This window comes from Felis catus, chromosome A1 (assembly GCF_018350175.1).
Source record: "Felis catus isolate Fca126 chromosome A1, F.catus_Fca126_mat1.0, whole genome shotgun sequence".
In the NCBI taxonomy this organism is placed as follows: Eukaryota; Metazoa; Chordata; class Mammalia; order Carnivora; family Felidae; genus Felis; species Felis catus.
In genome coordinates this window covers 149,360,303-149,504,481 of record NC_058368.1, presented here as the reverse complement: position 1 = coordinate 149,504,481, position 144,179 = coordinate 149,360,303, and the positions used below count along the sequence as shown (strand labels likewise).

At 37.1% G+C, this 144,179-nt stretch overlaps 1 pseudogene; it reads left to right on the top strand.

Moving 5' to 3' along the window:
• The first annotated feature begins 75,589 nt into the window (after positions 1-75,589).
• On the top strand, positions 75,590-75,947 carry LOC109492923 (annotated as a pseudogene).
• Positions 75,948-144,179: the final 68,232 nt, after the last annotated feature.

The following is a 144,179-nucleotide window of genomic DNA, read 5'->3' as shown; positions in this document are numbered from 1 at the left end:
ACATGTGTAGATGAAGAAAAAAAAAGATTATAATCTTTTATTTATCAGGATAGCCTAGATTATGCTATGTAACATAAAAGCTCAATATCTCAATGACTTAAAAACACAGTTATTTCTTGCTCATGGTATCTGTCTATCGTGAATGGCTGGAAGCTCTGTTCCTATGTCATCATTGTCCTTCCTCCACGACAGGCTGATAGATTTCCCAAATGTTTTACATGATAGAGAATTCTGTAGGTTATTGCATTCACATTAAATGTTCTGACCCAAAAGTGGTGCAAATCACTTCTGCTCACAACTTTTGGGCCCAAACTAGTTATGTGACCACACCCAACTACAAAGAGCCAAGGAGTTTAATTCTATCAGGGGCACTAATGACTACCATAGATCTCATTACCCATTAACTTAAATTATTGAATTCTTATAATCTGACAATCACTTTTCTGGGCACTACAGATATAGCAGGGAACAAACCAGATATGGAATAATTTCCCATGAAGGCTACATTCTAGTGTGGTAGTTAATAAAAAATAACAGAAAGCATGAATAAATGGATAATTATTTAATAAGAAAAATCAAATGTTAACTATGCAAAAAAGTTATAAAAGGACAATCTCATAAGAAGTAATTTGTTAGTAATTTAGACCGATGAGTAGAAAAAAAAAGTCTCTCTGAGGAGGTGGCATTTGAAATAAGAACTGAATAGCCATTAAGAACTGGTCCCATGAAGATTGGGAGGAAGCACTCAAAGCAGAGAGCACAGCAGTGCAATAATTTCAAGGTAGAAACACATCTTTTGTATTTGAGCAGAAGGAACATAAGTGTGGAGACAGCATGATGGTTGAGGGAAAGAATGTTAAAAGACAAATGGCAGCAGTAAGCCAGGGAAAAGTTTTGTGTTTTTTTCTACTTGACAGGAAGGTGAAGGGTGAAACATTAAAATAGTTTGTAGTTTTAAAAGATCCTATGGGGTAGGGGCACCTGGGTGGCTCAGTCTGTTGAGCGTCGACTTCGCTTAGGTCATGATCTCACAGTTTATGAGTTCAAGCTCTATAAGAGGCTCGCTGCTGTCAGTGCAAAGCCTGCTTCAGATCATCTGTCCCCTTCTCTCTGCCCCAACCCCATTTGTACTCTTTCAAAAACAATAAAACATTTACAAAGAGAGAGAGAGAGAGAGAGAGAGAGAGAGAGAGAGAGAGAGAGAGATCCCACAGTGTATTGTGAAGAAATGGAGTATGAAAGGTCAAGAGAGGAAGCAGAAAGTGGACAGATATGAAATATGTTTTGGGGAAGATCTATGATCCTGTTAATGGATTAAGTGGAGGATGTAGAAATAGAAATGAACCAAGAATGATTTCTCAGGATTTTTGCCTTAAACATCTATGTAGATAGTAAATTAGCACTAAGATGGGGGAAATTGGGAAGAAAAGCAAGTTTGTGAGTGTGAATGGGGTAGGAATATGGAGATCTGCTATGATAATGTCAACTTTTGGATGCATAGTTGACATCCAAATTGAGACATAATAAAGGAAGTTATATATAGGAGTTTGGAGACTAGGTTAGGTTTAGATATATAGATGTGGAACAATTCATTAACTAGATGATATTTAAAATCATGGAACTGAATAAAATAACCTATGTAAAATATGTAGATAGAAAAGAAAAAAAATATCAGCAGTGAGGCCCACATCACTCCAAAATTTAGTGATCATAAAAGGCAAGCAAGCAGGACACTGAGAATGACCAGTAGTAGGAAAATAATCCCACACTTATGTTAGGAGGTAAGTCTTTCAAGAAGCAATCAGTGCCAATGAATGTTCTTGAGAGATCAAGTAAAATAAGATCAAGTAAAATAAGCCGTTGGGCTTGGCAATATGGAGGTTATTATTTGCCTTACCAAGAGCAGTCTCTATGGAAGGGTATAAGAATGAACCTAATTGGAGTAAGTTAAGAAGAGACTTTGAGGTGAAAAAGTACAGATGACACTTTCACTATGAAGAAGATAAAAATGGGGTGTTGATTGGAGGAGGATGTAGTGTCAGTGAAAGTATTTTAAAAAACTGAGGGATGATAGATATAATCCAGAGGATAGGGGGCAGGGAGGAAGGGAGATTAAGAGAGAGAAGAAAAGAAAAAACTGATGGTGCAGACAAAGTTCAGGAACAAACATCCTGAGAAGAAATGGGTGTCTGGAATCCAGAATACAAGTGGACTCCAGCAAGGATAGTTCATTCACAAATGCAGGAAATAAGGGAAGTATCTATGCAAACAGAGGTTTATTGGCAGATCTGTGGAAAGTAGAGGAGACACCTCTGGTTGGAGTGCTTTTTTTTTTTTTAAATTTTAAGTATGAGATAAGATCAACAGCTGCATGTGAAATGGGGGACTACAGGTGGCTCTAGGAGAGAGTTCAGGGTGTGAGCTATTCAATTTGGAGAGTGGCAAAACAACAAGTATGAAAATATTGCTGTGTTGTGTTGGATGATTTTATCACTGTGTACATGTTCATAAATATGTTCTCAATTGTAGTGAGATCCGTTAGCCTGATTTATATTACTCTCCAGCAAAGTTCAGTTGTTTGGATGCAGGGATGGATGGGTAAAATAGGTAAATGTAATCAGGATGAGGCTTTGCCAAGAAAGATGGAGGAAGAGATATGTGAAATAATTGTTTGTAACGGTAATTATAATGCTAATTAGCTCTAAATTTAGTACACGGAAGTGGGGCTATGACAGGTTAGAGGGTAGAGCTTAATGGTAAAAAAGTGGTATGGTGCTGAATTAAAAATCTTACTCTTTGGGGGTAGACAGGCATATAAATAATTAACTATAAAACAATGTGATATATCCTATCTTTAGGCAAGTTTAGAGTCCTATGGGAATAATTAATTCTGCCTGGGGGTAGGGGTTGGGGAATATATTGAATACACTCACCTCTTTCTAACAATTATGCCAAATCTTTAGAGCAGAGGTAGCCTTTTTACTACCTAGGCTGTAAATAACGTTTAGAATTTGGAGAGCCAGTCACTATGTTGAGAGCATATTTTTTCTACAACCCTCCCTTATGCCAGAAACAGAGAGATCAGTTAAGAAGCTACTATTGTAATCTGGGCACATGGAGATGCACTAAATTTTACCATGTTCTCAAGTGATAACTGAAATGAAGAAACGATGCCCTGTTGGACATTAGAACTAGGGGACAAAAAGAAGGAAACATAAAAGATGTAGTTTGGAAGAATGGAAGAAATAACAATACCATGCTTATATAAAAAAAAAAAAAGAGCAGAGCCTGTCTGGGAGAAAAATGGCTGACATTGGGAATGAGAGATTTGAGCTGGTTATAAAACATGTTTTAGGATCAGGTGAAAAAATACAGTTGGTGAGCCAGGACTAGAAATGAAGACTGGGAGCCACTAGAATAGGAATAATAGTTGACCACCATATTCATCAAGATGCTTCTCAGCCCCCAAACCTGTAATGGTTACTTATGTTATCAATTTTAACATTGCCATAATCTCTTCCAATCTAGACATCAAATTTCTTCCCTCACTACTTTTCTAGTCAGCCCAGACACCTTACCAACCTCCACATATTCATGCTTATATCTACCCCCTGCATTTGTCTTGTTCTGTTTCTTTTACCTGGAATGTTTTCACTCTTTCCTTAGCATGTATACAAATCTTACCCATCTTAAAATCTACTTTTTCCTTAAAACTCTACTCTAGACCCAAATTGTAGCTATGTAACAGATATATAATTTCTTTTCACACTTAAGGTTAGAACTTGCTCTTGTAATAGCTCAATTTTTCGATGTGGTTAATTTCATTTGCCTAAATGGATTTATTGGCAATAGAGCTGTAATCAAAGGAGCGCTGGATTTGGGTTCTTGAGTTCTGGCTTCAAATCTTTAGCTTTTTAACTTCCCAGAGCAGTGCAAAACATTTTCCTTAATTGGTTTCTTTACTCATAAAATAAGGATTGCAATTCTTAACCTTCAAGGTTATTATTGGATTACATGAAATGCTGTGAAATATTAGAGTTTTTCATCATGGACCAAAAAATCCACTCTAACTAGTTGTGATGGTTAGTATTTATTTATTTATTCATTCATTCATTCATTCATTCATTCATTCATTCATTCATTTATTTAGAGCAGAGGAGAGAGTAAGCAGTTGAGAGAGAGAATCCTAAGCAGGCTCCATACTGGCAGTGCAGAGCCTAATGCAGGGCTCAAACTCACCAACCGAGATCATGACCTGAGCCAAAACCAGGAGTCAGACATTTAACTAACTGGGCCGCCCAGCGCCCCTTGCGATGATTAACTTTATGTGTCAACTTGACTAGGCCATGGTACTGAGATACTTATTCAAACATTCTAGATCTTTCTGTGAAGGTATTTTTTAAAATATTTATTTATTTTGGGGTTCCAGGGTGGCTTAGTCACTTAAGTGTCTGACTTCAGCTCAAGTCATGATCTTGTGGTTGATGAGTTTGACCCCCACGTTGGGCTCTGTGCTAACAGTTTGGAGCCTGGAGCCTGCTTCAGATTCTGTGTCTTCGTTGGTCTGTCCCTTCCTTGCTTGAACTCTCTCTCTCAAAAATAAGTAAACATTAAAAAAAAGAAAAGAATTGTCAACTTATCGATTATTAGAAAAAAATTGTGAGAACGGAAGTCTTCTGTTATTCCCCTTTGTGTACCTCTAAAGTCCCAAACTTCTGATATTCAGGTCACACACAGATTCTCTAATCAGCTACCTTTATCTTTGTTCCATGTTTCTCCTCTCTCCCTGCAATGCACCACACTGTTAACATTTTAAAATTTAACTTCTGCCAGGACTAATTTTCCATTTATTCCTGAAATCACATTTTAGGCACAATTTTAGTAGTAGGCCCATTGTTTTTATGACAATGTCTGGCATTTGGTTCATTGACTGATTTAATTTTGGGTCAATTGATTTAAAATGTAGACTACTGATGTAGAAATTTCCACAGTACTCTGTATTAAAGAGACTTACATTGGTAAGCTTGATAAATGCAAAAAGATAAAAGGAAATAAACACGTATTTGGATGGCCAACAAAATTAGCCAAGTTTCAGAGCAGAAAGTATGAGTATTATTTAAAAATTCTGAGTCAGATAAAAAGAGTTGCTTTTTTTCCATGAAGAAATGGGATTTATTAACTTATCTGATTCTGTTGATCTCTCATGATGAAAATATTAGGGCTGGACCACAATGAAGTGAAGATAGGTATGCTAAAAGCTAACAGCTAATATAACTGAGTCCTAAACTTCATGCTAGTCACTGAGCTCAATATTGTAAGTGCAACTGATTTAATTCTCACAATAGTTTTTAATGCAGGTAAAACTTCCCCACTGTACAAATGAGTAAACTGAAGAACTTGTAAGGTTAAGAAACTTTCCAAAGATATAATAAGGGCAGAACATTCAGGCTCTAGAATGGATCTCCTAACCGAGATTCTACTATTTCTCACTGAACAGCATTATTACTGGGGCATTTATTTTTTGTTCTTATATATATACTTTTCTTTGATTGCCAAGAGAAGTAAGAGTTAGTGAAATTCGGCTTCCAAAGATTTTGCTATCCATACCTGAAAGTTACTCACCAGATCATTTTCTTTTTCTCTTTTTCGCCATCCACCTTATTTTCACCCCCCCCCTTTTTTTTTCAAGTAAAATATGAACACAATGTATGTGGCTCTAGACAAGGAATACCCTCTGGCTCTACCCTACTCTGGAATGAGAAACGGGGTACATACACTCTGATGGATGAAGCTGAGGGGTCTATGAGTAGCAACGACATATAAAGGTAACTCCTGAAGACTTGGCCCAGAAGGCAGAAGAGTATATAGTATGTTTGGGGATGTTCATATGCTTATCAAGTGAATTAAATGTTGAGGACAGAGAAGTGAATCACCCAAATAATATATCACAGTGCATCTATCAGATGACTGTAAAAATTTTCTCTCTGTGGGAAGAGGAGACTCATTTAAAACTAATTTGGTCTTTGGGGAGTGGGAGAAGGCTTCAAAAACATTTCAAGTCTTGGGGCATCTGGATGATTCAGTTGGTTATGTCCAACTCTTGATTTAGGCTCAGGTCATGATCCCACAGTGGTGTGATTGCCTGCTTAGGATTCTCTCCCTCCCTCTCCTTCTGCCTCTCCCCTGCTTGTGCACACGTGTCCTTCTTCAAAAAATAAAAATAAATTTTAAAAATAAAAAAAATTCAAGTCTTAACAGAATTACACAAATACAAAATTACATAATTACAAAATTTTTTCAAAGAAATGATTATAAATTGGAACAAAATTATACCCCAAAATATATTATTTTCTTTTTTTCTTAAAGGATATTGTGTTTTCAGCCCAATAGTGTTGGATTTCAAAATGAAAGCCTGAATGACTAAAAATGAGAAAAGACCCTATTTTTATTGTTCTCCATTCTCTTTGTCCTGGGAGATTAATTATCAGTCATTTTCTTTGAGAAGTTTACCTTCTTTTGATGATTGAACAGAATTAGCTTAACAATGAGGAGGGCAAAAGTCTTATGATGGCACCACAGAATCTCCATCTGTAAATTATATGGTTATCTGAATCAGTTGGTCATTTTTTTTTTGGTGTGTTTTCTGAAAAGAAGCATGAGAATGAGGAAGAACAGCAATTTAAAAGTGTGAATCCACTGCTTTTAATATTGCATGTAACCTGGAAACTGAAGTTTTGGAAGTAAATTATAACAAGAGAGACTTCAATGGAGAATATGAAAGGAAACAGAATTAATCTTCAGAGAGTAGTTCTCACCATTTAGCTGGCTTGCGAGAGTGGACCCAGATAATATACAGGTATGCTGAATAATGTATTGGGTGTTTGCCAATCCTTCAAGCTGAATTTTCTTACCTCTGGGAGAAAAAGTCTTTTGTGTATAGGTCTTTGTTCTTTTTAGAGTCCATAACCCTGTTTTATCTGCAATCGGTGCTTCAGCAGGAAGTATGTCTGTTAATTTTAGAATATGTACAATGATAACATTGTGAGGAAAATGGTACAGAGGAAGGGTAACTGAAGTGGAATTTTACATTTTTTAAACAAAAATAATGGAATATTTTGAAGTTCATCTAGGAAGATTCCATATGTTCAGTATAATACTGACCTCCTACATACTTCTTTAAAATGCACCCAGTATATATTCCCATGAAACACGGCAGGAGAGAAGTGATTTGCCCTGTTTTAACTATGGGAAAAAATCAGGTAAAGAGGTCAGGTGACTTGCCCAAGAGCTAAATGGAATAAGTCCAAATACTTTAGAACTTCTGGCTTACCTCTAACTGTGAATTTACCTACTTGTATATTGTGATACTTTAATTATAGCATTTAGGTGCACCTTAAAGTAGCACACTTTTCATGCCTCAGAAAGGTAACCCCTCTGAACATGCCTAATGAGATTCCTAGGGCTTGGCATTCTGAATGATTGTCTCTAAAAGATGGTAAATGTAAGGCATGTTATGTTGATATAAAAATGACTGGGAGCCAGATGCTCTTTCCACGATTAAATCATGATACTCTGAGTATAAAAACTACATAAATGGGGGCACCTGGGTGGCTCAGTTGGTTAAGTGTCTGACTCTTGTTTCAGCTCAAGTCATGATCTCACAGTTTATGAGATAGAGCCTCAGATGGGGCTCTGGACTGACAGCGTGGAGTCTGCTTGGAATTTTCTCTCTCCCTCTCTGTCTGCCCCTCTCCCATTTGTGCTCTCTCTCTCTCTGAAAATAAATAAACTTAAAAAAAAACTACAAAAACTATTCCTCATCTGCCTTCCTAAGTACCCACACGTCTGGTTTTTGTCTGTTTGTTTTTGAGAGAGAGAAAGAATTAGAGAGTGAGCAGGGGAGGGGCAGAAAGAGTAGGGAGACAGAAAGTCCCAAGCAGCCTCCACACTGTCAGTGCTGAGCCCGATCAGGGCTAAAACCCACAAACGATGAGATCATGACCTGAACCGAAACCAACAGTTGGACGCTTAACCGACTAAGTAACCCAGATGCACCTCCATCTCTGTTTTTAACCCCTCTTCATTATTCCTTTCCAGTCTCCACCAGGAACTCTGGATCCTCATGCTGGAACCTCTTTAGTATCAAGGGCTCCCTCCTGAGGTGTCTAATGCATAGATTTTGAAATCTTATCCAAATAACTTCCATGTTTTGGTTTTTACTCCCTTTCTCATCAAAACTGAGCTGTTCTCAATCTATTCCCTTAGGATATTGCCGTGCAGCAGGTGGTCTAATCCGCTAAATGTAAATGGGTTTTAACACCTCTCAAACCACATCTCTCTTCCCACAGACTTAAGCATACATTAACTCTGTTACAGAAGTCCACACTAAATGCAACTTTCACTCTCCAGCTCCTTTCTCACTCTGAGCCCTTTCCAAACTGTTTTTCTATACAAAAAAAAAAAATGCTACAGTAAAGGCAAAGCAGGAATCTGTAGATTACACGGTTGGTAAATAACCACTTGATTACACCGGTATGCCTCATTTTTCTAAAGTTCACATTATGCCGCTTCATTTTTATAAAAGACATATATTAGTACTTGTTTTCACTAAATGAAAGAAAGCCAAAGAGGATTTTTGCTTTGTGAAAATAACATTTGGTGTTTGTTTTGCAGAGAGCTCTGTTATAGAGGCAGTTTGCACCCTGAGCAGCAAGAGTGAGTCCATTAAACTCCTTCCCCAGAACTATACTCAGCATCTCCGCATCAAGTGGTCATAGCTTTGAACTGTGTCTGTGAGCGTCTGTGTTTTATATCGACTTGTTTTGAGTTTCCATTAGCAAAATATGTCCTAAGGTATCAGAAAAGCCTAACAGAGGTTATTTATTATTATTATTATTATTATTATTATTATTATTATTGCATATGGGAAAGTTTGAAAATTTTCCATGCAAATTAATGGTAATTGCTTCTTTGCTTTATGCCATTTGAGCTTATGAAAGTTTTCATAGGAACGCTCTATTTTCGGATAGCAGGAGAAACATGTATAGCTTTCCTTGAGAGTATCTTCTCCCCCCTAATTAGGTGAAAACTCCTGGAAGTAATGCCTACTGTTTTTGTTTTGTTTTGCTTTTAAAGCTTATTTATTTATTTTGAGAGAGAGAGAGAAAGGGAGAAAGACAGAGAGAGAGCACACACGACTGGGGGAAAGGCAGAGAGAGACAGAGAGAGAATCCCAAGCAGGCTCTGCACTATCAGCATAGAGCCCTACATGGGGCTCAAACCCATGAGCTGTGAGATCATGACCTGAGCCAAAGTCAAGAGCCAGATGCTTAACTGACTGAGCCACCCAGGTGCCCCAGTTTTTACTGCTGTCATTATCTTCTTGTCACTTTTACAAACTGTTGCAATTATACCAATAATGAAATTATCAGAAGTTTAATGCTTTTTCATTCAACTTATACTTTCATTTCACATATATGTCCACACATATGTGTATATTTGAACCATAAACTCAACTCTAACTCATGCTCCTCTTACTCTGTTTCACTATATTTCAGATAAAAGTAGGCACGTTGCTAGGTAATGCATGTGTAGGTGGCAATCGATTTAAAGTTTATTGTTCATATTTAGAACTTTTAATGGCATTCACATAGCTAGTAGTTAGTTAAAATACTTGTTAAATAAATGTTATTTCAGAGTGTAGAACTAAATTTCCAAGTTAGAAACTGGCATTTATTCCTTCCTAATGTATTTGTCTTCTGTATACATTGTTGGATATAGATGAGGAGTTTCTGAGTCATCAGAAAACAGGAAAACAAGATAGGAATGATCTGAAGAGCAATGATGCACATTAGAAAATGTCAATCAAGCCGCTACTGGGTTTAGTAGATAAATCTTCAAACTGTTTTGAAAAGACTGCTCTTACATATGAAGTTTAAAAATGCTCCTTTGATATATAACATTTATAATTCATCTCTTCCTCTTATATTTTCATGAACTTCTGCAGAAAACTTCCCATCATAGTAAGAGTCACAAGGACAATTATTTTGACATTCTCTGGGAGCACTATTAACACACTGGAACAACAGGTACAAATTAGGACAGTCTGGTGGAAATCAAGGCAAATGTTTACCTTTCAAAACGTCCTATGAACATTTTAGCTCATCCACATAGAGAAGGCAAACACTATCAAGATAATTTCATCAGAAATGTGTTCTTCTCTCCTAATGTTTGTATTTAAACTTATAAATTATTAAAATGTTTTTATGTAAGTGTCCAACCCTGAAAAGTCTACTCTATTAAAACACTCTGAAGAACACTGCAAAAGCTCAAGTTTACTGCTTGAGAGACTTTTGTAATAGTGGATAAGAGAATGGGTTTTGGTGTCAGACTTGGGTTTCAATGTTAGTTTCTCCCCTTATAATTATACAAATTTGGCCAATTAGACTCTAAGAATGTCAGTTTTCTCATCCATTAAATAAGTAGTTTCTGAGTCATCAGAAAACAGGAAAACAAGATAGGGATGATTGAAGATATTAATGGTAACTCAGTCAAAGATCTCATTCGGATTAAATGAAATAAGGTAGGAAAGTACTCAGTAGAGTATCCGGTGTATAAGTGGTCCAAACATGTCAGTGTTGGGATAGGAAATTGACATGGTCACTGAATTTCCCTACTGCTTCTTCCCGAGTGTATCAAGAATGCACGATGCTGACCACTGCTTACCCAGGCCACTCCACAGTGTTGAGTTTGCAGTGAATAACACTGAGGGAGAGGAGGAGTAAAGTCTGCTTGTAGGACAAAGAGCAGGCTTGCTTAATGCCTGTCCTAAAGCATGAGGTTCCACAAGTGTTCCTTAGCTGCAGTACAAATCCAGATTATACACAAAGAATTCATCTGGGCCTTCTACATCACTCCCATGGAACTTGGGGTCAAAGGGAACTAAAGCAAACATGATGCTCATGCCACTTGCTGGGCTATGCGTAATATATTTTTTTGTCTCTGACCCAGGGGTTTTTTTATCTTGCCAGTATCCTTGAAATGTTAACAGGTTAACTTATTAGCTTTTAAGTAGGGTGAAAATCAAATCCCCAACTCAATAGTTTTGGTGACAAGGATAGAATACTCAAAGACATATGGCTTTCAGGTACAAGAAGGACAAAACCCAAAAGGTCAGGTTCAGGGATCTGAAGGACTCCCTAGAATCTGGTAGCAAGTGCTCTTGCCCAAGCCATGGGCAAGAATGGCAGGAGTGGGGATTGGACAGAATAAGGGTTTCTCCTTGCCCTATTAATGAGACAGGTGGTGAGAAGTAAGGCTGAAACAATCTGCCCCAAAGGTGCCTTGGTTATTACTCTCTATCCTCCAGGCAAGGATGTTATCATGACAGTGGGACATAAGCCTCACAGTGCCACCTGAAAGGCAAGGTGGCTTGTGGTTGTAGAGCTGAGTAAACTCTTCATCAAGAATGCCAGCAAAGATGACCCTATTATTTGACAAAGACCTTTGGTTGCATCAAAAATGTAGGAAGTCTGATCTGCACAGGAGCTGCTGCTTGAAACAAAGTAAATGCAAAACCATTTCTTACAATGCAGAGCCAGCCATGTGTATGCACCTGCTGCAGCCCAACCTGGCTGGCAACAATGACAGAATACTGGGTATGGGATGAAAAGAGGAGCTGAAGGCTGTGAGGTTGGAGCTACAGTGACATGGATAGGGGAAGAAAAGTTCCCCTAAGCATAGATACTTGGGTGCTGAGAGGTAAACAGGGAAGAAAGCAGTGCTGTGTTTGGATTCCACTCTGAAATAAGGGATCTAAGTGAGAAAAAAATTCTCTCTGCTCCCTGCACTCCCACACTGTCTTCTGTGAGACAGCCTCCTCTGCCACTCCACCCATCGTGAATTCTCTGCTGGGAGATAGTGTGAAATCCCTGCTGCCGTTGCTCTAACTCCTAACCCACATACTTTAACTTGTTGGTCTATGTTCTTTTAGGGGAAGATGGTGCTCATATTCCACTGATAGGGTTTTTATGGGACTTACAGTCCCCAAGGAAAGTTAACGTGACATTATATGTGGGGCCCACTGGGCTAACTCACTGTACTGTTTTTGTGGCTCCCATATCTGAATGTATAATGGAATAGTGTGTTAGATGCCTGTATGTCTCCATCTCATGAGTTCCAGCGGGAATTTTCTTGCTTGTACATTCTGTTGCATGTACTCTCTTTTCCAGGGTGCTCCAGTAGAAACAATAAAAAAACCCAAGAAAGGGAAAGGGAAATCCTAATTTTAAAGATGCAAACACTCTAGGAACATTCAGAGAGGGCATTTTCCATTGAAACAGTGCCATCTATCTAAACAAGTCACCAAGTACACCCCCTTTGAAAGAACCATTGGGTTGCTACCACTATGCTCTTTATGGAATCAAATACCTTATGAGGATCTTGCGAGTTTCCAGTGTGAAATTTGTATTTATAGGTGAGTAAACTTGAACTTGATAACTAACAAGGTACGTTGGATCTGATATGCTTCACCAGCCATGTGGAAATCACATATTTATTAGTGCAGCTAACCTGGCCCTGATATCATCTCAGTTTTACATGAAAAGGCAACTTTCTCCTTTAGGGGAAAATTATCACTCACTCCACTGGCTTGAAGTAAAGCAGGAGGAACAATGGGTCCCTAGATTGACAGAGGTTCCCCTAAATATCAGGGTCTGATACAATGATAGTTTAGCTAAGTTGACGCCTTACAGTGTCCATTGGTCTTTGTTACTGTTCAGCCTCAAGGTGAGGATTTGCAAAACCAAAAGCAAATGCTATCAATCCTTTTGGTGGGCAAATTCCAGACAGTGTCCTAGCCCTGGTCAGTCCTCTCCTTGGTGAAACTGGATACATTTTATTGACTCTTGGGCTGTTCTGACTTGGCCATCTGGCTGCCACTTGGAAGACCTCACACTGGCAGATTAAAAACACTCCACTTTGGTGCCATTATAATGGCCTATCCGCTGATGAAACCAAATAGTATCAAGGAGATAAGCCCTACATCACCCAGGTCACTGCCATCACTATCTGGATTTATTGTCATACCAGATTTGATAACACAGGTACCGTCACAATGGATCTTATGCTTCAGATACAGAAGCCACCAATGTTTGTTAGACTTGTGATTCCTGCCAAGGTTGAACTATTTGCATTGCAGAGAAGAAAGAAAAACTGCTGGGGACATTGACTCTGTTTACTCCTGAAAAATTCAATACATTAACTTGACCCCCTCTTGGGGCTATTGCTATCTTGCCATTGCTGAAACTTTTTCAGTTTCCCATTTAATCAGCCAACTCCAGGCATAGTAATATGGGTCTTGAAATTAAACTGTGTCATGTTTTCAGCTTTCAGTCTATTTAGAGTTCAAAAATAGTATGCCTTTTGACACAAAGACTGGTCCAACATGGGCCAATTTTTAAGGTATTTGATGGGCATTCCACATTCCCCACCATTTTCAAAACTCTAGTATTGCTTGAGCATCTTTCTTAAAAATCAACTGAAAAATATTTGACTCCCCCTACCTCCTTCCTGATCTTCCCTTAGTAAAACAGTTTGTTCCCTGAAAGCCACTGTGTTCAGAAAAGTGTTCATCTTTTTTTTTTTTTTTTCTTTTGGTTGACTTCTGGGTGATGATCAGGAAGAAAAGAGTTGGGGTTATATTGATCTATTTTGAAAATTCATAATTCCCCTTGACTACTCCAGGGCATGATGATTATTTCTTTTCTCTAACTGTATGCAAAACCACTGTGTGCATGGTATCCATCTGGCTCTCTGCCAACACCCCTATAGGAGTCAGAAAAAAGGGAACCAACACATCAATACATTATGCTGATACTCACTTGGCTTGTTATGCTGTGAGTAATAAAAATCCTTTGTCTTTGAACCAGGAGTCTTGTATCTTCTACCAGAATCCATAAAACAATAAGAGATTGATTCATCAGCTTGTAAGAAGGGTAAAATAAAATCTCAGACATGACAATTAGTGATGAACTGCAACTTTCTATTCTTAGGTTACCGGTCTGAAATCTGGGTGGTTGAAGCTTTCTTAACACCAACAAAAGGAATTTAAAGTAAATGCCTAAGCCTAACTCAATTTGCAAGTTTTAAAGTCAATGAAAATTGATTTTGCGGTCTTTTTTTTTTAATAAGCTAATGATTGGGTGTTATGCAACACTAAAGAATATTGTCTATGAATGTCAGATCTTACCTTTTCTAAATTATAAATTTTATGATTATGAAAGAGAGATACTGAAGTTGGGGGAAGCTGTTCTATTATTGCTTACTCAAAATTGGTGGTAAAGAATTCAGCTAAGCAGTAGGTTCACACACCTTAATTTAAGATGCTTAAATTAAGATGCTTAATTTAAGATTCACTTGCCTTAAGATGCTTAAATTGAAACATGAAGAAGATTATAATAAAATGAGGATTTAGTAATACCTGGAATTTAACTAGGCATGTATTTTTTTTAAGAACTCTACTTTTCAAAAGCAATTCCTCTTCTTAGAGGTAAGATTGAGCTGTTCATTACATGTGTGCCTTTGAAGGAAAATAAACACCACACAACTTGAAGCCTTGAAAAATGTCTAAAGTGCTTCTTCATGGCTGTTAAGGCTATGTGGTCTTGCTCTCCTGCTGTTCACCACCCACTGGTCAGTCAACGACAGTCAATCAGCAAAGAATAGCAGCAGTAACTAACAGGAGAGATCACACACAGTTTAAACCGCCAACCCATGAGCTGCCTATGAAAGGCACATTCCTGAAGAAAGGCATACTTGATTCCTATCTGGATTCCGTGATTTTCATCTTCATCAAAAATATCATATAAAGAATAAGATTCAATTAGAGAGACAAATTTTGTTTTTGTTGTTTTTTTGAAAACACATAAATAAAAAAAAATTGTTTGGTTTAGGAATATAGCTCAGCCCTGTCTCCAAAATTTCCTGAGTGTCTCTAAGCCAAGTGATGATAAATGATTGCCTTGATCACTGAAGAGTCAAAGTCCTTTGCTATAATTCTGGGGTGAAATCGTCCGTTCTTATTCATTTTCCCCAGCTTTCCCTGACACTAGTGAACTATAAACTTGGTTTAGCAGCTTGTATGTGAGGTGCAGAATAGAAAAGGGGACTTTTGAGCTTTGGACCAATAACCACATTGACCCACTAATGAATGAGAGTTTTCAATTTCCAGATACATACTCAATAAACTGTATAATGCAAACATCCATTTAAACACACGCATACCTTTCTTTTACTTCTGTGTTGTTTGACGAGCTTTTATTTGTACATAAACATTATATTTTATTTTGAACTTCTAAGGTATATATTACATTTTTTTTAATGTTTCAAGTTTTTATTTAAATTCTGATTAATTAACATACAGTGTAATATTAGTTTCAGGAGAATTTAGTGATTCATCACTTACAGTGATCATTGCAACTGCCCTCATTAATACCCATCACCCATTTAGTCCATTCCTCCCTGCCATACCTCCCTTTCAGCAGCCCTCAGTTTGTTCTCTATAATTAAGAGTCTCTTTTATGTTGTGCCTCTCTCTCTTCTTTTTTTTTCCTTTCCCCTATGTTCAACTATTCTCTTTCTTAAATTCTACATATGCGTGAAATAATATATTTGTCTTTCTCTGACTTACTTTGCTTAGTGTAATACACTCTAGCTCCATCCATGTCAGTGCAAATAACAAGATTTTATTCTTTTTGATGGCTGAGTGATACCCATTGTTTATACATATACCATTCTTTATCCATTCATCAGTTGATGGACAGACATGTGGGTTCTTTCCATAATTTGGCTATTGTTGATAGTGCTGCTATAACATTGGGATGCATGTGTCCCTTTGAATCAGTATTTTTGTATCCTTTGGGTAAATACCTAGTAGTGCAATTGCTAGATTGTAGGGTAGTTCTGTTTTAGCATTTTGAGGAGCCTCCATACTGTTTGACAGAGTGGCTGCACCAGTTTGCATTTCCACCAACAGTGTAAGAGGGTCTCCCTTTCTCCACATTCTCACCAACATATGTTGTTGCCTGTGTTAATTTTTAGGAAGGTATATATTTCAAAGGCCATTATATCAATTGATTTCTTAATATCTTTTTTCTTCTATGCAATATCAAGTATAAAGTACATATGCCAAATTTTATAGAGAAAAAGAAAGGAATAATTACTAGAATCTAAGATTTTACAGTTAGGAAAGGAAAATAGTACATGAACACTATGCTAGGTCAATGTCAGATGTTTATATATACTTTAATGGAGATGCCAATAAAAAAATGCAACATTTAGGAGAGCAAGAGGCCATTTTTGGCTTTGTGTGAAGGATGGTTCATGAAGAAAGTCCAAGTAAAGCTAGGGCCTGAGTGTTGGTAATGAGGCTGGAATACTTTAAATCACTATGTGGTTGATTTATTAGAACACTTGCCACTACTTGTACTCTACTTCCATTGTATTCCCAGAAGTGTGCCTGATAAGCTTAAGTTGTTCCTGTCTCAAAGCAGCTTAGGTTTTCCCCAGGATTCTAGCATTCTATTCCAAGCACTTTGATTGTGCCTACACAAACAAATGTATTTTACATCATGATCCAGTATACATAAACACATATATTCAACTAAAGCAAAATGTTGACATAACAATAGCTACCTGCCTTTCATATATATATATATATATATATATATATATATATATATATATATATATATATATATATATAGTTTTTATTGAGGTAAAACTCATACAGTGAAGCACACAAATCCTGTGTGCAACTTGTTAAATTTTTACATGGAGGTATATAATACCCTTTATGTTACCACAGCCTCAATCATGATATAGAACTTTTCTAGGCCCCAAGAAGTCTCCCTCATGTCCCCTTACACAAAACATTCCCCAAAGAGGTAACTGCTATCTGTAACTTTATCAAAACACATTAGTTTTGCCTGTTTTTGAATTTCATGTGAATAGAGTATCTGGCTTCTACCAATCAACATTATGTCAACAGTATGCAGTGTGCTGCATACTCTAATTTTCATTTAATTTAAGATAAATGACCAGTGTATTTTAAAATTGAGATAGAATTCATATGCCATAAAATTTACTATTTTAAAGTATACAACTCAGTGGTTTTGCGAGCGGCCTGTGTGTGTTGGGACATGCAACTTCCTCTTTGTGCAGGAATCCAATGTCAGCTAGAGGTGAGAGCGTAGGGCCTTCTCAGGTCTATTCTGCACAAGTGCCCAGCCCTGGATACATGCACAGTCCTCTCTATGTGTTTGGCCTTCTAGATTCTTAGAAATGTATCAGAACATTCCAAAGTTTTCAGTGGACATCAGTACTCAGATTTTCCTTCTAAGCTATTAGCCTATTGTTTGCCCCAGTTGTTATCTACTGCATTGGGCATCTCAGATGTTCAACAGTTGTCTCTGTTTTTAAAGCGTGCCTAGGAAAAAAACTGTTTTCACTAGTCAAGCTCCAATTAGATAATAAAAGTCCAGACTTGTGAATGAATTCTTCCAGGGATCTACCAGACAGGTCAAATGACAATTGTCTGCTGATATGCCATGAAAAAACTCCTTCCTTGTTGGACCCTCTCCAGTGATAGCCAGTCTGCTGGGTTCACTGTATTTCTGGCTGTTGGTCTATAAGTCTACAGCAGGCAAGATAAAATGCCACAAAATGACCTGTTTTTACAAAGGTCCAGCCAAGTCCTCAGTTTGCTGAAAGCCTTTGTTTCATTTCCCAAGTTCTGAAAAAGTTGATTCTGACTGTTTGTCAGTGCTTTTATTGCTTTTATGGACATTCTTACTCTACTCTATTCCCTGACATGACCTCTACACCCATTTTTTTACACACTGTAATATTTTTAGTCTCTTTTATTGAAGTAATGGTTACCACCCACTAAATTGTTTAATGGCCTACTCATCAGTTGAATTCCACAAATTGAAAAATTAGGATTCTAGTCACCTAAAGGCATTTATGTAGTTTTAGTGGCAATAAGCATACAATCTTGTAGAGCACAAAAATGAATGTAATAGCCTTAAACAAGGCTGGAAACAAACTAGCTTACAGAGAAATAAAACATGAGGTTCTTGGGTCCTGCAGGATAACTCAAGCTCTCATCCTGCACATTTGCCTTGATTATTGTGAAGCGGTAAGCCAAAATAAATTTGACTCATTTTCTATACGAGGCTATTTCAAGTCTCTACTTCAGTTTTTATACATAGCTACTGTTATCAGCTAAATTGCTTCCCCCATTCATATATTGATGTTCTAACTCCCAGTACCTGAGAGTGTGACCGTATTTAAATATGGTGGGGTACCTGGGTGGCTCAGTAGGTTCAGCATCCAACTTGGGCTCAGGTCATGATCTCACGGTTCGTGGGTTCAAGCCCCGCATCGGGCTCTTTGCTGGCAGCTCGGAGACTGGAACCTGCTTCAGATTCTGTGTTTCTGTGTCTCTCTCTGTCCCTGCCTCACCTGAGCTCTGTCTCTCTCTCTCTCTCTCAAAAATAAATAAACATTAAAAAAAGAAAGACAGGGCCTTTAAAGAAGTAACTGAGGAAAATGAGGTTGTATGGGTGGTTCTTAATCCAATATGACTTTTGTGTTCATAAGAAGAGGAGACTTGGATACAGAAAACATGCAGATAAAGTACAGAGTGTGTGAAGGCAGAGAGAAGATGGACATCTGTAAGCCAAGAAGAGACGCCTCAGAAGAAACCAAACCTGCCGACACTTTGATACTGGACTTCTAGCCTCCAGAACTGAGAGAAAGTCAATTTCTATTGTTTAAGTCACATAGTCTGCAGTATTTATCAGAACCCTAATGAACAAATACAGCTACTAGGTATACATACCTAATTTGTTTATGTCTTTATTTTCATTTATTTTTCTCACTTAATCAAAGTAACATAGTCTTCATTGAAATACTATATATGAGGAGCATAAAGCCCTAAAACAACTCCCACCCCCAAAAAACCCTATTTTGGCATTTATTTTGGAGATAATTATTACAGTTTTTGACTCTTTGACCTCATCAGTGGAATTTTCTTGTGGGTTTTGAATATTTTTCAAATCCTGAGTAAAACGTTAAGCCTAAAAAATCAAGTGAGATAAGTATATCCTTGGAGCTCCTCTTTTCCCTCTCCTATGAGACACGGCATCCACCCTATTTTTCTCTTAGGTTAGGCTACAAGTTTCACACTGGAAGCCAATTGTTATAGAAGTGTGATCCCATTTTCTCTGCTTGATCAATACTCTTGGGTTGCTGAACCTTAGTGCCTCCAATTCCAAGTTGAATTGCTTATATGAAGAGGGGATCATTTCCCTGGTTTGATTTACTCAGGTGGTTTTAACCCTATTTGACTAGTGACATTGCTTATTTGGGTCCAAACCACGCACTCCATTGTAGAGAAGACCTGTTATGTGGAGGTTTACCCATTTTTTAATGTGACCCACCACCTGCCATGTTATTCCAACTGAGTTCAGTATGACTGCTCAATAGCTTCAAGGTTTTAAGGTCTATCAATCTCAACCATAATATAAAGAACCAAATCTTTGCACAATCTTCATATGTGCAAAACATCATTTTTGTGGAAACTGTTTTAAGCAACATTATTTCAAAGATGAAAACTTGTAAACAATATTTTCTTCTCTACAACTGTTTCTTTAGCTGTTTGTTTAGGATATTTTGGTGAGAAGGACAAATTGTTTTCCTGTTGCATAAAGCTTATTTTTTCCCCTTCATGTCATCTTGATTTATGGGATTTTTTTTAACTTAATAGCTCCAACAAGTAATGTGCAGTGGATGTAAAAAGTTGGCAATGTTTAAAGGGCATCACTTCCATATGTGTCCAGATATTCTGGAAATAAACTACACCAAGAAATTGGAAATAAGCATGTCAGCAAACTATTAAGCTTTTATTAAATGCTCTAAAACTTTATGTACTTAGTTATAACATTTGTATCGAGCATGTGTGAGTTGTTGGTCTAGGAACTGACATTTACTGTTGTGTTTGGCTATGCCTCTATATACCAAAAGAGATAAATGACTTAGTTTGAAACATCTTCTATATAAATAAATTTTGATTAAAAACACTAAGAATAGAGTAATTCAGTAATAAATAAATTCATTTATAATGCAACATCTGGCACTTGGAGATGGTATGTTTTTATTACCACACAAACAATTATAGGTAATGCAGAGGGAATGGGATTTCCAAAAACTTTATCCTAATATCAAAAAAAGAAAGTAGATAATAGTTGTAATGAGTCATTAAGACTTGAAAAACAAAAAGGCATATGGATACTCTGTTATATGTGGAAGAGAATCTATAAAACACCCCACATTATTTTGCTTATGTGTGTTTTGATTTCACTTTTATCATCATCAAAAAGACTAGATTCCCTTCTTAACCCTCCAGGCAATAAGGAATTCTTGGTAGCTGTTTCTATCACATGTGAGCTATCTCAGGAGAAGTAAGGTGCTGTCATGGTGTGAAGCTTCACAGTGGCTAAACATCCAAATCTAAAGATCCATAGGCATCTGGTTTGGTTCATGTTCAGAAGCCTGTAAACCAAGTGGTAATCTGTGCCTTTCCCTCTCTCTGAGCTGGGAATAGTTCAGCAGAGTTTAAGCAGTTAAGGGACTCTGCCTACTAAAAAAGATATATACTCAATCTACTTTGACCAGTTCTGCCCACTTGGAAAAAATAAGACACATGAAAATCCAAATTTGAAAAAAAAAAAGTGGATATTTAAATCCTCAGATAACATAGTATTTGTTTTCTTCAATTGATGTACCTAAGTGAATTTTAAAATGCAACTTGCGGGGGGGGGGTGTGGTGCGGTGCCTGGATGGCTCAGTTGGTTAAGCATCTGACTCTTGGTTTTGGCTCAGGTCATGATCTCATGGTTTGCAGTTCAAGCCCTACATCAGGTTTTGCGCTGGCAGTGTGGAGCCTGCTTTGGGATTCTCTCTTCCACTCTCTCTACCCTTCTCCCACTCATGCTGTGTCTGTCTCTCTCAAGAATAAATAAATTAAAATAAACTTTAAAAACTAAATTAAATTAAAATAAAATAAAATAAATAATAAAATGCAACTTAGGGTGACTGGCTAGCTCAGTCAGTGTAGCATGTGACTCTTGGTCTTGGGGTTGTGAGTTTGAGCCTCATGTAGGCTGGAGAGATGACTTAAAAAATAAAATCTTAAAAAAAATTAAAATAGAATAGTATTCAACTTGATTCAGTTTGAATTCAGTTCAGTAGGGCCAGTGTCAGGCAAGGTTGAGAAGTTTTCACTCTAATGCAGGGGCAAATCCTGCAAGCCTAGCAATCAGAGTATAAGATAAGGTATAAGATTGCATGGGGTGGACTGGTAAAGTTAATTTAATTCAGGAGGGCTCAGTTTATTTATCTGTGTGATGAGAAATTTGGTCCCAATGATTTTGGGATCCCTTCAAGTTTCTGCATTTACAATTTACTGAATATATGTACTGCAGATATTAAGGGAAGGAAAAAAAAGTAGTGACTAATTTAAAAAAAATTGCTTATCTGATTTTAAAATGGGAAAAGGGTTCAATATGGATTTAAGGAAATGCAAGATTTGCACTGATGTCCAGAGAGAATATTTAGTTGTAGAGAGCAAGAGAAGTAAGGTAAAAAGATAAATGATGTTGCATGCATGTGGGAAGACAAGTCTTGAGTGTTGAGGAAATGGAGGTGGTTAAATGGAGCAATAATGTGTTTCCAGATGTTGGGAAGACTTAAATGATTAGCTAAGAAATTTTGATTGCTTCCTACAGGAAGCCAAGTCCTATAGCAGAAACTTTAGCAGAAAAGGGGGGAGTGTGAAAAGAGGCATTTTGGAAAATTATCCAGAAATGGTCAGCACGGTAAATAAAGAAGAGTGGAAGCATGGACCAATTAGGAGGCTACTGAAGAAATGAGAAACCAAGGAGCAAGGTCCAAGGTAGGTGCAGTGGGTGTGGAGCAACCCAAAGAACATCAAGATGTTATTAGAAGCATGAAGTTTTAGTTTTGTTCAAGAATTCTATTAATAATAACACAGAGGCCTGATGTTAACTCAAACTCTATCCAGGCTCCTTAAGGTTTTAAATGGCCCAACTTCTTTCTTTGTTCTGTTTCCCCAAGTAAGAATTTTAGGTTCAAATTATGCTGAGTTCTAATTTATAAACAGAAGAAACTGACCATGAGTGTAAGGCAGAAGAGAAATTTACTGACAGTAGATTCACTAACCTAGAGAATTACTAGGTAATCTAGAACAGGTTAGAGATCTGCTAAGAGCTAAAAGGATTGAAACTACAATTAAGAGAGAAATGGAGTTGTACTTTTTTTCTGGGACTGCTTTCTTTTCAGTCTTTCATTCCACTGACAAATTCATCCACCCTCTTGACTCAGATTCTCAAGTCAAAGAGAAAGGCTTGTTGCAAAAGTGGTCGATGTCTGCTTAGCCTTAGTAGAGTCAAAGCAAGGAGAAGAGCACAGGTTTCTAGACAAGTCTGGGAATTGGAGGTGATGGGCAAGTAGACAAGCAGGATGGGGGCCTTGTACCTTGCCCAAGAGCCAGAGTGACAAAGGATTTACTGTCCTATCCTCTGCCTGGAAGTTTTCTGAGATAAAGATAATAGTTTTAGAATGTGTAGTTACAGATTTGATGGGCCTTGCACGCAAGGCTTACATAAACTACTGTGCATCTCCATAATAATGTGTCCCCAACCAGGATTCATTGCCTAACCACCCTTCATCAACACTACAGTATATGCGCATATACACACACACACACACACACACACACACACACACACACACACAATCTCTCTCTCTCTCTCTCTCTCTCTCTCTCTCTCTCTCTCTCTCTCTCACACACACACACACACACACACACACACACACACACTTTTCTTCCTTCTCCTGTGGTTCTTCTTTTACTGAATAACATCTTTGTCCACACAATTTTCCAAGACCATAGTATAGGCAGCATTTTTAACTGCTGTCTTTCCCCTGTTACATTCAATCATCAAGTCCATGGACTCTTCTTCAAGATCTTTCCTTATTCAGAACATCACCAGTACGTGCCTAGAGTATTGGAATTGCCCCTTAACTGGGGGCATTCTACCTTCCATTTCTACTCTCTGTAATCTACTTTCTGAATTGCAAATCTTGAAATCAGTTGAATATTTTCATTTTCCTAAGAATAAATTTAAACTTCTCTGCATAGAATAGGAAAACTTCTCATTTTCTGTCCTACTTCTCATTTATACTACTTTTATGCTCCATATCTAGCCACTTTAAGCTTGTATGATCTGTTTTGTTTCAAGCCTTTCCTCTAAGTGGTCCCTTTTTCCTTAATACCCTTCTCACTCTCACTGCCTGAGAAATTCTTACTTATTCTTCATTATTCTTACATATTCTGCCTTCTTCATCATTGCATTATTCACTGTAAATGTGACTTCCTCCAACAACATTCCCCTAACCATTTTCTCACCTTCCCCCAGAATTTAAGCTGGGTGACCCTTTTAGGTACTCTCTTAGCTCACCGTGCTCTGCATTGAAGCATTTGTGCCGGTTGACTTGTCAGTATCTCTTTTAAACTCTAGTCTCCTGCAGATGCCAATCTGTAAAATAGGGATCATAATATCTATGGTGGTTACAATAATTAAACACGTGGCACCTGCAATGTAGCAGTTGATTAGCCAATAGTAACTATTACTACTACTTTCACTACTACTATGATTCACTATTCTATTCAGTTGGATACAAAGACTGCCTGTTCCAAGAAATTGTGCAAGAGGGTTTGGGAATAGAAGGTAGAAAATGAGGAATAAACAAATTAACTGGAATAAATGGAAGGGTTGGCTATGTCTTCTCAAATTACTTCTTAGACACACTTCATTACCATTTTGCTCAAATTTAGTGTGGCAAAAACCTTGTCTCTGATGGGATGCATCATTTGGAGATGTGGGCTTTCCAGCCCAGCCCGATATGCTTGTCTCCCTCTCATGTCAGTGCCTGTCTCCACCCTATTTGAGAACAAGTCACTTCACATTCTCTGGCTCTCCAACCTTGTCAGAGGGAATGATAGATGTAGAATTGAAACAACCCACATACAATCACAAAGAGCAAGGCTGAGAAAAACACTACAGCAAGTAATTAAAAACAATTCTGCTCCCTTGGAAACCATCCCCTGCCTCCCGTCACCCTGGCCTCTATGTCTTGGCTGCCGGTTTGCTGGCTTCTCTTTCTGCCAGCTCACTTTGGCTGGCATTGGCACACTGTGCATCTGGCAGTCTTTGTCCCTATTACTGAGCTCCTCTTCAGAGTTGCCAGGCTTTGGTCAAAGGCTGCAGGGGGCACTTTGAAGCCCCTCCAAACATTTGGGCTTATGGTTGGGAGATTGGTTTATTATGATGTGCACTTAATCTATTTTTTTCCTGACCTGATGTATCCTAGCTGATTTATAATTTTGTTTTAGAATAGGAATAAAAAGAAGACATTTCTTGACCTGCCAGAGGAGGGGTCCGAACTCTACATTTATCCCTATGTCACACATTCATATCCATCTCCAGAAGGAACGAGGTGGGTATATATGTAAAATAGATACAACTGTAGCTAAGGCTACTTCCTGAGACATTCAGTCAGAGATGATTAAAACCAAACAGTCAGAATATCCTATTGTACATGGAGTTCCCTATTTGCAAGCTGTTTTACAAATGTTGTTTTAATGCTGTTTTCCGCAAGATCTTAGTCAGTTGTTTGGAAAATAAACCAGCAACTATTCTCTATAAATACCACAATCTGCCCTTGTTCTCCACTGCTGGCTATGGCCTTAATAGAAACCTTTTAGAACTGACAAGGGGAGAAAATTCTCTCACGGTGTTGCTCTCAGAACCTGATTCAGACAGAAAACTGAACTGGTAATTGTTGTAGCATCCAGCTAACTCCTTCCCTTTTGCCAATTTTCCCTTGAGTCTCAGAACCCAGTGTGCCATGGGGTTCTCCAAAACCAGCAGTGCTGAAGGGACAACTGGATGTCAACACTGCCCAAATGTCTCTCTGCCACACCCATCCAATTACACAATAGGACAACCTTGTGCTTGTTAGAATTTTCTTCCTCCACTCCTGAACATGAGTCCTACCTTCATCCCTGACGGATGCAGGCTCGATAGTGTGTTTGCCCACATGCTCATCAGTGAAATGTCTCTAAGCTCTCCTCAAATATTATCCAGTCAATTCTGAAAATACTTCGATGGGCCCTATTATGAGCCTGCTTTACATGAGTTCTTTTCTGATCTGTAGCAATTTTAATTTTTCAAAATTCTTTTCTTTTTATTTAAATTTTAGTTGGTTAACATACAGTGCAATATTGGTTTCAGGTGTAGAATTTAGTGTTTCAACACGTACATACAATACCTAGTGCTCATCACAACAAGTGCCCTCCTGCATCCCCAGCACCTACATCCAATTTCCTCATGAATCATTGATCAAATCTGGGGTAAATTTCCAGTCTATTCCATTTCACATTTACAGTCTATAGGTTAGGCCTGGTTTTCACAGCATGGGGGAAGATTGTACACAATTGAGCCACTTTGGAAGGCTGTTATAGCTTTATTTTTTTTTAACTGTACCAAAATGATAGGACGCTTTTAGCAAATTACTCTTACCAATGACATTCTCTCCTCTCTATTGCTACAGGATCCTGCCTATTTCTCAAGTGTAGTATTTTTCATAATTTGTTGTGTAATTTTGGGGGTATAAATAGAATTGCAAGCTTCTTAAAAAATAGTGACTTCTCTTATTTTTATTTCCATATTTTATTTCCAACCTAAGTAGGTACATAATAAATTCTTATTGAAGGGATAGATAAAAACCAAAACAGCATAGAAGCCACTAGTAAGAGCCACATGACAGGGAAGTCTTCCCAAATCAAAGCAAGGTCATCTATAGTTCTCTTGTGTACTTCACTGTGCCAATATTATTGTAGAGCCTGTTTTAAGAATGATTGTAATTGCATTTTCTGTTTTCAAAAGATTTCCTCATTGCTTATAAGAAGCTGTCCTAAGCTTCTCAGTCCACTGTGAGTTATCATATTTAGTCCTCTGGCACCTTCTTGAGGATCCCTCCTTTGAGGAACAACTGCAGTTAGTCCTAAAGTAGAGAGGTAATAATAATAATAATAATAATAATAATAATAATAATGATAATAATAATAATAATAAAAAAAAAACCTGGCTGGAGTATAAAATAATTGATGGGATGACTACCTCCAAGATTGGTTGTTTCAGGGGGGAAAAACTTGAATTTTTAGAAAACTGACTTAATTGTGTTCTTTTGCAAGATTTAGCAAGCTGACAAATGGCATCATTACAGCATAGTGTTGCACTGAGCTCCATTCACCCTTCAGAGCTGGCTAAGAGCCCTCGGTAGACAATGGGCTGCATACAAGAAATGCACAGATGAGTTTAATCATAGGAACCACATCTGGCCCAGGCAGAAATCTCTTTAACAGTAATTGGCATAGAGTTGGGACTAGAGAAGCAGATGTTGCTTTGCAGTTTGAAGAATCAGCTCTAAAATCCACTGGAAACATGAACCTTAAATGCAACAGTTGAACTTTCAGTATGTGGCCAATTCAAATAGATTCTGAAGTTTTGGTCCCCTTTCAGTTCAGCCCACATATCTCTAGCAAGACAGGAGTCTGTGGGAATGTGTTGCTCATGGCCTTTGGGGCTTTCAAACAAAATGAATTTGACAGACAAAACTTACTTCTATGTAAATGTGGGTAGGTCAGGGAAATGTGGCTGGATTGTCTCATCATATCTGAATAAATAAAACCTGAGTTCAGACAAAAATAACACATTTCCTGCATCACTTTGGTTTTGTTCTCTCATTCAGGAAATGAACCAAACAAGTGGCAGTAGAAACTTTTCTTTGCTTGTGGGACAGTATGTAGGGTTGCTAAGTGTTAACCTCACTGTGGCAGAACCATGAGGTCGGTACTAACGGAAAGAATCAAAGAAAAATTTCACACAGTCCTCCTGCTAATGGCTGGCAAAACTTCTTATGCCCACACCTATGGGAGCTAGAGATCATTTATCCAGGGGACTGGTGTTAGGCTCTAAAGTCCCCTCACTTCTGGGGCACATGGGTGACTCAGTCGGTTGGGTGTCTGACTCTTGATTTCAGCTCGGGTCATGATGCTAGGGTCATGGGATCAAGCCCTGTGTCGGGTTCCATGCTGAGCAGAGAGGCTACTTGAGATTCTCACTCTCTCTCTCTCTATGCTCTTCTCACCTCTGGAGCCTGCTTGAGATTCTCACTTTCTCTCCATTTGGCCCTCTCCCCTGCTTCCATGCTCTCCCTCTCTCTAAACTAAAAATAAAATAAAATAAAATAAAATAAAATAAAATAAAATAAAATAAAATAAAATAAAATAAAATAAAATAAAATAAAATAAAATAAAAAATAAAATCCCTGCACCTCCATCCCTAAAATGATACTACCAGGATTATTTCCCAATTCATTGGAGTTACTATAGTTTATTTTGGCAAACAAGACTAAACTTCCAAATGCAAGTTGATAGACGTTTGAGTAGAAGAAGAAGGTAGAGGGAGCACTCCTGGGATGAGGATGAGAAGATATTCAGGTACAGTTGAGGGATCGGGGTTCCAGAGTGAATATGAATCAACTAGCCAATTCTTATGTATCTTAACTACCTACTTTTGGTGATAAATTGACCCAATCTGACCACCCTGTGTGTCTCTTCATAACTTTTTTCATGGTTTCATACTGGCACTGGACCACCTTTGCTGAGCATTAGATCATCTCTTTGGTTTCTGATCACAAGGCTGATCTTCTTGGAGCTATTTCTCCCACTAATCAACCCCTCTCCTATACAAGTGCAAAGGCAGAGGTTGCCCCTTAATCACCTGGAAAATATATTCCCTTCCATTTTGCTCCATATCTAAATAAATAGGATAACACTGAAGAGTGATAGTGAGCTAGAGTACGGTATTTCCCTTTTACTTGATGCCTGATTACTTGTCAACATCTACCACTATAATGTAAATTCTATGGAAGGAAAGACAATATCTCTCTTGCTTTTTGTTTTATTCCCAGGACATAGCTCAAAGCCTATCACAGAGAATGAAAGCATAAATGAGTGAGTGAATGACTGACCAAGAAAAAAACCCAGAATGTTCAATGGGAAGATCTATAAGGATCTGGGTCATTCATTCATTTACTCAAACCTATGTACCTTTCTGTTAGATAAACATTTTTGTTTTCTAATGGGGATCACAGTTTTGTGACCAAATGTTGACTTTCATCATGTATACGTAGAGGTTTCTTCCTCCAAAAGACCCAAAGGCCAATCTCGCATAAAAAGCAATCTGTCAGCTTGCTGATGGCTTCTGATCAGCTCCAGCTACACCACTGGGCTTCTTATTTTGGTAAAATATGCCTTTCCTAAATCATTGTGACAAGCTTGCAGTGAGCGTTTGCTGCTAACAAAGGATCAGACTCCAAGACAGAAAGGGACTGTGCAGAATGGAAGAGAACATTTGCATCCCAGGATCAAAGCCAATGGACTGTAACCATACAATCATCTAATCCACTGAGCAGGACAGAGGTCACCTCCAGAGAGGAAATTTTCCTTCCCTGACAAATATAAGACAGAGGAGTTGCTAAAGTGCACGAGAACACTACCACCAAAGGAAAAGCACCCTGGAAATTGGACAAAGGTGCTGGAATATTTAATTACCACATATCAAATCTAGCTGGCCAGAATATTTATGCTGTTGTTTATTTGTACACTTTATTTTGCTTATTACAGAAAATATTTAGGGTGAGTTTTCCAGAAAAATATTTATATCAAGAGTTAAAAATTATACCTGCTGGTATAGGAAGACCAAGGTGAGGATTGTTTGAAATGTATTTGTTTTGTAAAAATGTTCTTGCCTTTATGTTTCTTTGGACATATTTCATATTTTAAAAATTCATAACATTTTAGAATGAAACCACACTGTGAGACCTAACCCTGCCTTTTGATTGGAACTCTTCCTGATCCCTATACATTTCATGACTTTCCATATTTATGCAAATTATTAGTTCAAGATTAGCTATCAGTTTCAATATCTCAGTGAATCAGAGGTAATTAAGAGTTTTTGTTAAAGAAATAGTATGTTTTAATAAATGAATGAGAAGGAAAAAATAAATTATATTTACTAAGTGAACATTGAAAAATTTTAAAAAAATATTTGATTGTATTGAATTAGTATTGCGAAGTGTTTATACTAATTTGAGTCAATTGTTAGTGTAGTCAATTTATGCACATAGATGAAACACCCACTTTGTGCCACATAACAGACTTGATAGAAGCCACCAGATTTTATGGATGTCATATGACCTTCATTTATTAAGTAAAAACTACTATGAAAAAAACCTAAACATACAGAGACACCTGGGTGGCTCAGTTGGTTGTGTCCAATTCTTGATTTTGGCTCAGGTCATGAACTCATGGTTCAAGAAATCAAGCCCAGTATTGGGCTCTGTGCTGGCAACATGGAGCCTGCTTGGGATTCTCTCTCTTCCTCTCTCTGCCCCTCCCTTGCTTCTGCCCTCATTCTCTCTCTGAGAAATAAATAAACTTTAGGGGTGCCTGTGTGGCTCAGTTGGTTGAGCTTCCGACTTTGGCTCAGGTCATGATCTCACAGTCTGTGAGTTCGAGCCCCATGTCAGGCTCTGTGCTGACAGCTCAGAGCCTGGATCCTGCTTCAGATTCTGTGTCTCCCTCTCTCTCTGACCCTCCTCCATTCATCCTCTGTCTCTCTCTGTCTCAAAAATAAACATTAAAAATTTTTTTTAATAAAAAAATAAACTTTAGAAAAAATTTAAAAGATTACCAACACAAAAATTACTGAACTTCCATCTTTAAAAAAATCCCATTCATTTGAAAACACTGAAATTTATTTTATAAGCATTATCTAATATGTATTTGGTTCACTATGTGAAACCACATATTTTTTAATACTGTAAATATTTGACTATTTATATGCCAATTATATCAGTATCCAGAATAGTTCTTTTTTCTCATATTTGCCTCTTATAAAGTCATGTGAGTCTTCATAAACTTGAAAATAATCTACTGACATCATTCTGGTGTGTTAACTTCTCAGAGAGAAGGAACCTGAAGCCATCCCTTCCAGCCCTATCTTCCTGTTTATTCCATGTGTGGCATTATGCCATCATAGGAATTATATAACATTCAAGTAAAACATGGTCTTGTAACTATAAGAAATGCTAAGACTAGGTCAAAAAACACAGAGACAACTTGCCTGGACCTTTCTTGTGCCCTTTCCAGTAGCCCTAGGCTTACGTGGGTTTTCAGCCCTGTCTCAGAGCATCAGAGAGACTCTGACAAGATTAACAGCTTTTCTTCAAATAAGTCAGAAAGCTTTTGAAGACTCAGCAGCAGCAGCAGAAACAGCAAGTGCGTAGCAGGCCAAGTTTTTTATACCATACATTCTCTGCTCTCAAGAAGTTTAGAATCCTATGGAAGTTTTCATTATTACTAGATTGCAACTCATGTAGCTCTAGGGAATCCCCCCCCCCATCTTATTCCACCAAGGATGAAAACCACTAGGAAAGGGTGATCTCCATTTTCAGCTCTGCATTTCTTAACTTTGATAGGCTTATAAAGTGAAAAAGCAGAAAATCTTCACAGTTGAGATTTAGACATTGTGAAATCTACCCTTTAAAATTTTTATAATAAATAGAATGTGTATGTGTCCAACTCTTGATTTATACACTTGTATAAAGAGCCTATACCTGTAGTTGGCTTTTACCACATTCATTCATTCATTCATTCATTCACTCAATATTCACCTTGTTCATATTTTATGCAGTAATATAAAACATGTCCTAAGACTACAAATCTAGATAGGCAAAGTCCTTGATCTCAAATGACATCCAGTCAATTATGAAAGATAACTGATTTAAACGATGGTCACAGAATAGAAGCAGCTACACCCTGTCTAGTTTCTCACTTCGTGTCTTGCCTCATCTTTGCTGTGATCCTGATTCCACACTGCTACCTGATTGTAAACCCTATCTTTTCACTCAACATCTGCTCATGCTCTTTGTATGGTGTCTGACACTTATTTTTAGGCTTATCCTTCCTGGTTCTGGCTTGCTGTTCTGTCTCTGCAATCCACTTCCACCTACAGTCTAGACATGAACCATTTGAAGTTACTTCTAATTCTATGATTTACACATTTGTAAAAGAATGGGGGAGGACCAGAAGAAGCATATGTCTTACATAAAAGTTAAAGTCTAGATATATTTCTTTGCTGCAGAAGTTTTCATGTAACAAGTTTATAAAACTATATTCAGTAGAATGAGAAAATCTTTAAAAGTTTCTAAATATGAATTTAGAAAATAATTAATAGCATTTAAATCCTGGGTAAAATGGATTTAAAATGGATGAGAACATTCCACCCTCAGGAAAATATTGTCCATCTTATCTGTATCAATGAACAACTGAGGGATCAGTTGTATTCATTTTGGCTTGCAATTAGCTTTAACCCAAGGGCTTAAAGTTCATCAGCTGATTTTCACCATCAATAATTATTAAGATTTCTGATCATCATTACTATGGAGAGGTGACATTTTCCTGCTAAATGTGATTTTGTTTTCCCTCTACCTTTCCTCTCTTGGCTTTTCTTACTAAGTCCATTGAAAAGAAGAGAATAGAATAAAAGTAGATCAATGTGGCTAAGTGAAATAAGTCAGAGAAAGAGAAATACCATATGATTTCATTTATGCGTGGAATCTAAAAACCACATGAATAAAACAAAAAAAAGCAGACTCAGTCTCATAAATAGAGAACAAACTAATGATTGCCAAAGGGAAGGGGGGCAATGAGATGGGCCAAAAGAGTTAAGGACAGTAGGAGATATGGGTTACTAGTTAAGGAATAAATACATCACAGGAATTAAGCATAGGGAATATAGTCAATGGTATTGTAAAAGTGTTGTGTGGTGACAGATGGCAGTTACACTTGCTGTGAGCATACCATAAGTACAACCTTGTCATATCACTATACTGTATACCTGAAACTACTATAACATTGTGTGTCAACCATACTCAAATTTAAAATAAAAAAGGAAATTCTATAATATGTTACAATATAGATGAAACTTAAGGACCTTATACTATGTGAAATAAGCCAGTCATAAAAAGACAAATATGGTATGATTCCAGTTATATGAAGTAGTTAGAATAGTCAAAAGTCAAAACCACCCAAATTATTTTGTTCTAACCGTGTAGATTCCTGTAGAAGAGTGCTTTCTGGACAATGCCTAGTGAAGTGCTAGTGCTGATAGTTGAAAGAAAATAGTACTTAACCTTTCATTCTCTATTAGCTTGTTCTGTCCAGCAAGTCATAATATCTTAATATATATCATATATATATATGATATATATGTATGTATGTATGTATGTATCATAATATCACAAGTTATGCTACAAGTTAGCAAGTTATGCTAATAAAAAATTTATTAGGAGCTCAAAAATGTTGCCCAACTTGCTTCCTAGAAGATAACCAATGGTAAATATTTGTGAAGACACAGGGTCTATCAATTAGAATGTTTTGTGAGGTCTTTGCTAAAGATTCAAAGTTCCCATCCTTGATTTTTGTCAAGCAAAACTAGATAGGGAAACATTTAGAATTGCAAGCTGATACATATTTGGAGACTGTAGGGTTTATTTATTTGATGGTTGGTGTATTTTGATTTCTTCACATACAAAATTCTTTATTTGGATATTTTCTATTATAATTTGTGTTCATGAATAAATTAAGTTGGACAATTTTACTCCAGTCAGGGTTATAGGTATATGTGCCAGATAACCAGCTCAAACTTAGTAATTCAGAAGTGAGAGCTTCAGTTAAAAAACACTGTCTGACTGTGAAGAGGACTTTGATGCCCTAATAGGTTGTTATAGCCTATGCCAAAATGGTGTCATCTGTCATGGCCTATAAGAGAACCATCTTGGCCAGACGGTCAAAGTTGGGCAGTCCATAGTGCAGGAGGGCTGCAGAAGGGTCAAAGAAGCAGGATATATCTCAAAATGTCTGTGCTTGCTGTTTCTTCTTTAAAGAGCTTGTCCCCTACCTCTTCTCTTACTTTCCCCTCCTCACTAAAGTTGGCTGCTAAGAAAGGCGCTGGTTTCTTGACAACCATCCTTTAACCCACAGTCATGTTCTGGATGTTTTCCCTCTGCTTAAGTACCTCTGCCTACAGCTTACTGTCCTAGCTTCCACAAGCTTTGAGTCCTCAGCTCCATAATGATGCCTTCCACCTTTGCCCTGTATGCTGCAGGGTTGGGGGAGGGGGAGTAAGTAAATACAACTGTATGTATTTCCACTCTTAATTTCTGATTTTTGTTTACTCCCATTTCCAGAAACTCTTAAACTATTTTTCACACCAACTTGAAACTATTTTTTACATGCTCCTGTAAGTCTCACTCTAATTCCCATCGTGTTGTTTTGGTTTCCTAATTCAGTCCCCCAAGCTTTCGTAATCTCCTTGATAAGCTCATATTTTCTACCTCCCCTTCATGTATCATTTTTACCTCTGTATCATCTCAACTGGGTAGTGGAAATGACTGAGAATGTGGATGCTCTGGATCAATTGGTTCCTTAAGCAGTGACTTTAAGCAGTCCTTTTACTTCTCTTTCACTCAGACTCATTTGTGCAATGGCTGAGTCAGACCAGATGATCTGTAAAGTTTTATCCCCTGACTTCCATGACTCTATGACTATTCCTATTCCTGTTTCTCTTGCAACTTAGTTTTTAATGTCCATTTGCTGACAACTCCATCCTCCTCCCAACCTTTCCCCTGCAATACTGAATACCATTCATCAGGCTGTAATTAATTTAATTTGGATTTCATTTCTTTAAAAGCATTCTGGAGGGAATAGAATGTGGCCTACCATGTGACTTATCCAAGGATAGATTCCATCAGACTTAGTTCTATCTCCTTGCACAGATTCCCAAAAGTTCCAATAGGTCCCTCTATGGAGAACCATGACTGCTCCAAAACTTCCCTTACCTATATCATCCAACTTTTATGTAACATAGGTTTTTCATCAGAGAATTTTAAAATACCTTGAGGGAGCCCTAGAAATGCAACTTAATATAGATGCAGTCTATGAAGAGAGCTGTCATCAGAAAGGAAAAAAAACAATTTCTGCAAGCAAAGTGGCTACATGAAGAAACAAAGGTTACAAGTACTTTTGTCAACCTCATCAAAGAAAACAGTCCTATTTGTCTCTACATACACAAGGAAACTCCAAAATTAGAACTCAACCCTTGAATATACATATATACTTGTACAGGCGTGAAGAATGCTAAGTGGGAAAGAACAATATTTCTTTGCCAAGTTATTTCTTGTAAAGAAAAACAAGATTAGGCTACAGAGACATCATTTATAGTATTTGCTGAAGATGTAAATTAAAAATCTTACCAGTTTTTCCTCTCTCTTCATTTTATATTTTAGAACCAATGTAGTAGACAATGCTTATTAGACTTGTTATTATTTTGGAAAAAACAATGTTTGGCAAATAACTATTTAAAACCAACCAAAAATCACTAATCAAACTTCTTATACACTACCAATAATTTCTTCTCTTAGAAATAAATGAAATACAGTAAGAGGCATTAAATAACATAAATTTCTCAAGATGTAAATAATGTAAAATGCTCCTTAAAATATAAACAAAGGTGCTACTTTGAACTAAAAAAACCCCTTCAATATTTTATTACTTATACCATAAATATGAACATTTTGGGCACTTTTCTTTCATACTCTAACCATGAAGAGACAATAAATATACTTAATACTTCTGGAAACAGCAATAAGATGAGGGTGAATTAGAAGGAACAAATTGTCCCATAGTTCAACTTTCAATGCCATTAATATAAACTATGTATTTACTCACATGACACTAACCAGTCCTGAGAGCTTGCTTTCACATTAAATTAGATATTTTAAAAGCTACTTCAGATAAAGGTGATAATAAATAAAGACAGAGTGGTAATAATGTGGATAAAAATGTGCTTGAGTTTACCATTACATTGATGGATAGATTCTATTTTTGCTGGGAACTTTCATAACACTATTTCTGTCCAAATAGTATAGAAAAAGAATTCTATAGCTGTGTACCAGTTGTTCTTAAATTATAGCATGCATCAGCAACTCTTGAGGTTTTATTAAAACACAGATTTCTGGGCCCTACTTTCAGAGTTTTTAATTCAGTAGTTACTACTGCTCATCCAGGAACCCCACTTTGAGAACTATTGCTGTATAGGTTACCCAAAAGCCACCTAATTCATTCCCTTGATCCTGCACAGGAGATGGTGAACAAACCATGAGTCATGACCCATGACTGTCTGGACCCAACTATATTCAATATATCATTAATGATCTGATCTTATTTTATTTTTTAATGTTTATCTATTTTTGAGAAAGGGACATATAGTGGGGTAAGGGTAGAGAGAGAGAGGGAGACACAAAATCCAAAGCAAGCTCCAGGCTCTGAGCTGTCAACATAGAGCAGGATGTGGGATTCAAACTCACCAACCCTGAGATCATGACCTGGATGTTCAAGTTGGATGCTTAACCGGCTGATCCACCCAGGCACTCTTATGATCTAATTTTATTTATTTATTTATTTATTTATTTATTTATTTATTTATTTATTTAACCCAGTTAGCAGTCCCTTTATTTTTTTTTTAATTTTTATTTATTTATTTATTTTTATATATGAAATTTATTGACAAATTGGTTTCCATACAACACCCAGTGCTCATCCCAAAAGGTGCCCTCCTCAATACCCATCACCCACCCTCTCCTCCCTCCCACCCCCCATCAACCCTCAGTTTGTTCTCAGTTTTTAACAGTCTCTTATGCTTTGGCTCTCTCCCACTCTAACCTCTTTTTTTTTTTTTCCTTCCCCTCCCCCATGGGTTCCTGTTAAGTTTCTCAGGATCCACATAAGAGTGAAACCATATGGTATCTGTCTTTCTCTGTATGGCTTATTTCACTTAGCATCACACTCTCCAGTTCCATCCACGTTGCTACAAAAGGCCATATTTCATTTTTTCTCATTGCTACGTAATATTCCATTGTGTATATAAACCACAATTTCTTTATCCATTCATCAGTTGATGGACATTTAGGCTCTTTCCATAATTTGGCTATTGTTGAGAGTGCTGCTATGAACATTGGGGTACAAGTGGCCCTATGCATCAGTACTCCTGTATCCCTTGGATAAATTCCTAGCAGTGCTATTGATCTAATTTTAAAAGCAACTCAAATAAAGTAGAGAGACTGGTCATAGATCAGGGAGCCTTATGAATAATATGAAAAACTATCTGGATGTTCATCTTGGTCACAGGAGCAGGTAACACATTACCAAGACAGGGTCTGCCCTTGGGAGTTAGGACCTTCACCTCCCACTATCTTTATCCACGGAGGCTATTCAGGGAAACTGTTACTAATGGTGTCATGTGGGTGTCACAGCTTTTCCACAGCAGACAGGAGACTTACACGCGAAATAGATGGAGTCTAAGTGAAGGAAGGCATGGGGGGTGGTGGGCAGAGTGCAGTGGAGCTTTATTTTATTTGCCTATGACTCCAATACCTGGTACTTGGCACACAATAGAAATTCAGTAAACGTGTGGAATGAAGTGAGATAGCTTTTGCCTTTGCTGTTTTTCAAAACATGCATGATGCTGGGAAAATCACTTTATCTACTTGAGTCTGTTTTCTTATTTGTAAACATGGCTGGGAGGAACATCTCCATTGCAGGATATTTTGAAAAGGAATGAGGTAATAAATGTACCTGTCCTCAGAAATGCACTATAAGTCTAAGAGATGTTTTTGTGTTGATCTTTCCAAATATTCCCAGATATTACTATTTCAGTAGCTGAAACAATGCCAGATTTCTCACTGATATACTTCTATTCAATAAAATAGCCCCTCGACATTGTTAAAATAACATATTCACCTCTACTTCTTTCTAGGCATGGAACTCAAATGTATTTTCATTAAATTTTTTTTTTGTTTTTAAAAAAAATTTTTTTAAGTAATCTCCACACCCAGTGTGGGGCTTGAACTCAAAACCCTGAGATTAAGAGTCACACGTGGGGCGCCTGGGTGGCGCAGTCGGTTAAGCGTCCGACTTCAGCCAGGTCACGATCTCACGGTCCATGAGTTCGAGCCCCGCGTCCGGCTCTGGGCTGATGGCTCAGAGCCTGGAGCCTGTTTCCGATTCTGTGTCTCCCTCTCTCTCTGCCCCTCCCCCGTTCATGCTCTGTCTCTGTCCCAAAAATAAATAAACGTTGAAAAAAAAATTTAAAAAAAAAAAGAGTCACATGTTCTACCAACTGAGTAGAGTCAGAAAAAAGCCCCCTCATTCAAAAAAAAATTATTTTTTCTTTTTTCTGCTTTATTAGACTTTTATTATAGCTTGGTATGAAAAACAAATCTTCATTTTGTAATTTTTGTTTTGCATAAAATCTAGAATTTATTCAGAGTTTTGAGGATCAGTGGTATTTTACCAAGTAAATCAGTGACTACATGGGTATAAATACAAAAGCATATATGGAAATTTCACAAATAATGTTTTTAAAGTATATGGATATTTTTGGCAATTATTCTGAATAAACACATTGTTTCTTGTTTACATGTACATTTCTTCTCATGTCAAGTTTTTTTTGTTGTTGTTATTCAGTATATCATCTTATTAAGAACATTTTCTTTTCTGTGTCCACTGCCTATTTTAAAAGTGAGTCATAGAAGTTTCTCTATCCTCATTTTCTACTGATAAGGCCTCATTCCCAGATATTTCAGAAAATATTATAATAGTCATATTGATAAAGTACAAGTGATGATAAGAAAAAGCAAGCAGCTAGCAATAACAAGGGCCTCTTTCTCTTTTCTTTCACTTTGAGTACAGTATTACTAAAGTTTATTCACTGCTTCCCTCATTCCAGGCACCATGTTGAGGAAATAAAGCCAAATATGACATCTGTATTTCCAGGGCACATTGTACTTTAAAAAAAATCTTCTTTGTAAACATCTGTAACTTTTCCTAAATGTTTCTACCTTAATATCAAGTTAACTGTAGGACAGCCAAGTATCTGGTACTTTATTTTTGCTTGACCTGTCACAATGATATTGATTATTCAGTACTTGAACACCTCTCAATTTTTTATACCAACTGGATACAATTCTCTTTTTTAATTTGTTTCTTACTCTGAACACTCTTTCAGAGTTCCTCTACCACTTTCTCTTCTACTACCTACACTTTCATACCAGCTTTCTATACTTTTGTCTTTGGCTTTGATTCTCATTCTCTACACTGTCCTTGGAAATCTTATTCTGTAGGTTATAGACAATGTTTGTGCTTCCCCAAATTCATATGTTCACGCACTAACTTTCAGCATGGTTGTATTTGGTGATGGGGAGTCTAAGGAAGTAATTAAGGTTAAATGAGGTTGTAAAGTGGGGGCCTCAGATCTGTTAGAATAGCAGTGTTATAATAAGAGACTCCAGAGAGCTTGCTCACTCTCCATGTTCATGCACCCAGGAAAGACCGTATGAGGACACAGTGAGAAGGTGGCCGTCCATAACTCAGAAAGAGAGCCCCTAACAGAAACCCAATTTGCCAGCACCTTGATCTTGGACTTCCCAGTTTCTGGAACTGTGAGAAAATACATTTATGTTGTTTAAGCCACTTAGTCTGTGGTATTTTGTTATGGCAGCCTGAGCAGACTAATGTACCATCCTTTGTCTGTAACTCCCAAACCTATGCTGACAGACAACAAACTCAGCCCTCTTGTCTAAGCTCCAGTTACGTATTTAGCCATCAGTTTGTAAGTCCTGAATGACTAACAGGAAGTTCATACTCAACATTTCCAAAGAATTCATTTTATCTCCCCTCAAACCTGCACTTCTGAATAGTTTACTTATCTGTGTAACAGTTTATTCATCACCTAAGCAAGAAAGTTGAAAATTGTTATTTCTTTATTGATGTCTGTCCTCTTCTAAGACACTTGAAGGCAAAAAGCCATGTCCCTGAACCTATCTATCTCTAGAATGAGATTCAAAACCTGGAAGTATATAGGCACTTAAAATTGAATAATGATTAGGTACACTCTGCATTTTGTCCACTATACCCCTATACTTTTGAGCTAGCCAGAATGACTCACTTGCCAGTTTCTGATGCCAATGGAACTAAACTATGACACCTTCTTGCCATTCTCCAAGCACCCCTTGCTGCTAGACTCACTCCAAATACTTTCTAATCCCACCAGTCTTGTAACCTACATTTTGAAAGGTAACTATCTTTAGTTTTTGGATTTGCCAACTTCTCTTTTTGATCTTGATTTCTTAGACCCTCTAAGGATTTTACCATGGAATTCCAATCCCAGACATTTATGTTTTGGGCATCTTGTACAAATTGTTTGACTCTAGCTCTCTTCATAAGACCCTGGCCAGAGTCACTTCAATCTTCTTTGAGGTGGGGTAGGCTTATCTACGTATCTTAACAATGATAGTAATAGTGGTTTATTGAGGGTTTACTATGGGCTGGGTTTAGTGCTAAGAATTTTACATAGTTATTCTCATTCATTTTTTATACTAATTCTATAAAGGAGATAGTTACTATTTCCATTTTGTCCTTGAGGAGACTAAAGTTTAGGGACATAACTTATTCAACGTCATACAGCTAATAAGTGACAGAATGCAGATTGGAATCAAATCAAAGTCTTAAGCACTAAGCTTTGAAACACAACTAGAGATTTTCCAATTGTTAATTAGTAGATCAAATGTAAGTATCACATATGTGGTGTGAGCCCAGCTCAGAGTACATCCTGTCAATGCTGTATAAATTATCAGTATGAATGAGTTCAGAGGTTGCTTGCTCAACTATTGAGCAGTGGTCATTAAAATAAACACATGGGCTAAGACTAGGAGCAAAAATGATGAGTCCTGCAAGCCCATGTGGAATAGAAAGTTTATTATTTCAGAGAAATAGGATTAGAAGAGACTACTTCTGTCACATATCAGAAGTGATTTAAGAAGCTTAATCACCCTTGGGCATGGGATAGAGCTTCCCTTAATGTTTTTCAAGAGGAATGTCATGGGCTGAGTCTTCTGTCCTAAGTGCAGCTGTGGAGCATATAAAATAATTTGCCTTCCATAAAAAGCACTTGTTTCTAATTGGAAATGTAATGGATTAACCAAATGCCACACATGTGACTCTTAAGGAATCTATTTAAAATAATAACCTATTTAGGAATAATCACTTAAAGTGTATCCTCTCTAAGCTGCTCCTGGAGGCAGGACACTTAAATTAGTTTAACAAGAGTGTTGTAAAAAGAAAATTTACAAACTGCTTGTTTTATCACTCTGTTTTACAGTTGGCTGTTCTTGCAAATGCACCAGTGTTATTAGGTTAATTTTGTTCTGTATCCTAATGCATTGAATAAGAGGAAATGAAATTGTGTCTTAAACAGACACATTTTTCCTTGGTAAAATTTGGCAGGGACTGTTCAGGATAGTGTCTCTAAGAGTAAGGTCAATACCTCAAAGGAGGTCAAAGAATATCAAGAAATACCATGGAGAAACGAATTGAGAGAGCTCTAACAAAAATCTTTTCCTTCCTATGAATAACCATGTATTCTATGTCTTAATGTCACACTTCCTTTGCTCTGTTAATAACTCCTTTTCCTCTGCCATCCACCTGTCTACCCACCTTATTAGCAAATTAAAGAATATTACATCGGACAATGAGTTGCTATGTGTGCACACATGTTATTGAGTGAAGAGCTTAGAGAAAATTTACCAACTAAAATACAACAGATAGAGGGGAATTTAAAAGTTATCATAAGCAGCCTTTTATTTACTTTACATCTCATAAGTAAAAGTTACGTGTATATATTCATTGAAACATGAGCATGTCCCCATAGAGCACTTTGTCTATAGGGCATATATAAAGTGATAAGGCAATATGGCTGATATGGGCTATCCAAAGATAAAGAAAAATTTCATTGTGTATTAAAAAATAAACAAATTTAAGACCAATGAAATTACTTTTCAAGCATTTGTATCAAGTAAAAAATCACTTAGGTGCCCTCCAATTGGCCAAAACTTAGTACACAGGTTCTTAGCCTGGAATTCATAAACTCTCCAACTGCCCTCCAAAGGCTCTGTGAACTTTTAGGGGAAAAATATATAGCTTTCATTTCACTATCCTAACTAAAATTGATAACTGCCTTCAATTATTAAAATAGGAAAAAAATTACAACACAGCATTAGCAGCATCTATGATTTTGTCACCAATAGCCATCACAAAGATTTTCATATCACATTACTGAAAAATTGTTACACATATTTTGAAGTTATGGTAATTATTAAATGTATCACTTGATCTTAATTACTAGTAAAGAAGCACATATATTACTCCTGGTATGAACCATATAAAATTGTCAATATTTGTACATTTTCTACCTAAAAATGAAAGTTTTGTTTTGAAAGAATTTTTTTGTTAATTTTATGTGTTTCCTTTTATGCTTTGGAAACATTTTTCTGAAAAGAGTTCCAAGGATGTCTCACACAACTGAAGGTATTAATGGTACAAAAGTAGTTTAAGGATGCCAGTGGTTAAAAAGTCTTGACTCTTACTTCAGACAGACATTGATTTGACTCCTAGTTTTATCACTCAATAGTTGTGTGACTTTGAGTACATTACTTCCCCATTTTTTTAAACTTTTTTTTTAATGTTTATTTATTCTTGACAGAGAGACAGAGCATGAGCAGGGGAGGGGCAGACAGAGAGGGAGACACAGAATCAGAAGCAGACTCCAGGCTCTGAGCTGTCAGCACAGTGCCCGAAGCAGGGTTTGAACTCACAGGATGTGAGATCATGACCTGAGCTGAGGTCAGAAACTCAACCGACTGAGCCACCCAGGTGCCCCAACTTCCCCATTTTGTCAAATGAGGTCAAATGGAGACTATAAACTGATTTCCTCATAGAACTAAGGAAGATACTTCATGCTCAATGGAATGATACTCAATACATGTTACCACTACTCTTATTTCTGTAACTGTATTTGTTGTTTTTCTTGTTTTAAAAAATAAAGATGGTGTGTATGTGTGTGTGTGTGTGTGTGTATTTAAATTACTTTATAGTTGTTATGGGTTGAATTATGTGCCCCAAAAAGATATGTTGGAGTCCTAACCCCTAGCACTTGAGAATGAACCCTTATGTGGAAATAGAGTCTTCAAAGAGGTAATCATATTAAAAAGAGCTTATTAGGGTAGACCCTAATCCAATCTGACTGGTGTCCTTATAAAAAGGGGCAATGGAAAATGTGGACCCAGAGACAGACATGCACAGAGGGAAGACCAAGTAAAGACCAAGGATTAGAATGATGGGTCTATAAGCCAAGGAATGCTAAAGACTGTAGACAAACCACTAGAAGCAAAGAAGAGCCAAGGAAGGATTCTCCTATAGGTTGCAGAGGGGGAATGACCTTGATTTCAGACTTTGAGACTCAGAACTGAATCAATTCATTTCTGTTCTTTTAAACCACTCAGTTTTTAGTACTTTGTTGCAGCAGTCCTAAGAAAGCAGTAAAATAGCATTTTTAATGTCTATTTTTGGTACATCTATTTGTATACTTTTTTGAACACAGTGCAGTTTCATACATGTATCTGTGTGTATATATGTATGCATTTCCCTATTTATCAATGGGTTCTTAAGGCTCTTTTTAAATTTCTTAACATGAATTAGAAATTAACATTAAAAAACACCTCATAGGGGTGCTTGGGTGGCTCAATGGGTTGGACGTCTGACTTCAGCTCAGGTCATGATCTCGCAGTCTGTGGGTTCAAGTCCTGCATTGGGCTCTGTGCTGACAGTTCAGACCCTAGAGCCTGCTTTGGATTCTGTGTCTCCCTCTCTCTCTGTCCCTCCACCACTCATGCTGTGTCTCTCCATCTCTCAAAAATAAATAAACATTAAATTTTTTTTAAAAAAGCTCATAAATGACCATACATTTTAGAATCATTATAAAAAGTACATGTTTAAAGTGCGATAGGAACTGAATTATATTGATGAGTAACAACAAAAAAAGGCAACATAGACCAATGATGTTTTACTCCTCATTAGTTAGAATACACAAATTCTAATTTGTCATGAAACATGCCCATTTAAAATGAAGTCTATGATCACTCTCTGTACAGAATGATGTCATTGAAAGGCCTTGCCTGGAAAAAGAAGCTGAAGAATCAATTTCTTTCTGTTATAAAAGAGTAGCATTGTGATCAAATTGGTGTTTCGCCTCATATAGTGTTGTGTTCTCTGTGCTATTCTAAAGGTCAGAAGGGGTTCCAGGAATTACTTGTCACCTGCGGTGTTTCTTAAGCAAAAGCACTAAAACCTGAAAAAAAAAAAACTAAAAAGAATTCTTCAATGTAAGCTTTTAAGAAAACAATCATATGCCCTGATTTCTAAGATTTGCATCCATATGAAAAATATATTGTATTGTCTTTGGAATATGGACATCATCGCCAAGGTAAGGTGTTTGTCAACCACTAATGCCTGAAGAACTTAGCCATAGGTGCAGGAAAAACCTATGCTGTTTGGGGCCGGATTTACATGTTCTTGAATTTAGTGAGACAACAGTCAGCTATTCAAAATATTACTTCTCTTATACGCTATTTTTCTACAGTTAGAGAAAAAAATTACATTTTTTTCTTTTTCTTAGGACATAATGTTTTCCCTTTGAGCTTATTTTGATGTTGTTTGAATGGAAATGAAGAAATGTACAGGACATAAAATCCCCACATAATAGCATTTATATTCACATTTTTCATCCAGACAATTTTCGTGCAAATAAAATAAGAACCCTTCTCATTCAAGTATTCCATGACTCTATGTGTTCTGGTCTTGGTGAGAAGACATGAAGGAATAAAGAAAAGGTCATACCAGGCTGAGGAAAAAAGTTGGTGGTTTCAATCTTCAGTAGCTAAAGATATATTTTTAAAATCTCATCAGAGTGTTAACTCCACACTGCTACCTTAAATATTCTAAAGGATTTCTGCTTCCACTCATGAAGGATTAACTTCTAAAGAAATTAACCTTCTCCTCTAAACAATTATAAATTTAGGAAAAAGTGAAGTAATTGTTTTTAAACATTGGATTCTACACAGCACGGACAGGTGATTTCTTAGAAAAGGGGAAGCTGAACACTAGAACTGCCAATGGCAGTTTTTCAGGGCCTGGGGAAAGAGAGAATCCAAACAGCCTGGAGATCTTGCTGCCTTGAAGACACAGAAATGAGAGAGGAGGAAAGTGTAGGCACCTCAAATGTGCATGGCCAAGAACTGGAGAGGAGAGAGCTGTACCAGAGGGAGCTCTGGAGATCAGGGGAGAAAGTTGTCCCCAGCCTTGGGCTGAGCACGAATCTGCACAGAGGCGAGGTGGAACTCCTGAAGGCAGAGGAAATAACCACAGGAGAGCGTAGTTCAAACATCACCAAAGTCACACCAAGCAGGCAGTAGAGTCTGTGTTCCAAAATGCTAGAGGGGGAAAGATCTCAAGACACAAGGGATAGCAACTTCACAAAGGGTCTCACTTTTGTGCTGGAGCTAATAAATCCCTTGAGTAAAGGATGGGCTGAACTTCTGTTCTTAAAGCTGAAAAGCTTAAAAGGATCAAAGTTATTCCAAGTAACTTAACTGTGTGCTGAAGAAAAAAAATCCAACACTCTTTAAAGGACAACAAAATTAACTCACAACTGTAAAATTCACATCTAATTAAAAATTACAAGGGTTATAGAAAAACGGAACTCAACCAGGAGAGGAAAAACAATAAACAGATACAGAAACAACAAATATTATGAAATTATCAACTTTTTAAAACAGCAATTCTAAGTATCACAAATAACAATATCAGAGTGCCTAAATAGCTCAGTCAGTTAGGCTTCCAAGTTTTCATTTCGGCCCAGATCATGATCTCATGGTTTACGAAACTGAGTCCTGTGTGGGGCCCTGAGCTGAAAGTGCAGAACCTGCTTAGGATTCTTTTTCCCTGTCTGCCTGCCTCTCTCTCTCTCTCTCTCTCTCTCTCTCTCTCTCTCTCTCTCTCTTCCCCTCCTTCCATCCCTCAAAATAAGTGTATAAACTTTAAAAAAATATCAATATTGCCCTCATAATGAAGCCAACTCAGGCTGTCCTATTTTTTTTTAATTTTGTTAATTTTTTAATGTTTATTACTTTATTTTGAGAGAGAATGAGAGAGAGAGTGAGCAGGGGTGGGGACAGAGAAAGAGAGGGAGAGAGAGAATCCCAAGTAGACTATGTGTTGTCAGTGCAGAGCCCAAACTCAAGAACTCGCAAATTATGAGAAGGTATTTGAGTATTAAACATAGTTCTCAGCTTCTTGTAAGCATGGTAAAAAAGAGAGTAGGAATATAATATATATTTGCTCTTATTAAAAAAACAAAACAAAACAGGAGCACCTGGGTGACTCAGTCAGTTATGTGTATGACTTCGGCTCAGGTCATGATCTCATGGTCCACTTTTTTCTAAAATAGACCTTTTATACACCATACACAAAAATAAACTCAAAATGGATGTAAGACCTAAATGTAAGATGGGAAACCATCAAAATCCTCGAGGAGAAAGCTGGCAAAAACCTCTTTGATCTTGGCCAAAGCAACTTCCTACTCAACACATCACCAGAGGCAGGGGAAACAAAAGCAAAAATGAACTGCTGAGACCTCATCAAAATAAAAACCTCCTGCACAGTAAAGGAAACAATCAGAAAGCTAAAAGGCAACTGACAGAATGGGAGAAGATATTTTCAAATGACATATCAGATAAAGGATTAGTATTCAAAATCTATAAAGAGCTTATCAAACTCAACACCCAAAAAACAAATAATCCAGTGAAAAAATGGGCAAAAGACATCAATAGATACTTCTCCAAGGAAGACATCCAGATAGCCAACTGACACATGAAAAAATGCTCAACATCACTCATCATCAGGGAAATCCAAATCAAAACCACAATGAGATACCACCTTACACTTGTCAGAATGGCTAACATTAACAACTCAGGAAACAACAGATGTTGGCAAGGATGTGGAGAAAGAGGATCTCTTTTGCATTGTTGGTGGCAGTGCAAGCTGGTGCAGCCACTCTGGAAAACAGTATGGAGGTTCCTCAAAAAACTAAAAGTAGAACTAACCTACGACCCAGCAATTGCACTACTAGGTATTTACTTCAAGGGATACAGGTGTGCTGTTTCGAAGGGACACATGCACCCCCATGTTTACAGCAACACTATCAACAATAGCCAAAGTATGGAAAGAGCCCAAATATCCATCTATGGATGAATGGATAAAGAAGAACTGGTATATGTATACAATGGAGTATTATTTGGCAATCAAAAAGAATGAAATCTTGCCATTTGCAACTACGTGGATGGAACTGGAGGGTATTCTGCTATGTGAAATTAGAGTAAGACAAGTATCATATGACTTCACTCATATGAGGACTGTAAGAGACAAAACAGATGAACATAAGGGAAGGAAAACAAAAATAATATAAAAACAGGGCGGGGGGGACAAAACAGAAGAGACTCATAAATATGTAGAACAAACTGAGGGTTACTAGAGGGGTTATGAGAGGGGGAATGGGCTAAATGGGTAAGGGACATTAAGGAATCTACGCCTGAAATCATTGTTGCACTATATGCTAACTAATTTGGATGTAAATTTTAAAAAAGGAAAAAATAAAACAAGTTAAAATAAAAATAAATATAAATAAATAAAAATAGTGAAATTAAAAAAATAATAAAAAAATAAATAGACCTTTTTATTTGTTCAACTGAGTAGGCACTGTACAGGCTTCAGGGTTATGTTCCATAAAGTTTGAATAGATGATGTTGCTTTGGCAAATTTTAAAGGCAGGTGTTCCCAATCAATTGTACTATAAGCAACATTGGTAGCACTTACACAGGGTGTTAGGTTTTTGAGTAACAGTGCAACCTGATGGACCAGCCAGATTAAATAACTTGCTAAGGCTAACTCTAAAATAAGTGAATAACTGAAGTAGCTATTATTCAATAGAATTAAATTTTTAATAGAAGTTGGACAACTGCACACCAGGAGAATCCTTTTGAAGATCAGAGTTTGAGTATTTATTCTATAAAAAAATGGAAGAAAGTCCATCAGCTTGATCAGATTCATTGCAAAGTGAAGCCACTATAAAAATAATGTTATCTTAAATTCTCTTGGGAATATGATTTGATTGAAATAAAGATTTTAATAAAATAATTGTCAATTGCAAAATTATATCTATAATATCTCTAGCAGTAAGCAATCAGAAATTTAAACTAAAGAGCTGTTGACAATAGCCTCAAGATTAGTAAATACTTTGAGAGAAATCTGATAAAATATGTATCAATCCTGTACTAACAAGTATAAAACTCTGAGAGAACTAAAGAAAAGTTAAATAAATGGAGAGAAACACAGAATGTAGGGGGTCAGAAGAACCTAATAGTGTAATTCTTCCCAATCAGGTTTATTGATTTAATGTAATCCCTGTCAAAATCCCAGAACATATTTTTTGGAGAAATTTACAAGCTGATTCTAAAATTCTTATGAAAATGCAAAGGACCTGGACTAGCTAAAATAGTCTTGAAAAAGAATAACAAAATAGGAGAATTTAAACTATCTGATTCAAGATAAAATCAATATGCAGAAATCCATTGCATCTCTATACACTATTAACATTGCAGAAAGAGAAATTAAGAAAACAATCTCATTTACAACTGTACCAAAAATAATAAAATATGCTTTAATAAACTTAGCCAAGGAGGTGAAGACTTATACTCTGAAAACTATAAAACACTGATGAAAGAAACTGAAGATGACACAAATAAATGGAAAGATATTCCATGCTCATGGATTGGAAGAACCAATATTGTTAAAATGCTCATACTACCCAAAGCAATCTACAGGTTTAATGCAGTCCCCATCAAAATACCGATGGTATTTGTCACAAAACTAGAACAAATAATCTTAAAAGTTGCATGGAACCACAAAAGACCCCGAAGAGCCAAAGCAATCTTGAAAATGGAGAACAAAACTGGAGCTATCACAATCCCAGGTTTCAAGAACACTACAAACTATAGTAATCAAAACAGTACGGTACTGGCACAAAAACAGACACACAGATCAATGGAACAGAACAAAGACACTGGAAATAAACCCATGATTATATGGTCAACTAATCTATGGACAAACGAGGAAAGAATATGCAGTGGGAAAAAGACCATCTTTTCAACAGATGGTGTTGGGAAAACGGGACAGCAACATGCAAAAAAATGAAACTGCACCACTTTCTCACATCATACACTAAAATAAATTCAAAATTCATTAAAAGCCTAAATGTGAGATTTGAAACCATGAAAATCTTAGAAGACAGCACGGGTAATAATTTCTCTGATACTGGCCATAGCAATTATTTTTCTAGATAGGTCTCCTGAGACAAGGGAAACAAAAGCAAATATAAACTATTGGTGGCGGGGCGGGGGGGTGGGCTGGGGGGCTCAGTCAGTTGAGCGTGGGACTTCGGCTCAGGTCATGATCTCATGGCTCTTGAGTTTGAGCCCTGCATCAGGCTGTGTGCTGACAGCTCAGAGCCTGGAGCCTGCTTCAGATTCTGTGTCTCCCTCTGTCTCTGCCCCTGCCCCGCTCATGCTGTCTCTCTCCTTCTCAAAAATAAATAAACATTCAAAAAAAAATTAAACTATTGGGACTACATCAAAATAAAAAGCTTTTGCACAGCAAAAGAAACAATCAATAAAACTAAATGGTGATCAAGAATGCAAGGCATTTATTTGTAAATGATATATTGGATAAGGAGTTAATATTCCAAATATGTAAAGGACGTATTGAACTCAACACCAAAAACAAAGGCAAGCCAACTTAAAAATGGGCAGAAGATCTAGATACTTTTCCAAAGAAAACATCTAGATGGCCAATAGACACATGAAAGGACGCTACACATCACTCATCATCAGGGAAATGCAAATCAAAACCACAATGAGATAATACCTCATGGCTGCCAGAATGGCTAAAATCAAAAACACAATAAATAAGTGCAGGTAAGGATGTGGAGAGAAGGAAACCCTTGTGCACTTTTGGTGGGAATGCAAACTGGTACTGCCACTGTGGAAAACTGTATGGAGTTTCCTCAAAAATTTAAAAATAGAATTACCCTACAATTCAGGAACTGCAGTACTGGGTATTACCTGAAGTATATGAAAATACTAATTCAGAAAGATGTGTGCATCTATGTTTAATACAACATTTATGAAAGCCAAATTATGGAAACAATCCAAGTGTCCAATGTTAGATGAATGGATAAAGAATATATGTGTGTGTGTGTGTTATACACACACACATATATATATATATATATATATATATATATATATATATATCCAAGTATATATATAATGGAATGTTATTTGGCCATAAAAAGAATGAAATGTTGCTGTTTCAGCAACATGGATGGATCTGGAGAGTACAATGCTGAGTGAAATAAGTCAGTCAGAGAAAGACAAATAACCATATGACCTCACTCATATGCGAAATTTAAGAAACAAAGCAAAGGAACAAAGCAAATAAGAAATAAACCAAAAAGCAGACTCTTAATTATAGAGAACTGATGGTTGCCAGAGAGGAGGTGGGTGGGGGATGGATGAAAGAGATGAAGGGGAGTAAGAGTACCCTTATCATGATAAGAACTGAATAATATATAGAACTGTTGAATCAGTAAATTGTACACCTGAAACTAATATAACATTGTATGTTAACTATACTGGAATTAAATTTTTTTAAAAAAGAAAACACAACACACACACAAATAAAGCTATGTTAACCAAGATATTAATGAATTATTAATATATTATATTAATATATATATTATTATATATTATATTATAATTTAATATTATTATATTATTTTATTTGTTATAATTTTTCAGAAATAGATTCACACATACATGGTCAAATGATTTTTAACAAAGGTTGGAAGTTGATTCACTGAAGAAAACAATCTTTTTAGCACTGTTGACATGCTAGAAAATTTGGTACCCATATGTGAAAAAAATCAACTTGGATTTTTACATTGCACCATAAAAATTCTTTTGTAATGCATCACAGATCAAAATGTAAAACCTAAAGCTATAAGATATCTAAAAGAAAATGAAGGACAGAATATTTGTGATGTTGGATCAGGTAAAGCTCCAAAACATGGTCCAAAAAAGAAAAATAATAATTGGAATTCACCAAAATTCAAACTTGTTTTTTAAAAGACACCGATAAGAGAATGAAAGGATGAGTCACCGACTGAGAAAAAGTATTTGTGACTCACATATATGTTAAAGGAGTTGTATCCACAATCTACAAAGATCTCAAAACTCATTAATAAGCAAACAATTTAAGGGAAACATGGAACAATTGAACTCTTTTCCAATAGGCATGTATTTATGGCAAATAAGTGATGATGTGAAATGATACCCAGTGTCATTAGCCACTAGAGAAACGCAAATTAAAATTATCAGTGAGGTACAACTTATAACCTGTTAGAATTGGTAACACTAAGAGGACTTATCATACCAAGAGTTGTTGAGGATATGAATAATCTGGAACTCATATTCACTGTATAATAGCTGGTGGGAATATAAAATGATACAACCATCTTGAAAACAACTTACCAGTTGTTTAAAAATTCAAAGATACACCTGCCATATGACCCCACCATTCCTATTTCAGATATTCAAGAATTCAAAATTTCTGCCTCACGTACACTGCTTCTCAGAAAAATACCAGCAGATATTCTTCAGCATATTTAGAAGATAAACCAAGAAGAAAAAAGAAAATGGCCCAGGACAAAGGGCTCACACTGAGGAGAGAGGCAGGGTTTGTAGTAACGGGAAGTTTCAGGAAAGTAGGAGGTCTGCAGTGAGAAACCTGACAAGACTGCAGCAGAAAGGTGCTTTTTAGAGGAGAGAAAAATCACAATTGATAGATTATATGATACATTTAACAGTGTGGAAAATTTTATTAAAAAGTAGAAGGGAACTATAAGGGATAAGAGAGAAATAAATGAAAAAATAAGGAACTGATGACAGAAGAAAATGAAAAATTTACTGACCAGTATATAGTCTTAATATACTGTCTCAGGTATGAACAGTATTTTCATACATATTAATTAAAACACAGATATTAATTTAACTAAAAATTGTTATATATTTTATAGGAAAGATTGGGTAAGAGAGAAAATGAGTAAGGGAGCTGAATAATTTACTATAATAAGTATTTGTTGCAAACCAACTCAAGTCAATCAAGTTCTGAATAAACGCTTCGATGTTTTTTTTTTTTTAATTAACACAGAAGTCTCCAAAAATTTAAGTCGGTGAATTTTAGCTATTTTTTAACATCCTCTAACCACACTTTAATGAAAAAAGCCAGTCTCAGAACAAATTATGTCACATGTTTTCACCTATTACATAAATATCAGCAAACAGGCACATAAACAGTTACACAATTCAGAGGGTCTCTGTTCTCATATTTTCAGGTGTACTGACCACACCCAGCACAGAGTTCCTAAGAGACTAACAAGAAAATGTTGTTGTTGTTGTTTTTCCCATGTTTATTTATTTTTGAGAGAAAGAGAGTGGGAGCGGGGGAGAGAGAAAGAAAAATAAAATCCGAAACAGGCTCTTTGCTGTCAGCACAGAGCTTGGATATGGAGCTCAAACTCATGACCTGAGCTGAAGTTGGATGTTGAACTGACTGAGCCACCCAGGTGCCCCAACAAGACGATGGTTTTAAGGCAAAACTCAGTTAATCTTATCAGCAATTGACAACCAGAGTCTTCTCGAATTAGGCTATTGAGAGGACTCTCTAGGAATTAAACCTGGCATCAACCTTAAGCTCAAATTTCAAATTTAAAATTTCCCTTTATAAGCCACTAATTCACCAAAGGAAACCTCATTTTTTTACATTTATTATACTAATTATCAAATCCTGTGGTGTAGGGGGAAAAGAAGCAAGACAAACATTTGTAGTGACAGCCTCTAGAGGGTGGGTTTCCGTAGCTGTGTCCAAGAGATGACTAGGGTTGTCACCACACACAGGATGCCATTAAAACAACACATACATGTCTCATTCTGTGCTAAAATATTTTTATTAAGTTTTTAATTTTAATTCCAGTTAACATATGGTATTAGTTTCAATACAATAATTCAGCACTTCCACAACTCACCCTGGGCTCATTACAAGTTGTGATAAAATATTTTAAAGTATTATAGATAGTATGATGAAAGCCAAGAGATAAAGGCTGAAAATGAATAAAAGAACTAGAGATATAAGCATATTATTTAGAGACTTGAATGTACTATGAAATAGAAGCTTTAAGAGTTTCAAGTGGTGGTGCACCTGGGTGGGTCAGCTGGTTGAGTGTCCAACTTCCGCTTGGGTCATGATCTCACAGCTCATGAGGTCGAGCCCCACGTCAGGCTCTGTACTAACAGCTCAGAGTCTGGAGCCTGCTTCAGATTCTGTGTCTCCTTCTCTCTCTGCCCCAACCCACTCGCATTCTGTCTCTGTCTCTCTCAAAAATAAATAAACATTAAAAACATTAAAAAAGAAAAGTTTCAGGTGGTTACCCCTAGAGATTGAGGGGTGAGGTGATGTGCAGAGTGGGGCAAGGAACCATCTCTGCATTTCATTTTAATTCTTTTGGTACTATTTAAATAATTTTCAAGCCATACACAAGTATTTCTTTGCTAAGCATAAAATTAATTTGAATAAAATAAAAGATGAAAAATAACAGCCAGGATAGAAATCCTTTCTTGGGGAAATGAGAAGCACTTCTGCTCTCCTAAGTGGGAGGAAAGGATAAAAGCTTCCAGGCTCCCTTTTCTGAAACGTTTCAGAAAACGTTTCAGTTGTTCCTGGATTCCACTATGTATGCAGGCATTTTTGTCATTCTCTTTTGAATAAAGGGTAAACGATAGATAAGATGATAGTAAAATTAAAATTGCACACTAAATGGAATATAGATGAAGTACTGAAAGGAATGTGCTTTGCTTCAAATCAACAAAACCCCACAAAGGGTTCAAGACCTTGGATCAAATAAAAATGAATAAAACTACTTAGGAAATTCCCTGTGTCACACACAACTAGGTTGGGTAAAGCCTTTATAAGGAGAACTAGAGAGACAGAGCTCATCCAGGCCTGAGGTAGCCCATAGGTACAGAGCACCCATCCTGTGTCAGGCATTGCCAGCTGCTGCACCAGAGCTCAGTGATGAGCATGACAACCCCCGTTGTCAATGTGTTCATATCCGAAGACAAACACAGGATAGTCTGCTGATGGATATTATCCAATGTTGCTTGCCATAGTAGTCTTTAAACGTGCATGTTGGTACACAGGCCTTTTTTTTTTAACTTTTTAAAAGTTTGTTTATTTTGAGAGAGAGAGAGAGAGAGAGCGCGCGCACACACAAACAAGTATGGTGGCAGAGAAAGAATCCTAAGCAGGCTGTGCACAGTCACCATGGAGCTCAAAGTGGAGCCTGAACTCACGAACCATGAGATCATGGCCTGAGACAAAATTAAGAGTAGGATGCTTAACTGGCTGAGCCACCCAAGCACCCCGGTATATCTGGCTTCTTATAAAAGGTTTCTCCTACTAGGAATGAGTGAACTCACTTTTGGAAGAACTAACTGCCATTCATCAAAGTTCTTTAAGACTTCACTCAAGTTTCACCTGTGCTTTGAAGCTTTTCTCTGCTTCCCTCACTGTTTTAGAGCCCCCTCCCCCACCCCTGCTCCTCTCCTTCAGCCCATGTCATGCGTATTTCCATCATGGTACTTACCAGCTTAGCTGTAATTGTTGCCTTTCTAGACTATCTTTTCCAAACAGACCGCAAATTTTTTGAGAACAAGGATCAGTAGTCCTTATCGTTGTTAAATAATAACATAATGCTAGGGACAGAGGTGCTCAGTTAACGTTTGCCAACTCATTAGTAAGAAATTTATTCTGGGGGATGCTAGTGGAGACATGGGTTGACATCTAAATTGAAATTTCAGCATGAATAGGAAGGCATTTACAGGCAGATAAGTGTAAAGCACATTTTAGAGAAAGGGAGAGTGAGTTCAAAGATACAATGATTGAAACACCATGGGGTTTTCAGAAAATTGCTTACAATTCAATTGCTATAATTAAATGTAATTCAGATTGCTGAGAAGGGGGAATATTGGAAATACGATTGCAAAAATAGTCAGGGATCCAATCACTAAAAGCTTTATGCTACATTTATATGGGCTTCATCCTGTAGGTCATGGGGTAATATTTACATTTAAGCAGAGAAGTAATAAGATGTTTACCTTTTTTTCACAAATATAAGAGTTTATTCTTTTTTAAATGTACATAGTATACATTCATCATAAAAATTCAAGACAATATAGAAAAAAATATAAGGAAAAAAAGGTTAAGGTTAAGAAAGTACAAGAAAAAATTTTTAAATGTCTACCTCCTTGACAAATCACCAGTAATATTTAGGTGTCTACCTTTTCATGCACCTCTTTATATGTACCCTCAGATACGAAATATACATTTACATAAATTCAATTATATAGTATATTCTATTTTTATTGTGTAAACATTTTTAATTCTCTCCTCCTGTTTTAATGTATCTACTCCTTTCCACTTCTTTTCCTTCATTCCCACATGTTTAAGTGTATATATGTAAATCATCATGTATAAATACGATTTTTGCCATTATTTGAGAAAAATGAGTTCATGCAATGTACTATTTTCTTCACTTAGCTTTTGCAACTTCATATGTTGTGAAAACCTCTCTACATCAAGTAGTATAGATCTAACTCAGTCTTTCTCATAGCTGTATAATATCCTGTGATATGAATGTACCAGAACTTATTCAACCTTCTATCTGCTGAAGGACATCAATGTGTGTTTGGATTTCGATACTACCAACTATGGTACAGTAAACTTCCTTATAAGTATAACCCTTATCAATTGTTGTCAGAGTAAATTCTCAAGAGAAGGATTAATAAAGCATAGATTTAATTTTAAGAGATAGTGCCGGAATTATTTCTAGAAGGGGGGGGGGGTTGGGGAGCAGAGAGAGGAAAACACAGAATCCGAAGAAGGCCCCAGGCTCTAAGCTGTCAGCACAGAGCCTGACATGTGGCTCGAACTCACAGACGGTGAGACCATGACCTGAGCTGAAGTCGGATGCTTAACCGACTGAGCCACCCAGGCGCCATTTTTCCAATTTGTGAAGTGAGAAGTAGTGTCTTATGATTCCTTATTTGCTTTTCTCCGCGACGAGGAGTCAGCATCATTTTATACACGCACTGGACATTTGAATTGCTCACGTGTCAAGTGCCTGTCAATTGCCTGTCAATATTGTTTGCCTATTATTATCTTACTGGGTTATTTAATCAATTTGTAAGAATTCTTTCTAAAGTATAGATATTAAAACTCCTTTGCAGACAAGGCATTTTACAATCATTATGACAAGTGAAAGAGTGAGAGTAGGCATTCCTGGAGGCAAGAAAACGGCAGACAAAACTACAGAAACCAAGTCCAAATGACGGATAATAAGCACCCAAACTGACCCCGGCAGCGCTCACGGAAAGCAAGACGATGGGATGTGGGGACCCCTGTTAGGCATCTCCTAACCAGAGCTTACTAATCACAGAGCCCTTGGCCTCTTGCACTTCAACTTCCATCTCAGTTCCCAGAGAAGATACAATACATATCCTGTGAAAGCAAAGCCATGACTCCAGTTAAGAGAACCAGAAAAAACTCCCCCTTCCACACCAAGTCTTTGTGTGTAAACCAAAGACCTTGTACTCCTTGTTAGGTTCTTTGACAATAAATACATTTGTGACTCTGTCCGACTGAAAGATGTCTAATTATCCTTTGAATATCAGAAGAAATCATGCACTTTTTTCAGTAGAGCTTTTTCTGTTATGTTTTTATTATTTTTACCTCTTGAAAAATGGGTCACTCATATTTTGACATGTGGTAACACTCTAATGAGCAGGAAACATGATTTCTTAACCATAATTTCTTAAACATTTCAGAGTTACATCACAAATGAGTTTCCTGGAAGAACCAACCACTAGACATGGGTTTCTAGTGAAATCCTTGGCCCTCATTTAGTGAATAGATTCCATAATCATTATAACTGCCATATCCAGCCTTACTTGGTAGTGGAAAACAGTAAAAAGTTAGCTCTAGCTCCTATTTCCATGTACTGTTTGATGTGACTTCACCCAGAAATGGAAGTCTCTAAATAGTATTAATATGCAACAAAGACATTTAGAAGAAAAATTGTTAAAGATTTCAGGGTGAGGTATGTGTGGTTATACTCAGCAAGCAATGTTTTGGGAATAAACTGTTTATTTAAATCATTTGTTTAAAAACTCTTTGGGACACTTTAAAAGAAAGGTGTTGTGAAAATCCAAAGAATGATGTATTCATATGCTTCAAAAGAGAGGAATTCAGCATGACAAAAGACTGGAAAATTAAAAAAAAAATAGCTACTTGACTGAGGTACCAACTATACAGATGAATAATTTTATGTAGATTTTTAAGGGTAAATTTTACTAATATAAATCTAGATATGAAGGATGCCCATTGTTTACCTTTGTCTTACTTTACTCTGAAAGAAAATTCTATGACCTTAAATTGATGTATTTTCACACAACCCTACTAATCATAAAAATAACTTGTTTTCTTTCCTAAAGTTCTTACTATGGCCATTTAATCCTCATAATTGATCCATGATAAAGGGAGTTTTTTTTCTTCCAGTTCAGAAAGCGTCACAAAATGGGTATGTTGCCTAAAATCACAGAATAAAAAATAGCAGCGGGACTTGCTCCCAGGCAAGCTTGATTTACACTGTCTGCATTTGTCCACTTCTCTAGAACTATTCTGGCCATGCAATTCCTGCTGTGGAGTCTTCTTTTCTCAATCAGCACTTTCTAAAGACCATGCACCAATCCACCAACAGAGACATAAGTGTATCAACCATAGATAAGGTGGTCATGCACCCTGAATGTTTCAACACCATCGGAGTTTGAAATAAGACTGCCATTTGCCCTTTAGAAGTTCAAGGAAGTAGAAAAGTGCTAAGCAATGGTTACTTCATCACTCAAAGATGCTTTGGATGCATAGTAGAAATTCAAATGAATGTTTGTTTCTCTATCTTTAGAGCTCTTTCTCCAAGCTTATGGTTATTAACATTCATAATCGTGATTTGCTGATTTATCAGTTTCCTTCACACGATCAGATGTATTCTACACAGATATTACACGAGACACAAACCACAAATATCATCATCCCTACATTGCTGCTGTGTGGCACAGAGGGGGCAGTGTTGTTTGCAAAGGTCTACAATCTTAAAGTGGTGGAGACATGTCTAGAACCCACATATTTTGACCTTAAGAGCATTGTTTATGAAAGAATTCATTTGAAAAATACTTTGGTTGAAGTAGAGGAGTTCTTCCCCCAACAATGCCAACTCAGTTCCAAAAAGACCACTTGTGCCCTGAAGCTGATCTTTGTTTTATGCTGGGTGGCATAGAAAAGAGTAACAGAAAGCCAGCCAAGCTTCATTGAGCACATTTATTGTTCAATGACAAAGCTGAAATCACTTTGTTCTATCAGTTGACTTTCCACTGAACTCTGAAAAAAGTAAGCAATTACTTGGTGCATGCTATTTATCAGAATGAATGCTTGCTTGCTTTATTGTAAGCTTCCAGATTTGATCAGTCACACTAGAAATGATAATACCCTTCAGCAATTATGGTATTTGTCATTTGTTGCTCTATTGTATATTTCCCTAAGCTCCGGATGAAAAACAAATCTCTTTTGAGTGTTCCATGTATAAACCATTCAGTAACAGCTACAGTAGGAAGGGCTGCTCAGCACTGATGAAGCTTGGTTAACGAAAGTAATTGTGCATTTCCTTTCCCAGTTTTCAGCCTAAAACTTTCCACACAATAAAGTCCAGGTGGGCATGGTGGGGGGAGGGGCTAAATGTGCTTTAGATAGATGGTTAACTTCTGGCAAATAGCTTTTTATCCGTTGCTCTATTCTACTCTTTCCAAGAAACCAAAAGAATTGCCTGCTTTTTGATTTGGGGAATGTATTGTTTCTTCTCATTTTTTCAGTCTTGTAGAGAAAATAAGTTTGTTCTTTTGGGGATAAAACTTAAGTTCCCATCTAAAATTATGGTTTGAACATTTTTCCTGATACCAACTATTTACATTAAAACTCTTTTTACTCAGTAAATGTATAATGACTATTTATCTTTGGACAACATTATGGGGGGACAAATATGAGTTCATAAAGTTGTTTCATCTTTTCCCTGATGTAGAATTTGTGACCTAGTACCGTGACTAATACGGAAAGCTGGGATGAAAGAAAATACTTGCCACTCCAAATAGCCAGGAAAAGCTTTATTATTAGAGGAATAAAAGGGAGAATGATACAATTTTCAATGTATTCAAAGATAAACTACTTTCTTCTATGTGTATTTCAGTTCCTTCCAAGTGTACATATGTGGCTGAGATTTGTTGTATAGAATTGTCAGCTATAACTCTGTCAAAAGTTGAGAGGTATCTACCAAAAATTATGGCATTAATTCTAAAATAGTTAGCCTATAGTTCCTCTTGTTCTCTGTATCAAAATATCAATATAAATTTTCCTAAAGGGCCATTCTTTAACAAAACAAGATCATATATTTTTGAGAGAATAGGGTTTTTCTATTATCTGTTGAAAAGGAAAGGCATCTATCTATTCCTTCCAAAATTATATCAAATTATTAAGTTTAACATGAAAAAGAAAAGGCAAGTAATACCCTCAGACTTCTCTACACAGGACTCTGTTACCTGATTCATCAGTAGTGCACTCCTAATAACTCTGAGGCTTATGACATTCTGAAGGCACACAAAGAAAAGGTTAGCAGTAGTGACTAATGTTTTGCATTGAGTTAATAAAGTCCCGTCTGTCTATAATGGATTCTTGCACACAGAGTAAAAGGTATAAGTAGAATAGTACTCTAAACTGTTCTAGATCACTCCTAAAGGATTTCTCTACAAAGGATTTCTTTGTCATCACAAAGGTACTAAGTAGACTAGAAATAGAAGAGTTGTACCAATTTCTTGTTAATGTTTGCCTAGAGTTTAATTTGTTTGAGAGGTCAAGCCTTATAGTTTCTTGAATTGGAAATCAGACTGAAATTAGGTGGAATACCTTACAGACAGTGGGCCTATTTTGGGAGTTACTATACAGAATAAATCAAAGTCCTTTTCCACAAAACATCTCCTCAAATGTCTGAGGGTAGCAACCATATTTCCCCTGGCATGAATGGCTTCTTCAACCATTCCTCAAATAACATGACATCAAGTTCCTTCTACCACTCTCCCACCTTTCCAAATTATCCTGGGGAGGCCCAACTGATTCCAAGTAAAGAAATGTTATTACCAATGTCATTCTAGATATTAAGTATGAGAAATATTATCATGAATATGCCTTCAGATCACATTAGTTCTTGGAAAATAAATCACACAGTTGAGCCATACTGAATTTGCTGTCAGCCAATCCTAGAATTCTTTCCCATGCATGCTATCGCTAAACCAATTCCCCTCGTTGTGCTTTGATCCAAATTGTGTCTTTTGATTCTGGTTCAAGGCTTGTAACAATCCTGTCAAATTTTGTATTGCTTGATTTTGCTTATTTTATACTATTCATTTGAATCCAGGTTTTGGCATCACTGTTTTCGCTGTCCATCTTGGCTTCATGTCACTGGCACATGTGTAAAACACACACTCAAGGTTCTCACATGAATTGTTGATGTAAGTTTTAGGACATAAAAGGACATAAAATAGGACAGGGTTAGGTATTGTTATATGATATCTGATAACTGCCTCAAAGTTATCCATTAATTAATCAGCATCTTACAATGATTCAAACAGGTACTAATATATATTTTAAATACTCTGACAAGTATTATATGCCATGTGCTGTCTGTCTTATGCCTTGATGAATTCTAGTTACATCCTGCCTGCCATGTTTTTCTGATTTCTAAGTCAACTTACTCATTGAAAGTTATGGCCCTTGCTTTCAAAATCTTTGGTTATAAAAACAGGAAACAAATAATTTACACACACTTATCTGGGTTTGCACTTTCACAAAATGTGTTTTTATGTCTTTTCCACTAGAAACCCCAAGTTTTTGTTAACTGTAATAAATAAATTTCTTGTAGAGCTCAAATTTATCTTATACATTGACAAAATCTCAAGTATTTTGAGATTGACAAGTTTGAGATTGACAAGTATCTCAAGGTTCCATTTTCTTTTCTTTCTTTTTTTGTTTTAAGAGACAGAGAAAGCATGAACATGAGCAGAAGGAGAGAGAGAATCTTAAGCAGGCTCCACCCCCAGCCACCAAGTACCCCCAAAGGTTCTATTTTCAAGGTTGGGTCACAGCTGTGTTCATCAACTGTAACTATTTACATGAAGATTAATGAGCTTCTGATTACCAAAGACTTCATATCTTTCTAATAAAATGGCATAAATTATTTTATAGTAGTTATAGTTCCTTTTTTCTCTACACTAATTTTTTTTCTTTTTTTTTTCTTTTTTTTTTTTTTGCTGGTCATAAGAGCTTATCTCTTTTTACCCAATTATTTTCTCATTTCTTAGTTACAATTTTGATGGTCTAGAATACTAGAAATGCTATTCATTAATGACTGAGCTCTTGTGTCCACAAATACTTCTAATACTCTCTTTTAAGGCTCTAGTTCAAAGTAAGGCAATTGTCCTGAGTATAGTTCTCAAAGTACATGCTGGCCTCACTGTCATTTCTGCCATCATTTATTTTTTCCACTCCAAGTTGCTATTCCTATATTTGATATCTAATGCAGCAATAACATTCCTAATGATTTCCTAAGAATTTACAACCGCATGACTAAAGATATAATATACCAAATATATAAAGAGTCCATACATACTAATATAATAATATTGACTCAAAATTAATAAAATTAAATTTAATAGGCAGAGTTTTAGGAGGGTTACATTAATAGCTATATTATTAAATAATTACATAATTAAAATAAATTGTGTTGTATTATAAATTATTATATAGTAAATGGGATGAAAAATAAAATCATTAATAAAGTGTTAATTTTATAAAAATAAAAGATTATAATGAAAATTTACAGCATTAAATCTTACTGATTTATTTCACTATCACCATTCTTAGAACAAACCACTGTAAGTACCAGATATTTGTAATATAGTGCATCTTTAGTATCACCCTGACTTCATAAAAAAGGCTAGCATAATTCATATAACTAGACAACCATCATTCCCATCAAGAGCTATCTCATAGTATCTAAACTAGGTCTTACCGTGCGATTAACAATAGGGCAGTCTTTCAGAATAAGCAACCTAATGACTTAGAAAGATCATCAGATCCCTATATACTATAACTTGCCCCAGAAGTGGGGACAAGAAAAGACTGGAAGAAAATATAGAATCAAGATCTAAGGCAGTGGTTCTCACCTGGGACCAAGTTTGCTCCTCAGGATATGTTTTTGGTGTCACAGTTTGGGACATGCCCCTGGGATCTATTTGGTTACTAGCCATCCTGGACTACTAATAGCACTAATGCAGAATAGCACTAATGCAGAAACAACTTTATATTTTAAAGCTAATTTTTTTTGTTCTTTTTTTAATCCTAAGGGCATAGTACCTTGTATAAAGTCAATCTATTTTATACTGAAAAATCAAGGGACTGCCCATGGGATTATACCACCAACACTCTGACCTTCCTTTTTTCTCATATTATTAACAACCTTCTGAGCAGGAATTAGTCTTTATTGTTCAAGGTTACTTCTGATTAAACCCCTAAAAGGTCATAAACAAACTGCAAAAACACTCCTCCATAATCTCCTAATAATATAATCAATGTTAGGAAAAACAGTAAAACATATGGTTTGTAAAATGAAATGGAAGACTGTGTTTAAATGTCAGATTGACTACATAATCCATTAAAATGTGTTTATACATATTTCTCTTCAGAGCTGGATTGTTTTTCTAATATTTAAAGAGGTTTCCCGCAAAAAGATTCCAACTCCTGAAATGTCTACAAAATAATATCCTCAACTATATGTGAGAAAGACTTCAACAACTTGGATAATTGCCAGGAAAACAATGGATTTTTCCAACACTCTTTCAAATGTTTTGAGAAATGGGTTTTAAAGGTCACTGTACCATTGAGTTCATTCTCTCTTCTTAGTTCATACTCAAGTTTGTCTCATGTGCTGTTGGAAAATAATAAATATTCAGGCATGACACAATGAATGTTCTAAACCAAAAGAAAATCTAAAATATAACTAGGTAAAGTGAATGAAGTTTTGTAGACATTAGGTCTTTTTCAAAGATACTTTAATAGAACTATCTCCAACAATACTCATTTTCTGCACATGATCAAGCACCTTGTACCTGGAGAGGACTATAGCACCCAAGGGAGACTGAAGATGAAGTGAGGAGAGTGGAGGCAGAAATCAAAAAGGAGAATTTTTCATTGTTTTCCTATGAAGGCTGAATAGCACAGCTATCTGTTTTGTGTAAAACAGAGATTCCAAAGAGTAGCTTCAAGTATCACTGGGGTTTCAGATAGATAGAATCAATCTAACAGGATATCACAGGAGGGCAGTTTCAATTTCTTTCCCGTGTCCCTCTGGAGTTTAAAAGAGAAATAAGGAAAATCTATAATGATGGTTTTAATGAAGCACAAGTGCTTCTAATATTTGGAATCCATATTTCTGTGATGCTATAATATTTATGGTGGAAATATTTATATTCTAGCTTAGTGATCAAAGGAGATGAAAAATTCATTGTTTAAAGAGAATTAAGGAGTCGGAGTTATGACTAGAGTATACTTTTACACATTCATTCGACTAATATTTGTTAAGAATATATGTCCTGTGCAGATGATAAAAACAGAATGAAGGAGGATGTCAACCATACCTTAATTAATGTTTCCAGGGATTAGAGTGATAATAATAAGAAGGCTCTTTGCTTCTTCTCAGAGAAATGGATCAGAGCACACGAGTGTACATGTTAATATAAGAGGCCCAAAGCTCTTTTATGTTAAAAGACAATGTACTGGTTATGAAAGTAGTGTTTCTCAGTTTTACATCCTTTGTTCTCAGCTTTGGGATACTAGGGCTAGGATTCAGCAAACTGCTCTTGTGTTTGCCACACAGCTATGTAAAGGGGTGTTAGAGGGAGCCTGGGAGGCTGGAGACCAAGAAAGGGTGGGTTCTGGGGCTGGCTCCCTGTGAAGGTCACCACAGCCATTCTTCACCCCAGCACCAATAACCCCAGGTTTTTTTCACTACCACTTTGAAAAGCCAAGCTTCATGGTGCCTGGGTGGCTCAGTCGGTTAAGCGTCTGAATTTGGCTCAAGTCACCATCTCACGGCTTGTGATCTCCCGGTTTGTGAGTTTGAGCCCCACATCAGACTCTCTGCTGTCAGTGCAGAGTCCGCTTTGGATCCTGTGTCCCCCTTTCTCTCTGCTCCTCCTCTGCTTGCTTTCTTAAAAATAAACATTTAATAAAAAAGAAATAAAAAGCCAAACCTCATGGTGTTCCCCCCTGGAGTCGCCAGGATTCCCTGGCAGTGCTTGAAGGTCTGAGCTACACGCTGTTCCACCTCCAAACTTCTAAACCTTTATGGTTCCTGCATCTTTCTTCCTCCAGGTCTAAAAGGCATAGAGCTTCCTGTATAGCTTCCACTGCCATGATACATCAGTGTTTTCTTGTCTTTTCAGTCTTTAATACTAGTTCAAAATTATTTATAGTGAATTCTGTTAAAATAACAAGTGGTTTTTGACTGGACCCCAACTGATAGATTAAGTACCTGACAGCATGTTGTGCTGATTTCTGCTAAAGCTTTAACATTAGATGTTATCAGGATCACAACAGACCAAACAGCACACTGTCACATATTCAGGGCAGAGCACTAAAGTTCTTTTGGTTGATGATATTTTGGGAGTAATTGTATGTGGTACATTATTTAAGCACACACACCTGTCTTTTTTTTTTTTAACGTTTATTTATTTTTGAGACAGAGAGAGACAGAGCATGAATGGGGGAGGGTCAGAGAGAGGGAGACACAGAATCTGAAACAGGCTCCAGGCTCTGAGCTGTCAGCACAGAGCCCGATGTGGGGCTCGAACTCACGGACCATGAGATCATGACCTGAGCCGAGGTCAGACACTCAACTGACTGAGCCAGCCAGGCGCCCCCACACATGCCTGTCTCAAATGTGTTGCTATTTGGGAAACATTTAACATTTAGTGGTTTAATATTTAGAAAACAGACACATTTAAATGAATAATATCAGATAAAAGAAAGATAAAATGGTACTGTTCCGCAAGTGGGTAGGTACATGCTATGAATATCTGTAGCATTCCTGTGTTTGTTACATTTAGTCTCCGAACACTCATTCAGTAAAAAACATTTGCCATAATAGGTCTCTATTTTCCTGATTCTTATGGAGGCAATGTTGATGTTGGTTCATTTAGTCTTACATCTTCACTACTGCCCATGGTTTACAGCAGCAAAGAGGGGTGTGACAGCACCACGTTCATCTTACACGCAATGACATTAAAAAGCACATTCTGAATACAATTGCCTTTTTAATTTTTTTTAATGTTTTATTTTTATTTTTGAGGGAGAGACAGAGCACAAGCAGGGGAGGGGCAGAGAGAGAGGGAGACACAGAACCTGAAACAAGTTCCAGACTCTGAGTTGTCAGCACAGAGTCCAACACAGGGCTCGAACTCATGAACTATGAGATCATGACCTAGCCAAAGTCCCACATTTAACCAACTGAGCCACTCAGGTGCCTCTGAATACAGCAGACTCTTGAACCACTCAGGTTTGAACTGCCTGGGTCCTCTTAGACACGGATTTGTTTTCCCCATAAATACAGTACAGTACAATAACCTATTTTCTTATGATTTTCTTTACATTTTATTTTCTCTAGCTTACTTTATCACAAGAATACAGTAAATAATGCATTTTACACCCAAAAAATGTGTTAATTAACTGTTTATGCAATTGGTAAGGCTTCCAGTCAACAGTAGACTGTCAGTAGCTAACTTTGCGGAAGGTCAAAGTTCTATGCATATTTTCGACCATGCAGTGGGTTGGTACCCCTAACCCCATATCATTCAAGAATCAACTGTACTTCCATTCACATCACACCAGTTTGGGGGTAGCATCTTACCATTTGCCTGGTTTGATCCCTATAAAGTAATCATGATTCACCTTTGCAATTTTTTTTTTTCAAGTGCAAAACTGCCCTACCAACATAACTCACTGGACATTTTACTTGATTATAGTTAAAAAATTCAATATTTCTCCTGGATGATATGTGGGATTCATCATTTTTTAAAAAGTTTAATAACTCAAAAAAGGTATTAATATTCTCTTCTAAAACTCCGAATACCTGAATGATTGACATTCTTCTGTACCAGATTGGTATTTTTGTACTTTTTCCCTGAGATCGTAGGAGAACTTTATTCTAAAACACCAGTGAGAACTTCTGTGACTTTTGTGGGTCTGTGCGTTTTGTGTTTGTATGTGCTATTAGACATACTCTGAGTAAAAGTAATCCTTTTAATTTTCCATTTAGAAGACAGTCTTTCATAAATAATGCTACTTTTTAAAATGCTTATGTGATATGTGTAGAGGCCACTTTCAGGCAATAAGCTTGATTAATGGAATCCTAAGTAAGGTGGAAGTTGAATCCAAGCAGGTTCATTAAGTGGCCCACCTTGAAACAGTCATAGGTCCTAATTGACCAATTACAACCAGGCACAGTTCCTAAAATTACCAAAAAGGGAAAATTCCATACAGTCCCATACCTCCTCACTCAACTCTATAATTGTGGGTCCACTGCTTTGTGGCAGTCTCTCTTTTGCTGTCCTGTCCACAGCTCCTTTGCGGTGTATTCAATAAACATTTATCTCTCTACTTCTGCTTTGGGTGAGTTCTTTAACCACCTGCACCACTGCTGTCCATCTCACTGGGTTGCCCCACATTTGGTGCCCCCCATCCAATCAGGAGATCCCCACAATATGCATTTGGTTAATTTATATTCATAGTGAACAACTTTTTTTTCCCAAGGAAATTTTCTGAATCCTGTAACATCCATCTTTTCCCCCCACACCTAGGTCATGTCACAGTGGATAGGATTTCTGCTACATTCTCCATGTTTGCAAAGATAGCATAAAACTTTGAAATTAATGGTTCCTAACCAATCCCATGTTGCATTTATCACATTCCCCACAACTGTGAATCTCTTCTAGGATTCCACTAAGAACATAAACATTGCTGGGAAGCACAGTTTATGAGGCCTGCTGTGTGGTCTCTGTTGACATTTCCCCCAGTTGTTTAGATACATAAAAAGATTTTCTTCTAATCATCACACAGATGTGTACAGAAGTATGCCAGATCCTTAGGCAATCACTCTGTAGGTACATTGATTCCCATGAATATTACAGCAAGTTATAGGTGAATATCCTGGTGATCTATTTTTATTTATTTATTTATTTTTAATTTATTTTTTAACATTTATTTATTTTTGAGAGAGAGAGAGAGACAGCATGAACAGGGGAGGGTCAGAGAAAGAGGGAGACACAGATTCTGAAACAGGCTCCAGGCTCTGAGCTGTCAGCACAGAGCCTGATGCGGGGCTCAAACCCACAGACTGTGAGATCATGACCTGAGCCGAAGTCTGACGCTTAACCAACTGAGCCACCCAGGTGCCCCTGGTGATCTATTTTTAAAGTTGATTTAGAATTCAGGGTGCCTGGGTGGCTCAGTCGGTTGGGCGTCCGCCTGCAGCTCAGGTCATGATCTCCCCATTTGTGAGTTCAAGTCCCGCGTAGGGCTCTGTGTTGACAGCTTGGAGCCTAGAGGCTGCTTTGGATTCTGTGTCTCCCTCTCTCTGCCCCTCCTCTACTCACACTCTGTCTGTCTCTCTCTCAAAAATAAACATTAAAAAAATTTGTTGTTAAAAAGTTGATTTAGAATTCATTATAATAAGGTATATTCTGATTCTCCCAATAAATCCAGAAGTTCTACAAGCTACTTTCAAATGCTGAGTGTTGCATGCCAAAGACCTTCGTAGATGCTTCCTAAATCCTTATTTTAAACACACAAGGAAAAAAAAATAAAGCCTTCTAATTAATGTTAAAGATAGAATCAAATATTTCTTCTTCTGAATGAACCTCAAAAGGGCTTTTCATGTGACTTTGGTAAGAACTACAAAAGTGAGATGTGATTCTTTAGTCACTGTAGAAAAATACTAATTTTAATAATTATTCTCTCTGCTTAGAAGTGTGATATTTAGCCAAGGACCACTTTTATTTCAATGGTGTATCCTGATCTTGAAAATTCTCTCATCATTGCTTTCAATTTCTGTATTACAACTTACTTCTTTTCTTTTCTGTAAATTCAAACCAGCATTTTACATGGAAGTTTACAGAGTAGGAAATAGAAACTATGGTATAGTAACAATGAAATGATGGCAATTTCTACAAACAACAAAGACTAACAACCATGAATCAACTGTGCTTGTCATTAAATGAAGGCTTATGTTCCACCCAAGTCATCACTGGGGGTGACAGGCCATGCTCCCCAAAGTCCTTCGTTAAATTCTGCATCCTTTCTGCCAGGACTTTTCTCTATCAGTTTCCCATTTTGATGAGTTCTTTAGATTAGCTTGTTATCCACTTGCTCCTTTAGAAGATGAAATATAGGATAGGTCCTCTTCCCTGTACTTGAGAGTACAGGAGAAAGAGTAGGGGAGACTGGAGGGAGAGAAATTCCAGCTGTGTGGCAGAAGGAACTTTGCATAGAGCAACACTTGTGGTTGGACAGGAAGACTTACCAAACTTAATCTTCACTGACCTCACAGTTTTGCTTGGGGCCTGTACTCTGTACCAAAGAGGATATTCAGGACAAGTATTTCTGATTTATATTTTAAATGTCCTATAATTCTTGCTCAATAGTAATAATCAGAGAATAAACGGCATAAAGAATCCACTGTATGCAAGACACTTAAAGTGCATTTCTTCTGGAGAAAGGACCATACAAAGGCAAGTGACTGAAGGCAGAGAGGGTGTGAGAAAGGAGAACTCAAGAGGTTGTAAGTTACAGATTAATTGGGTAGTTTGTTAAAGCAAATAGGAAACTGGCGCTATAACTGGAGTTGGTTTATACAACCACTCTCGTAAGGCACAGGCAAACAGGTAGGTTCACAAAATATTCCGTGGTAATATAAAGAATTCTCCATTAATTATTCTTTTTCATGCTCTGTCTGTGTCTGTGAGAAGAATCTATGTGTTCCAATAAAAAAGATTTAAGAATTAGTTATAATGGTATCCAAACCAATAGAAGTTAAAGGTATAAAACATCTTTTAGAGATTAAAAGATAAATGGTCCTGGGGCGCCTGGGTGGCTCAGTCGGTTGAGCATCTGACTTCGGCTCAGGTAATGATCTCACAGCTCTGTGAGTTTGAGCCCCGCATTGGGCTCTATGCTGATGGCTTGGAACCTGGAGCCTGCTTTGGATTCTGTGTCTCCCTCTCTCTCTGCCCCTAACCCACTCACTTTCTGTCTCTGTCTCTCTTAAAAATAAATAAACATTAAAAAAAATTTTAATAAAAATAAATAAATAAATAAATAAATAAATAAATAAATAAATAAATAAATAAAAGACAAACAGTCCTTTAACTGTTTTGTATACATGAGAGAATAAAATATCCAATAAGCCATTAGCTTTTTCACTCAGTTTTTTTGGGTGAGAAACCACTAGGTGACAGTGTGACTTTAGGACAAAATGAGCACATCTTTTCTGTGTTCACATCAACCCTAAGATTTGAAAATTTAGCATTTAGGCTTAAGCTAGGTTATTTTGAGAGACAACAAAAACTACTACTTCTAGAGTTGCTTTCAGGTTCAAAAAATGAGTTTAAAAGTTGAAAATAGTTTCTACTATTCCAGTTGACTCAATTTCTCTCTTCATAGTAGGATGGGGTTTTTGGTAAGAAATTACTTAAAGGTTGTCATCTCCTTGGGTGTTGTTGAAGATTCTTATGGGAGGGGACCACACTATAGCACCTTTCTTTTTAAATCTGAGATGTTCATTTTCCTGATCTGCCTTCAGGGAAAGCATAACCCAGAGAGGCAACAAGTTGAGAGAAATAAGGTATCTTAGGTCACTGCTGTCCCCAAACTGGTCTCCTGGTATAAAGTATGGACTCGGATAATCTGAGGCAGTAATATAAGTCTGCCGTTTTTATAGGCTCTACCGAACTGGTGGATAGTGGACATTGTATGTGTTTTTGGACCCAGCTTCAAGTGTTCTCCTCTTACTTCTGTGAGAATCTTTGATTTCCCCAGATAAGGGCATTTGTCCAGAGAGTAGACTTGGTAGAGGGAATGTGTATTCACCCCATCCCTCTCACTGCCATAGTGCAGTCAGAAAAGGCAGGTAGATGACTGAAACTGGGAGGTTTGACTTCTCAATAGATGACAAAGTTACAGGCATAGTTAAAAAGTCAGTCAGCTTTATGTTGGCCAAAGGGTTCCTCTCTCTCAGACTCTGAGTTGTCAAATCTTTCCAATAAACTTTACTTTTTCCCTTAGGTAGACAGTCAAATTTTGTTGCATATAATCAACAATCACAATGAAGAATCAATGAAGACACATTAGGTCTTCAGAAAGTGACTTCTAATTCTGTTTGAAGGTAAGCATTCCCCTAAATAGAATAAACCCTGCTAGTAATGGCTCTATAAAGAATTATGTCCATAAGGACAAGATTAAGGATAAAGAGAATTATAGTAAAAAGCAAGGACTGCTTCAGACATTTGGAAAATAAATAAATGATCTCAACAATAGTCTGACCCAGGGCGTGGCATGGAACAGATGCGGGAATGACACAAGAGTCAAATGGTGAGTACAGAGTAATAGAAAAAAATGTTGCAATAACTAGATTCTAAGATATTTCAGCCTGAAGAAGAAAATGTAAGGGTTAAATCAAAATATGAATAAGTACATGAAACTATTACATTATTCAAAAATATTTACTAAAGATGTAGCACATGTCTTACATTACATAATTGCCTTTCTTCTCCCTTAGAAGATGAGGTTAGAAAGAAGTCACATTCTAAAAAAGATATTCTACTTGAAAATAATTATTTAAAGGCAGGGGGTGGTTGAAATTTTATATGGAAGATCTATGGAAGAATATTTTTTTCCACTCTAGAATGATTTAAATATAAATCTGTATTAGGAAACTCTGCGTATTCTGAATTCTACCTAATAAGCAAGTATTGTTATAATAAATTTTCTTTCAAGGAACCCCCACTGCATAGAACACGGCCATTTAGCATGTCATCAGAGGAACAATGGCATCATCAATACCTTGGCTCTTGTTAGAAATAGCAAAATCTCAAGCTGTACTCAGGATCTATTGGCTCAGAATCTGCTTTATAACACAATACCCAAGTGATTTGAGCAGTATGAGAAGTTCTTATATTGAGCACAGAGAAATATTTTATTGAGTCCAAGTCTCCTGGTTTCTAAGCTACTTTTTACAAGTCAACAAGACATCTTTAGAACATAAATTACTTGTGGGTGCCCAGGTGGCTCAGTCAGTTAAGTGTTCAACTTTGGCTCAGGTCATGATCTCACAGTTCATGGGTTCAAGCACAATGTCAGGCTCTGTGCTGATAGCTCAGAGACTGGAGCCTGCTTCGGATTCTGGTCTCCCTCTCTCTCTGGCCCATCCCCCACTCATGCTCTGTCTCTCTCAAAAATAAATAAAACATTAAAAACAATTTTAAAAAGGAACATAAATTACTTAGTTCTCTAGCATTTGTTTCATACTTGAAGTTCTAGGCTAAAGTAACTAATTATGCTGACAAGTAATATTCCAGGTTGAAACAATGTGGTCATTTGAAATGATCTTTAGACTCAAATCCAGAAATTAAAATAATTTTAGTGAAGTCAATCTTCTAATTTATACAATCATGATACAGAAAGTAGAAGAATAAAAACTAGCATGCCTTAATTTTAAACAAATGTTTGTATTTAGCCACAAGAAGTGAATCCCCTGTAATAAGACTTTACTGTACTTTTAATAATATCAATTTGCAAAATTTAACAGATGTGCTAAATACGTATGAGACATACACACATCCATACAGACTTATAGATTTGTCTCCAGAATCCAAAATACATGCCCTTGTATAGTCCCCTCCTATGCTGTACTTACAGCACAATAGAATATGGTGGAAATGATGAATTTCTAAGATGGGTTATAAAAAACATCAACACCTCCACCATGTTCCCTTGGACCACTTGCTTTGGGGGAAGCCAGCGACCATGTTGTGAGAGCACTCTAGCAGCCCAACAGAGAGGTCTATGTGGTAAGGAGTACTATTTTGCCAGCCACTTGAGAGAACCATCTTTAGAAGCAGACATCCCTGCAAAACAGTTTGGTTGCAGACCCTGGACCAGCAGGAGACCACTCCTCCTTGACCCACAGAAAGCAGAAGTAGAAGTTATTATTTTCCTTGAAATAATTAGTTATGCAAAAAAAATAATTGTAGGTATATAGATTTACTTGACCTGAGATCGGTATTGCATTATATCATAAATCTGTACTCTATAAAGCAGGTTTTAAAATCAGCTGTAGTAAGTTTTTAGAAATCATCTAATACAGCACTTTATTTCCAGCAAGGCCTCACTTAACCCATTCAAGATAAATTTACATACTTTATCTGAAGATTTAGGAAGATATTTTCTAGCAGTTGCTATGAGGATCATCAGGAAGAATTTAAAACAACATTTGGTCTGCCATGAGTGTGTGATAGTAAAATACAGAAGTGGTTATTTTTTATGTACAACTTTAAAGTCTTGAGGGCAAAAAAATTCAGTGCAGACTCAAACTTGCATTACGGTTTCATTTTATTATTTTCAGGTGACTTCTTTGAACACACTGCACACATGTTTGCCTCATTATTTTTCTCAACATAGTTTTATTCATATAAATAAAAGTTATCAGAAAATAAGGAAAGCCATGTCCTAATAAAGAGGTGCCTGAGTCTGACCAAAAACCAAACTAAGAGTGTATATATGGAGTGTATGTATTTGTGGTTTTTAGACTAACTAAATCCAAGGCTTCTGCGGCCAGGGATTCTGTCTGATGGTGTTACAGGGAGGTATGTGAAGTGGCTTTTTGCTGGGTGGGAGAATTCAGTAATTCACCCTTCTTGACAAAAGCCGAAGCCAGATAAAACTCACCTCACTCTCTCACAGTAAACAAGAGGGAGCCAAAGTCTGCTGGAGTTATTCTAACAGAGAAGAATTCTACAAGATCAATACAAATTGTTGACAACCTCATATAACATGCAGGCATTATCACAGACAAAGAAGAAAATCATCATGAAAGGCCAGTAACAAAACTACCCGGAACTATGTAAGTACAGTTCAAATGTGAATTTGAGTCCTTGTAGATTGATAATGAATAATACCAACAATTAATAATGAAGATCTTCACATTAGGAAGAGTCATTTCTCACCAACCAGTGTGCGATTAGATGAGAACAGAATTCACGAAAGATAAATAGAAGCTATAAAAAAGGAGAGGAGAGAAATCTGGGCCAGAACACAGGCAATTCTCTCAGTCACAATCAACAAAAGTTTCATCAGTTCTCAGTAAAAGTCAATAACAAGTTAAAACCAGCATTCTACTCTTTTTTTATTTATAGTTTACAGATGTAACTTGTTCAAGTTAACTGCATAATAAACTACATAGATATCATTCTAATAGGTCGTGGTCAGTTTGCTGATTCTCAATTCCTTTGTTATCTTACTTAAGTCTCAAGCTTAAGACCCCCTTGAACTTGGCAGACAATGTATCACAAAGTTTTGATACTCGTAGAGCACAAAGAAGCACCATCTCCATTATCATACCTGTCTGCATATCTGAGCAATAAATATCGTATAGGCACAAGGAACAATATGGGCTCAATTAAACTGTCATTATCCAGAGTATGCATATACATATTTTGTTATGTGAGAATTGAACAACTGAGAGAAAGGACAAAATTTTGGATGCCTAACTGTGTGGGTTTATTTTCTGAATTCGGTATACAATTGTTCCCCTGTCAAAGGGGGGAATGTACAAACATTAAGATATCAAAGACTGTAGTTAGCTCTAGGTATATATCATCTTAGGAATATATACTACTGTAATTGGATTATTACTGCCCTTCAGAGTGGGACACATGGTAGTTTGTGTCTTTCTGTAAACTTAGGAGAAAACTCGATTCTGGGAATTTGGTCTTTGAGGAAAGTAGCAGCTATCTCTAGAGAAAGGAGAGGCTCATTTTTTATATCTGCTGTATAGTTATGATCGTGATCCTTCTATTTCAAGGACATCACTTTCTAGTCAGAGCAATGAGATTTCTTCATCCCCAAAGGCCACCCAGTAATGATCTTCCTCATCTATTTTCACTGAAGCTACAGGCTATTGTCCATGCATCAAGAAGCTGTTTTTTTTTTTTTGTTTTGTTTTGTTTTGTTTTTTTCCTGGTTCTGTGGCAGATTCTCCACGAACCCTTGTGGCAATTTTTTTTTCCTTCCTGCTATCTGTTTTCTCAAACGCAGAGATGTGTTCATTCTTTTCCTCTTCTCAGCAGGATATGGCTGGAAAAGATCCGAGAGCTTCCTGGGAAAACAAGTCACATAAATGCCAGATAATATTTTTTTCTTTACTAGGTTAATTCTATTTTAAGGGAGAAATTGAGGAACATGGGCAAAAAAGAAGGTGGCTTCAAGCAAGTTTGGTAAATGTTTTAGGAGACTAAACTGCTCAGTCCTGATATTTAAGGCATTAACAAGAATAAATAGAAATACTCAGCAAAACTCTTTTCTGGGTATATACTGCAGTCAACACAGTTGAGCTCAGGAATCTAGAGACAGAAGAAAGCCATAAATCTGAATGCAAAATGTTGGAAGAAAGTGTTGGTGGAAAGAACAAAAGGAAGAAATAGAATCTCAAGACCTAAGGGGAATTTAAAATATTCACATTATGCTTCTATTTCAGCAAAGTCTGATTTTTCACTCTTCACTGTGTACACAGCCAAGGTTTTTGGTGCAGAGTTTAGGAAGAAGCCTGTAGTTCTTTTGTCTAATCTACTGGTAAGAAAATTTCAAGGTCTGCTTTCATGTGCTTTTGAGAAGGATTTCATTGTTACTTCCAATGTGTATATTGCATACATTTTTTCCCTTTCTGTTTCAGTTTCTATAGTTCAGGGTTTTGCCTCCTCATAATTTGTGTCACTAACTCCACGTTCTTCCTAAGCCAGTCTATTTGACACATTGTGACCAGAATAGTCCTATTACTGCAGCTCTTCCACTCGAATCTTGTAGAGATTGCTCATTTTTACCAAACTAAGTACAAGTGTCTTGTGTGGGCATCCAAAGTCTACCATGGTTTGTTTCTAACTTACCTCTTTTCATCTTCCACATGTTTCTAATATCAGATCTTAGGTCTGGGTTGTTCCCCATGCCCTGAACAGGCTAGCACTTTGTTTACTCTAGACTTCACATACACTTTTCTCTTAGACCAGCATGTTTCTCTTATCGTTTTAAAAAAGATTTTATGAAAACCCATCTGTGAAATTTCAGACCACGTCCCGTTTCCTGTCTCTACAATAATTTGCCTTATCCCCTCATTTGATAGTAAGTCTTCCCCCATGACATGAGATTACAACATTTATACGTCCTGTTCACATAACCACTTACATTTTAATTCCTTCATTTATTTTCTTTGCCCTTTCAAGTCATTAGTCTAGTTTGGAGTCAGGGATATGAAAATGTAACACCTAGTGGTTATTCTTCTTAAGTAACTTACAGGCCACTGAAGAATACAAATGTGTAAGCAAACAATTAAAGTACACTGTGGAAATTGCTGCAAACAAGTGATATGGAAGTACCATATGAGCAGAAGAGAGGAATACCTAAGACTATTTAAGGAAGTAGCAATGGAATCTAATGAAAACAATCATATCAAAGTAATATTAGTAAGTAACACGAAGTGCCATGATAGACATTTTAGGTACCATACAATTCCTTCAAATACAATTATTCTCACCACTTTCAGATAAAGGAACTGAGGCTCAGAGAAAAGTCACCAGCCTACATGGCTGGTAATTAGCATATCCAGGATAACACCTAGCTCTGTAGGAGAGAAAAGGGTCAGGAGTCAAAACCACATAGGGTGGCTGAGTTGCCCTGGGGTGGAAAACAAAACGAGGGGCAGGATGGTTTATGTCTCAAAGGGACAAGGGTGGGACTGCCTGGAATCAGTCCCATACAGACAGTCTTTAATAACAGATTTCTTCTGGGGAATAGCTGAATTTGTGGTTTTGCTTCAGCAAGATGTGAAAAAGAGGCTATGGAAACTCCTGTGATTCCAGACATGCTGATGGAAGAGGGCCCACCAGGAAATCCTCCCAGAAGAACAGGTCGGATTAATTATCTTTGTGGCCCTAGTCCTCCTCCAATGGCTGGTGGATGAGAAGGTCAATGTCTACTCTGAGCAGGAGACAACTGGACATGTACATTCATAGCAGAAGGAAACCATCAAGAAGCAGAGGGCTGACCATGCTGGACAAGTCATTGAATGTGTGCACCTGAACATGGATTGCTCTGTGTCTACACAGACAAATGAGGTCATTCTGGGAATTGCCTCCCCAGGGATCTGGCATGACTAACACGCAGTTCTACAAATGCACATGTTCGTCTCATTATCTTTTTTGAGTAGTTTATGAAAGTATTAATATCATTTTAATAAGTAAAATATTTTTAGGTTACAAAACTTGACTTCTTATTTTGTATGATTAAAAACTGCAAATTTGAAGAAAAGTAAGAAGTGTGTATCCAGTGAAACAAACAAACAAGCAAACAAAGCCAGATAAGGTGGAGGAGTGCTGAAGTGGCAGGAGAGATTCTTCCCTCCAGTAGAGAGCAAGTTAGTTGATTTGACATGCCAGGTCTTATCAAGTTTTCCTTCTCATCTGTTGCTTACATAGTTGTAGCCACACACTGAAGAAAAAGTTCTCACTTAGACTGAGCGGACACACAGGGTGGCCTCTGCCAGCGGAACAGAAGCAGCGGCAAACTGTATGGTCTTTATTTCATGTTCACCAGGTATAAACATCAAAGCATGGGAGGAAAACACAAGGAGCCTCCAGACATAGACCAAACACACATCTGATGTTTACGTGAAAACATGCAGGGAAGATGTACAGTTTTAAGGACTGCTAGGCAATTACAGTGGGTCTCCCCTTAACTGGCTCCTGGGAGATCACGGGGCCCTGTTCTCATAGTGCTATCGTGTTCGACAGCCTCAAGACCAGAATATTGCTGATTTTCCAGCCATTACCCCAATCGTTTTCCTAGCGCTTGCAATACATTCTCTAGAAATAATTCCACATACAGTAGTGTCTTTAACTTGTTTATATGAATATTACTGAGTGTAGGCTGCAAGAAAATGTAGACTCTGCCAGGTTAAAGTCATTGGAATTTTAGGCAACTTAGTAAAAAAAATCCCCTCTTCCCATGCAGATTTGAAATAAATTGGAGCTACAGAAGAGGTCAAGAGATGGATGTGAAATCATCTTTTTAAAAAATATTTATTCATTTTGAGAGAGAGAGAGAGAGAGTGATCACCAGCATGAGCAGGGGAGAGGCCCAGAGAGAATCCCAAGCAGCCTCTGCACTGTCAGCAAGGAGCCCAACCTCATGAACAGTGAGATCATGGCTTGAGCTGAGACCTGAGCTGAAATCAAGAGTCAGATGCTTAAGTGACTGAACCACCCAGGTACCCCTAGAAGTGAATTTATCTTAGTGTTAAAGGCTTGGTTGGAAGCCAGTGAACCAAATGGCCTGAAAGAAACTTGCCTATCTTGTCGCAGGCAGGTATAAAACACAGCAGACCTCACTGCAGAGGCCCAGCTTTCCCCACTGGGCATGCCTCACCTGAGTACACACAGGCTCTCAAAGGAGAGGGAAGGGGAAGGGCCAAGACAATGCCAGTCATTCCTGCTCCCAGTTGTACCAGTCCTTAGATACTCATCCTCCTCTGGGAATGAGGACCAAGAAGAAAAAAGCAAGGCATGTTGCCCAAATGGACTCTCCACATGGAAACACATAAAAAGGGCAAAAGATTTTTACCCCCAGAGAAAGTTGCTTGCTATTAGTTATGGTTTTTCTTATGCAAGGCTATCCAATTGGAAATAAAAGTACAGTAAAAGGAGATTAAACTAAAAGTTAGAAAATGTGACTTCCAGTAAAAACTATGTCACCAATTGGTTTTGTGGCCTTGAAAAAAAACCGCCTGGGGTATTTCGTCATCTCCTCATTAGAGCTTTGGACTAGATCATTTCCTTTCCACTCTAAAATTCTAAAATCCAGTATCTAGGAGACTGCTCTCTTCAACTCTACTGCTCTATGTGTGGAATGAAAAACGTGGACAATCATTCAATGTTTAACTTTCTCTTAAAGCTTTTACTGGCATTTTCTGAGGCCTGTGGTTTGGATTCAAGGCCAAAATGGAACTTAAAGAAGATTTCTAGCTATAAAGTATAGTAGGACACTGCAACAAAGTCACTAAATTCTGAAGCTACCCAGGATCTCCGTGGACTTTGAATCACCAAGAGATTTGTTGTGAAGTTTCAGGATAGAACTTCCTAAATGCACACACTTTGGTTTGGTTTTGTTCTTTCAAAAACCTTGCCAAAATATGGTTAGCTTTCTTTACATGGTTATTACTTAGACTCAAGTTCTGCTTTATTTTGTATATGCCTGGACTCCAGAATTAAACTCAAAAGGTAGCTTCAAAAATATTCTATACTTCTTGACATATGGTGGATAAAATGGGAAAAACTATTCAAGTGTGTAAATAAATCATGGGACTTTAGGACTATAGTGTATTAGTGAACATATATTGAAATGATTCTGGAAGACCAGATCCCTTGTAGAGAGGTAGCGTAAACACCGCTTTACACATGTGCTGAAATAGCAAAGTGGTAAATTTGTTGGTTATGATACATACATAAAATACCGTTAGTTACTTTATTGTATAGTCAGGGATTTTTCAGTATGTGTTTAGCCCAATTCTCCAATTCTTGGCCTTTCCCAAAATAATGCAAATCTCTGAAATAATGAATAGAAATTGAAGTGAAAGAGAATGACATTATTCAATTAGAATGAATACATTTAAGGACCAAGAAAATGGGAAAAAATAAAGGCAGTGAGGGTATAAAGCTTATGGAGTTTTCTAAGCACAATCAGGTAAGAACTGCTGAATATTCACAAATTTCTCCCTGCTCTTTCCCGTTATTTAAAAAAAAAAAAAAAAACAACTCCAAATTTCAGTACCTCTAATGAAATTGAATTTAAAATTTAAATTTGGGAAGGTGGAAGTGACCTCTAGCCCAAAGCTCTCCTCTTAGAGATGAGGAGACAGATTCTCAGAGTGGTTCATTAAATTGCCAAGGCCATAGAGACCATAAACAGTGGAGCCAAGAGGAGTTTCAGGTTTCTAATTCATTGTTCTTTTTGATAGTTGGTGCTACTTCCCTGTCTTTAATGAATTAACAGAAGAAAGGCCTCCACCTCTCCTTGAACGTGCTGTGGTGTCATAAATTCAATTCTGGTCTCCCAATTAATCATGTCGGAAAGGCCTCCCCGCCCCCTCACCTCTTTTGAAATTCAAAAAAAGAGTAATCCAGTGAAGAGAGACCTTTTACTTTGCTTCTTTGTGCTTTCTCACCTTTTGACCTTTCCTCTGACTTCCTGGTATTGCTTGGGCTGGCTGCACAGTGTTTTTCTACCTGGGGAAAGATCATTCTCCCCATCCTGCTGATGCTCAAACAAAACCATGCTATGCTTTCCTTGTCTTCCTCCTTTTATGATTCTTGCCTTTTCTTCCTCCTTTGCTTTCTCCTTCTTAATTAGGTTCAAGGCAAGGTGGATGTCTGCTTCCAGTCCATTGTCCTGGAAATGAAATCTATGGCAAGGCCATCAGAGTTCTTTTTAAAACACAGACCTAGCTGTAGACACTGAATGCATTGAGAAATAACCCCCAAAGTTTTGTGTTTCTCATTAACTTTTAAAACCTTTGCTGACTACACATGCTCATTACATCGAGTTGTAAATGATGTTTGAAGAGAATGATTCCAGCCCACTCAGTGCACAAAGAGAATACAAACAAGCATTTGCAATTGCTTTTTCAAGGTGATACATGCTATAATATTGAGCTGAGTTACTGCTATAAAGTCTGAGGTCCCAGAAGTCTCAAACCACTGGAAAACAAATATGAAATGAAAATATATAATTTGTTTCATGTTAACTCTCTCACCTCCCACTGACTTATTAAATACAGGTGAAAGCTTTCTTCTCTAAGAAAAAGTGCCACATGAGGAACTCTGACTTCATGTTCCCTCTTCCAAATAGCTTTGCTTTCTTCTCTGACTTGTTATTAATAACTCTGACAATGCTGGAAGCTGTAGCTATAAAGTGACAAATGCTGGCTGTTGAATAAACAGGACAGATGTCACCAAGAGCCACTTGTTTTCCTAAGAACATGGAATTTGTTTTATGTTGCCATTTGTAATAAATATTATTATAGTTTTATCTTTTATCTGAACATTGCAGTGGTCCTTGGGTGACTGCAAAGGTGACAGTCTTGATGGTCATAGTTATGTCTATCCTTACAGTCCTCTGAGCAGCGAATCTGTCCTATCAAAAGGCCCTTAATCCGTGACCAGAAACTCCACTGAAGATCGTCTTTTGAAAACCTATTTCCATCATGAGGCAAGTGTTTTAATGATGGGAAAATGGGTCCAAGTGTCATATGCAGCCTTTATGCTTAACTTGATACAATGGTATGAGCAACGTAGATACTACCCTAAAAATATTAACTCTATAGCATTAAGTACAAAATTATAAGGAAACAAATAGCTCCAGGGAAAACACTTTAATATTGAATACCTGGAAATAATAGGCCTTCACACACATGCTTTTGTTGAGTAAATGATTCTTTTTTGGAATAGTAATCCCACCCAAATTCTTGAACAGATCTCTATAGGCTATCAGACTGAGAAAGAAAAAAGAACCTAAGAGCAACAAAAACAGTGATGTCTAGCCAGGCCTCCCCTAGTGTGAATTCTGGAAGCCAAGTTTGCTCCGTAGAGACTTTCCTTGCTGCCTCACATGTCGCTGTCTCTCCTGGAGTCACTGCCAAGCTCTTCTAGGTTTTCCTTGATCAACAGAATGGGATGAGATGGTGGTATCCGAGTGTGCTATGCCTCACTTGGACTTTTCTTCCATTACTAAGATCACTGTCATTTCTTTGCTGCCATGGCCACTGTGCAGCTGTCTGCCATTTTCACAGTCATAGCTCTGGCTCATGTGCCCTATGTAGAGTGCTCAACACAGGACTGCTGCTCAATGTCCCTGGGACATTGGGACAAACACCCTTTTATTGATACCTCTTCTTCCAAGAACCAGCTCTGAACCCTCCAGGTTTCAGGGTGTTCCTGCTTTTCTCCTAACCTCTATTTTCCTAAGATTAAGCAGCACCTGGGAAATGTATCCGATTGAAAAATGCGCTGTGTTCCCCCATGACCAGACAATTGAGGTCTTTATTCTGTGAACTTCTTTTTCTTTCTTTCTTTCTTTCTTTCTTTCTTTCTTTCTTTCTTTCTTTCTTTCTTTCTTTCTTTCTTTCTTTCTTTCTTTCTTTTTTAGAGCTGGAGATAGAAGCTGAGGTGTATTAATTCTTTTTAAATTTTTTAATTTGTTTATGTATTTATTTATGAGAGAGTGAGAGAGAGAGAGCACAAGCAGTGGAGAGACAGAGAAAGAGGGAAGGGAGACACAGAATCCGAAGCAGGCTCCAGGCTCTGAGCTGTCATCACAGAGGCCAACATGGGGCTTGAACCCATGAACTGTGAGATTACGACCTGAGCCCTAGTCAGATGCTCAACTGACTGAGCCAGCCAGGCGCCCCTGTATTAATTCTTGATTTCTCCTCATGCAAAAACAAACTGATGTTCTATCTGCTTATGTTATCCCCTCTCCTTTGAGGTTAAATTGCTAGATATTGTCAAAATTCTTCCGATAAAACTTGCAGAAGATTTGACCCTTTGTTTTTGGGAGTCTCTTTGAGCTTTGAAATTATATTGGATTTTTGCCCATGGATTTTAGATAATTAACTCCTGAACAAATCATTAGTGGGAAGTACAAAGTGTAGTACACTGAAATCTGAATGCCTGCTTTAAAACCATTGTCTTGTCATCTACTATTAGCTGTGTGACTTTGACAAGTACTTCGTATATTAGCTGTGGGGATTAAATAATATATGGAAAGTACTGATAAAAATGTTCAAAACAATATCCAGTTAGAGGACATTATGGGAGAGAAAACCCCATTTATAATAGTAAAAAAGATTAAATACCTAGAAATAAACTCAACAAGAAATGTACATACAAGTACAATTTTAAAATTCTTCTGAAAAACCAAAAATCAGACTTGAACAAAGGAAAAGACAATTTGTTCTTGAATATCAAGATCAAGACTCAATGTCCTAAAGCAGACCATTCTCCCTAATTTATAAATTATGCAAAATCACAATAAAAATGCCAACAACCTTTATTTAGAGTTAGAGAAGTTTATATTAAAATCCATAATGAAAACAAACATGTAAGAATAACCAAGATAAAACTAAAAATAAAAAAAACTCCAGTGGAGACGCGCCTGCGTGGGTCAGTGAATTAAGCATCCAACTCATGATTTTGGCTCAGGTTATAATCTCAGGGTTTGTGGGTTTAAACCCTGCATGGAGCTCTGTGCTGACAGTGTGAGGACTGCTTGGGATTGGGATTGTCTCTCCCTCTCTCTCTGCCCCTACCCTGTTTGTGCTCTCTCTCTAGGTCTCTCAAAATAAATAAATAAACTTGGGGAAAAAAGCCTACAACAGAGAGACTAACCCTATCATTCAAATATCCTATAAAGAAAGCCTCTGTAACTGCAACAGTTTGGCATTGTCACATGAATAGATGGACACATCAGTGAAATAGAATGGAAAGCTCAGAAATATACCTAAGTAGATATGCAAATTTTATATATTGTAAATGTAGCTTCTTGAATCACGGGGACAAAAATGGACTTTTTAATAATCCGCATTGGACTGTAACCACTGGGTAGCCATTTGGAAAAAACACACCACAAAACTGTAACTATACCTCACACCTTTCACAAGACTCAATTCCAAATGAATTAGAGAGCTAAATGTAAGAAAATGAGGCAGATATTAAAAGAAAACATGGGTGAATTCTTCTTTAATGTCAGGGTAAAAAAAAAGACTTTGTGACTAAAACTCAGAAACAGTAAAAGACTGATAAATTTAACTACATAAAAATAAAAACTTGTACCATGACAAATACATCATAAATGAAGTCAAGAAAGAACTGATAATCAGGGGGAAACCATTTACAGCATGTACCATAGACCCAAGGTTAATATCCCCAATACATTTTAAAAAAACACCTCTTAAAACTGAGCAAAAGACTAAAAACCTATAATCAGAGGGGCGCCTGGGTGGCTCAGTCAGTTAAGTGCCAGACTTCAGCTCATGTCATGATCATGGTCTCACAGTTTGTGGGTTCAAGCCCTATGTCAGGCTCTGTGCTCACAGCTCAGAGCCTGGAGCCTGCTTCGGTTTCCGTGTCTCCCTATCTCTCTCTCTGCCCTTCCCCTGCTCATATTCTGTCTGTCTGTCTCTCTCTCTCAAAAATAAACATTAAAAAAAATTAAAAACCTATAATCAAAAAACTCACAAATACTTATTTTTTAAATGGTCTTTAAACACATGAAAAGATACCCTCAGTGTAATACAAATCAACACAACACTTAGGTACCACTTACCATTTATAAAACTAGCAAAAATTGAAAACAACTCGGTTTATTAGCAAGACTTTAGGAAAATTGGCACACTCATAAATTGCTGCAGAGAATGCAAACTGGTGCAAGTCATCTGCAGAAAAATTTGTCAATAAGAAATCTACACATGCCCTTATTTTTTAAAGTATAATTAATATACAATGTTATATCAGTTTCAGGTGCACAACATATTAGTTCAACAACTCTACACTTTACTCAATGCTCCCCATAAGTAAACCTGTGCATGCACATTTTGACTTAACAATCCCATTTCTAAGAAATTTTTCTAAGATACATTTTAAATGTAATGAAAATACCTATGCATAAGGTGATTCATTGCAGCATTGTTTATAATTCCAAAATATTGTAAGGAATCTAAAAATCCAGACACTGAAGAGTGGCTGAATACATTATGGTACATCCAAAGAATGGAGTACAACACATTTGTAAAAAGGAATGAAAAATATCTCTATGAAATTGTAAGGAGTGTTTTCTACCATATTCTGCCCAGTAAAAATATAAGTTTCTAAAGCAGTATTTATAACAGGCAGAGTAAGTTTTGAATGAATGAATGAATGAATGAATGAATGAATGAAAGAGAAAGAAAGACAGACAAGCAAAAAAAGCTATATGAAGTATACAAGGATCTGTTCATTTGTGCAGCATGAAATATATGAAATATAAGAATACACTAAAAACTAATGAGATTGGTTTCCTAGAGGGTATGGATAGGAATGTGGTGAAAAGATCGGAGAAGAGATAGGGAGGATGGTCACTTCTCCATGGATTCCTTGTCAACAGTTTTGAGTTTTAGATGTCATAGTTTCACATGCTCAAAAATAAAATAAAATTAACCTCAATGTTGGTGGACTCTAAAATCAACTACAAACAGTAAAAAATGAACTAACTGTATCACAAGTAAGATAACCACATGGAAGCAGGTGAGGAAGAATGAATCTAAGTAGTTCTTAGATTTGAACTAATCTAAGTCAAAATACTATTTTGACTGTATAAATTAAGGCTAAGGACAAGAATTTTATACAAATATCGTACTCTAGGTAGTGAAGTGTTTTTCATGGCAGATGGGTTAGCAGATTTGAAACTAATTCATGTGTATTCTAGAACTGAGAAAATAAGTGAATATATTCTAGATAATGACAGCCAGATTTGCTACCTCTTGAGGAAAAGGAATTACAAGTGGAGAGGTGGGCAAACCTAAGATGGATATTGTGGTGGTGGAAGAGTCAGAACTCAGGATTTTCAATGTTTATACATATAAAGAAACACAAAAATAGGTGAAGATGTGAACATATAAATACATGTATTTCCTAGCTCTATTCTCTGCAAAGGCCGAGAAGCAATGACATTGCAGTAGCCATAAGTACACCTCACTTCCACATCTTGGTCTCAGACACGATTGTCCAATACAACCAATCAGTACCCCTTAGAGAAATGGCTGGGTCTAAGACTGGGGGCAGGGAAAGTACAAGTTGAATCCAGAATGCCATGTGGTTTCAGAAATTAAAGAAACAGCTAAAAATTAACATGAGCAGGATGAAAAGACACAGAAGCCAAGGTGAAGAAGTCCCCATGACCAAATCTAGAATAATATAACCAAAAAATAATTAGAATACTGGATTATAAGTTCATGGGATGAAAAAATTGCTGTAAGTTCATACTGAAGTCAATGAATGAATGAATGAAAAGGGAAAGTTCTTATAGTAGAATTCCAACTTAAAAATGAAGAAGGGGCACCTGAGTGACTCAGTTGGTTAAATGTCTGACTCTAAATTTTGGCTCAGATCATGATTTCATGGTTGTGATATCAAGCCACATGTTGAGCTCTGCACTGAGGATGGAGCCTGCTTATGATTCACTCCTTCTCTTTCCCTGTACCCCTCCCCCACCTCTAAAATAATAATAATAATAATAATAATAATAATAATAATAATAATAATAAAACTGAGAAAGAAATGATGGAAATAAAACATTATCTTTTGGATAATACCATAGAGGAGAGACCTGGTAGACACTATCTTAACCAAGTAGTCAAACTTGACATCACTGGTAATAGAACATATCAAAATTATGTGCCTCTGGATTCATAAGAAGAGAACATGACTACTGTAGTATTCTTGTCATATATACACAACCTGAATATAATCATTAAGAAATATTAGAAAACTCAGATTGAGGGACATTTTACAAATAACTGGCAGGTATTCTTCAAAAGTATCAAGGTATCAAATAAGGAAGACAGAAGAACAATCAGAGATTGAAAGAGATTAAGGAAAAATAACAATTAAACACAATGTGTGATCCTTCATTGACTTCTAGATCAGAAAAATGACATGAGATAATTATTGATATTTGCATAAGATGAGTATATTATTTGAGGATTCTGTGATGTTAATTTACTATCTTTAATAATTGTACTATGAGGATTCAATGTATTAACATTTGAAGAAATTCAAGAAAGGGTATAAGGGAACTCCCTTTGTAGTACTTGGGCAGTTTTATGGTAAGTCTGAAATTATTTCACAATGAGAAAGTTTAAAACAAAGTCTTAAAAGTATTGGAAAGGGAAAAAGTGCTCAAAGATTAACAAGTATTACTTATTATGAGTTTAGCAGTCTTTCTAATGTATGAAAGCTTAATTCCAAGTTGAAAGGCTTCACAAAGATTTTCCTTTAATTAAGCTCTTTTCAAAGGGAGCATTTTGAATCACCTATGAACTGTCTGCAGCACAATCACCTATTTTCCAAATGCATATCAGAGCCATTCCAGACCACTTGACTTACAATATGATTCTCTGCAACTTAACAAACTCAACACCCAAAAAGCAAATAGTCCAGTGAAGACATGGGCAGAAAACATGAATAGACATTTCTCCAAAGAAGACATCCAGATGGCTAACAGACACATGAAAAGATGCTCAACATCACTCATCATCAGGGAAATACAAACCAAAACCACAGTGAGATATCACCTTACACCTGTCAGAATGGCTAACATTAACAACTCAGGCAACAACAGATGCTGGCGAGGATGCAGAGAAAGAGGATCTCTTTTGCATTGTTGGTGGCAATGCAAGCTGGTGCAGCCACTCTGGAAAACAGTATGGAGGTTCCTCAAAAAGTTAAAAACAGAACTACTCTATGACCCAGCAATTGCACTACTAGGTATTTACTCCAAGGGATACAGGTATGCTGTTTCATAGGGACATATGCACCCCAATGTTTATAGCAGCACTACCAACAATAGCCAAAGTATGGAAAGAGGTCAATATCCATTGACTGATGAATGTATAAAGACGATTTAATATATATATGTATGTATGTGTGTGTGTATATATATATATATATATATATATATATACACACACACATTCAGTGATCAAAAAGAATGAAATTTTGCCATGTGCAACAATGTGGATGGAACTAGAGTGTATTATGCTAAGTGAAATAAATCAGAGAAAGACAAATATCATATGATTTCATTCATATGTGGAATTTAAGAAAACATGAACATAATAGAATAAAAGCAAAAATAATATAAAAACAAAGAGGGGGACAAACCATAAGAGACTCTTAAATAGAAGGAACTGAGGGTTGCGGGTGGGGTGTTGGGGTAGGTAGATGGGCTAAATGGTCAATGGGCATAAAGGGGGGATGAGCTAAATTGATGAGCACTGGGTATTATATGTATGTGATCAATTACTAAAATATATTCCTGAAATGATTATTACACTGTATATTGGCTAACTTGGATTTAAATTTTAAACAAAGAAAAAAAATGAAAAACAAAAAATGTGGTTCTTTGCACAGTAAGAACTTATTGATTTTTATGGCTGAGAAAAAATACTTTTACTTGTCCTTACCTTTAAGCAACAGGTTAGTTGGATATAAAAATTTAATATTTCCCTCTCAAATATGATTCAGTGTTGTTGGAGAGGAGTCTGAGGTCAGTCTAAATTTTTTTTAAATGATCTTTTTTCTCTCCAAAAGTGTATAGGACTTAGTCTTGGTGTTCTTAAATTTCACTAGTGTTTTCATGTTATGGGTTTTTCAGTAACTATTTTGTTCTTTACTCTGTCCTTTTATCTGAGAGTTTATATCATTCTGGGTATAAATCTGGAAGATTACATTTTTTCCCAAATATTTCCTCTGTCTTGTTTACTTTTATATCCTGTTCTGAGGAGGCCCTTTTTATATGGGTCTTAACATGTCTCCTTCCTTTATTCTTTCCTGAGGACTTTGGGAATGTTCCTTGACCATTATATTCTAGATCAAAAATTTATTTTTTAGCTTTCTAAATTCTGCTATTCAACCCATCTACTGAATTACTTCAACAATTATTTTTGTTTAATTTTTTTTGTTAGAGAAAGAGAGAGTACATGTGTGTGAGTGGGGGAGAGGGGCAGAGGGAAAGAAAGAGAGAACCTCAAGCAGTCTCCATGTTCAGTACTGAGCCTGACATGGGGCTTGATCCTACGAACCATGAGATCATGGCATGAGCTGAAATCAAGAGTCAGACATTTAACCAACTAAGCCATCCAGGCACCCCAACAATTATGTGTTTTTAATACTGAGTATCTTCAATTGGGTTCCAAAATCTTTATGCCCCTTAGGAAACTATTATGTCTATATGTTATATTCTTTTCATATCATTACCTCTACTAACTCTGTATCAGCTATTCTATTTGTTATCTGTCTTTCATAGTACTTTAAGTACTCAGAAGTCATGCTGATTTTCTCTGTAAGTTCATCTTTCATTGCTTTGGCATTATTAACTGTTCTGTCTGGTAGTATTGAAACCTTTGGTTCTCAAAGTGGTGTCTAAAGACAGGACCAGCAGCACTGGCATCATCTAGGAGCATATTAGAAAGACAGTATTTCAGGGAATTCCCAAGTTATTAAATCAGAATCTGCATAATAATAAGACCAGCCACGTGATTTATTTGCACTCTAAAGTTTGGAGAACACTGATGTATACCTTAGCTCGGGTTCCTTCAAGTGACCTGGGAGGGGTGCCTCTTTTACAGTCTGCATTTAATTATCCCTTTTTCTCTCTCTCCTGCAACAGATTTCCCTTGTCCTCAGGTACCACCAAACTTGTCTTTCTCAGGCATTGTTTCTATTCAGGGACAAATACTGTCTGATATAAATTGCTAGCCCAGTAAGTAAGAGAGAGAGAGAAGAAAGAATGCTGGGTACTAACCAGATTGCTTGTCCCCACCCTATAGAGACTCCTACTCTGCTCTGATTTTAGTGGCCAATGCCAGTGGCTGCTTTCCTGTTCCTCAAAGGAACAGCAGTGTGGAGAAGAAAGGTAAAACTAGAAGGCTCACTCATTGCCCTTCTGGGGGACGCTTCTCTCTACACTAGGACTAAAACATCCTCTTTCTTCCTATGTACTTTTAGTTTTGTGTAAATTGGCTAAATAGCCTTCTGACATCCATCAAACACCTGATCAACCTGGGGCCAGATTGTGCTAGAGAAAGGGAGCCAGCAATGAAGGCAAATTCAACTACTTTTCTAGAAGCTGACTCAGGTAATTCTGAGGTACACTAAAATTTGAAAACTACCACTCTAGTCTTTTTCCCCCCTCTTTTTATTATACATGGAGAACTTTGCATTTATGTCATTAGGAGACTTTTTCAAAGTATGGTGATATTTCAGTTAATCTTGAGGTTAAACTTATTTGCATTTGGGCTGAACTGATAGACTCATTCAGGGGGGTTATGTCAATCTAGAAAAGTTGTTTCTTATAAGGGTCTAGGATATGTATCTGTAGATTCTATGGCTGAAGTAATTATTTTAGAAAAGATCAATGAAGGCATTTACTAGGATTGAGGGAAGAGTTGATTTTATGTATATTCTAAACCAGTTTACCTCTGTAGCTAAAAGGTATTGTGCAAATACTTACAAGGTTTTTAATTTTGCATATCCTGATTTTTTTTTTCAAACTAGCTCAAGGTAGGAAATTCTCTAGGAATGAGCTAAGGCTACAAAACACTAAGTCCCCATGAACACACAGAGCGCCACCTGATAACAAAAAATGGGGAATAAAACTCTTAGCCCACTGGTTTGTCATCAATGATGGTTTTTTTTGTCTTTCCTTCCTTTTTCCCTCCCTCCCTCCTTTCTTTCTCTTTCCTTTACTTCCCCACTTTTGAGGTTCTGCTAACTAATTTTGATATATTTTGCCAAAAAATACAGAAAATGTTGGTTAACTGCAGGGTCAATGCTGTGCACGCAACTACAAAGAAGGCACATTTTCAATTTCCACTTGCCCAGATTGAATTTCATCTAAGCCTTGTGCTTCCATAACGAAATTCTCTTTTGTCTTCCACGAAATAGCTAACCACAGTAAGACATCTCACGTTCCAAAATAGTATCCACTTCAATCTTTCCTCAGTGACTTGGATGAGATCTAACTCCATCCTTCTCAAAATTCTCCTAAGACTTGGATGACTTCCTGGTCTACCTGCCTCCTTTAAGTCCCTGGTCCCCTTCTTTTCTTATAGATTTTTCTCATTAATGAACATTCACCTTCTCCTTATTACAAACTCTAGGTAAAATCATTGTCTTAAGTAGTGTGGTGCATTTTTGGTCCTTTACACCCATTACAATACTGCTTTAAAACTGTGTATTTTTCACCAGGGTGGCTAAAATGAACAGATCAGGAGACTATAGATGCTGGAGAGGATGTGGAGAAATGGGAACCCTCTTGCACTGTTGGTGGGAATGCAAACTGGTGCAGCCGCTCTGGAAAATAGTATGGAGGATCCTCAAAAAATTAAAAATAGATCTACCCTATGACCCAGCAATAGCACTGCTAGGAATTTATCCAAGGGATACAGGAGTACTGATGCATAGGGCCACTTGTACCCCAATGTTTACAGCAGCACCCTCAATAGCCAAATTATGGAAAGAGTCTAAATGTCATCAACTGATGAATGGATAAAGAAATTGTGGTGTATATACACAATGGAATACTACTTAGCAATGAGAAAGAATGAAATATGGCCTTTTGTAGCAACATGGATGGAACTGGAGAGTGTTATGCTAAGTGAAATAAGTCATACAGAGAAAGACAGATACCATATGGTTTCACCTTATGTGGATCCTGAGAAACTTAACAGAAGACCATGAGGGAGGGGAAGGGAAAAAAAAAAAAGGTTAGAGAGGGAGGGAGCCAAAGCATAAGAGACTGTTAAAAACTGAGAACAAACTGAGGGTTGATGGGGGGTGGGAGGGAGGGGAGGGTAGGTGATGGGTATTGATGAGGGCACCTGTTGGGATGAGCACTGGGTGTTGTATGGAAACCAATTTGACAATAAATTTCATATTTAAAAAAAAAACTGTATTTTTTAGCATATATTTTCCATCCATAAGGAGTTCTCTATGTGGGATGAGTTCAGCGAGTAGCTATATACACAAATAGTTCAAAGTTTTAATTCACTGACATATTTGACTCTTTCTCTACCAATGTGCTTTTTATTAACAATGAGAAGTATTTTTTTTGGTAACATCACCAATACTGATGTTCATTCTCCATTACATAATTCACTCTGACATCATATAAAGGTTAGAGGACTTAGCAACAGGAAAAGATTCATTTTTCCTGATTGGCTTTCACTCATCAGCTAATGGGATGCTATAACCAATTGTGTTTTCATTTATGCTTTGACTGACCAGGAGCTCAGAGATAAATGTAATGATAAATTTTAGCTACTATATTTGCCTAGGACTTTTTAAAATTAATTTTTATATGCATGTAGTCAACACACAGTGTTACATTAGTTTCAGGTGTACAATATAGTGATTCCACAATTCTATATGTTATGCTATGGTCACCACAAGTGTAGCTATATCTGTCACCACACTACACTATTACAATACTGTTGACTATAATCCTTGTACTGTGACTTTTATTCCTGTGACTTACTCATTCCATAACTGGAAGGCTGTAACAATGAGAAGTATTTTAATGTTCAATTTCTAGTATTCTTTTTTGCTGGTTAGAAATTTAATTTCCTTCAGGCTAAGAGAAATTCTCTGACATGTAGGCCATATATTGCACAAAATTTAAACTTCTGGTGAATAATTTCCTCTAAACCAAAATGAAAATATTTTGTTTTCTTGCAGCCTTTTTTTTTTAAGGAACAGTGATCTTCAATTACTCATAGGTTTTAACTAAAGTTGCATCTGTCTTATGTCAAGTCCAGCCTTTTTGTCAAAAACTAACATTTTTCTAACACCAGTGGAAACACAACCCTTCCTGTTTGAAGAATTAGAGCTCTATAAAGGCTGCCATGTAAAACCAACTAAACAGCCTAATCAGTTCAAGCTCTGGTGTCTGACTAGAATGTGCTTGTAGTGTCAGGCTCTCTTTTTACTTTGAGTGTTGTTCCCTGTCATCACCTCCTACACAGTCTCTGCCCTTCTAGTCTTATCTCTCATAAGAGGTTAAGAAAAATTGGAAGGAGTTGCTGATCAGCCAGCAGGAACTGTCAAAGCATCAGTCATTCTGGCCTTCCTCCCAAGAAACAAAACAAATTATTCTCCCAGCCAGCCTCCTCACTGCCCTCTGGGCTCAGGTCTAAAACTGTTTGAACTCTCCCATATGGCTCTCAACATGTGATTGTGTCATTCCATCAGGAAGCCACTCAAAGGGCATTTTCTCAGTTTGATTTATATTTTCCTTTTATCTTTAATATGCTCCCAGGAACACAAAGTCTTTCTTTGTGCTGCTTTGTCTTCCTTGCTTGCCTAGTTTCCTTTTTTTTTTATGTTCCATAGTCCATTCATTTATTACATTTAAGGGCAAGAAACACACTAAACATTTTTGCTTGTTCTAGATTTGATATTTTCATATCAAGCATTCTATTTTAATTTGCATTTGTGTAGTGTCTGTGTGTGTGTGTGTGTGTGTGTGTGTAAAGAAATCTCATAAAATTTAAAGACTCTCCATTAAACAATCACATCTTTGGACATTAAAAAAGAAGGAACATGGGGCACCTGGGTGGCTCAGTCGGGTGAGTGTCTGACTTCGGCTTAGGTCATGATCTCAGGATTCATGGGTTCGAGCCCCACATTGAGCTCTGTGCTGACAGCTCAGAGCCTGGAGCCTGCTTCCGATTCTGTGTCTCCCAATCTCTGGCCCTCCCCCGCTCACGCTCTGTCTCACTCTCTCTCTCTAAAAAATAAATAAACATTAAAAAATTAAAAAAAAAATAAGGAACATTTCCCTACAAATATCTTAAGCAAGAGGTCATATTTCAATATTTGAAAACATCAGGGAGCAATGGCATGTGAAACCATGGTTATGTTTTGTCTCATCTATTCTAATAGTGGTATATCTTATCTTAAAATACAGAATGCCATAAAACAGTTGCTGCTGTTAAAGAATTTTGAATCCCACCGTGTTGGCAAATGAACAGGACTTGAAGACAGACCTTAGAGAATGTAGACCTCAGAATTTTATTCTCAAAATGCCTAGGGATAGATTTCAGCAGTCTTAGAAAATGAAGAAATTTTTATAATTCACAATAAAAAACTATGTGGAGAGCTAAAAAAGAATAAGACTTAATCAGAGGAGAAAATTGATTTGTATTCATTCTATGTTTCTGGTTTTCCATATCATGTTCATTTTATTCTACCAATATTCCAACAATTAATGGATTCAGTTTAGGATTGAGTAACTCTTCCACTTGGTATTTGGATTTCCTAAGAAAGATCCCTTACGACCTGTGGGAGACAATTTATTTTCAAAGGAGGGAAGGCTCTCTTACTTCTCACCAGTTATTAATCCCAACTCAGAATATCTCCAACTTTTCTTAATCTAACAAATGTACTTCACAGTAATTAATTCTGCTTAGTTTCACATGGACTCATAGCTCCCATGGGTTAGGTTTCATCTTTGTAAATGATGCTGAAATCCAGAAGGCAATAAAACACATTTGGTCCAGGGAACAGTGTGGGGAGAGATTCACTGAAAACATGTGGAGCATGTCCTGGTCTGTAATGCTACTATGTATCATCTACACACACATGCATATATAATAGTATTCAATTGTTACCACCCTTGTCTTATTCAATAGGAGACTCCCAATTGAAATATAAGGTAAAAGTCCTTTTACTTTCTTTCAAAGGTACTGAAAGCTTTAAAAGGCACAGAAGTGATGAACATCAGTCTATTAATATCATTAATTATACAAATCAAGTGCTTTAATCCTCTTCAAATTCCTAAGTAAAGCCAATTATTTTACTTGCTACATGTTTCTCATCCTTAGTCAGATTCACTTAACTGCTAGTTAAATTTAAATGCACTACTGAGTATGCCTTGACTCCATGTACTTTAGATTGGTTTACTAGTTCACTCCTGGGTAGTTGAATAGTTACTATGCTCCCACCACATTATGATTTGAGGAAATAAAAGTGGAAAAAGTAAATGCAGTTCCTACTTTCATAAACATTATATTTTAATCTGAAATAGCCAGTTAAATCTTGATAAACTAACAGGAATATCTTTTGATTTTCCTCAAAGAAGTCAAATTAAAAAAAAAAAAGTATTTTAAAAGTAATACCTATTGGGGCCCCTGGCTGGCTCTGTCAGGGAAGCATGCAGCTTGATCTTGGGATGGTGAGTTGAGCCTCACGTTGGGTATAGAGATGATAAATAAACAAACTTAAAAAATACCTACTGTGTGCTGGGTAGAAGAGATTTAGGTATCAGTATGTCAGGGAGACAATCTTGTCTTTCACAATCCTTAATGTCTTCATTGATTGTTTAATTGCTTTTTAGTTGAGGGTTTGTTCAGAGTATCGGCACATAAAGCAAAAATAGAAGAAGCCATAATACCTTGAATTTTCCTTAGGAAGGTGCCATATTAGAGATCAACATACCATTGCTGCGTAAATCCAACAGACACAATGCCACTGCCCTCCAGTCCTAGAATTGCAACAGACTGCTGTTTGAGGTTGAAACCAGATGAATTGTTAGGGTCTGTCATACACCCCGTCCTCCAAAAGTATATGGTTAAAAGTTAGTATCCTACTCAGTTTTGATGATGCTTCTGTGGTGACAGAATTGTATGAACTGAGACCCTTTGTGGAAAGAATGGATTTACGTTTGCCAAATCATTCATTCCAGGGCATGAGGTCAATGAGCAGAACATTGAATAGAAACACCTACACTACTGAAGTTCTCAGTCTCTCTTCACTCTATGCTCATCCAAACTATACAGATAATCTCAGAAAAGGTTAAATTAGACTCAAATAATTCTGTCTCAGCTATCTACAGTTCTTGGGTACTGAATCATTATGGATACTACCAGATCAGTTTGCAAGTAAATATTTCTACAATGTTCCCTGTGCTTCCCCTAACCACTTGATCAGAGCATACTGAACATAATTTAACCTTTTCTTAGTCAACATAAATTGTGAGTCGATAACTATGCTTGGTTATAACACAGTCATCTTCTAAGTACAAGATGCAAAATAGATTCGGCAAAATGGCCGTATATAAATTGTTTTGCCCTCTTTAATTATTAGTACTTATTTCCAGTTGATCTCAATGTGCCTATCTACTTGTCTGTACTATCCAGTCTCTTCCCTTTATAGTCTTCTGGGAAACCAGAGAGCCAAATTCGACGAGATTTGTATAAAATAAGATTAAGTACACTTAAGCAAAGTCCTGATAAGTTTTTGTTACTGAAATGCCTTAAGATATAAACATGGTGAGCTCCCATTTAGGAACTCTGAATATGTCCACCATAACACTGTCAGGCGAAAGTGCTATATAACGAAAGTGTAACTGTAAATGACTGACTCAATTGAAATATCTATACCAGTTTTAAGTGGAGACCAGCCCACCGCGAATAAAACAGCTACAGCAAAGGGATCCATGTTTTGATTCTCAGATGTACACAAGCTTCTCTACATTTATGAACATTTACTCAGAGAATAAGTGTAATTGGAATGCAAGGACTGACTTACCCCTCTTTGGCCTTTACTCAATGTGGTTTCAATGTAACTTGTAGCTACATAGCTGCATTAATTAAAACCATTGGTTTCAGGAAAAGGGGAACATTTATGCATTTATTTATTCAATAAAGTATTTATTTCATCTTAGGTATTTAGTACTGTTTTAGTTGAAAATATTAAGATGGCAAGATAATGTGTATACTTTCAAGGGACCAGCACAAGGCAGAAAAGCCAGGGTAAATCCCTTTTCAAGAAGACATCATAAGTCTGCACCTGAAGGCATCCCTTCTGTTCTTTTGTTTTTGATGTAATGATTTATATATTACTCCATATGATCTACACACATAAATACCAATACCCACTGCCATCCCTGCCCTGGAGCATGCCAGGGCTGGGGACACTGCTTTTATTTTTAAAAATATATAATAAAGAAAACATTCTCATTTCTGTGTTTCTATGTTTTCTCTATTATATTTGTGTCTTATGGCCTAGAAATTGGACAGAAATAAATAACCAGAGGAAGGACAGAAGTTATGGTGTATTTTTTTAATTTTTTTTAATGTTTATTTATTTTTGAGAGAGAGAGAGAGAGAGAGAGAGAGAGAGAGAGAGCGAGCGAGCTTGAGTCGGGAGGGGCAGAGAGAGCCAGAAACACAGAATTGGAAGCAGACTCCAGGCTCAGAGCCGGACACACAGAGCCCAGTGAGGGATTTGAACTCATGAACCATGAGACCATAACCTGAGCCAAAGTCAGATGTTCTACTGACTGAGCCACCGGGGTGTCCCAGAAGAAGTTATGGTCTTGATGGACTTCTGGTCCAGAAGCAAGTAGAGGTCACCGGGAGTTTGGCCCCCTGTACAGTAAAAGACTAAAAGTGTTCCATGTGAAGGGAGATGGGACCTGTGTCAATGGAAAGGTAAGTTAACCCTGCACAAGAAAGGAGTATGAAACAAATCTGTTGGAGAGATTGACCTGGATCTATAGCTTAAACAGCATTTCAGCTTAGAGAGGTAGGAGGATGCAGACATAACTTGTAGATGTAAACTAAGCCAGTATGGGAGTATGGGAGGCATACTAGTATGAGAGACATACTAGTATGGGAGGCATACTAGTATGAGAGGCATACTAGTATGGGAGGCTAGTATGGGAGGCATACTAGCCATGGTATCTAACATATTGCGTGGAGAGAAACCCCATGTATCATTATATCACTGAGCAGAGTTTATGGTCCTCAGGGCTCTGGGTGGAGTCAACCACAGGGTTCAGTAGGGTGAGAAAGAAGATTTCCCATCCACATGAGGTTGCAACCCAAAAGTTCAAAGAAAAATACTCTATCAGTATCAAAATAAAGATTTGATTCTAATGACATTAGTTAACATGGGAATCTGAAAAAACATATTAAAATAAGTATGTTGAAAAATATCAAGGAGATTAATAAAAAAATGAAAGAAAAATAAAGGAATAATAATATGTTGAGAATATCGAGGAGATAAATAAAAGAATAAGAAATTATGGACAAGGCTCATTTGGCATAGTCTAAGAGCAAATTAGTCAAGTGGTTGAGGACTTCACCAGAATCCACCTAGTTTACTAGTTTGCTAGTCAGATAAAGAGATGAGAGGAAGAGGCATGGAAGATAAAGTGAGACTTGTAAAACTTCCAGAAAGGAATAGAGAAAGTGATGGAGAATCCATACTTGCAGCTATAATAGTTGAATGGTTTCCACAATTTAAAATAGATACAGGTCCGCAAGTTGAAAGTACCCTTCAAATGCCAAGAAAAATAACCTTAAGTTCTCACCAAGACTCATAATAACAAAGCTGTAAAATATGAAGAATAAACAAAACACTACTAGAGAGACAGAGAGAAAAATAAGTCAAATACACTCCAGCTAACTGTTTATCAGCAACAATAGCTGCCAGAACATAATGGAACAACAGCTTGAAAATGCTAGGGAAAAATAACTGTCAGCATAAAATTTTCTATCAGCCAAATGACTACACAAGAATGTGAGCAAATTAGGGTATTTCTGACATAAGAAGACAAAGAACTTACCACGCACAGACCCTCACGGAAAGAACCAGCCAAGCATTCATTCGACAAGAAGGAAAAAAACAAAAACAAAACAAAACAAAAAATATAAGAAAAGTGTCAGATGTAAGAAAAAAGAATAGGCTAAAACCACACTGAGAGACAACCTATTTGTTTTTCAAAGGAAATTGATTGAACTTTCTAACAGAGTAGCCCCTAGTTACTCTATTTTGGCTTAAGTTAAAATTAAATAAAATAAAAAATCGTGTGCATCTAGCCACATTTTAAGTCCTCAATAGCCCTGTGTGGCTAATGGTTACTATATTAGATAATGGGGGTACAGAACATTTCCATCATTTCAGAAAGTTCTATTAGATAGTACTAGTGATAATTTAGGGAACTCTGGAAAGCTATGCAATTTACATTCTTAAAGTACCAGAAAGAGAATAAATGGGTAATATACCTACTGACTTGAAGTCTATCAGCTTAGGTGTGTGGGTATTTTATATATATACATATATCACATTGTTTAATGAACAGTTTAATCAGTCTATCATTTTTCCAGTTCTTTATTTTGTGTGCCCATCAGTAGATGGAGTAAACCAGCTATTTTCATACAGAAATCACCACACTGGGTACGGTTTTGCTAATCTTAGCAAATCTGCTTCAGTTAAAAAATTTTTAAGGGCACACCTTAGAAACAATCAACTTGTAAAGTCATCTTTTTGCTTGTTCATGTTAAAAGAAGTCATATGTGTTTGAACTACATACAATCAAACAGAGACAGAGAAAGTGAGAGAGACTGTGTGCGCACATGAGCGGGGGAGGAGCAGACAGAGAAGGAGAGAATCTTAAGCAGGCTCCAAGCCTAACACAGAGTCCTCAGCAGGTTCAATCACACCACCATGAGATCATAACCTGAACTGAAATCAAGAGTTGGACACTTAACTGTTTAACTGACTGAGCCACCCCGGAGTTCCTATGCTTCATTTTTCAATAGGAAAAGTTGCACAAAACTGAAGTAGTCTCTGTATCTCAAAAATGAATAAGTAAACAAATAAAAAAGTAAAACAAATACACAAATGCGGAAATAAAATATATCCGGGTGCAATTGTATATGATGTGTGGAGTTGAAAGTACACTTTTAAATTTTTACTTAAAACTTTGGGTTTTCAAGTTTTAAAACTCAAAAACTACAAATGGGTATGCAGTGAAAGATTTTCCACCTTTCTTCCCTTCATCCACAAAGTCTCACCTCTTTACCTCCTCCCAAAGCAGGTAACCACTCTTGATGCTTCTTTATCCTTTCAGGGATGTTTCAAATAATGAAGTAAATACACGATATGAATATCTTATCTCTTGCTTAAATGGCAGCATGCTGTACACAGAGTCCTACGAATCTTTTTTTTTAAGTTAATATATACTAGATATCCTTATGTATTGTATATAGAGGCTCTCTCCTCATTCTTGTACACCGGAGTATTTCCAATGTATGGATGTAATATAATTTAACAGGTTGAACAATATGAAATCGCTGCTAATTGTTTTAACAACAGTTTCGTGTATTTTATCATATATTCAATGCCCTAGTGAAAGACATTTTATGTTTCATGAATTAAGTTTTACCAGAACTCAGCCGTATCCATTCATCACGTGTCATCTATGCAGTTTTGTGCAGCAGAGCAGTTATGACACAGAGCACATGTCCTGGACAGTCCAATTTACTCCCTGGATAAAAACTGAAATCCTTATTGTAAATAACTTAATTATTTTCTATTTGAAGAACCTGAAGACCCCACATAAAATTGGCCTATGTTACCATAAAGTTAATTTTCTGTTAATGGAGATCATTCTTAACAGCTCTAGCTTCACTTTTTATATACTCCCGTAAAAACTTGGAATTAAAATAAAAAAATAATTTAGAAAAAGAGTCATTGATGTCAATGAACACTTGTCAATGTTTTGACTTTGGGTATAGTCTTCTTAAGTAACTAGTAATTGAAGAACACAGGTTTTCAGTAGATTTCTGTCTTCCGGTTCTCATATGTTCAGCAATATTATGATTTCTCCCCTGATACATAGTAAATACAAAAAATATTTCCTGCATACTAATTTTTCTGCATCTACTTTGCATAAAACGAAAATTCTGCATTTAGTTTTTTATTTAACATATACTTTCTCTTTCATAGTTCATTGTTAACAGTTTATTGGAAAAACTTTTAAGTTTTACTCTCAATAACAAATGGTTTGAGATTGACACCATACATGAAGTGACCAAATATACAACAAGTCATTTAGAATATTCTTCTGCTCTCTATGGCATGACTGTTCCGCTTCTATTTCACACACACACATTTCACTTACACCTGTCCTTTAATTTCCCTGGTTGCTCATCTAACTTGCTATTGGGCAGCCTTGTAACTCATGCATCTCCCAGGTTTCTGCAGAGGACTCAGCACAAATAGTTAGATGCCAAAGTGTAGGCAGGGGCAGTGGTTTCCAACACTCCCCTCAAGATTGAGACATGAAGGAGTTAGCTGTCCCTGGCTGCTCCTAAACGTTGTCTTCTAAATGGGCAGCGAGCATGCTGTCCTGGAAAGGAAGGTGTTAGTTACTTTGGGCCTCAAAGAACTTGAGACACAACAAAGAGAGTCTCGCATATTTTAGCGAGAGTTATGTTCACTGCATAGCTGTTGATGTCCAGATTCTCCCCCAAACATGCTACAAGGATGGACTTGACGGATTTGCTGTGAGGGTCCTGACATTTCTTCCGCCGTGTATTGACTGTGCTAGTGTTGAGGCAGCTGAGTTCTGTGTGCCTCAGCTAGCACTGTCAGGCTCAGACAGGCAGGGAGCTAGGGGAAGACATGTAACAGCTCGGAGCTCTGCGGCCCCACTTCACCACCTATACTCTGTGGATCTATACAGCTCTTGGAGAATGTGGCTCAAGTGGAGGAATCCTTTATATCCAGTCACCAAATGTATCTTGACAAATGAAGAGGAGTGAAGAAAGCAGGTTGAAGAAGTTAATGCAATGAGTAGGATGGAGAAGAATTCAGAATAGGATGGAGAAGACTTTGCTTCTCTCCAGGCTGAGAAAGGGAACTGCAATAACAGCAAACTCAAAGGAGGATCAAAACTATCATTCGCATTCACAATTCTTTAAAACACGGAGCTGAACAAATATATCTATATTGGTCAAATTCTACTTAGGGGCCTGAAGTCAGTGACCTGTGAATTCAACCCTTTATTCCATAAATGAGGAAATAGATGCCAATAAAATTTAAGTGACACATCCATGGGACATGATTAATCAGTGACTACACGAGGATCAGAAGGTATGTATTCTTCCTATAATTGACTACAAATTTAATGCTAACTTCTTTTAACAACCATGCATAGCCCTGACATTCATAAATGCTTCCAACTATGTTTTAATGCATTTATACTTGCTGAATGGAGCCGCTCTTAGAGTAATGTGTTTGATAAATTAAAACCCCTTTTAGTAAAATACTGCATTAATCCCGAGTTGGCAAGAAATCGCAGCCCCTCCTGAGTAGTACATCTCACGGATGCTTAAAAGAAAGGCCATGTGGGTTTTATTCAAAAGCATCTCAATCCCATTCTTGCAAACGTGGCCCTTCTAAATATACTTCCACAAGGACAGTGCACTGATTATGCAAATGAATTCACTGTTTTTCTAGGTCACAGCAGGCCTACTTCTACATAGAATGTGCCAACAGGAATATCAGGGGGTTCCTGCTGCCAGAATGTAAATGCCTTCTACTGACAAAACTTGACCAGAGAGGAAAGATGTCATGTAACTCTTTAACTTCCCACTCACTTAAGAGCCACAGTCTGAGGCAGTATTCGGCCCTCTTCCCCCACTTCCCCCTCCATGGAAATGTTGGTCACGTAGGCTTCCCAACTAAAGGAGTAAGAGTTATTGGTTAAAATGCATTCCTCCTATTCTGTCATTAATTCTGCACAGTCTTATAAACTGGGTCTCAGATTCCTCATCTGAATAATTGTGTTTATTTTGGAATGGGGATAAGGAGCAGGTATTTAACTCTGGTAGCTAACACCTTGTTAACATATCTGGAGAGAACTTGATCAAATAATGCTGGCTGTTTGGTTTCCTCAGATGCAAAACAATCACCAGCATTGCTATTATTTAAGATTGCTGGGAGGGTTCATTATATATCGTAAAATGCTTTAAAAATGTCACTAATGTTCTAATACAAAGCACTTCATTATTCCATAATTTCTCTTCCACAGGGGTCAAAACACAGCCTTTTTATATACAGATTTCCAGGTGTATTGAATTTCTCACAATAGGAATTCTCATTGCCATAATTATCTTCAATAATTGGAAATGAATGTGCCCTTTGGGGAGGGTGGCATAAACACTAGGTGTGGACTAGGAGCTAGTAGGGACCAGCTCTGGTTCTGCTCCTTATACCTGTGGGACCCCCGACTTGCTTCCAACCCCAGTGAGCTTCAGTTATTTCCATAAGAAATAAACCTAATTCCATTAAAAAAGTTTATAAATCAAAAAAGCTTGGGGGGGAAAAAAAGCCAAGCACTGAATGTTGTTATGCTGTTAGTACAACAGTTTGAGAGCACTGAGGTTAACATTAACATATTTTGTTGTTCTTTCCTTCCTTCCTGGCCTTTACATCTAGTCTTTCCTTGGGGAAATTTTAGGAAAAAAACAAACAATGGTTCCCTTTCTGGAGAAACTTGCATTTAAAGCACAATCAAGGTATTTTATTTCCTGGAGGTAACCTCACCTTTCATTTTTTGTGGCACTCTAGAATTTACTCTCTACTTTCAGATATTAGATTTGATATTAAATACTCAGAGACAGTGCTGTTTATGATTTTACTACTTCTCTGTGCATGAGGCTGGACAACAATGACTGTACAACTCTTCCCTATATACTCTCCATGGAGGTTAACATCCAGTCTGTCTGTCAGCTGTGCTCAGCTATACCTGAAATCTTTGTGTGAACGTTACAGAATATTCTCTAGATGTTTAGAGACCTGCCCTTTGACGTCTCAGGTCATACAATTTATGTTTAGCAAAATGAATACAGACTTTGGAGATAGACTGATCTCAAATCTCAGTTCAGCAAAGCTGTGACACTAGGCACAACAGGTGGCTTCTTGGAACCTCAGATTCCTGACTGTAAGGAAGGATTACTTAGTTTACTGCATCAGGCTGGTATAGGGGTGGAATGAGATCCTAGTGGAAGAGGTCTTGGCATAGAGTAGGAATTGAGAAACTGTTCACTTTCTTTTTTCCTTTCTCTTTACCTCTCTTTTAGCTGACTTATCATTTTCTTGATCCTCTTACCATTATTGCTTCCAGAAATGACCATCTGTCCTCTGGCAAACTTTTTAGTCTTTAGCCTTTTGACTTCCACATTTACCCAGTGGGAAGACTCAGACTGCAACTATGATGGCAAGTTCAGGGTAAGAGCCCTGGCCTAACAATCAGGAGAACACTGTCCTGTCCTGGATCTGTGGGGGAGGTGTATGGTCTTGGGCAAGTCACTTTGGTGTTACCTCCCTTATAAAATAAGGATGCTTAATATTTATCCTACTACTTCAGAGGTAGTTTGTTACCTCAGATAACAAAATTATTTGAAAACATTGTGAAAAGTTTACAATAAAATTAAAAAGGAAAAAGAATATGATCACGATCATAATTTTGTTAATCTGAAACCTGTCCTAGAAAATTAAAGGAGGTTTCTCTTTAAAATAACAATGCAAGAGGGCAGCTGTGTGTTCCCTTTTCCAATCCAAGAATGTGGGGATTTTTCTCCTTCAGTGTCACAAAAGCCTGCAAAGTCCCTTGGCAGTGCAAACTGTTGGTAGCAGTAATGATAAAGTGGTCCAGAATGCTTCAGGATTTCTATGAAAGGGATGTTAATGATTAGATTCAGGAATTCATTCTCAAAGTTTGTTACAGCTATGGAATAGTGGGGAAAAAAACTTTTTTTTCATCTTCAAAGTTGACAAATAAATGAAACTCTATCAAGAAAGTTTGATTTCATTTCCTTTTTCTTTTGAGAGAGAGAGAGAGAGAGAGCGAGAGCGAGGAGGAGTGGGTGAGAGTGGCAGAGGGAGAGAGACAGAGAATCCCAAGCAGGCTCTACGCTCAGCATGGAACCCAACAAGGGTCCCAATCCACAACCCTGGGATCATGACCTGAGCCAAAATGAAGAGCTGGACACTCAACCCAGGCACCTCAGGAAAGTCTGGTTTCTACCTACAGAAGTGATGTGTTACCTCGGAAACAAATTACTAGAACCAAAATCAAAACCAAAGAATTCACATCTCCAACTCTGATGTGCAGACCTCAGGACCCCCTCACACAGAGTTAATCTCCAGACTCTTCCTAGTTTAGTGGTAATAACAATTTTGACCCCTGCCTGAAATATATGAAGTTTGACATTAGCTGCAAATCAAAGATGTGAGGAAAACAAATTTTTTTTTTTTTTTTTTTTTTTTTTTTTAGCTAGGATGTAACAATTTTCCATTCAAGGTGAAACATTGACATCTCTCTACAGGAGAGAAATTCTGCAAAGTATTGTTTGAGGCTGAGCCCATCACCATTCAACAATGATGGTACTTTGGTTTATTTTTCATTTCAAAGTGTGTGTATGTTATTTCCCCTTCTATCCACTCATTTCCTGTCTATGAACTCCTTTTTACCAGAAGGGGTTTGGGCAGAACAAAGGCATCAAAAGAAATTCAGGCAGGCGTACACAATGTTAGCTGAACACATAATGGGAGTTAGCAGCATGACTCAGGAAGAGAGATTTTATTCTATCACAGAAACTTTCTTCAGTTCAGAAAAATTAGGATAGGATAAAATCAAAGAATGAAAACAGGATTACAAAGTTAATGACTTTTTAAGATTCTCTCAATTAGAGACACTTTTAATTGTCACTTGGGACTTGAGTTCATTGAAGATGCTTATATTCACAAGCAATCTCTAAACCAAGGACATAGAATAAGAGTATAGCCGGTACCTTTGTATCTTGAGGCTTAATGATGCCATTTAAGAAACTATTTTTATTCACTCATTCAATAGATGTTAACTGAGTACTTGTCATGGGTCAAGTACCACTAAAGAAGAGACCATATTAGTGATCATGGTGGAATACATATGTTCACATCTCCACTGGATTTAGTTCTTTTGAGGTGGGGTTGGTTACCTTTGCAGATAGATATACTCCATTAATCCCTAATAACCCTGGTTTTTGCCATCTACTATAGACAGAAGGGGAAAAAACGCAGAATTAGGCCGGAGTGGTGGACAAGAGCTGCTTATCGTTGTACTAAGGGGGGAAAGCTTTAGAATGTGAGCCAGGATATATGTGGGGTGGGGGAAATGGCAAGGGGAATGCATTTTTAGCACAGTCAAGTCAAAGATATGTTAAAAGGAGGAATAGAAATCTCATATAGCCCTGGTTAAGTTTTCTGGGCAAATGATTTAAACTTTACAGTGTTTTTTGTTGTTGTTGTTGTTTGTTTGTTTGTTTTTCCTCCATCTTTAGAAAGACCAAGTAATGGCCAAACTTAGGCAATTTCCAACGTGATTTTTTCCTCTACCCATCAGGCCAAAAATCATCCTTCCCTTCAGCCAGTAGCAGAGATTAGGCTACACAATTTACAAGATGTAAAAGAGACATTGGTGCAAGAGAATTTCCAAGGCAAGGGAGTTGTGATTTTATAAAGGAATAGTGTTGTGGAGAACAAAAATATGGGAGTGTTGTGGATACAGTTTTTTTTTTTTCAAGTGATGGACTTTGGAAGAAAAAATGAGTAGAATTAGGAAAGAAGGCAGTATTCATGTGAGACACTCTAGATGCTACAGAATGTCTGATCAACCCCAAAGATCCTGGTAATGAAGCTCCGTTTTGGTAAGGTACAGAGACACAGAATGGTAAAGAATACTTTTTGAAAAAATAAAATTCCTTTTCTGCAAAGAAAAAATGAATATGCATTGAAGATGTTAAGTAATTTATAAATGAGGAAAGCAATAAATTTCAAAAGAAAATTTATATATATGTGGTATGTGTATATTTTTAAATATATATATACATATATATGTATATACATATATGTGTGTGTGTGTGTGTATGTGTGTATATATATATATATATATATATATATATATATATATAGTCAGGAACGCTGAAATGAATTTGTTAATAGTAGCAAAACTACCTAATATCCTATTGGACAACAAATTGTAAAGTTTACATTATCATTTCAGCCAGGAGGAATTCAATTTTATTTCTACTGGATAAAATTCATTTACATAATTATGAATAGGAAGCATTTGCATTGCTATGAAGAGGAATTCACCTGCCACTTAACTTCTACCATGTGATCTCTAGACCTACAGAACATGCAATAGCCTAGTCCAAAGGAAATTAGTTAAAATTACACTTTCCTAGAGAATAGAATTATCCTTGGAGGATCCATTGGACAAAAGCACACTACTGAAAGGTAACTTAGTGACATCTTTTGTCCATTTCTAAGCTTAGACTTTTTCTTAATCTTAGACTGGGTGAGGGGACAACTGTTTTTTTCAGACCCCTATGTCTACATAGTTTGGACATTCATAAATTACTTAGGTCAACATGAAGGTTCAGAACCTATGTTCACTTTAAGAAAAGTAGGCAATGAGTTGTCCAGAATAGGAAAGAGAATGACCTCTATTCTCTAGTCACCAGATAACATCTCGAACAAGGTTTATTTCCTTGACTTTCTCCCCTCCCTTATGGGACAAAATAAATTATCTTTTTGCACAGGGAACAAATTTTCTAGATGATCCAATAGAGCATTTCTTAAATGTACTCATTGTTATCTGAATACTCTATTCCAAGATGTTTTTTATATTTAAGTATCCTGACTGCTATTATTTTTGTAAAATTTTTATTATTGAAATATAATTGACATACAATGTTGTATTACTTACAGGTGTCCTACATAGTGATTTCCTAACTCTATAGTTACTCAATTCTCACCACAATATATGTTGTTACTACCTGTCACCATGCAATGTTACTACAATATTGTTGACTATCTTCCCTGTGCTGAGTATCCTGACTGCTTTTTTAATGAGACACTTGGGTCCTATGGATTTATAATTTTCCATGAATTTTCCATCTGCCCACCTGAAAACAGAGTGTTCTTATGGGTTTAGGTATGGTATAATGTGGATTTTCCATCCCACCTGAAAACAGTGTTCTTATGGGTTTAGGTATGGTATAATGTGGATTAGGCCCCTGGCTATAGGTCCACCTGGGGGGCATAAAGATCTTGAGCAGTATTATAGGAAGATAAGAATACACCAAGACATATAGCTGGGCCAGACCTAAATGAAAGTTATTCAGTACAGCAGGCATCCACAGAGAATTAGGCAGTTCAAAACCTCGAGGTAAAAAATAGTTTTAACTATGATGAAATTTAGAAAATAATCCATGGTAGGAGGTGAGTTCAATAACCAGCAACTACTGGAAAAGTTTCCATCCACGAATCATTCCAAGAGTGGTTAGAAATCTGTGGATCAAGGGAACAGAACCCAGCTTACTGATTCTAGGGAGAGCACTAAACAGTAACCAAGGCTAAAATCATAGAAAAATAAATTTGGTGAAGTCTAGACTTTAGAGAGTTAGCTTTTTGGGAGTCAGTTTTTCTTTGGCACAGTCTACAGTGTACAGCTGGCTTAAGACAATTTGGTGAGATGCACACACAGGAGATCAAGAAGATTCATGTGAGAGCCCAATAGACAAGACTGCATTCCTTGAACTAGCTAAGAAAGTCTGCTGGACTTACCAATAGCACCAAGAAGGGCTGAGACTTGGATTAAGAAAGTTTTATAAAAACAGGAGTAGGAATGATCCTGGGATGGAAGTAGGGGTGGACTCATGACTGGGAAACTCTGAAGGCAATGGCACAGACACAAAGCTGGAACTAGGTAACCACTATCTGATGATTCTATCCTCTTTTCACCTTGAGCAAAACTTAATACAGTAGGTCTTGCTGAGCATCCTACCTAATGTCCCAGGCTGCCTGTCTGGGCAATGGCTGTCGGTACATAAAAACTAGTCTATGTAAACTTGCCTTCGTGCTGCAGTGTCTATAACTATTTTTTTGGTATATCAACTTTTAATAAGTGATCATACCACTTTTATAAAACTCTGCCCCTTACAGACTTGTTAACTAAATTGACATATTTCATATATTTCCCCTCCATCTGTTTTCCAGGTTTCAATCTTCCAAGCATTACAATTTTATAGATCTTTTCCACCTATCGTTATGAGTATTTATTGCTTAGCTTTTGAAGTTAATGATCTTATTTGTGGACTTCCTTGTTGATTTCAACCTGATCTCAATCTGTCTTTAAGTTATTATTTCTACTCTGCAACCCTTACTTCCTGAAACTTCCTAAATCTATTCCCCTCTACCACTATATGTTAGATTCAATCCATATTGATTCTACTTACCCTCTACAGTTGATTATCAAATATTCAAGAATTTTCTTTTTTTTTTTTTATTTAAAAAAAATTTTTTTCCAACGTTTATTTATTTTTGGGACAGAGAGAGACAGAGCTTGAACAGGGGAGGGTCAGAGAGAGAGGGAGACACAGAATCGGAAACAGGCTCCAGGCTCCGAGCCATCAGCCCAGAGCCTGATGCGGGGCTCGAACTCCCGGACCGCGAGATCGTGACCTGGCTGAAGTCGGACGCCTAACCGACTGCGCCACCCAGGCGCCCCAAAATATTCAAGAATTTTCTAAGTGGGTTGATAAGTTGGCCATAGTGGGAATATTTATATCAGGGAAATTTATAGTTCCTGCAGCTGAAATGCCCACTTTATAGAAGAGGGCATTGTGGTACAGAAAGATTCATTCACTTCTCCAAGCTCAAAATGCTGAGTCTTGGTGGTAAACTAGAATATGTGTCTTTTCTGTTCTAATCCACACCATGGGCATTTTGTGATTCTTAGTTTAAGAGAATGTTGAAATGGAATTGAGTCATTTAGTTCCTCTTGTTTCATCTAATCTAATGTTGGTAGCTAAAAAGAAGGAATGATATGTATTTTAGTAAAAGAGGATAACTCTAAGGATTTAGGTCCTTCTATTCACAAGATAAGGTTAAAATTATAAAGTTCACTATGAAGATTGCTTTCTCCTAGGCATTACAAGTGAATTTTATATAGTTGGTACAAACTCAATTATGCTTATGAAACTTGATGAGTTAGTACCTCCCAATAAGTAAAAATGATAAAGTTAACATTACATTTCTATAGATTTCTATATTTAAAATGGTGGTAGATATAGTGGTCACACTAAATGTCCAAAATATAGGCCATGAAATAAAGACTTAAAAATATACAATGCAGGGTGCCTGGATGGCCCAGTTGGTTGAGCATCCAACTCGGGCTTCTCACTGGGCATAAAGCCTGCTTAAGATTCTCTCTCTCCTTCTCTCTCTGCCCCTTCCCCACTCACACTCTCACTCTCTCAAAAAACATAAAAATAAAAAATATGTATTATATACATATATATATATATATATATATATATATACACACACAATACAAGCTTGGGGTGACTATTAATTCATATCTATCACTGGTAAATTGAACCAATTAATTACTTATCATTAACAAATTCACTATCTTTGCCCCTAAGCTACAGCCCATCCTACCACTACCCCTTGCTTTACAGAGTCACGTGTTTCCTTCATTAAAGTTATTGGTTCTTTTTAGAGAAAGTTGTCACCATCTTTCCTGCAGAGCCAGCTCTTGGCAGCATTTTTTCTGTAAAAGATCTCAACAGGAAGCCCTGTTATCTCCTCTGACTGCATGACTCAAACTGACCAGAAGTCCCTGCAGATAAGAGCTCACATATCAGGTTTCTGTTCCCTGATGACTTTACAGCCTTTCTTTTTGTCAGAACCATCTATGTAGCCAATTCCGTCAGCTAAGTTTTGCATCACTTAACTACTACCTCTTAGCATTGAAGGCAACAGCTTATTTATCAGTCAGGTTATGAACAGTCTTTTACTATTAAAAGATCCTCTCGCTCCCTCAGTCACCTCACTGAATTGTTGATTAAAACTCATTGATAAAGATTTGAACTTTCCTCTCCTCCTACTGGTACAATCTTAATTCAAACCTTTATCGTATTACTTATCAAGAGTAACAAGTGTCCTCTTCACATCAAGTTTTTGTCTTCTGCGCTGTATTTTTAAATTGCCTTTAGTGTTACTGTTTCAAAATGTAAGTCTTGTCACCTTCAATCTGTGCAGGGTAACTTTTTGTATTCTCAGATTCCAGCACTATCGACATCAAAATCTCTATCTTTATAATCATCCATCAAAGATAATCCATTGTTAAAATTCTTCCCTTATTAATAATGTTTATCTAGCTATAAATGCTATATATTCTTTAGAAATGCAGAAATAAGAAACAATATTAAAATTACCTCAAATGGTCTACTTCAGAAATAGCCAGTATTAACATTGTTATATCTTCCTTCAGTGTACACACAACTTTCTTGGTTATGAAGTTTGGTAATATAAAATAGCTGAGCCCAGCATGAGGCTAGTTTGGATAAGGTTGTTTGCCAGTCAGATGAGGCAAATGCTACTGACTTTATTTAGAATGAAGTAACATTTAGTTTGCTTTCTCTATTTTGGTAAGAACAGCGACATCTTTAAATGGCCAAGTCTAAGTTCACTCACATTCAAGTAAAACAAATTTTAAAATTAATCGTTATCACTTTATTCATTCATAAACATTTATTCAAACTTTGCATATGTAGCACCTAATAGTTTACATAACAGCTGAATAGGCTGGATTCTTACTCTCAGGAAGTGTACAATGCAACAAGGAGGATTTGTGACCAAGTATGTAAACTCTTTTAAAGCAAATTAGGATGGCATCAGGGTAGTTACAAATACAGGGACGAAGTGTTTCTGAAAAAGAGATTGCCTTCTAGGGTCATGGAAACTTCATGGACAAGCACCAGCTGAGCTGAATTTTGAAGTGTAGGCACATATGTGGAGAAACTTCTAAAACAAACGACTAGAAAAAGAAAGCTTAGACTATGTTTGGAAAGTGCTGTACCCTTGAGTATGGGGGAGATACAAGATAAAGCTGGAGGATGAATCATGTTGAAGCAAAGGAGAAGCTTGAATTCAAGGAGTAGCTATTTTCTCATTGCTTAGTAGAGTGGAGACATCCTTGAGTATTTCTTATCCAGAAATAACAACATTCCAGCTAAGCGATTGGAAGACACATCCCCCGTCAGGCAAGAAGATTCTTGAGGGAAAGAAGAGCTTGGAGTTGAAGAGCAACTGCTCTCCTGGGTGCAGATTAGAAGGAAGTGGGGCCTCAATTAGGGGAGTGGCCATGGAGATGGGAAGAAAAGGGAGAATTGAGCGAATCATGAGGGTGAAAGTGACTGTCTTACTGGCTCAATGTGAAGAACGTGAGGAAAAAAAGTAGAGAAGACATTAAAAATATCACCAGCCCTATAATCCAGGGGAAGCAGGAGAATGGCAGGTCATGAAGACTTGGTAGGAAGGAAGGAAAGAAGATGAAAGGGGGAGGGGGAGGGGATTTAGATACAAGATGACTTTCATTTTCGTTTTTGATATGAGGATTTTAAGTATTAATCAACTCTGAATATGGAGACATTTTTCATTATCAGGTTCAACTACTTTTACTCTCAGAACTTGTTTTAATTATTATTATTACTTTGGCTCAGCTGTTCCTCCTTGAAAAGGAAATTTGGGCCATTTGTCACTGTCATGCTAATTTCCTTTTTTCCACTTTATGCTCTTACCTCTAAGATATTTGTATCCTGTAATTATGTTCTTCCTCTTAAGGGTGCACATCGTTGTCGCAATCCCTTCCCTTGTGTCCTATCCTGTAATCTCTGTATTGTTTTCACTGCCCTCATAGGTCTGGCTAACCTTGTATCACCCTGTAACCATGACCTTACTGGGACTATACTATCTGTGTCTGTCAGAAGGGCAGGATATTCAGCTTGACATCATCAACAATTACTGAAAGAGCCTTGTTTCAGGGAATGATGGAAACTGGCTCTGATGTACCTTGATTTGATCATTAAATCAAAGCTTATTAAAAAAAAAAAACATGACTGAGGAGGACGGTGACATTCCAAATTTATAGACTTGCTGTACAAAATTCTGGACTTTCCATTCTAAAGTGCTTCATCCCTCAAACCAGTGATTTCTTAATAAAGTGCTCTTGATTACATTCTCTCTCTTTTCGAAAGTAATGCTTAACTATCTGTCTCTTTACTGTGTCATGCCCTCTAATCCATGTGCTGTTTTTAATGCTTGGCTAGTAACGCAACCCCACAGAGACAAGGCTGTCTGTACCACACAAGAAGGGCAGGACTCGTGCTGCACAGAGAAGTCTGTGTCAGATCAAAGGGCAGGGAGACTGCATCATGCTTGCGGGAGTTTCTCAGCAAGTAATTCTAAAACACTTGGATGCTGTAATCAAGAGAGCTTTTGCTAGTTTCTGGTGCCAACAAAGTCCCTCTTTATCAGTGGGGAAAAAAGCAAAGAGATAAAGGATTAAGAAACCACTATTGGGTTTCCTTACTTTTTTGCAGTCATTCCTATGGGGCTGGGGGAGGGAACTTTGAGGGGGGATTTTAAAGTAACATAAAACTTCTTTGTGTGTATGACCTGCTTTGACTCCAGCTTTGGACTGTTTACTTTATGTTATTATTCATGATTCATAGATCCTGAGTGCCGAACTCAGTCCAGGATTTCTTGACTGGTCTACTATTCTTTCACTGACTTGGTATTCATAAAATGAAGGAAATTTCCCACTGATGGGTAAAGTAAGGCTTAAAATGGTCTGCAGCCAAACATCAACACATAATTCTAAGTGACACACACTTTTGCAGACTAAAATATTGGAAAAAAAATGTTTTCCTTTTTAAGAACTATGGAACCTGCAACACAAGTTGTATGTATTGCTATTCTTCTAAGTACTGTACTATTTACTTGCTAAGGTTTTCCACTTATAAAATATCCATTTTCAGTGGATAGGAAAATAAATGATATATAGAGAATTTACAAATTTAAGATAGAAGTTTTTCTCAATTTGTAAGCCAGATTAGTAAATTTACCAATTGCTTAATCAATATTTAAATCCATTTTCACCATGATTGATAATTCCTATCAGAGGTACAAAATTAGGTATGATGTTCTCTAAAGGAGAATATAAAAATATGCATCAGAAGAAACTATAGCTTCCACAGTGCACCATACTACATTGTGAAATTTGGTTCTGTTCCATTCTCTGCATCAGTTGCCAGAAATGATGCAGGCAATTTTGTGTTCAGTGCATAAACATTCAAGATGTATTTTTCCTTATATTTTTTAAAGCTTATTTAAAATGGAGTTTAATTGGCTCAGTTAAGCGTCCAATTCTTGATTTTGACTCAGGTCATGCCCTCGTGCGTGGTTTGTGGGATTGAGCCCCTGTCGGGCTCTGTGCTGACAGCACAGAGTCTGCTTGGGATTCTCTCTCTCCTCTCTCTCTCCCTCTTCCTGTGTGCGCTCTCTCTCTCTCTCTCAAAATAAATAAACAAACATTTAAATAAATGAAATTGAGTTTAACTTATATTGCTTGTAATTGTTTAAAACCTAGTTTGGAACTAGATGTGAATTCATAGCTAAAATGTACTTACTTACAAAAACAAATTTTTCATAATGCACCTTTCAGCAATTTTTAAATACCTTATAAATAGCTTAAAATCAATATGGTATGTGTAAATTTATGAATAGTTCTCAGCTTTTCTGTGAAGTTTCAATAGAAGATTCTAAGTCTGAGTTCCAAGATGGCATCAGGATTTAATTACAGGCCTGACCAAAGACCCAGCAGAATTTTCCTACCTCTTATAACCAGGCATTGGACCTTCCTAGCCAAAAGGAAAATCGGCTAAACCAAAGGAGTCAGCGTAAGAATTATGCTTCATGGAATGTTGTAGAACTTGAGGCAATTTATGTTTTTTATAGATGAGTTACTTTTGTCTTCATCTCTTTAGGATTTTCCCAGTCAGTTCAGTAACACTTACTGAGCATCCCAAAACTGTATTGTATGTACAACTGGGTCTTAATATGTGCCTGAAAAAGTCCATTTCTGTCACAGCTTGTGTAAAATAGTTTGGAGCATAGGGTTGAGGTATTTCAGCTAAAAGTGGTAGCTATCTCCAGAAATTTTAGACACTTCTATAACATTGTGTTATAAAAGCTGTATTTTTCTCTAGGAGGTCGGTGGAGGACATATTATCCTCCCTGAACATACTGTTTGTGGTAGAAACTGCCACAGTTCTTTGCAGTTCTTCTTATCAAGAGATGGGGTCTATTCCTTCACTTTCTTGTATTTAGACCAGTCTCGCAACTTGCTTTTACCAAGAGAATGCAACATAAGCCAAGGTGTGGAGGTATGAACATGACCTTCAGGAAGCTTTGCACATTTCTGTTCATTCTCTTGGTCCTCATTAACCACCACGCCAGCAACCCTCATCCTGCTGAAAGCGAAAAGATCAATAGAGCAGAGAAAAACCATCCCAGCTGAGACTAACGGACAACCAGCTTCTAGGTGATTGTCACCAATCTGCAGGTCATGAACAAACACAGCCAAAATGAGCCTGGTCAGGCCTAGATCAGCAGTAAGGTCTCATAAGCAGTAATAGACGATTGTTAAGTCATTCATTTAGGAGTGGTTTATATATGGCAATAGGTAACCATTCACATTACTTTCAGATCCTCTCAAAGTGGCCTGTTTTCAGGTCCACTCCTCCCTCTTTGCCATAATGATAACTGTGTCTGAGTGCTTATGATCTTGAGTGCTTATGATTGTTTATATGAAAGTGAAATCTCTAGGCCTAAGAGGACATCTAGTATAGGCACTGGATCTTGCCTTTCAGTGTCGCTCAAAGTTCAGCTTAGTGTTTCTGATTTCTCAAAATACATTGGCTATAAATTTTAGCACTGGAAATCAATACACAAATAGGAAGAAACAGGAACTTCATTCCTTGGCTTTTTTAATCTGTTCTTGTTAATGAAATTTGCCTTCAAAAAGTTTGATTTTATGTCTTGGACAAAATATTCTTTTTGGATTTTAGGTTCATACTCTTAAGTTTTCTTCCAGGAGTGAAACTCCTTGTTTTTAACAGCCTAAAAATCTGCCACTTGCTTTGGATATAAAATCAGCAATAACGAGGGCATGGTTTTAAGTTTCCCTATTGCTTATTAAATTTCTTTTTTGTGCTTGCTTAGGAAAAGAAAAATAGGAAAAGAAAAGAAGAAAAGAAAATACTATGATGAGCCTTAAGTTTTTAATACCGTGGCATTTGTCTCCATTGCTAAAATATACTGAAGAATATCAGAGACAACACATCTCATGAGTATAAGGGATAGACGTCTACAGCCATCAGTAAATACACTAAGAAAAGCACTCTGGGTTTTAACTGAATATTTGCCTAGATTTCCCACTTCATTTGGAAGGCCACTAGAAATTTGCTTGCCTGTTTCACAGGAAAGAGAAATATCAGCTGTTTTTGAGTAAATGAATATAACCTATTTCAAGGTTCATTTCAATATTCTTCTTCAGTCCCCACTCAGGATCAGTCTCAGTTATCCATGTGCTTTTCTTGGTTCAAGGTTTAAATTGTGTACCCTACCTATTACTTGGCAATCAAAAGAATAAAATCTTGCCACTTGCAACTACGTGGATGGAACTGAGGATATTATGCTAAGCGAAATTAGTCAGAGAAAGACAAATATATTATTTCACTCATATGAGAAATTTAAGATACAAAACAGATGAACATGAGGGAAGGGAAGCAGAAATAATATAAAAACAGGGAGGAGGAAAAACATAAGAGAGTCAAATATGCAGAACAAACAAAGGATTGCTGGAGTGGTTGTGGGGGGGGGGATGGGCTAAATGGGTCAGAGGCTTAAGGAATCTACTCTTGAAATCATTGTTGCACCATATGCTAAGTAGCTTGGATATAAATTTAAAAATTAAAAAGAATAACTACACATAAAAATGTAGCATACATTAATAAAGAATGTTAACATGAAATAATAAAATTAACAAAATTATAAAAAACATAAATTGTATACTCTACCTATAGCTACTCTACAGAAAACCTTTACAGATTATTTTACCCCTTTTATTACCACATGACCTTTGTTGGAATCTATTCTCTAATAATCTTGTGTATTCATTCATACCAGTTATATTAAATGTGATCACATTTATTTTACTTTCTTTCCAGAAAGACAGTCACCTGAAATCTTCAATCCCTAAATCTGAAGGAAGGGCTAATCAATGTTAACAATATCTGGCACTGTGTATTTGCTCAGGAACTCCAGCCATGCCTGTCATATGTGTCAGCTATCTGTCATCTCCATTTTTAGACAAGACCCCTTTTGGAGAAAGAGCTCCCTTTTTCTCCTGCTATATTCCAACCAGATTAGTGTCTCAGTCCTAATTGTAAGCCATTCAGGTCCTCAACATACTCTTTATATACTTTGTATAGGTCCCTGTTTAGTGCATAAGGAAGAAGAGGTGTGTGTGTGTGTATGTGTGCATGTGTGTGTGTGTGTGCATGTGCACTTCATGTGTGCACATGCAGTATTCACCCCCAGGGTGAATTATCAATTATGTTCCACTTGGCTCTTTACCCTAACAAGACATTGATATTTTGTGGTTTGATCCTCTGAAATTTCTGAAGGAGGAGTAATTCTGTTTGCAGCTGCTTGAACCATTCAGATTCAACAAAGCACCATTTTGTAAATGATGACATCTGTTCAGTGTATGATTCTGTAATGTAGGCACCTGCCATCTTTTTGGTTGCTATGGCAATTTGGATAGGGGGACTACTTGGCAAGCAGATACAGCTTTTGCCCAAATAGTAATCTTGAATTTCCTGTCAACATAGTCCTGCCAATGCCATAGAAGCTAACTAAATAGGGAGTCAAAGAGTAAAATAACACGTGGAATCTTAGGTCAGTAGCACTAAGCCCAAAGCAAGAGCAGGGAAAAGAGAATGGCCCTGAACGTACATAAAGAATTGCTAACCTTGGTCCTGGTGACTTTGAAAAGTTAATAAAAATGCCAAAATGCTTAAACTCTTGGTTACCTAACAAAAGGTAGGCTACATTCTGGGAAAATGACTCCCAGCATGATATTATATATGCACAATTAATTTAAATAAAAAATTTGAAATGCTGGTGCCAAAGCCAATTCCAGCTGATGTAATTTTCTCAGATTAAGTCTCAATGAATATAACATCTCAAAGAAAATTATATTGTGATATTAAAGGAAAAGCTTTATTGCAAAGGCTGACCATAGCTCCTTTTGTAATAAAAGGAATAAAAAGGAATACTGATTAGTACAAATGAGTAAAGTCCCCCCTGTGTTAAAGCATAAGATACAGAAGGTTAATTTTTACCCACCAGGTTATAAAATTGCTCACATAAATTTTCCCATTTATTCATGTAAACTAGGCTACCTGTTGTGTGAAGAAAAATTAAGGATTCAGCAAGAAAAAAGGCACATTAAATTTATGGTTGTGATTTTAGAGTTTGAATCAAAGTTGTCTGAACATTTGGCCTTGGGGCTGCTCTCCAGTGATTTTAAACATGAAAAAGCCAGAGAAGAGTCTAAAGTGAACTGTAATATTGACATTCACTTGGTGTGTACCTGACATTCGGCCTGGACAAACCCCCCAATTTCTACATGTTTCTCATTGTTGGACTTTTTCCATTTGTGAGTTGGAAACTCATAGGATCACTGTAATAGCATCATCTGAGTGACTCCCCCAAAATGCAGACTCCAGACCTTACCTCAAATACTCTGGGTCAAAATCCCTTGTGGTTGAAGCTTGAGAAAATGCACTTCAAATCAGCTGGCAGTGTGATTCTGGTGCTCACTCAAGTTTGAATACCACTCCTTTGTGGAACATTAGTGAAGAAACAGTCTACTGTATGCAGTTTTATAAAATACAGTCTCTTAGAAATAATAAATACAATAATAATGGTAAGTAAGCAGTAGGAATTATATCATTTGGAAGCAAGTTGTCTCAGCTGTTAGAGTGGTCAACATGCATGAGGTCTCCATCTCACACATTCTCCTTCCTTAGCCTTAATAGAACTTTCCATTGGTCCAGCTTCTGCTTGCCATTCCAGGTTTGACAACCAAATCTGTGAAACTCAATGGCACCATCAGAAGGGCCTAAGGATTTCTAAGTTGTTAAATTCATCAATACCATGTTTCCCTGACTTTTTTTGTATTCAATCACTATAAAGTTGGAACTTGTTTCATATTTGATGTCTTTATTTTATGAGTCAAGCCTATTTGCTCATGTACCTCTCTGAAAAGATAATCTAAGGCTTCTTCTTGGGGCTCTTTCTGAGAATTGGATGATTGGGAGATGCTTTATACTTTTCAAATGTTATAGTGTATATTGTCCATTCTATATACTAAACAAATTAATTTTTAAAGTATAATAAAAATTAACTCTGTATTTATGTCCCACAGAATATTAAACTCCTTAATGACTTACCCTTTGAATTTTCTTTCTAATTCCAGTAAGCGTGTCCACAAAATTTAAGTTCCATAAATGTTAAATGAGAATTTTGAAGCAGACGAGAGTAACTTTAAATCACACATTTGTACTTTAAAAAAATGTACTATTTTGAGACTTAACTGATGTGTTTCCTTCAAAGTGCTGCATTGCTTTTTTCATCTGGTATCATTAGACTGGACTTCCTCCAGGACCAATAAAAGGATTCACCTTAAATATGCTTCCAAGGAGATAAAGTCTTTGAAAGATGGATTGCTGAAGTTACCTTAAAATATAAATGCTATTTAATAAATACTACAGCTGGCTGCAATATTGGCAAAGGGTTCAGTCACAAACTCTCCCCTACTAGCCCTGAAGCTTCACAAAGCTTCTGTTTTGCTACTGCTCTTAAAATGGCACCTCCAAAGAACAAACCTAGATAAACAAACATTTGCAAAGCTCCCTTGTTGGTTCAATAAACTTGTCCTTATTCATCCACCTAAGCCATTATGCTGGCAGGATGTTTTGTTCTTTAGGGTGATATTTATGTATTTATTTATTTATTCATTCATTCGTTCGTTCGTTCATTCATTTTCTAAAATATTTAGAAAGTATTTAGAAAAATTTAATATTTTTTAGTATTTATTTTTGAGAGAGAAAAAGATAGACAGACAGAGCATGAGCAGGGGAAGGGCAGGGAGAGAGGGAGACACAGAATCCAAAGGAGGCTCGAGGCTCTAAGCAGTCAGCACAGAGCCCCATGCGGGGCTTGAACTCAGGAACTGCGAGATCATGACCTGAGCTGAAGTCAGACACTAAACCAACTGAGCCACTCAAACACCCCGGAAGTAATTTTTTTTTTTAAGTTTCACAATACTTGATTTTTAAAACTTAGTCATGGTGAATAATGAGTTATTACAAGCATTAAATGTGGGGAAAACCCAACCTATGGTAAGCATCAGGCCATCTATTATCAAACCCAAGATGTACTAACTTAAAGTGTTTAAAATATTGGAGACGATCAGCCCAGGTTGTTAAGTCCTGAATTAAGTTTGATTGTTTTAGTCCCTGCTGGTATTTCCTTCCCTGAAATTTTACAGTAAATTTGTATCTAAATGATGCAATTTAGTGCCTAATCATTCTTAATTCCTAAAATGTTTTACATAAATACATAAAGAGATATCAACTTATAAAGTGTAAATATATAGATGTGTATTTCTAATATGTTTACGCACATATGTGTGCATAAATAAATATACATGTTTTAACTCTTTTGTCCCATTTCTACTAATAAATATTAGAGTCCCTAAAGGCAGGAACCATACATCATACTTCTTTGCCCTTCTCCACGGTATGAGCACACATGGGGACGGCAAAAGGGAACATGAAAAACACATTGCCCAGTAGAAAGTGCCATTAAATATTTTGATGGTCAATTGCTTTCCCAACTCCACATTACAAACAGAGATTAGTAAATCAATGGAATATAAACCCAATAATCTCTCTCTGCATCCCTATTTTCCTCTACCCATCAATTTCCTGAAAAAAACCTTCTCCAGTTCTTTAATAGTTGTTCATCTTTAAGTGGCTGGTTGCCTTGACACTGTTTTTTTTAAAAATGTGCCATTCTTAAGGCAGACCAAATCTTTAGACTGAATAACGTATTTTAAGAAGTTTTAAGTTATATATGCTCATCATCTTTTTCAAGCAATAAAAATATTGCACTCTTATGTGTATTTAAACAATGACTTAGATGGGGCGCCTGGGTGGCTCAGTCGGTTGAGCGTCTGACTTTGGCTCAGGTCATGATCTCATAGCTCGTGAGTTCGAGCCCTGCGTCGGGGTCTGTGCTGACAGCTCAGAGCCTGGAGCCTGCTTCTGCTTCTGTGTCTCCCTCTCTCTCTGCCCCTAACCCACTCGTATTCTGTCTCTGTCTCTGTCAAAAATAAATAAACATTAAAAAAAAGAAATTCAAACAATGACTTAGAGACAATGTGAAGACTTAAATTGAAGAAACAAAAATTTGCTCATGTTTCAATCACTTAACTCCAAATGCACTGTTCAGGCTGACCAATTCTAATTGTATTACAGAGATGGTACGCTTTTTCTTTTTTTTATGAGAGAACAAAAATATGCAAAGACTATCTTACAGAAATAGTTTGCTATCAGACGTTAATAATGTAGAAACAGAGGCATGCAGAATTCAGATATGTTGTACCAAATCACTAACAACTTGAGGACTGTTCTCAAAATCATGGAGAGTAATGGGAAAATCACTAAGAATGCTATTATTTAGGCCTCATCTCAAAGTGATGGTGAGTGCTCAGAAATCTGCATTTTATTTTTTAAAGTTTATTTATTTAAGAGAGAGAGAATGTTGGGGTGCCTGGGTGGCTCAGTCGGTTAAGCGTCCGACTTTGGCTCAGGTCATGATCTCACAGTTTGTGAGTTCGAGCCGCGCGTCAGGTTCCGTGCTGACAGCTCAGAGCCTGGAGCCTTCTTCGGATTCTGTGTCTCCCTTATCTCTCTGCCTCTCCCTTACCTGTGCTCTCTCTCTTTTTCTCTCTCTCTCTCTCAAAAATAAATAAAATGTAAAAAAGAAAAAAAAGAAAGAAAGAGAATCTGTGATCATGACCTGAGCTGAAATCAAGAGTTAGATGCTTAACTGAGCCAACTAGGCACCCCAGGAATCTGCATTTTAAACAGCTCCAAAATAATTCTACTTTAGGCCCTAAAAACAGACTGGGAAATGTTACTTTATGCAGCATATCCTCTGTAGAAGAGATTTAAACATAACTGAAATAAATCATAAGAATTCCAAATCCCTTATGTTTCTATCATATAGCTAAGGCTTTGGTGATAAAACTGAAAATAATGCAGACATTCCCCTAATTATCTAATGTTTCCCTTACTCCATAATGTTTTTTTTTCCTGTGGTAGATAATAAAATACAAGTTTTAAACTGGTATGTGTTTACACATCACATCTTAGTGATGTCATCTTGTTTCATGACTGCTCCTTTATCTTCAGAGAGAAGCAAATGCAGAGCTTTTTAGGCAAATGGAAATAAAGATGGCTAGAATTCATTCAACATTCCCAAAATTCCAAGCACTTTACGTGTATTAACTCACAACAACCCTCTGGATTGGTGGCTACTACCACCTTTTTACTTATGGAAAGCAGGGAAGCCAAAAAAAAAAAAAATGTACCTTGCCATTATATAAGAGAGTGATGGTACAACGCTTGGAATACGGAATTGGCGTGTACAAGTCAGACCTTTTATCATTGTGCTGCTATAAGCCCAGCAAGCTGTTTGTATGTTTGTTTGTTTATTTGTTTTAATGTAGGGAGACTATGACAATTGGAGACAGCACCTCTTTGGTACCCGAAAAAGAAGTCCCTGCTTTAGGTCAGGTTTTCTAAAAGTTAAGCATGAAATGGGTAACTTGCATTAGTTTCCTATTGCCACTGTAACAAATTACCATAAACTTGGTGGCTTAAAATTACACTAATTATCTCACAGCTGTGGAGGTCAAAAGTCTGACACTGGTCTCCCTAAGGTAAAATCAAGATTTTGGACTGGGTGGTGTTCCTTTCTTGAGGCTCTAGACGAGAAGGTTTTGTTTTTGTTTTTTCCATTCCCAGCTCATAGACTGCATTCCTTGGCTCATAGTACATTTATTCCATCTTTAAAGTCAGCAACAAGCCATCTCTCTAAATATTCCTCTGTAATTACAGCTCCCTCTTACTTCTGTTTCTCTCTTCTACTTTTAGGGACTCCTGTGATTACACTGGGTCCACTGAGAGCTGACTAGCATTCTTAATTCCATTTGCAACTTTCCCCCTTTGCCACATATCCTAACGTATTCACAGATTCTGGGGGCTAGAATCTGGATGACTTTGAGGGCCATCATTCTGCCTATCACAAGATTCTCATGTGATTTATTAAGAGATGCTCTCAGTAGGACAAGGAGGAGACAAGCAGGATAGGGCTGGAAAACAAAGCTAAGTGAGCATGTGATCTCAGCTGGAGACTAGCATCAGCCTGAACCCAATTTGGACAATTGTCCAAAGATAATTACCAGGAGAGGGGCAGTTTGAGTCATCATGAGGCAACACTCATAGCAAATGGAGATTGGGTGCCATTTGAACTAAAGAGGCTCTGTGCAGAGTGACAATGGTATCTATCATAGACCCCATTATGGGTCAAATTGTCTTAAGGACATTGTCACATTGCATTGGGGCCCACACTAACGACCCCATCTTAACTTCATTATTCCTGTTGAATTGTGTCTACCCATACATTCTCCTTCCCAAAAATGTTGAAGTCTTAACCCTTAGAATGTGACCTTTCCTAACTAATGTGGGTGATGTCCTTATAAGAAGGGAAACACAGACACACAGACGGGCATGCACCAGGGGAAGATGACACGAAGACACATAGAGGAGATGCCATGTGAAGATGGAGGACTGGAATGATACATATGTAAACTGAGGGACACCTGAGGTTACTAGAACTATGTATGAGGCAAGGGACAGCTCCTTCAGAGAGAGTATAGCCCTGCCAACATCTTCATACTTCCAGCCTCCAGAACCATGAGACAATGAATTTCTATCATTTTAAGCCACTCGGTTTGTGGCACCTTGCTATAACAGCCCTTGGAAAATAATACAAGCCCTATATCACAAAACCTGGAAAAGAGAAAGGAGTCACTTTCCTCAGAATTTATTCTAAGCAGTTTTCTTCCACATTGTCAAGTAGCAATATTTAGGACTTCGTTTAGCTAAGAAGTCATTAACTTGAGCTCTTCCTTTGGACTTGAGAGAATAAAGTAGTGCCTTTCTTGACCCTATGACTTAGAGGCAAATTCTGTGAATTCTACTTTTGGAATCTCACTCTTCCCTGCAAGTGCTCTGATAATAGCCCCATAGAGCTTTATTTCATCAGTTGCAAAGTGTTCTTGCCTTCGAACCAGTAAGTTCTTTGTAGACTGGTATTATCCATATTCATATCCATGAAACCTAGCATGTAGTTTAATATAACAGAAACTTTGAAGGAATTATTGAATCCCTTTTCTACCCTTGAGAATGCCCAATGGACATTAGTAGTACTTTTTTTGTGCTCAAAGAGCCTAAGACAACATAGTAAGCCAGGAGATAATGGATTGGGTCAGCAGTAGAATGACATGAGTTCTATAGAGCCAGCTCTTTGCTCTGTGAGCAATCTCTTGGCATTATAATTGAAGAATTATGAAATGGAAGCATGATTAGAAGTAACTTTGGTCCAAAAAATTCAGGACTACAATAAAATTTTAACATAGTTTGAAGGAAAAAATTCAGCCAAATAAACTACTTGGCATTTGTTAGAGAAAACAAATTTCTCCAAAGCTGTGAAATTACATGATTATATGGTGCTAGGAGATACTGAATTCTACCACTCTTGACCCAGGCCTTGCAGGATAAACAAAGTCTATGTTTTATGCTGACCTAATACTACTTTAAAATTATAATTGAATTACTTAAATGTCTTCTACCACTGTGCCAAAAGTAGAACCATGGGACTCGTAAGAAAAAAGCCCTTGTAATGAAAAGACTGAGGTGCCATAATTTCTATTCCAATCCAGGCAGCCAACAAAATGCACCATTGCCAAGGCCAGCTTTTTTCTACTGACCTTTAAATAGATTTCATTTATATAAGAGGAATGTGTAACAATATTAGTGTGGAAAAACTGAAATATATATATTCAGCTCTATAATCCAATGATGTGCTTTCAGGCCCATCAGGTCAATCTCACCTAAGCCTTCCACACTCATTTTATTGCCTTTCATCATAGATCAAAATACAAAGGATACACATTAGAATTATCTTAGAGAACACTTACATATTCAGGGGAAAAAACATGAGCAAGGTTAAAAGGGAACAACATTATTATTGAAATATTACAGTCAGAAAACAGATTTCACTGCCGCTCTTCAAATAAAGAAACATAGCGTTCACCTATTCACTCATCCATTTTTTTGCTTCAGAGTCACTGCCCAGATACATAGAAGGGGACCTATCCTCTCCTCCTCCAAGGCAGGACCTTGTTTTCCTTTCAGCCTATACCTTTTTAAAAAAAAAAAATAATCTTTATTTATTTTTGAGAGAGAGACAGAATGTGAGCAAGGGAGGAGCAGAGAGAGAGAGGGAGACACAGAATCCGAAGCAGGCTCCAGGCCCTGAGCTTTCAGCAAAGAGCCCAATGTGGGGCTTGAACTCACGAACCATGAGATCATGACCTGAGCCAAAGTCAGAAGCTTACCCGGCTGACCCACACAGACGCCCCTCAGCCTATCCCTTCTGTCTTGCCTCAGGACTCACAGCTGCACCATACCCTTCTGCACCCTGTGTTTTGTTTAAACAAACATTTCTTCAAGTGTCATATCACCATCAACCTCTCAGAGCTGAAGTTCTTAAGATTTCTTATATAAAGCGGCTAAGTGCTACAGATAATTATTTGATGCATGTTTATGTGTGTATAAAAACACGTAAATATTTTGCATTGTTCTAAAAACTCTTTCAACTACAATTATCACCTATAAAAATATCTTCAAGTACCTGGCATTTGATGATCAGGGTTTCTTTCCACTAAATTTTTAAGTGTAAGTATAAGCAAGGATTTTTAGTTATTGACATTGGTGCTAACTCCTTCCTTCAGTGACATTGTGATTGAACAAAGGTAGAAAACTTTATAAGCCTATTACCTCTGAGGTTTATAAAGACTGGTAACTCTCAAGTGCATAGTAAAACTATAATAATCTGTCAAATAATTTAGACCAGTTTCTAATATTAACTTGACATTGAGCACCCCTTTGGAGTTACAAAATACCATATCACAACGAACTCTGTGGTTACCTTTCTGAGTAATATGGGTTCAGTTGTTATGTTTAATTATAAAGGTGAATAGTAACCTATTTTTTTTAATTTAAGAATTGATTTCCTTACTGGTTTCCTAGTCTTGTCAATGTGGGGATCTTGAGGATTTTCTGAAAGCAAATCTGCACTAGATGATGAGGCGTAGAATGATTCCAAAGAAACAAGCCCTACAGAGGGCAATCTGGCAATAACATCAGAATTATAAACATATAACCCTTTGACACTGTAATCCCTCGATCAAAAAGTTCCGAAAATCTATGTCACAGGAATACTAGCACATGTGAGAAATGACACTGACACACCTGCAAACTTATACACTTCCGTATTGTTTAGCAATTTTAATGATGGGAATTCATATAAACGTACAGCGTTATTGGAGTGACCACATTATGAGAGATCGATAAAATGGAGTAAAACACAACTTTTAAAAAGAAAATTCTCTATATACTGACATGGGAATATCACCAAAATATATTGTTAAATTAAACAAAGGTACGGAACAGTATGTATACAAGGCTATCCTCTGTGTAGAAAGGGTGGGTTTAAGATAATATATTTGTATTTGCTACAGATACATCAAGAACATCAAGAAAGCAGTAACAGTTGTTACCCACGTGTTGGGAGGAAGGGTTGCTTGAAACTGGATGATGGAGGATGTGAGATAGGGACATTTTAACCGTATTTGGTTTTATGTTTTGTCATTTCTGAATCAAACATTACCTATTCATAAATTTTAGAAATCTGAGTGAAAATAGTTTTTAAAATCAGCAAATTAAAGTAACTTCCATCTAACAGGACCCACTAGGGTGATTAGATCTGTTATTTTACTGCCTAGCTCCTGAGCCCTCGGGCTACGTTAGTTCCTAATGTCTAGTGTGCCTGGAAAGCCTCCAGTGAGATTTTCTGGAGAAATCATGCTGCCATGATCCAGAAGATAATTTCCCCCAACATGAATCGTCCTTTGAGGGGACTTTCCTCCACCCTACTAGTGATTTCTCCTTTTCTCTCAATCTACGACAGCTACAATCTGCTAAAGGCAGACATACTCACCTTCCCCCTTTCTTCAAATCACTGTTAAAACCTTGACAGTTGACTTGTTTAAACCTTCATGAATACCAATAAATCTCTTTCTGAAGAAATATCCATATATTGTCTTATTCTCCTACTCCAGTGTCACCAATAGGATACTTACTTTCCTCAGTTATGGGTATTTAAACAACTATTTATGAAGTAAAAACAAGTCCAACACTGCTAGGTGTTATGAGGAACCCAAGACTAAAGTGTGTTCCTGCCATAATAAAGTTACAATCCAGCCACCTTGAGCCCTTTAACTTACTAAGTTTTTTCCTTTCATATTGAATCAGACCCTGTGCCAAGCAGAAACTTTTTAGTTTTATTTCTTAAACTTTAAATTCATTCTACCTCTACAAGTTCTCCAACTTGATAATAACCCCAGCTGTCTTTTATAGATCTAATTCTCTGTGCCAGTCATGGGGCTCATTCTTTTTAAATATAGAAAGTACAAGTTTCACTGACTGCAAGTTTAGTGAACCAAAAATGTAACTTTTTTTCCCCATGACTGAACTTCTATTTCAAAACCCATTCCACTAGCAGCAGAGATGGAATCCTAATTTCCAAATGAACTAAGTCCATTCACAATTTTTTTCCGATCACATCTTCAGAGTTATACTGCTGTTGGGTGGCGGGCAGTCGGAAATAAACTCATGTAGTGTCCAGTCTCTTGTAGGAGGAAGTATTTTGTCCTCAGCCATTTCCCATTCAGGAAGACCCCTCCTGAGCTCTTTATTGTCTCATCCGACCAGTGATCATCACCCTTCCTCACTGATGTGTCTTGGTCCTACTTGATTCCCTGGCACCCACTGTTTTATTCCCCACCCCCCATGGAGTTCAACAGCCCCCCAGATTCAGTGCTGCCAAAGTACCATCTGCTCCAATGCTGATCACAAAGGAAAACAGCTCCACACTGTGCAGGAGTGGATGTTGACTAGTCCCAGAGTCCTCTATCTAGAAATAGCACATAACCATGTCTATTCTGTCACTCTCCCACCATGTCAATGTCCCCTATAAATCTAGTATCACCAAATGTATCTGAGGGAACCATCTTTCTTTGAAGGGCAAGACTGGTCATACCCTCCCTCATAAGTAGTCTTAGAATTTCCTTCTCACTTATGTCACTACTCCCCTTTCCAACCCAGGGTTTGCTTGGGACTCTGTGAAAGAAAAATCTGATTCAACAGATATCCCTTCAAATCTCTTTGGTGCTTAAATAACAAGAGCTACCTCTTTTGTTTTGACATTGTGCTACATTCTCCCTGAAAAGAAAAACACACCAGCTAATTCATCACAATTTTATCCCTGATGCACAAATAGTAACTCATTTACTGTTCTCAGCAGCTCTATAATGAATGTTTGATGAATTTTATCTTACAGAAAGTGAGGCTTGTTGAGGCACCTGGGTGGTTCAGTCAGGCGACTGACTTCAGCTCAGGTCATGATCTCATGGTTCGTGAGTTCAAGCTCCGAGTCTGGCTCTGTGCTGGCAGCTCAGAGCCTGGAGCCTGTTTCAGATTCTGTGTCTCCCTCTCTCTCTGTCCCTCCCCTATTAGCACTCAGTCTGTCTCTGTCTCTCTCTCTCAAAAATAAGTAAACGTTAAAAAAAATTAAAGAAAGTGAGGCTTGTTTTCCCAAGGTCATGAAGTCAGCAAATGAGCAGAGTAGGAATTGAACCAAGAACTTTCTGTTCCCAAAGTTTATACTTTGATTTTTTTTTAAAGGAGGCTTCATGCCCAGTGCAGAGCCCAACACAGAATGCAACATGTGGGGCTTGAACTCATGACCTTAAGATCAAGACCTGAGCTGAGATTAAGAGTCAGATGTTTCACCAATTGAGCCACCCAGGTGTGCCCCCCACCAAGTTTATACTTTTAACCATCATCGTTTCTAGAAAAAAGGTTTTAACTTCTTCTGGAAAGTCATACTTTTCTAGTTTAAATGATTCTACACTTGGGTAGTGGGAACAAAGTAGCTAAACTTGTTGGCATATTTGGCCACCTAACGACCTCTTTTTTTGGTTTCTGTAGTGTATAGATGTTATAGTTTTTCACTTTAGTCAGATCCAATCAGTGCTATTACTTTTCAAATTTTGTTAGTTTTGCTTCTTTTACATTCAGTGTTTTTTAAATTATTTATATTTAAGACATTCAGTGTTTTATGTATAGATTCTGCTTTGCGGAATCTAGTTTTACTCTCTCCTCAAACAGCCTACCTCCTCCTTAGGTTGGCTCTCCCCTCAGACATTGACATGAGCTTTATTATCTTTTCCCTTTTGTCAATAGTGTCCCTGACTCAAGTTGCTGCCCAATGCTTCAGCACATTTTGGTGATTTTCTACTGCTCATTCTGGTGCTTCCAATTCTAAGGAGTTTCCTTTCTTCAAGGAACTTCCAAGGAAAATGTGCAGGCAGAAATCGTATATGGGCACCATTGCACCTGCACAGTCCAGTGAATATCTCTAGTGCCTTTGATCCCCATGCCCATAGATTAGGCAAATGAATCGCCCAAAGGAGAATGGTTTACTTTTACCTACTGTGCACCCCACCATGACTTTGGAAGGGAAAGAAGATTTAAAAAATGAAAAAAAATTCTGGGAGAAAATCTGGGAGGGGATTGAGAAGAGGTAAAGGAAACAGAAAGGAAACAAAGACTCAAACAAAGAGGGGAAAACTGCTTGGAAAGCAGATGACTGGGGTACAGTTTCACAACAAGGGGAATGTAACCAAATCTCTGTGAGAGCATGGATTTTAGAGCACTATAGAGTAGTCAAGACAGATGTATTTCATAGGCTCACAGCAGAAATATTGCACCACACAAATTCCCAATAGGTACATAGGGTAATATCCAGATGACTGATAAATGCTTCTGGAGGTGTTGGGTCAAAGGATATCATGGCTCTAGGTTCAGGGTTGCTCTTCAAGAGCAAAGCACAGTTAATTTCTGGGGACTTGGAAAGTAGACCCAGTCAGCCTGGGTTGAAGAAAACCCTAGGTGGAGGCATTTTAGGTGATTGCCTCAGTCCTCTTTACTATCAAACCAGGCATCATCTAAGTTACACCCTGGGATGGAGTTCAAGGCAACAAGTATTTATGTGCACCTACTAGGTATCACTTGCTGTTCTGCATCCTAGGGATAGATTAGTGTATTAGACATGATCTTGGCCCTCGTGAAACCTAAGGATTTACTTATGAATTTTAATCTGGATAAAATAAGACTTTAGATGGTGGCACAGACAATAGAAGTCTTAAATTTTGAGGTTAACTAGTGCATTCTGTTTATAGTTGCACAAATGGCAATTTACCACTCACATGACAGATTTTGATCATTCTTCTTTCTTTTAGTCAATCAACAGTAAGTCTTGTGTAAGTCTTTATGGGAAAAAATATGGATTCTCTTGAAATATTTTTTATAGTGAGTCTAGAGAGTGCCTTTGAAATACAGAATCTCAGCACACACTGGAGATTTCTTACAAAGAAATCTGGGAAATCATTGTGTAAAAATACAAAGATAAATTATATTATAGAGCTTACTCTCAGAGATTTTACATTCTCTCAATGCTCTTTGATTAGATCTTCCTCTAACATTTTAAGGGGTAAAATGTGAAATGTCATTTTTTTTAGGTGACTCTGAAATTGACACTGCAGAAAAATCCATACGCGTAGTTGCTAAAAATATTCAGAGTAATGGATTTCCAAGAGGACTAACTGCAAATGCAGTATTTATTTTTTAATGAAAATTCAGTATTCTTATTAGAAAAAAATTATTACATTAGAGTCACATGGTTTAGTTATACGCATATAATTTTGAAGCTGGAAGGGACCAGGAAGATAATCCCCTCACTTAAAAATTCATGGGAAAATTGGACCCAGAGAGGCTTAGTGAGCTTCCCAAATTCATAAAAGCAGTAAAAAGAAGAAAACTTGAGTCTGCCATCTAATTATAAAAAAACACGATTTCTACTTTATCATACTCCTCCTTCCTCAACTGCTGAGAGAAAAAACAAAGGGGTGTCCACAAACTTTAAGCCCTACAAATGTGGAGCTAGGCTGGCAAATTTAGCTCATCACCGTATCCCCAAAAAGTAGTATAGGGCCTGGAATGCTGCAGGTGAGGGGGATCATCTCCTTTCACCCCATTAAACTGAGGTTAGGAGTGCAATTTAACAGTATTATAAATGGTATCTGGTTACCTTTCCTTCACAGCTTTTCGGCATAATGAAGCCTAGCACCAACTTCTTTCCCCTCTTCCCTGCCCCTTCTCGAAACCCAAGTACCCAAGTATTTCTACTGGGTTCTGTGGAAGCGGTCTGGGTAACTACTGCCCAAGTGTTCCCCTAGGCAGCACCAACATCAGCTGGGAACTCATTAGAAATGGAGAATATCTGGACACCCCAGACCTACTGAATCAGAATCTACATTTAACAAGATCCCAGGGTGACTGATATGCTCATTAAAGTTTGAGAAGCACTAGCATAGGGTCCATATAAAATGCATATTAGATATACATTTTACTTCCTGTAAAGATGTAATAGCAAGGGAGTAAATTATATCTTAGGAGAGAAATAGAAGATTGCTAACCTCTTTTTTGGGGAGACAGAATTTTGTTTCCAAGCTGTGATTACATTTTTCTTAGAAATGGTTTTTGTCCTGTATTTAATTTGTTCAGTAATAATAAGAACTTTAAGTCCTAGAAAGATTTTATTATATTGTTACTTTGAACTGACATGATTTTGGCAGAAACAAAGGCAGTACAGGGCATTTCTTGAGGACTAACGACAAGTTAAAAGAAATGGCTGGTTTGAGAGAAGACTGAAAGCAATTAATCCAACTGGTTATTAATTCTTAAGACATAGTTCATATTGAAGTCACTATTGTTTCATCCACAGAGCACTGGGAAGAGAAAGAAACAAAGGAACAGTTCTATAGATCTTGCCTCTTGCTCTAGGCAGTTTCATTTGTTGTTTGCTAATGTTTTCAGGAGGCCCTCATAAGAGAACCACTGCTTTGTTCATTAACCTTTCAAATTGCTTAATGTTTGCAGCACATTGTGCAGTAAGATCTATTGCTGTTACCTCAACATTTCATTTAGTTCCTCTGTCACCCCTACCACGGGTAGGAAATGTACTGTCAGTTCCAAACTCATTATGTAAATACTACACCTAGGCACTATTACTCTGACTTCCATTAGCTCTACTCCACCATTATCCTGGCCTCCTGTGAATCAGAAGTGTCAAATTACATATGTAGATTTGTGGGAGTTTGAATTTTGGTGCGAGACTGAGTGATCTCCCACAGACTCAGCAGAAAATCAATTGGATTTGAATCAAACACTGCATTCTGCATTTTCAAATATTACTGTTCAAATACATCCTCTCAAGAAAAATCTTATAGCATATGAGCCTTAAGAATTAGCTTAGGAAATCTTTTTATGTTTACAAAGCCAGGAAACAGCTCCCCTCAAAACACCTGCAGACCTATGTATCTGTTGAAACTTCTCTGAGGATGGTTACTTCTAGGCTAAACAATGGATAAGACACTGGACTAAAGAAAAAATGTTAAGACAAAACCAAGCAATCTCAAGGCTACCTTCTATGCATCAGACTTCATGTGCATACATCAGGTTCTACTTTATACTTCATGCAGCATGCCCTAAAAGCTATCTGCCTCCTTGTGCAATGAAAAGTTATTTGAATTTCCTCACAATTTTCATTTTCACATACTTTGTAAATTGAGAAAATATCCTGTCTGTAAGTTCATGTTAAATCACTCTTTTATTCAAAACACAAGATCTTAAAATACAAAAGATCATTTTTCATAATGAAAATATAAGTAGGACTTACTTAGTTCATTCACCAGTCTTCCCAACTGATTTGGTTTAGTCATAGGAGTACTGCAGAGATGATCTCAGAGTGCTTGGTGAAGTACTTTTCCCGTTCCCCAACTCCTCATGCTGAAACCCACTGATGCCATCTGCAGCTGGTTCTAACACTTTTATTAATGTTGGCTAAAATCGAAACATTGTCCATCAATGAATAACCATGGTCTGAATGGAAGTTAATCTTTTGAGAACTCCCTCCTCATCAACATGACTATTTCAATCATTGCCTGTGCACTGAGTAAATACATCTAGCAAGTAGGTTTATCTTTAAATATATACAGATGTAAATTTGATTAACAGGATGACAATGCACTTAGGTGTTCTGTAATTTTGTCATTACCTTTTAATCTAAGTTAATGGATACTTAGTTCAACTCTTAAGGATAGAAATTGTTCATTTAAAAAAAATTAAACTGATTTCATGATTTAAACTGTGGGTAAAAATACTCCAGGGAATGAGTAAATATTATGTTTTAATGTATGTGTGTCTTCTTTTGCTGCACAATATATCCCTCAAGCACCACTGACTACCCAGGGGTTGGCTGCATCAACCTGTTTATGACTCCCTCTTTGACCTGAAATAGGTCATAGTAAGGCAGATGTGTGAACTAGGGGATGAGTCTTAATTTTTAAAATTTTCATATGATTCATCAGTTTTCAGGCAATAAGGTGAAGGGCAATAAATAAAACAGAACTCATTATAGATTATATTAAGACCTTATAGAAAGTATATGTATTGTTCACATAGGAAATTTGTGGGAATTAACTTTACATCCACGTTTAAGAAAGATGGTGAATAGTGAAAGGCAATACCTATATATAGAGAGAGAAAGAGAGAGACCACAGCAACGTCAGGTACACAACATCTAACACACATTTAAAACACTGTCCCCAACTACCTTAAAAAGCCTTTGATTTGTGGGTACTTTTTACCAGCTCAAGAGATTTCTCTAACATTTATTATATTCTGACATCCAGAGCTATTGATCCAAACATATTTTATCACTAAAACCAGCGGATATATTTAAGCATCTGAAGATTTTTTTTAGTGCATTTTTTATCTATGAGGTCTCTCCCAAGACCCGTGACTGTAAGTGCTATATAAGGCAGCAATTTCTTGACGTTCATTTAAAGCATGGAGTTAGAATATCATATTCTGATTTAATTGACTCTTATTTCACAGTCATAAACTCTTATGGACTCCTACAAATCCTGGTATTGGAACTGACCTAAGGTGATAAGTGTATTAGAGAGATTATTTGAGGTGATGTGTATTTTCACCAAACTGACTTTGGTTTGAATAAATGACCTGGTCAAATTAGGTTAATTGTTTCACTAATGAACTCATCGATTTGTTTGGTTAAATGAACAGTAAATTTACACATGGTCATCAGTTTAAGTCTCATGACACTTTTTATACTTTTCTTCCAAATACTCATTCAGACTCCTATGGTTTCAAATGTAAATCAGGGGTGGGGGAGGGGCCGGGGACCTCGGTGGCTCAGTCAGTTAAGTGTCTGACTCCTGATGTCAGTTCAGGTCATGATCTTGCAGTTCATGGGTTTCAGCCCCACATCAGACTCTGAGTTGACAAAGCAGAGCCTGCTTGGGAGTCTCTCTATCCCTTTCTCTCTCCCCTTCCCCACTCGCCTGCTCACACACATACACACTCCCTCAAATAAACTTTAAAATATAAAAAATAAAATAAAGTAAAATCTAACTGGGATTTGGGAGCCATAAGGACCTGAGGAAAGAATGCCAAGAATGGCATTCTGAAGTTTGGGTTAACCAACACTTTAACATAGCAATCCTCATAATATGGATGAATTAACAATATCATTTAGGGCATCACTAGTGACTATTGGTCATTTAAGCTGAATATGTTAACTATTAAACAAGAGAGTAAAACAAAGAAACCAAGTCAAAAGCTCAAAAAATTTTTAAAAGGGTAACTCAACCAATTACTTTATTCATGTCAGTTTCCAAATAGCTAATGGGGATATTTTGATGTGTTGTTTATTAGCAATATAACTTATCAAATTGCAGTTTGGAGAAAGAGATGGTGGCAACCAAGCAGAAAAGAGGACAGGTGAGAAGGTAACTGATTTGTGAATTTGTGCATATATCTCTCTTCAGGATGCATCTAGGTAATACTCCTGACTGATTAGGAAGAAAAATCACACGAAAAAATTTTGATTTACCATTATTGATCAAAAGGAGATTCCCTAGTGGAGAAAGTCTAAACTTAAAATCTCTTGCCTCCTTTTAATTTGCTCAGCTTTGTAATCAGTAACCAGACATGTCCACAAAACTGTATGGGACATTTGACTACACTAAGAATAAACGGATTAAAATAACTACTCAGTCATCTTTCTGTGTTATCCTCAACCACTACTGAAAGTACTAAAACAAACTTCTTTGGTGTATGATACAGTAGAAAAATAGAAAACATTCGATTTCTTTTTTTTTTTTTTTTTGAAAACATTCGATTTCAACCTAGTGTTTGGACATTATATATAACACATTGAGTTTCTAGTATATCAGGCACTCCTTTAAGATAGGTCTAGTCTAGGTCTTTGTTCTCAGTTGCCAATTAATGAGGCTTCAGTAACAGAATTATTTCTACAATAAGGACAAAAAATCCAAACCAAAGTGCATTATTTGGAATATGATGTGTCTGTCTGGGAGGCCTTCAGTGATCCATCCATTCAACAGTTATTACGCTTCATCTATTTGCTGATTACTTTGTGAATGCTTGACCCAGTAGAGAATGAGAGCACCTGCTCTTACGTAACTTGTTTCCTAGTGAGGCATAAAGAGAAAATAGAAGTGCCTGGGTGGCTCAGTAGGTTAAGCGTCCAACTTTGGCTCAGGTCATGATCTCATAGTCTGTGAGTTCCAGCCCCACATCGGGCTCTGCACTCTGTCTCTCTCTCTTTCTGCCCCTCCTTTGCTCCTTTCTTTCTGCCCTTCCTTGCTCACACACACACACTTCTCTCTCTCAAAAATAAACATTAAAAAAATTAAACTGAAAAATTAAAAAAAGAGAAAATACATAACCACAATTATTAAAAAAACTGTTAATTCATGTTATGAGGGGAATAAACCAAGAAAATACATACATATATATATATATATATATATATATATATAAAGTCACCTATATTGGCATCAGGTGGATACTAGAAGTCTGTGACCTAGTTTATAGAGGAAACACAGTGCTTATAATGAGTTTGAACTCTGACAAGGAATATGCAAGCCAAGGAGTCACAAAGTTACTTTTGACACATAAGGTAAATCTACAAACAAATGTAGATGGTGAAACTTAATAGCTCTGTAGAGGATGTTGCAGGGGTCACAACTCTCCTTTAATGAACCATTAACACTTACAGATCTGCATTAAAATGATGTTGAGATTAGGGCATAGCAAGAGGATTAAGAATTTTAATGATCTGGGTGATGTTCTAGTTCTGCTACAGGCTTCACTATTTTATGAACCTCTGATCCATATGTAATGAATAGGTTACAGTGATAGCAGAAGAGAAGAAGAGCCTCTTGGGACACACACACACACACTCAAACTCAAACAGTGGTATGTGAATAGATACTGCATGGTATTTCTCTGACACCTCTGTCGTCTTCACTTACTGATTTATAATAAAAAGACAAGGGATACTTTATTCGAAGCATTCATTTGTTCATTTAACCACTTATGGGGCTAACATTTATCAAGCATATATTCTAGTTCTTCCCAAACCTAACTTGGTATGCACTAATCAGGCTGTCACTTGATTAGTCCAAGGAATTATAACACGTCCAAGCTATCCATGTGTATTCCTCATGACAGTCCTGCTATGGATTCCTACAGGGTGGAGGGGTACATGGTACAAGACTTCAGGTAATTTACTGACAACTTCCTTAGGGGACCACACAGTTATGATGAGTAGTTTGCTGCATTATTATATTTTATAGACATGAGCTAAGAACATTTGCATATTTAGAAAAAATGCCCATCATGAATGCTAATTAGGGATTGTGTACATTCAGCCTAAGATCACTTTATTCATTGTACATGCCATATTGAAAACCAGTATTCGAATAAGACTTAACACAGAGACACCAGAAAGAAGTCGCCTATTATAGTTAGCATTGGTTAGACCCTTATCTTAAGACTATGTCCAGGTTTTATTTATTTATTTATTTTTTAACTAAGGAGAATGTAGATTGGGGACAGGATAGCAGAAAAATTAAGTTTAAAAATTAGATATGAGAGGAAGTATTATCAAATTAGAGTCACTTATACTAAAGATTAAAAAGCTATAATTCAGTATGTAAATGGGTACAAAGCCACTAGATAAGGGATACTGGACAAATGTGCTCTATATACCCAGAATGAGTGGCATAGGGAGGAATGAGGAAGAAAGAAACAAATGAACAAAACAAATTGAATTTACTTGTACTTAAGCATTGGGTTAGATGTTTCTAAAACAATTTTCTTCCAAATGAACAAATCTAAGAAACTTACAGAATGCTCTTCCCCAAAACATTTACTAATGTTTTAGCATCACAGAAGGAGCTACTTCTAGTAGTCATTCCAAAGTATTTCTACTTGAGGCCCAGAGCTGTAACTTAATGATCTTAAAATAGCAATTGCTGAACCTCTATTGGATTTGAACGATGTGCCATGCATTGTTCTAAAGCTTTACATTCTACATCATATCGCCACTATAAATTAACTATTGTTAAACCTGTTTACTGGTCAAATAATTTGGGCATGAACATTCAAGCCTCTTACCCAAGGCCACTCAGATACAGAAGGGCCCAAACTGAAAGCCACTGAACACCACACCTTTCCAATGATTTCTGCAGGACATGAGGCTTGTAGAAGTGCCTTTGCCTGGGAGCTACATCAGGAAGGCAGGCAGTGCATACACACTTTGTCATGTTATATATACAGCTCATTAGAATGCAGGAATCCAGTTGTTTTTGAAACTACAACCCCTAAAAAATAAAGTTGCACTGACCAGCTAAAGTTTGAGTCACTATTCAAAATCTAGGAATAACTTTATCCAAAGCAAAGCCTTTATTTAGGATGAGTAGGCAATGAAATATGTATGCTGATAAAGTTACTTGCAAATGCTAAATCACTAGGTGCAGAGAATTTCAATTACTCTGGCCCAATAGGGGCTAACAATAGTTGAATCATTAAGAAAGGGTTTATGTACCTGCAAGTAATAAAATACTGTTTTCTCTCTGAGATTGAGGTCTCTGAGGCAAATTCCAACTTACTCATACAAAATAAATGTGGTAAATAAGATAGAACTTATTAAAGGTATTGTCTATTGTTCCAAATATTTAAGAACTTGAAGTATCTAAAAAGATAAATTTGAAATTAATGGTGCATGAGGATGGGACTTTTAAATGTCAGCCTTGCAACAAAGGTGAGTGGGATGAGATCATCGAAGTTTATTCAACTTTAGGAATGTACTACCTTAAAATGCTTTTGTTCTTGCTAAATCATCTTTTACCTTCACGGAAAATATTAAGTCAATTGTTCATTGATAGAAAACTTTCTGTGCATGGATAAGTGAGGTGGAGGCCTGAGGAAAGTATTAAAAACTAGATTAGCTGCAGCAAATATTCACTATATTGCCTCATTGTCCATTAATGTTGTCGAAAGAAATGTCCTAAAACCTGACCTCTCCACAAATGCTCCCCTATGCTAATAAAGAAAGGAATAAAGGAAGGAAGGAAGGAAGGAAGGAAGGAAGGAAGGAAGGAAGGAAGGAAGGAAGGAAGAAAATAAAGTAAAATAAAATTAAATTAACATTTATTTATTATTGAGAGAGAGAGATTATGAGCAGGGGAGGGGCAGAGAGAGGGAGAATCCAAAGTAGGTTTCAGGGTTTGAGCTGTCAGCACAGAGCCGGATGAGGGACTTAAACTCACCAGCCATGAGATCATGACCTGAGCGGATGTCTGATACTTAACCAACTGAGCCACCCAGGCACCCTGCTCTCTTACATTTTAATAGACTCATATCTTGCATTTTCTTTCCATGTCTTCATAAATACACTCTCTCATGATGTTCCTTCCCTTCCCAGATATATTTAGGTTGCTTTACTCTCTTTTATCTCTACTATGCCGAGAGGTTCTTTCTGATAACAGGTCAGAATCATTCAAGTGACTCCAACACAAATGTCTCACCTCAGGGGGGAGAATAGTAGCCCTCCACAGTGTGACACCTGAGTCTCACACAGCAACTGTGGGTGACACTGTGCTTGAAGAAAGTGCCATCTACTGCCACCTCCAAGGGGTCATTAGCATGTGGAATTCTGCAAAGTTCTTGAATAGCTGTTTTTGTTTTGTTTTGTTTTGTTTTCCTTTAGGTCCTTACTCTATTAAGTCACCTTTTGACTTCTGGTGCCTGACCTATGTTATGTAATCGGAGATACCATCACTGGCATTGATTTAGGGGTGTTACCAGAAGCGCTTTGCCCTCTATTATGTCCATGCTCATGTTTGCATTTGTGTGTTTTTGTATAGGTCATAGAATTAAGGCTTTGATTTATAGGCATAGAATTACGGATCCTATATGTATAGGCATAGAATTAAGGACATTTTCGAACTGGGAAAAATTGTAGAATTCAGAGTATTTCACATGGCAACAAGTAGACTATATGAATCTGTAATTGCTGTATATCCGTGTTCCTACCTTCTCTGCTCCCCACCCCCCAACTATCATGCTAACAATTATGGAGATCCTTTCATACTCTTCTCCCTACACTCTCAAAGTACCTAGGGGTCTAGCAAATACACTGCCTTTAGGAGATACATAGCCCTCCACTCTGTTTTTCTCCATGCCCTAATCCTCTCCCCAACATTCACCATAATGACTATTACTGCTACCACAGTCACACACATACAGGTATACACAAACACCCACACCATAACTTCCTATTGGAGATAGGCCCCTTTGCTCTGAAATGATGTCTCACACATCTCCACAATGACATTTTACTTCCTTACAGCCTTTCTTAGGTCAGCAACCCAATTAAACGAAATAATTCTTACATACTGAGGAGTTATTTTAAAAGGAATATTGGCATTTTAAAAGCAGCTTTTGTACAGCTATATTAGGTTTTAAGGAGTGCATCTTCACTTATAGAATCTCAGGCAAAAGGACACATTATACAGCAGGTATTTGGGAGACAAGGGATCCTCATATCCTAGAATATCTTCCAAGGACACATGTTAAAATCATCCCTTTTATGGACTGGCACTTTATTTTTATTTATTTATTTATTTTTGGTTGCCTGGCCTAAGGAAGATAATACAGTGAGATGAAAAAATCCACTGGACCTAGGGCATTCAAAGGATTGGGATCCAAACTCAGTGTTGCCACTAAGTGATAGAGTAGAAATGTCAAATTAAACTCATGAGGAAATGGAGTTGGTTGGCATTAAATAGGATTCTATAATGTTATGTTCTTAGAATGGAGTTCATCCAGTATTTGTAATGTGAAACTAGGGAATGGAGGAAAAAATGCATATTGGAGGGGAGCAATTTCAGTAAGAGAATGGAGAACACAGCTACTTTTACAAATGGAAGACAAATCAAAATCTCTGTACTTTCACATTATCTGTAAATTTCAAATGCGTATGTTTATTATTTGTCAAATGAGTTATCAAGAAAACACGCTAGAAGAAGCCATTAATGAATTAATAGAATTATTAGCCATTAATAGAAGCTTTAAGAATCAAGTTCAGAGTAATTCAATCTTTACTGTTTCTCAAAGTTGATATTGCCCACAAGTGAATCCATTTTCTAAATGGATGGGCCTTAAAAAACTGCCAATTAATCTTCAAAGGCCAACAGCTCTGCAGCTCACAAAAATAAGTCTTATTTAAGGACACTTAGTTATGTTTACATGTAGACCACAGATATAATGCTTTACAATAATTTGTCAGCATTCCTATGCTGTGTCCTCAGTCAAAATTTTGAAGCAAGGGAATGATTAAATGAACATTTAATGAGAATTCAAGTTCATCAAGATAAAGTCACTGTGAGCATACAAAGCATCCTTCTGCCATTCATCACCTATACACAGTCTCCCAACCTTTAAGATAATAAAAATAAATAAAAGATGTGCTGTAATCTAAGCAAAAGTTTTCATTTTTCATTTCAAAAGTAAGACTTTAGATAAGAAATGACTTGGTCCAAATACCACATGGCAAAAAAAGAAAAAATAGAGAGAGAGATTTTAATCTATTGCTATGGAAAAGACATAAAGGGGAAAATACGATGAATAAGTGATTATTTATTTGCTACCTTCAGAGTCTTTCCAGACCAGAGAAAATTTTGATGACAAAATCTTCTATAGGAGGGTGAGGAACAAGTTCTAATCTTCTTTAGTCCAAAGGGACAATGCAGTGAGACTGTACTCAAACTAATGAGAAAATTAAATTTTCAGGATCATCAATATGACAACTTCTAGCAGAGAATTCAATTGCAAAGATGGATTTTTGACTTGAATGAACTAAAACTTTCAGATAAGGAGAAAAAATTGATAATACCTCACTTCCCAGTCCTAACTTTTTCCAAGGTTCCCCCAAGGCCAACTTAGCAATTAATCTCCTCTGACCTTCTTCAACTGTTCCCTTCCATGATTTTTATGTGATTATTTATCTTGCATAGCCTTGTTCTTTGTGATGTGTTACTCTAAATACTACTGTAGTCTTAGCTTATCCAAAAATATACCCATTCTAATAGCTAAGACTTCCAGCAAGTCTGAGAAAGAGATGCATGGAAAGGAGGCAAACTGTTATTATAGTCAGGATTCACGTATGCTCGATTCCAGGCACCAGCAGCCGGCTTTGCTCAGGTCATGATCTCATAGTTCATGGGTTCAAGACTTGCTTCAGGCTCTGTGCTGACAGCTCAGAGCCTAGACCCTGCTTCAGATTCTGTGTCTCTCTCTTTCTGCCCCTCCCCTGCTCATGCTCTCTCAAAAATAAACATTAAAAAAATTTTAAGAGTATTAAAAATTATGCAAGACACCCATTATAGTCTGAGTTATTTCCAATTTAAAGAGAACTGAGATAAGAAAATTTAGTCTCCCTTTCCCCAGTACACAAGTAGAAAATGGTAAAATCAGAATAGTAACCAATTTCTGTCTTCAACCCTAGCTCTTATACTGCACTTTCTCCCCTTCTTGTGCTCTACATCAGAACATGCTACCTCCTCTGCTTACTAGGTTAAAGCTAACTATCTTTTTTTTTAATCTTTATTCATTTTTGAGACAGAGAGAGACAGAGCATGAATGGGGGAAGGTCAGAGAGAGAGGGAGACACAGAATCTGAAACAGGCTCCAGGCTCTGAGCTGTCAGCACAGAGCCCGACGCGGGTCTCGAACTCACGGACCGTGAGATCATGACCTGAGCCGAAGTCGGACACCCAACCGACTGAGCCACCCAGGCGCCCCTAAAGCTAACTATCTTTAACACAAGACTGATTGTCTGCTCCTTCCATCTACTGTTTGGACTTAGGAGAGAGGACAAAAGCCCAAGGAAACAAGTAGAGGGTGTTATTCTATATAGCTCAAGGATCTCCAATAATTCCTACCACTTACAGAGCCAACTCTAAATTCTGGAACTATTCCAAGCCTCAAGACTTCCCACCTTCCTCCACTTTATTCATCCAATCTACCTGGGGACTCTCCAGTTTCTTCATGCTCCTCAAAACTCTTGTGTCATGTTTATTTGTACTCAAAACTCTTATTTCTCTCTTTAAAATTCTCTCTCCTCTGTTCCCACTTTTCCATTGATTCTGATTCTACTTTACCTTTAAGGCCAACTCCAACTTTAATCTTTCTTAAATCAGTGTCCATTCTTCTAGATTACCCTGACCTGCTTTTTCCTTGTCCTTCTGAAAAAGGCCTTGGAAACTATGATATTTTTCATCATTCTCTAAATTGCTTTGTGTATTTTATCTTCCCAATGAAATAACAAGAAGTGAATAAAATGGTAGACTAATTGTTCTCAATGAATGCTATTTCAATGGTTTAATGTAAATGGTTGCATTATTTAAAAGTTAGATATATCTGAGACATCATGCTTAAAAAAAATCACTCTCCAGCCAACAGTCTTATACTAGGTGTCAGGACCAGGGGTGTTTTTCAGTAAAAGCCTTTCCTGGCCACATTATAGAACCTCCTGTTTGCATGGGGTGAGTTCCATACAAAATTCTGGGATTTATTTTCAAAAAGAGACCAACCTTCTGTATTTTCACAGTATTACCCCCAGCTACTATTAGAAGTTATTGCAAACTTCTTGATTATACATAAAACCTGCATTTCCACTTCTTACCTTTAGAAACCTCAACTTGAGAAAGAAGCAACAAACTTTTTTTTAATGTAACGTATAAATGGAGAGAAACCTTGATCTTTTTATTGTGCTCCTCTATGTACTTGGTGAATACACCACTTCAGAAGATACTCCAAAGAGCAACCTCATTACTATTAGCCTAGACCTTCCACAGATACAAGCAGAGAGTCTAGAGCTGACTAACCTTCTTTAGAAGAGAGCCTAATTGAAGAGACACAGTGAGTCATTATGTCAGATCTAGCCTAGATTCATATAATGAGTACAAACTCATAGACAAAGATACTTCTAACCTGTTGGCAAGACTCTCTTTACATTTTAATTTCACTTCAGTTAACTAACAGAAGCTTCAAGACCAGTACTTCTCTTTCCCTTCTTTTTCTTTCCACCCAGCCAGTAGATCTTGGGCCTGCTCTCCAATGCACTACATGAGCACTTTGGGCTGGCTCAAATGTTATCTCCTCTTTCACTTCTAACCTTTTCCACTTTGCCACAAAGACACAATAGAAAGCATAAATCAACTTGGGTTTTACAACCAGAGTTCTCTTAACCCTTTACCGACAGAAGCTCTAGTTCCTATAGGCCAACTTCTTAACCATCCCAACAAAGATGACACTGTGCATGAAGCATCTTGCAAAACGCCTGGCCCCAGCAGAGTGTATAGGTGCTTTAACAGGGAGCAGTTACGCTCATTTTCAATTATTTTGGATCTGCTTCAGTGATAATAACAAAGCCTGTTACATAATAGACACTTGGCCCAGGCTGGTTAAATTGACATTATGGCTAGTATTCTGGAAGAAAATTTCTCTTCAAGGTGTCACTTAAGATGAAACATCTTGTGGGGCACCTGTGTTGCTCAGTAGGCTAATCGCCTGACTTCAGCTCAGGTCACAATCTGATGGTTCCTGGGTTCGAGACCTATGTAGGTATCTGTACTGACAGCTCAGAGCCTGGAACCTGCTTCAGATTCTGGGTCTCCCTCTCTCTCTGCCCCTCCCCTGCTTATGCTCTGTCTCTATCTCTCTCAAAAATAAACATTAAAAAAAAATTTTTTAAAGCAAACAAAAGTATTTATGTAACTTTTGATAGAACTCTGAAACAGCTGCTAAAACGATGTCATAAGTCTATAAACTTGAGTTTCTTTGGGCTGCAATACTTGTTCATACTTAAATGGTAACGATGATTTAATCAATGTGTCTAAAATATATTAGAGCAGCAATATACTCTCAGGGATCTGGTTAACATTCTTATAGTCATTTAATTCACGCCACAGGAGTTCAGTGGAGAGGTCTTTGGCAGTAAGTTATCCAAATGCCAGGAATCGTTGAGCTAGAACATTAAGATCAAACTTGGAATCCTGTGCTACTTCTCCCAGCCTATATTTTGTTAACCAAGACTTTTTCCCCATAAAAATCTAGTATTTGTTATCAAAAGAAAAGAATGCAATATGGCTGCTCAGTATTAATGAGATACTAGATTAAATGGCAATGTTTAAGTAAATATAGATACCAGTCTTCTTAGAGCTGGCTTTTCCATTCTACCTCCTAAAATAACAGCAATATTGAAGCAGTTCTGATATAGAACAGTTTGTTAGGATGATGTGTTCACACACACAGGCTCCAGTGTCCTGCAGTAAGTTATAACCGGGTGAGACCTGGCGGGTATGAAAATTGAGGGCCATCAGAGCCTGCTGGCACTCTCTCAACAGCTCTTTTTCATTTTCTCTTTATATCAAAGGTGTTTCACCTCCTGCCCTGTTCCACAAAAAGAAAACTGCCACAAGTCACTTAAAAAGTTGTTACTCTCTCAAAGGCCTTTAGGTCTTTCTGTTTGTACCCATAACAATGACACAACATTACCTCAAA